At 40.3% G+C, this 144,179-nt stretch overlaps 1 protein-coding gene and 1 non-coding gene across 4 annotated transcripts; both read right to left on the reverse strand.

Annotated features, from left to right (window-relative positions):
- Positions 1-20,162: 20,162 nt before the first annotated feature.
- On the reverse strand, positions 20,163-117,151 carry Mid2 (midline 2). 3 transcript variants are annotated; one of them, XM_027433598.2, is made up of 10 exons: positions 116,649-117,149; positions 101,579-102,294; positions 87,073-87,168; positions 47,791-47,898; positions 46,044-46,192; positions 38,054-38,181; positions 36,661-36,894; positions 26,525-26,686; positions 24,847-25,054; positions 20,166-24,478 (listed from the first exon to the last, which is right to left on the reverse strand). In XM_027433598.2, the coding sequence occupies exons 1-10, from the start codon at positions 116,650-116,652 to the stop codon at positions 24,076-24,078; spliced, it is 2,208 nt and encodes a 735-aa protein (XP_027289399.1). In that variant the 5' UTR covers positions 116,653-117,149; the 3' UTR covers positions 20,166-24,075. The 3 variants fall into 3 exon arrangements, with proteins under 3 accessions (XP_035305862.1, XP_027289399.1, XP_027289400.1); XM_027433599.2 differs by having other exon boundaries at positions 36,751-36,894; positions 116,649-117,147; XM_035449971.1 differs by lacking the exon at positions 87,073-87,168 and having other exon boundaries at positions 20,163-24,478; positions 116,649-117,151.
- A 1,811-nt stretch (positions 117,152-118,962) lies between these two features.
- Positions 118,963-119,069, reverse strand: LOC113837834. The gene has a single exon (XR_003488542.1). It is a non-coding gene; the product is annotated as a U6 spliceosomal RNA (small nuclear RNA).
- Positions 119,070-144,179: the final 25,110 nt, after the last annotated feature.

A 144,179-nucleotide genomic window follows, 5' to 3' on the forward strand; every position in this document is an offset into this window, starting at 1 on the left:
ATTCTATATGGAAACCTGTAGTTTTATATGATAATTAAAAAGTAAAAACAAAACAAGCCAAAGTAATTTGTCCATAATCATTAATACCACATTAAATATCTAAATTCATGGAATGAGGCAGGAATACACAGGGTATATTACTTTGCCTTGTTGTATATTTAGAAATTTCCAAAATACAATGCTAGTATTTCCTATTTGAAAATAAATAAAAAGATGGGACATAACCAAATATGAAAACTGACCTTGGTTGGATCCTGATTCCAATCAACCTCAATGGTAAAAGCCTTTTTAGAAGCTGTGGAGGTGACTCAGTGGGAAACACATCCGCTGCACAAACCCCAGGCCTGAATCCAGACCCTATTGTTCACATAAAAGCCAGCCACTATGGCATTTGTCTGTAACCACAGCACTGGGGGCACTAGACGAGCAGATTCTTGGGTTTCACTAGCCAGCCCATTTAGTTGAAATAGAATGACCTAGGTTCAGGGAGACTCCCTGTCTCAAAAACATCAGGTGAAAACCTCTGGTCTCTGCATGCACACATAGGAACACATACTTACACTACACAAAAAAATTAAACAGTATTAACTGGGTGCTAGTGTAATTAAAGTTGAAAAGTGAAAAGGCAGTTGAATAAAAGCCCACATTAATTACTGCTTTTCAAAAGCCCCCAAAGAGGTAAAAATTAAAGTCCTTTACTTGATAAAGGGTAACTCTCCAAAACCACATCAAACCCAATACTTCATGATGAAGTGTTGGAAACATTCTCAGTTAAGGAAGAATGTATGATATTAAAAAACGAAATGTATGATATTTCTACAATCTTTTAAAGGATGTGCTGTTCAATGCATTAAGAAAATTTCTAGGAGGGTAATGGACTACTTTTAACAAATGATCAGACAGTTGTAGTGTTACATACCTTTAATTCAAAAATAACCTGGTCTACATGGTGGGTTCCAGGCCAGTCAGGGCTACACAAGAAGATCCTGTTTCAAAAAAATTGATCTCTACATTGTATGAAATTCTCAAAGAATAAAAAGGTATTTAAAAAATAACATGATCTCTACAAAAGGAAAGTGGAAACATGACGACTACATATTCAATTTTTAGTTATAAAGTGGTATCACTTTATATATTAGTTGTGCTTATATGCTTATATGTATTTTTATATATGCAAGTTCAGTGTATGCATATATGTATAAATATAAGCTAACATATAGACTGGACTTGCACAATTTAATCTATTTCTGGGATATATTTTTATAATGATTAGACGCTTTTACATACTTAAGAAAGAAACAGACAAAGCAAGGCTTGGTGAAATATGCTCATAATCCCAGCACTTGGAAGGCAGAGACAAAAGGATCAAGAGATTACGACTAGCCTGGGTTAAATAATACCATGTCTCAAAAACACAAACAGGGCCAGCAAGATGGCTGCATATTTTTATTGTTGTTGTTTGTTTTAGATTATAATTACATTTCTCCTTTCCCTTTCCTCCCTCCAAACCCTCCCAAATACTCCTCATTGCTCTTTTAAATTCATGGCCTCTCTTTCCATTAACTGTTATTATGTGTGCTCATACACACACACAAACACACAATCTATGTATTATATGTGTGTGTATACATATATTCCTAAACAGAATCTATGCTGTCTGTATAATGAATAGTTGTCATGAAAGCATGATGACCTGTATTTAATCCTCAGTAACCAGGGTAAAAGGAGATGACTGACACCTAAGAGTTGTCCTCTGACCTCTACAGGCAAATACACACACACACACACACACACACACACACACACACACACACACACACACGTTTCTTTTAAATTCAGATACTAAAGAAACACAAATACACGGAGGCCTCGTTGCACAATGGTAGCACGTCTGACTCCAAGAAACACAAATACAGAGTAAATGGATCATGTTACTCACCTCATCATAACCCTTAAATAGGGTTCTAACAGTTCCTACAATGGAGCCAAGATCCCTCATCAGCTAGCCCTGAGTGACAGTACTCATATAGCTACAGCACTGCTTAAAATGTTCTACTCCTAGGAGACATCTTTTGATTCCTTAAATCCACTATACATCTAGCTTCAGGCCGGTGTACAGGTTTATTTGCATGACCTAGAACACATCTACCCACCCATGATCCACATCTATCACAATTCAGACTTCAATTCACTTCTTTCTCTGTCTGAATATCTTTTTTAATGAACTTAGTTTTATTAGCATACAATGAGTTTCAACATATTTTCACAAACATATATCATTGGACTTTGGTCAGTTATCATCAATTCTTCAGGGACACCTCTGACACTCTAGACAGAGTCAGTTCCCCCTGTTATAAGCATCTAGAAACATTTTTACCCTGTGGCCCTGATGCAGCCAGGGTTTGCACTAATGTCTGAGGACCCTGTTGCCATTGATGACTGGGAGCTGATCCCACACCTGGGGCCACTTGGGGGTTTTAAGGCCATGCCGCCAGTGGGTCCTTGCCAATCTGAGTGACCTGTGCTGTGAACCAGGGGCATGGTGACATTAGGGCCCAGGACCATCTCTGGCCCGTGGTATCCATGTCCGTGGCCCATAGTGCCACTAAGAGCCACACAATGTCAGTGGCCTGGGATACCACTTAGGGCCAGATTAGTGTCCAAGGACTGAGCCTCTGAGTAGCCATGGTGTCATCCAAGCTTGAACTGCTGCCAGGGGCCATGTCTGGCTCCATGGACCTGCCACAGCTCTGGTCTGTTTTGTCTGGGTTGATGTTCATAGCTCCTGTTACCACCAAAAGCAATAAGGATAGGGCTGCACAGAGTTGGTCCCACCCATCAATGGCTGCAGCACTAGAGAGAACTGGTCCTGTCCCACACCAGCTACAGCACAGTGATGCAGGTGATCTGGTGCCCCACAGAGGTGACCTGGGCCTACCCTTCATCTGCCATATAGTAGAATGGGAGAAAGAGAAATGACCTCCTCCCTCCCCCACCCCTTGCAAACTGGCAGGTAGGAGAGCTGGCCCTGAGGTCATGAGAGTGGGAGAATTGGGACTGCCCCCCCACCAGCAACAGCACTTGGGAGAATAGGCCCCAAGTCTTATCTGGTGGCACAATAGAGCTGACCCTGTTGGTGGAGGTACAGGTGAGCTGGCCTGGGGACATGAAGGCAGGAGGATTGACCACCCCCCCTTGCCTGCCATATGGTGGCATGGGTGAAGAAAAAATGCCCTCCCTCATCCCTTGCCACCCATAGCACATGAGAGAGCTGGACCCAGGGTCTCAAGAGTGGGAGAGCTAGCTGGTCCTGCCCCCTACACCAGCTGCAGCAGGCAGGAGAGCAGGCATGGTACCTCCCTGGGCAGCATACTAGAGCCAACTCTGTTGGCAAGGGCATAGGTGAGCCGGGGCTATGGGCAAGAGAGCTGCCCCTGCCCCCTCCCTCATATGTCATGGGGTGGCAAGTGTAAGGGAAATATGTCCCCCACCCCTTGCCACCTGTGACAGGTGGGAGAGCTGGCCTCAGAGGCATGAGAACAGAAGGGCTGGCTCTGCCCCTCACCAACTGGAGCATTTGGGAGAGCAGGCTCTGTAACTTCACCTGGGCAAAACACAGAGCAGGAGAACTGGCCCTGCTCCTTGCTACCTGCTAGTTTGGGTGAGCTAGCCTGGGCAGTGCTCGAGAGCTCACCCCAGTGGTAACAATGAGAGAAAGCTGGCAGGCTGACCTATTCAGCTACCACTCAGGCTGAGCTAGCCCACCCCAACATCCACCCCACCTATGAACTGCAGGAGCATATGAAGGGCCGGACCTGCAAATCCAAAGCTACCTGATCTCCATGACTCAGAACAAAAGATATCCAAGAGGAGTTCCAGCGAGGGCCCCGTATCCACAGTGTAACAGAAGCCAGGGGCCTCAAACCAGACCAATGCCTCATTGCAATGAACACTTACAAGTAAAGTTGTATGAACTAAAGGGTATACTGTGTGACTCACTGGACCACACTACAGTTTCCATGCTGATATTTCTGGTGGGGGGGGAGTGTTTATTTGGGTTTCACTTTTAAATTTTGTGTTGGGGGGAGGTTGCAAAGGCAGAGGGCAGAAGTGAGAACACAGAGAGATGAGTGGGATCCGAATGCATCATGTGAAATCCACAAAGAATGAATAAAAAGTTTTAAAAAAGAAACATTTTTATCTCATTGCTCTTATTGTAGTTTGTAATTTTCTATTTAGAGTGCATTCTTTAAGCTTACATCTGCTCCTACCAACTCTTAAACTCCATAAACTTAGGAACCTTCTCAGTCTTGTTATATACTGAAATCTAGTAAGAGCTCAGCAAAGACTTGTTGGAATAAATGACTGTTCTTTCATTAGTCAGGGTAGACCTTGCCTTTGACACTGGCTCCATTTTCCCTTGCCATTCTAATCCCTAATGTCACTGTGTGTGGGCAACTGATCTAACATGGCTGCCCTTACTATCTTAACTTCAACACTCTCTAACCACAGACCACTTCAGGTGTCAGGCCTTGAAGTCTGCCTTGGTGGCAACTGGAGCAGAGCAATGCAGTGATAGCCAGGTATGAGGGTTGGTTTCAATGTCAGCTTGTCACAAATTAGAATTACCTCAGTAGGAAGCATCACCTGAAGAAGCATCCTGACTGACTTGACTGATGTGGGAAGCAACTCCTGTTAGCAGTTTAGATTTTTAAAAGAGGGTATGGCAGATGAAGATTGCCTGTCTTTCCCTCCCCATCAGCCTTTCCGAGGGGGAAGGAAATTTACCCTATCCCTGTTGCTGATTCCTGATTCCGGGTGTGCCAGCTAGTTTTATATCACCTTGACACAAGCTAGAGTCACCTGAAAAGGAACCTCAACTGAGAAAACACCTCCATAAGATCAGGCTGAAGGCAGGCCTATGGATGTGGGAGGGCTCAGCTCATGGTGGGCAGTGCTACTGCTTAGCTAATGGCTCTGGGTGCTATAAGAAAACAGGCTGAGCAAGCATGGGGAGCAAGCCAGTAAGCAGCACTCCTCCATGACCTCCGCACCAGCCCCTGCCTCAGGGATCCTGTGTTGTTTTGAGTTCCTGCCCCGACTTCCTTCAATGATGAACTATGATATGGAAATGTAAGCAAAATAAACTCTTTCCTCCCCGTGTTGATCTAGAAACCTTCCAGGTTTCTGGTGCCTGCTGGACTGAGGACTTGTCAGCACAAGTTGTCAGCACCCTCAATGAGAGACGGCTATGGTGGGGCAACTCCAACTTCTCAGCCACCCAGCATCAAGGACTGAGCAACTACCAAGCTCCAAGACTCTTGGTTGATGCAGCTGTTGTTGCTATTTTAACATAAGCTGACTTAAGAAATTCATAAACATATATAGTCAGATTCATCCCATAGGTCTGTGCCTCTAAAGAACCCCGACTGATAAATACACTGCCCTTACCATCTTTAAGGAGGAGTATGGGTTGGCTAAGAACTTAATTCTCCTGCATGTGTCACAGAGTACTGTGTCACATAGCACTATTTTTGCTCCTTTTTTGTGAATGTTCAGTGCTGGGGGTTGAACCTTAACAAATGTTAAGCATGGGCTCTACCACTGAATTGCATCCTTAGTCATATTGACCATTTCTTTTTGCTTTTCTGAGACAGGTACCTTTATGTAGCTCTAGCTGTCCTGGAACTCAGAGTTCCTCCTGCCTCTGCCTCCTAAGTACTGGGATTAAAGGCGTGCTACACCATACCTGGCCTTATATTTACCATTTTTAATCTACTACTTATGGCGACTCTACCTACAGGTATCTATGTTACTTCTCACAAACCCATATGAAATATATACCACCCTTGCCCCCTTTAACAAATAAGGAAAGAGATTATTCTGAGAGAAGACTTCACTGTATAGCTTAGCCTGTCATAAAAATCATTATCCTCCTGCCTCAGCCTCCTTGGTGTTAGGAGTACTGGCAAGGGAAAGGACTGTGAAGTTATGTGTACAGGATCACACAAGTGAGAGGGTTGGCAACAGGGTGTGATCAGGGAGGGAAGGAAAGGAAAGAAGGCAATTGCAAAGGCTTGGAGGCCAATGGAGCAATCCAGGTGAGTTGATGGGGGACCTGAACATTGTAACTCAAAATGAAGTCCCACTTACTCCCACTGTATGATGTCACATGATGGACTCTGTGGAGTTTGGATAAGGACAGCACAACATGATATGCCTAAAAGAAACCAAAAATAAATAAGCTTAATATCTTCTATCAGAAGAAAATGTTTAATACCCTTAGATGTATATATAGTTATACATTTTATACAACTGTATATTATAAACACACACACATATTTATATGGTGTATTTGCAATAGCCTTTATGGTGGGTTCCACATCTATACACTCAGCTATTGAGAATTAAAAATAATTGAGAAAACATCGAACTAAGTACAGACATTTCCTTGTTATTGTTACCTAAACAAAGCAGTATAACAATTATTTATGCAGCCTTTGTATCAGTGGTTCTCAACCTCTGGTTTTCAAACCCTTTGGGGGTCAAATGACCCTTTCACAGGGGTCATGAATCAGATATCCTGCATATCAGATATTACAGTACAGTTTATAACAGTAGCAAAATTACAATTATAAAGTGGCAATGAGAATAATTGTATGACTGTAGGTCACAACAACATGAATTGTATTAAAGGATCATAGCACTGGGCTGCTTGGGAACCACTGCTTTATATCGTACTACATATACCTATTCTAAGGATGATTTAGGTATATTTCAGGGCCAGGCATTGTGGCACATATCTTTAAATCTCAGCACTTGGGAGGCAGAGGCAGGCAGATCTGAGTTTGAGGCCAGCCTGGAATGCATAGTGAGCTCCAAGGTAGCCAAGGCTGTGTAGTTAAAGACCTTGCTTCAAAACACAAGCAAACGGCAGCCCACAGACTGGGAAAAGATATTCACCAACCCCACATCTGACAGAAGGCTGATCTCCAAAATATACAAAGAACTCAAGAAGCTAGTCTCCAAAACACCAAACAATCCAATTAAAAAGTGGGGTACAGAACTAAATAGACAAGTCTCAATAGAGGAATCTAAAATGGCTGAAAGACATATAAGAAAGTGTTCAACATCCTTAGCCATCAGGGAAATGCAAATCAAAACAACTCTGAGATACCATCTTACTCCTGTTAGAATGGCTAAAATCAACAACAATGACAGTTTATGCTGGAGATGTTGTGGAGAAAGGGGAACACTCCTCCACTGCTGGTGGGAGTGCCAACTTGTACAGCCACTTTGGAAATCAGTATGGCGACTCCTCAAGAAAATGGGAATCAGTCTACCACAAGATCCAGCAATTCCACTCCTAGGCATATACCCAAAAGAAGCACATTCATACAACAAGGACATCTGTTCAACCATGTTCATAGCAGCACTATTTGTAATAGCCAGAAACTGGAAGCAGCCTAGATGCCACTCAACCGAAGAATGGATAGAGAAAACGTGGTACATTTACACAATGGAGTACTACTCAGCAGAACAACAACAACAACAACAAAATAACAATGGAATCTTGAGATTTGCAGGAAAATGGGTGCAACTAGAAGAAACCTTCCTGAGCGAGGTAACCCAATCACAAAAAGACAAACATGGTATGAACTCATTCATATGTGGATTTTAGACATAAAGGATTACCAGCCTACAATCCACACTGTCAGAGAAGCGAGTAAACAAGGTGGACCCTAAGAGAGACATACATGGTCCCCTGGAGAAGAGGAAAGGGTCAAGATCCCCTGAGCAAATTGGGAGCACAGGAAGAGGGGGGAGGGAGCTAGGAGAATGAGAAGGGAAGAAGATGAGGGATGCAGAGGACATGAGGGAGCAGAAAGTTTGAGTCAGGGAGAAGAACAGAAGAAAACAAGAAAGGAGATACCATAATAGAGGGGGACATTTTAGGTTTACAGAGAAATCAGGCACTAGGGAAATGTCTGGAGATCTACAAAAATGACACCAACTAACAATCTAAGCAACATAGGAAAGGCTGCCTTAAATAACCTTCCCTGATAATGAGAATGATGACTGACTTATATGCCACCCGATAGCCCTCATCCAGCAGCTGGTGGAAGTAGAAGCAGACACCCACAACTTATCACTGAACTGAACTGGAATCCAGATGCAGAGAAGGAAGTGAAGAGCAAAGGGGTCCTGACTAGGCTGCTGAAACACACAGAAACAACTGTCCTGAACATCGGGGAACTCTTGGTCCCCAGACTGATAGCTGGGATACCAGCATGGGACTGATCCAGACCCCAGGAACATGAGGTGAAACCTTGGAAATCTACGAGACCTCCTGTAATAAATAGTTCAGTACTTATCCCTAGCATAGGTGTGGACTTTGGGAGCCCATTCCACAAAGAGGAATACTCCCTGAGCCAAGACACACGGGGGTGGGCCTAGGCCCTATCCCAAAGGATATGACAGACTGTGATGACACCCTTTGGAAGGCCTCACCATCCAGGGGGAGCAGAAAGGATATGTGATAGGTAGGGTTTTAGTTGGGGGGGAGTGGTAGGGGAGGACAGGAGGGAGAAGGGAACTGGGATTGTCATGTAAAACAATCTTGTTTCTAATTCAAATAAAAAATCTGAAAGAAAAAAAACACAAGCAGATAAAAACTGCTTGTATATTGTAGTGGCATCTTGCTTTGCCAGTGAACTTGTGGTGGTGGCCACACCCTATAGGCATGGTTTCAGGTGTTCAGACAGACATGAACCCATATAAGATAGAGGAGGGGCTGGCTCACTTGGGTTGCAGTGAGAGCATTGGAAAGGCAGAGACTGCATGTTCTGGAGCAGGAAGACTGTGTCAGTTATTTACTATTATCTGTGTAAGTGCTTCCCTAATAAATACCTAATTATCATTTATCTTGTGTCTGATGGAGTCATTTAAAACCCACCTTTAGCATATTGTGGGTATGTTCATACATTATAACTGTAAGTTACATTTTATAAGGCTCAAATATGCAAGGAGTTCTGTATCCATGGGGCTTTCTGAACCGTACGCTCCAAGACACAGCTTCTTAAGCTAAAGCAATGTTAACTGATTGTAGAGGTCACAAAAAAACTGGTGACAAACAATTTTTCCAGATGTACAATTGCCCAAATTTGATTCAAATTTAAATTCTTAATGAATCCAAGGTGACTTTTGCAATGTTTCATGTAATGTCACTGTAGCCTTAACTCTGAACACACATGAGCACTTGCACTGAGTATGCTATCGTGAGCAAATGCTACCTGGAACATCTCAGCCCAGACTGCAGATTGCTATATATTAGGGATTGTGGTGCTTTACTCTCTCCTACAAGACATAACGGCTTAAGTAAGAAAAAAAGGCTTTTACTATCCCCCTACTGTCATTCTTTAGCATATACTGAATACTTTTTTTTAAATACTGAATACTATTGGTTTGTATTGTTAGGATATTCCAGTTTTTAAATTGCTGTTTGAGTTGCTGACTTGAATTTCAAAAAAAGTCAAGTAATTTTTGGCTTAGGACTAGGACAGAATTTCCAAGAATTTCCAAGAATTTCTGGGAAAGCCCTAAATATATTTGTGTTGTTTTGTACTACACATTAGTATAAAGCAGAGATCCTGGCAATCATAAAATTAAAGTTATCATTCATCTTTGAAAACTACAGATGTTATATATCTTGCAATATCATGATTTAGTTCTGTATGTAAAAATAAAGCACATTGGACTGAGGAGATGGCTCAGAGGTTAAGAGTACTGACTGCTCTTCTAGAGGTCCTGAGTTCAATTCCCAGCAACCACATGGTGGCTGACAACCATCTGCAATGAGATCTGGTGCCCTCTTCTAGTCTGCAGGTGTACATGCAGGCAGAATACTGTATACATAATAAATATTAAAAAAATAAAAATAAAGCACATCCATCTAATTAGTATACTGATTTCCCTTTGTCTTTAATAAATGAATAAATGAGAAAATTATATGTATACCAAAGAACTCTCATTCAATAAATGTCTCTAAATTATCCAGAAATTTTTTGCATTGTATACTTGTCTATATATCTGAAGTATCATCAAATTTCCTTGCACAAAAATGTGTCAAAAGTGGGTAAAGGTTTTAGGGGTTTTAATTTTTTTTAGATTGACTTGTTTTATTTTATGTGTATGGATGTTTTACTTGTATGTATATCTGTTCACCACATGGACATCCAGTGCCTGCAGAGGTCAGAAGACTATGTGGGGTCCCCTGGAACTGAAGTTTACAGACAGTTGTGAACCACCATGTGGGTGCTGGGAATCAAAACTGGGTCCTCTGCAAGAGCAACAAGTGCTCTTTAACTGCTGGGCCCACTCCCTTGTCCTACAAAAGGAAAGTTTAATAAAACCTGATATAAGGAACTTGAGTTTCCAAGAATTTCCTTTTGTATAAATGAAGATTTGGAATTGATTCTCCTTGGATATAAAGGGGCATTCTATACATACATGCATATTTGTAGATATGGTCCTATTTATTAAAGGCTTGCCATGTGCTCCGAGTTTATTATAGTCTTATTTACACTTGTAATCACTACTCTGGGAACTCCTACCCAATTTTGTAAGTGTAGAAAATGAAACACAGGAACATCAAGGAGACGGCTTAGGTTCATACTCAGTTACTCAGTGGTAAAGAAGGGGTCAGAACCAAAGCTAGCTGGTCTCCTTCCAATCATTTATGCAGTATAGTTTCAACCTGGGATTCATAATCCCCATACTACCTACATACTGTGTACTACTACAGTGTTACTTGGCGAGCAACTGACCAATGTTTATTTTTTAAATTGTTGTTACCTTCTAAGCTACTATAACTCCGCTGCTACCAGCAGCCCCTGGGCCACACAAGCCAAAAGCATGAGGAAATTCTGTTCTCCCAAGCACCAACTCTCTCAAAGCTACTAAGGAAACTTATTTAAATCTCAGTCCCACTAAGAACTCAAGATTCAAAGGTTGAGGTAGAATCCTGCTTCCCACAGAAACTGAGTAACAAATAGCTCACCTCCAAGTCTCCCAAGAAGTCCTGTGCATCTTATTATAAACCCTTCTCCACCTGGCTCCTCACTACAACTTCCTGTTTGTAGGGGAAAATGCCGACCACTCCCGATTGGGGGCTGGCACAGGTAACACTGAGCATGGTCAGAGTGACATAGCAAGGCTTAAATATCAGGGACATAAGCATGCAGCTCTCTTTTCCCTCTCCTGCCTGGCTGAACAGGACTGGCTCCATCACGTTAGTACTTCCTAATAAACCATCTGTTTTCAAACTAGTTCTGACTCCTTGCGATCCACTTTAGCTGGTGTCAGAAGTGAGAGTTACCATTACAAAATGGTGTCAGGATGTGGTTTTACAAACTTCCATATAAAAACTTCACAAAAGCTTAAAAAGGGATTTTAGAACCAAAGAGACAAGCACGACTTCTTGGTAGCAGCACTTTCTCAGGTGGTCTCTATTTTGCTAGAGACAAGCAGAGACTGATCGGCTCCTTTAAGAGAGGTTTCCTGACTCAGCCTAAGTGGCTAGTTGCTGGCCAAGCCTCCTGACTGCAGGTGAATTTTATTTAATCTAGCACAGCTTTGCATCATTAAACAAATGTTTCATAGCATAAACAAAATAACACATCTTAAAATAATATTCTACAACAGACCAATCCTCTCCAATACTAATGATAATCCAGGACAGTGTAATTCTGTACTTGAAGTCCAGAGGCTTCCTCCTGTAAGCTTACTCTGGGGGGAGGGGAGCAGACACCATTCTTTTTCACAATCTTCTCATTCTGAGAGTATTCTGTCTCACAGAACAGCATCAATACCCTCAAAGCTGCATCAAGTTAAGGACAGTCCCAAATAAAGACTAGAAAACAGGCAAGTCACCTGCTCCATTTCATCTCTCACACGATTGAGAGAGCCTACAACAGCAAATAAAGTAACTTACTTGGGTCTGTCCCTCTAAGTTACAGTCAGCAAACTATGAACAGCCATTGCCTGAACTCTAAGCTTATATGGAAAAGGTAGGCATTTGGAGGAGGATAGTGAATAGTTTCCTCAGATTTACTACAGGTCCTTGTCACTCTTCTGCCCAACTGAGCAATGAAAATTAAAAAAAAAAAAAAAACTGGGTAAGAACCATGTCTTTCAGCAGGTAGCAAAAGCTGCTCAGTTGAATTCCACAGGTGTTGGCCCTACAGGTGTTGGCCCCAAATCCTGCTTTGGGCTGGCCTTCCAGGTGGTTTTCCCCTCCCCAGCATGAATATGCATATATAGAGCTGCTGCACCATGCTCACACTCAGCCAAGCAGGCTTAGCAAGCACACTCCATGTGCAAAATGATACAATCCCCCCCCCCAAGGACATGCCCACACAAACTCCACTAAAATACCACATTCCCCTACACATCCTTCTGCGGTTGATGGCACCAAAGTCACTAGGCGCACTAATCCCAACTCTGCAATTGTGTAAAATATACATTTGCTTCTCCTCCAAGCACCACTTTACACACACAAGCTCCGTGACCGGGCAAAAGAGCGACAAGGTCCCTCCATCTTGTACTGTCGCTGAGGTCTTTTCAGGTTTAACTTGACTTTGATCTCCTTGATGGAGAATCCCGTGGAAAATCGCCAACTTTATTCTAGGACCTGGGGCCAAGGTACTCCAACTAACATACCTTAGCTTCTGTTAAACTGCTTACTTGTGCAAACCTCCCTGTGCAGCTGATAACAGGATGTGTGGGTTGTGCCTTTTAAGGCCCCTTACTCTAAATGCTCGGGGCTACACTTAAATCTGGAATACCTGGGTTTAGTCCCAGCTATCTGGAATAAAGGTTTGTGGGGTTTTTGCTCCCCTTAATAGAGCTTCGCTACATTCACGTTGTTTTGCATCCCTCAAACGCTTTAACCCCGCCCCCCCCACGACCCGCCGGTTGAGAACATTTTTGCCTCCATACCAACAGCAAACTTTTGAGGCTGACCAGATCAACTAGCTCTCCCGACCTCCTGCTCCAAGGACAGTGAGGTCCTGCCCGCGCACTCGCAGCCAGAACCCGCAGTCCCTCAGACCCAAGGGACTCCTGCCAGGACAGCTGCTGAGTCCCAGGGTTAGTGAGTGGCACCTCCCACGGGCGACCACCAGGACCCTAGAGAGTTAGGGTCGCTAGCTGCTCGGCCTAAGGGAACTTACTCTATCTCCTGCCCACTTGAATCCAGGATAAGTGGAGGACGCATTTCTGAACCTCTCAGGAGAAAACACTCACCGGGTTTGCAAAGCCAATGTGCACTTCATGCACTTCCTGCCAGCATCGAAGAGATTCAACGTGGGAGCCACGGACTCGGGGGCGGAGTCAGGGGAACTAGCTCGGGAAAGGAGGCGGTCCAGAGGGAGGTGCCTGAATGCAAATTTGTGAAGGCACTATGGAAGGGAAAGGAAGGGTTCAGAGTATAGGGAAACTGTGGCTGGGGCAGTTTTGATTTAAAAAAAAAAAAAAAAGAAGAGGAAGAAGAAAAAGAAAAAAGTCTTGTGACTATCTGGAAATCATCCTACTCAACCGGGATTCCAGAAACAACTGGACTAAACCATTTTCTCAGAGTTGGGCCTTAAACTTGATTTCCCCACACTAGGGGTAGCTACAGCTAAGACAGTTTGGGGGCAGTTGGCAAGGCAGGAATCTGCCAGTCTTGGCACAGGACCTTCCTGATTTACGGAAGCCTTAATAATCTTCATGGCATATTATTACTGGATGGATTAAATGAGCCATCACATCTCGAAGTGCTTAGCATGGGTCAGGCACACTCTGAGAAATACATCAAGGCACCAGCGATCTTATGATTAGGAAAGTACTTATTCTTGAAAATCTGCGCATCTAAATTATGAGTTTCATATGGGCTGGGACTGTGTTTCTTATATTCGTTGCTGAGCTTCAGCACCTGGCACATAGACACTACCAATACATGATTTGTTGAATAGATGAATGAATGAATGAATGATATGAACAATAACAACCTAGCAGCTAGACCAAGACTCTCGCCTCTGCATGTAAGAAATGCAGAAGTTCAAAGAGAATGCCATATAGAGGAAGGTAGTACACACAGGGTAGGTAGGTTGCCCTATCAAATGACCTAGGAAGTGCAATGTCTTTGGCAATTTCTTATACAGACACAGAAATCTGTCAAACAGCTGACCTGAAATTTAAAATGGAATTATGCTAGACCAGAATGTATATCTTGTACAGTTAGTAAAGAAGGATGGGAGGAGATATCTGAATAGGAAATCTCAAAAATAATGATGATGGTACAAATAGCCAGACATGATGATGCATGCCTGTAATTCTAGCACTCTGAAAGACTGAGGCAAGCAGGTATAGGGTTCTAAACCAACCTGGGCAATGAAGCAAGACTGCCTCAAAACAAAACAAAACAAAACAAAACAAAACAAAAAAACATGTGCAGGGGCTGGAGTGATGGCTCAGCATTTTAGAGTATTGGCTACTCTTCCAGAGGACCCAGGTTCAAGTCCCATGGCAGCTCATACCTCTCTGTAACTCCGGTTCCAGAGGATCTGACACCCTCACACAGACATACATGCAGGCAAAACACCAATGCACATAAAATGAAAAAGAAAAGAACATGTGCAAATATGTGGGGAAGAAGGGCGGCGGGGGGGGGGGATGGTCTCTGAGTGAAATAAAATATCTAGAGGATTATTACCCTTAAAAAGAATCTTAGGGTGTTCATAAAGTAGCAGTAACACCATCTACCTCTATGTTAAATTCATAATATTCTTGATGATTGTACCCCAATATCTAACATTCTTGGTGGTAATGCTGATTTTACTTATATACTTATATTCACTAAATTTTAATTAATGAAAATCAATACTGTTAAGACAAGAAGAGACCTTGAAATTATCTGTATAAAGTCAGGCATGGTCAGGACCATGCCAGTGTGAGTGGCCTGCACTGCACTGTCACCTAGGATCATGGCATCATCTGGCCCAGGGCTGCTGCCTAGGGTCATGTCTGGGTCCATGGTCCAGCAGCAGCTGGGATCTCAGTTGATGTGTGTGGCTCCTATTACCACTGAGGACTGTGTGGATTCCCCAGGGTCTAGACAGCCACCTGAAACCATGTTGATGTTCCAGAGCCTTGCTCCCACCAGGGCCATGCTGATCTGGGTGGCCTCTGATGCCACCAGGGCCATGGTGACATCCAGGACCCAAGATGATGCCAAGGGCCATGTCTGGGTCCATGTTCCTGCTGCAGCTGGGGTCTGTGTTAATGATGCCCACAGCCTGTTTTACCACAGCAGGTGATAGGAACCATGTTGAAATCTGAGGGCAGTGCTGGGCCAGCCCCACCCCTCACTGACCCTGGGATAGCTGATCCTGCCCCTCAGTGGACACTGCAGCAGGAAAGCTGGCCACATCCCTCTTGGGAGTGCTGGTCCTGGGACTTGGGAGAGATGGCCCTACCTCTCACCATGAGCATGAGAAAGCTGTCCCTGATAGCAGAGGCCTAGGAGAGCTGGCACTGCCCCTCAACTGAGGAGGGCAGTCCCAGTGGCCCCCAAACAACCAGCTCAGCTATCATCCATACTTACATCCTAGGCCCTGGGTTGGCACACCCTAACATATACCCCATCTATGACATGCTGGAGTTCATGAAGGGACTGGTCCTGCTGAACGATAACCACAGGATCTCCATGGTTCAGGGCAACAGCAGGATATCCCAGAGGAGTTTCAGTGAGGGTCCAGTGATGATGGTGTGTCAGAGGCCTTGAACCAGATCATTGCAATGAACATTTTGTGGGTGGGGCTGATTGGACAAAAGGGTATACGTCATGATACGCCAGGATGAATGAAGAGATGTTGGAATGCTGGAGGATCAAGGTGGGTTTGAGCTAAGCCTGGCCTAGATAGTGATACATTGCCTAAAAAACAAAATTGATCTGTGGGCAGGTAAGATGGCTTACTGGGCAAAGATGCCTGTCACCAAGCCTAGGGACCTGACTTCAGTCCCTGGGACTCACATGGTGGAAGGAGAGAACAGACTCCTGCAACTTGTCCTCTGACTCCCACATGTACACAACACACACTCACACATAAAAATTGTGAGAAAAATGTTTGTTTTAAAAAGTTATTCATGCAAAAACTGGAGAGATGCCTCAGTTAAGAGCATTTGCTGCTCTTCCAGAGGAACAGAGTTCAGTTCATAGCACCGAGGTCAGGTAGCTCACAATGTCGTAACTCCAGTTCCAGGGAATCTGACACTGCCTTCTGTCCTCCACAGGCACCTTCACACTCATCACACACACACACACACACACACACACACACACACACACAGAGAGAGAGAGAGAGAGAGAGAGAGAGAGAGAGAGAGAGAGAATAATAAATAATATTTATGCAATACAATTTATACTCCACAGGACAGAACATTTGGCCCCTATGATTCTCTGGCCTTGGTACTGTGTCCCAACTCACAGGACGTCAACCTGGGGCAAGAGAGTCAGGGATAGGGAATGGGGACAAGAGACGCAGAAAGAACGACCACAAGACAGGATTTTGATCAAGTGGCAAACTTTACTTTTCTCAGGCTAGCTTATATAGTCAGCAGAGCAGAATATATAAGGGAGAGGGGTAAAATGGGTTGTTTTTGCACCAGGTGTTAGTGTAGGCAGGATATTAGGAAGCCACAAAGAGGATGTTTGACAGGGTAAAGAGTTCATGAGTAAGAGGTCCAGGAAGGGTTGCCTAGGTGACTGAGCCTGTGGGTGGAGGACTGGGTCAAGTTGTTTCTTTTCTTGAGCTGAGGTTTTAAGGAGCTGCTATATTAAAGGTTAATATACAACTATGTGGCCAGCCAAGAATGGCCTAGGATCTCATGCGAAGCCCTGAGATCTTTGGCTCCCAACAGTACTGAATTTTTCAGGCCCTCAATTTTGGTCTATTTGGATAATTTTTTAGTTCTCAGTCCATTCCAAACTGCTGTTCTATAAGGACTGGCAATAATGAAAGAACAGGTGTGAAAATCAGTGGAAGGGAAGGAGAACAAAAATCCCTCAGCAGACCCTGACTTCCCTTCCTTTTTTACTTCCTGTGGCTCTCACCTTTACATCAGGAAAATCAAACCTCATTCTGGCACCCTTGCACTATCCAAGTAGGCCCTGTATGCAAACTTGGCCCACGGCTAGTCTGAATCTTAGAAGAATGCCTATGGTTCTCTTCCCAGAGCACAGTAGAATGGGAGTCTGGGAGGGAGTGCTTCAAGGCCATATGGCGCTTGCCAATTTATCTCCCCATAGGAAAGATGTCATCGGTCAGTTTCACTTTGCCTCCAATCATGCGGATTCTGATGGGACCCGAGGCTTTCTAATCATTTTCTTCAGAATAGACCCTGGAATATAAACCCAACCCATAGTGTAAGTAGACTTGGCTTCTGAGTAATGGAACATTCTCCAACATACATAGGCATCCTCAGGTCTTTTATAGGAAGAGCATTCTTCTCAGTATTTGGAATAGGGACTGCCATAAACTATACTTTTTAACTGCCTGTTCCTTTCACAGAATTTAAAAAGTCATTCATTGTATCTTTACCAGTGCATCTGTCAGGCCTTGGACTTAGCCTTGCCATGTGTATTTGACAGCTGCTTGCTATAAATTTCACATTTCTGGTGTATTATCGCACCTTCCTTTATTCCTGGAGGAGCTGAGCTGAACAAAAGCATGTAAATCATAATGGGTTGTTTCCTGTTGGTTTACATCACAGGGAATGTTCCATTTTCTGGGCTTTCTAATGTAGCTGGAGAAGTAGCAGATCCCTTCTGCAGTGTGATATGAGGCCAGCTTCACAGACAGAAGAGTTTGCATCTATATTCCATCATCTGAAAGATCCAAAATATGTCTACTATAAGTCTGTCACCACATTACCAGCTAATAGATTTGATTGATTGATTATTTACTATTTTTATTTTTTCAGACTGATTTCAAGATCTCTATGTATCAGAGACTAGTCTTGAGCTGATTCTCCTGCCTCCACCTCCCAAAAACCCACCTCACTCCTCCATCTTTCCTGCCCTTTCAATACCTCCCCATTCATCCCTCTGGCATTGTGAGCCAAAGTGCATCGTGCTGAATACCCTCCTGTCCCATCAGCTTTACTTGCAAATGTTTAAGCAATAAGTCATTGGTCTGATTCAAGGCCTCTGGCACACCATCCTTACCAGACCTTCTCTGAAACTCAAGTCATGGAGATCCTGCAGGTATAGCTCCTAAGGACTAGGAGCTATCCAGCAGGTCATCGATGGGGGAGATATTAGGGTGGGCCAACCCAAGTCCCTGGATATGGGCCTGGGTGGCAGTTGAGCTGGTCAGACCCTGCCATTGGGGCCAACCACTCAGTCGAGGACTAGAGCCAGCTCTCCTAGGCCCAGGCCATCAGGGTCTGTTCTCCCTTGCCCATAGTGAGGGGTGGGGCCATCTCTCCCGGGTGCAAGGGGTCAGCTCTCTGATGCCAGCACTTCTGTGAGGGTCAGAGCCAGCTCTCTTGCTACAATATCCAGTAAGGGACAGGACAAGCTTTCCCAAGGCTGGCTCAGCCTGGCCCTCAGATTTCATCATGCATGGTTCTTATGGCCCCCTGTGCTAACATGGGCCACAGACATCAAGTGCAGCAGAATCACAAACCCAGACATGACCCTAGACAGTAGCTCAGACCCAGGTGTCACCAAGGCTCTAGAGGCAGCATAGCTCTTGAACACCAATATGGCCCCATGTGGCCACCCATATCCTGGGTTTCAATGGTAACAGGAGCCATGTACATCAACACAGATCCTGGCCAGAGGAGGGCCATGGGGTAAATGTTTCTTAAATGATCAGACCAAACAAGTCACAAGTGTATACTTGTATGTTGTGCCCAACAGTTATAAGAAGACCACTTTAGGTGGCACACGCCTTTAATCCCAGCACTTGGGAGGCAGAGGCAGGCAGATCTCTGTGAGTTCGAGACCAGCCTGGTCTACAAGAGCTAGTTCCAGGACAGCCTCCAAAGCCACAGAGAAACCCTGTCTCGAAAAACCAAAATAAACAAATAAATAAATAAATAAAAGACCACTTTGATCCTCCCTGCTAGAAATTCATAGAGAAAGAACCATTCTCATTAGCTATCATGTCATATATGTTGCTCAACCATGTATGGCACAATTTCACTGACACTCTGAGAACGATTCTGTTCCTAGGTAGGGGGTCATGAGGGACGTGAGGGACATGAAGGACGCTTGCTTTTTCTACTATCACACTGAATGAAGCTGGCCTTTCCAAAAAGCAAAAGCCTCTCTCTCTCTCTGTCTCTGTCTCTGTCTCTGTCTCTGTCTCTCTCTCTCTCTCTCTCTCACACACACACACACACACACACACTTTATCAAAACCTTAGTTGCAGACAACACCACCCTCATATTTGGTACTCACTCAGGCTACTAACAGGCTATTAAACTCATAGTGTTTCAAGTCTTGTCTCCTTTGTGGATTAACTCCCTTGCGTTTGAGCTTCTTCAATCCATTTCTTTATTACCCTTCATGTTCACTCCACATTGCATGCATGACCTTTCAGTCTCAGTGCAATGGCAGCTCTGAAAAGGATATGTCCAATCCAGGCCCAAGGAGCCTTTTAACTCTCCCAGGTCCTCCTTTCCTCCTATAGGCCAGATGTTTAACAGTAAGTCGGTCAGTCATCTCACTTAATTGTGTTCATGTTCTGGTCTTAACTAATGGATTCTAGCAGTGGGATGTTAACTGTTCTTTAATTCCTGCCTTCTACCACAATATCTGAAGCTAGATGGATCACATTCTCTTGGACCTTCGACCTTCATTTCTTTAGATATTTTGACTATATCCTTATCCTAAAACCAAAGTCTTCATGATTGGACCGAAAATTTAGAACATCCTAGATCTTTACTTGATGAGATCTCTATATTATTGCTGGTGCACGCATGCACACACACACACACACACACACACACACACACACACACACCACTCCCTGAGCCACTTACCCAATTCTGGCAACTCATCTTCCATTTAGTGCTTTCCCCAAATAAATTCCAATGAGAGACAATCAACAACTCATGAATACATATATATTTATTTAATTCATAATATAGCATTTTGGATGGGTTGGGATCTTTAGAGAGGGGTGAGACTGTGTAATCCACAGATGCTCGTATTTCTGTCACTAGGAGAGACACTATTAGTCCAGAGCTCCCAGTACAAACAAGCCTGGGGTAAAGCATTTGATAAAAAATAGTCCAACAATAGTCTAATAAATATTCTAGCCAATAACAATAACACAGCATATTTCTGAAGCTGGCAGACCACATCATAAAAGGCAGTTTTGCCTAACCTGATGGCAATAAATCTGGCCAACTTGTAATGCGCAGCCAAATACAGCCCAATGACTCTCAGGCTGGAATTGGCTTAAGGAGCTACAAATAATTGTGGGAGTGGTTCATGTCTACCTGCCTCACATTCTCCATTCCTTGAAAGAAGGGATTTCAGCAACTGAGCTTATTTAAAAGTCCATCCATAAATTGATCCATCCAGGTAGTCATATACAAATATGTAAACCATGTAAGCTGAGAAAATTCACCTAGAATGCTTGAGCTGAAAAGCATATATAAGTGATTTTGTTGCAATATGAACTTCACTGCATCCAAAGACACACAATGGAATTACATAATAAAACACAGCCAGATGCAGTTACTCTTACAAGTAGCAAGAACATCAATGTGGCATTAAATTTTCTTTCGTATTCTCAAAACAAGCTTAGCTTTATTTTGTGCTTTCTTCAACAAGACAATATAAAAAGTGGAAACAAGCATAAATTGCAGACAGAAAATAATTTTCTAGGAGAAAAAAGTTCTGAATAGTTAGATCGAGTAAAGCAACAACAACCACATTTATTGAATCACATTTCTTGATGATGGTAAATGTAGGTCATGTTCCATTTGTGCAACTGGCTTTAGCTAGTGGTAGCCTCTGGTCCCTGCCATTGCCAGTATTTTATGAAAGTCCTTAAGTTTACTGAAGCAAATATCTGGAACCCATCATAGCCCTCTGAGTGATTTGCCACCATGTTGTTCCTTGGAAAGCATTTCAATTATGTGCCTCAGAAGTTGGGATTTCAGGGGCAAGCTTCATTGCTTACCACAAACCCTATTTAATTTCCCAGTTTATATTTCAGTAGCCTATTTCAGTAGGCTTATCTCTGCCTATAATGAAAACTTAAATCCACCTTCAAAGAACAACAAAGTTCACTGAAGTTCATGAAAACATGAAATGTTATTGGGAGAATGGTACCACATGCTCCAAAGACAATTCTTTATGATAACTGCCAATTTGGAACAGTGTTCATTTGTATGTATAAGCCCTGATACATTTAGAAACTAATATCAATACAGACTAAATAAGTAACCAGCTTGTCCAAGAATAACAAATACCACTAATGGACATCATAGTCAAACAGAGCAATTTTGATTATTCATTTGTTCAGTCATACATTCTTTCAACAAACATTAGCCAGGCAACTACTTTGCTCTAGACACTGTGCTGGGCATTAAAAATACAACAGTAACAAAAGTCACAGTCCTTACCCTCAAGGTATTCCCACTCTAGTCAGGAAGAGAATAATTATACATTAAACTTTTGTGTGAATCAGAATCACCTGAGAAGCTTGTCACAAATGTAAGTTTATGTCCCCAGATAGTCTAATTTAGTGGATCAGGATTAGGGGCCAAGTATCAATTGTTTTAAAGAACAAATCACTAAGGGTGGCTCTAAAATGGGCCTTCTGAGGACGGCATTCTGAAAATGACATTCTAAGAAATACTACCATACAATGTGATTATTGCTGAGACGGGGTGTTCAGTGTGCTCAGGGAGTGCCACAGAGGGCCACATAAGCCAGTTTGAGAGGTCACTAGATAACTGAGAGAAGAAGGGAAAGGTAGTCCCAGGGTGCAGTCAAAAGTAGAATGGGGACTAAAGCTTTGTTCCTAGAACTAAAACTTCAAAGGATACAAAAAATAAATGAATGGTGTTGGAGAAGAAAGGAATGTTGGTGGCACATAGAGTGAATGCCAGGTGCTGTGCTAGGCAACTCCATTTTAAAACCTTTGCTCCAGCCTTATAAAATAAGAATCATTTTACAGAAGTGGAAACAGACTCTGAAAAGTACTTTCCTGAGGTCACATTGCTAGGTAAATGGCAGAGAAGCTAGGACTATCTCAGTCTCCAGGCTGGGAGCTTTCTAATACCACATGCTTGTTACAGCACTTCTGAGCTTTACTGAAGTTGCTCATTCCCTGATGAGTCAGCTGTAAGGTACAGATGATACTGAAAGCCAAAGAAACTGATGCTGTCACTTGACATGTAAATCTGAGCCTTCCTTTTGTTCAGCACTGATCTCGCTTTTCATGGTAGATAAGCAAACAATCTATGTGTTACTTGGTGGGATTTACAGAGATATGTTGTCTTTTGTGAGTAAGAGTGAGTCATTTAACAGCAAGGACTGCATTTTAGTGATATGTGCACTCTTGCAGCAGTAGTGTGGCATCTAATAGCTCATTGAACAAATTAATAAATAAGAATCCACCATGCTGGTAGAAAGCAGGGGAAACACTTGACACTGCAGCAAGGCTTCATACAATCCAGGCAATGACTACTACTATCACTTTACAACTACATAATAGTAATCATTTTACAACTACCAAGGAATGGACTTTGCTCCTGGTATAAGGCTCTATTTCTCTGGCATTTCCAATCTCTGCAAAAATAATTGGTGAAATCACAAACCATGAACCTCGGTTCCTGTTAACTAGTGTGATGACAAGTAGAATAGAATTTATGTTGTCATGAAGGGGATGCTAAGTGAATGAATAATGTAAACAAAATCACACAAGAATGAGTATTGATCCTATTGATGAAAACAGCATTTCAGGAGAGCTTCATCTGAAAATACAAGTACATTTGGACTCATATAGTTGTTGAACCTGTAACACTATTCTTACTGATCAAGTAAGGCGAATTCTGAGGAACCTCCATTATGCAACTCTATTTTTTAGCGTAAGTCTAGTAACTATGTATTTGAGAGTAACAAAACTATATTTCTTTGAAATATTCTATGACAATTTTTAATAATTCAAATAAATCTCCTCTATTAAATAATATCAATGAAATTATGCTACACAGCACACTAGACCAGAATCAATTTTCAATGTAGCAGTAGCATCTCTTAAGCAATCTTGTCCACAGAGCTCTCCTAATCTAACCAAGAGCTCTTCTCACTCCCTGTGTCTTGATTGCATGTGTTTTTATGTGTGACAGGAGGGGGTCTGGGAAGAAAGGCTAAAAGGTAAGAAGAGAAAAACACCAGTCTACTGTGATGTTTCATCTAGGGGATAAGAATGGACAGTATAATTCATTTTCCTTTTCAATATATCTCTCACTTAAATGAACAAATTAAGGTTTATCGTATATATGTAATAGATAAAATGATCTATGCCATTTTGCTCATAAAATGAATTCAGTCATTTTATATATTATATATACACATGTATGATATTCTCATAACACCTTGATTGTTAGTTTATTAAAAAGTGACAAATATGATAATTTGAAACTGTGCAAATTCCATCTGGTCCACCTAGCCACTGCTAGAAAGGCTAATTCTTTCCAATTTCATTTATACTCTCAAACCACTGGGAATTTTTAATTTCCCAATGATGACAGAGATATTCTCTAAAATTCTTCCCCAATGTCATGAACCCAGACTATTCAGATCATTTGTTCTGAGTAACTCAATACATGAATCCAAACATAAGCTTTAATGCACAAAAAATTAAATCTACAATATCTAGTTATTTAGGGTGCTTCCAATGAACTGTATTTTGTATCTCACATATGGAACACTAATGGCGGCTCAAGAGGGGAAGAAATGCTGAAGTGGAGAGCCAGTGAATTACATGCTCTCTTGCCATTTAATGGCAAGCTTTCATCCCAGACACATAGGGGGATTCTTTAGGCCTGCAGTTGCATTCCTGCTGCTCAGGGTAATCAATAAAATCTGGGGCAGGCAAGCCAGACATGATCATGAGGGATTTGTTCCAGATTGTGAATGTTGGACAAACTGGAAGAATGAAGGTCACATCAAAAGTGTGGAGATGGAGCGAGTTAGCTGGGTCATAGAAAGACAGCATGTTGTTGTCATAATCCAAGAGGACACCTAGACGCTTCAGCTGTGGGGGCACATCCACAAGCATTTCCTTGTTGTTATGTCTCACCACGAAGTTACTGTTGCATCGGGAGAAGACCCAGGAAGAGGCATTCTTGCCAATCCACTCATTCTTTGGAGCTGATTTGTAGGCGATACCAATTGCATACCTGAGACAGTGGAGGAGAAGACAGAAAAGTATTTATGGATGATATGAGTTGTGTTAGACATTATTTAGGACCTACGAGTGACTCACTGTGCTTCTTCCTTAAAACATTTATATTTACAGGCATAATGCTAATTATCATCAGATCTTGTAAAGCCAGCAATTAGAGTGATACAGCACTTCAGCTCCTAGCCCACTATATTTTCCATGATTTTTATCTTTTAAAAGCTGGCCAAGTTTTCTAGCACTGGTGCCTATCATATATCTCTTAACCTTGACTTATTGGTATTTTAGCTGTGCGGTAGAATTGAATCTCCTAGGAACCTAACAGCAGAGAAGCTGGGACAAGGAAAGAAAAAAATAGCCACTCACCATGTTGAAGAACCCATGACTACCTCCCAGTAGTGGCAGCCACTGTCAATGAATATATTTCCTGCTGCCCCATAACACCCAGTGCCACTAAATCTCTCTGGGGTATGGCTTTTCTTCAGAGAGCTTTCATCCTTCTCCATCTGCAATCCATCATTGGAGATCTTCAACTTCTTGTGAGTCATTTTGGGATCTAGTTTAAAGGGTTGGCCTGAAAAAAAGTAGAGGAAAGGGGGAAAGCATGATCAAGGATTTAAGAACTGTGCCTTTCCCTCCGGGACCATCATTAGCAGAGGATCCTCAACATGACGGTGATCCTTCGCTAAGTGCAGGTCAGCTGGAGTTTGGATTATATTAAGGAAGCAGGCAAGATGGCACACTTTGCAATTAAGTCAGAATACAAGTCATTCCTCCCCTAAAATAACCTTCATTCAGGCATTATTTTCCATCTGTGTGAAAAATGTGGGGCTCTCATATGAGTGCTATGCTGGAAGCCAGAGTCCAAGCACATGGGAGCTAGTAAAGTATTCCCATCATATGTTATGAAACTAAAAGGGACCACTCAAAGTCTCACATCCTCAAATATGTTTGGTACTTTGGTTTATTTCAGTGAGTGGGTGGGGATGTGGGTAGATTTTTTAAAAGAGTGTTGCAATGTTTGAGGTAGAAAAGCTTGTGTTAATGAGGCCATTGATCACTAAAGAAAAACTGAGAAGAGCTCAGCAACCGGAGATGTTGGCTTTCTAATTGGAGAGTGCGTGTCATTAGTCGACTTTGTTACAGTGACTGCTCCATGGTCGATGATGAAAGATAACATGTGCTTTGCTGCAGAAACTCATAACCCTATGCCAAAAACACTGTCCCAGGCCCCCGGTGCTGGTTAGGGCAAGAGATTTAGTACACAATATGCCTCTGTAACAGACACTGTGTGCTAATACAGTATCCATTACTTATTTTTTTCTCTCTCTCTCACTCAGTCTTCCAGCCTTCCTTGCTGCTAGGGACAGCTAATAAGAAGGACACTGAAGTCAAAGAGACTGGAAGAAATTTCCAGTTAAGCTTCTGTTTCCTAATTAAAAGATTACCAACTTTTCCCTTCTTCCTAGTAAGGGAACTATGACATCAGCAGTTGCACTGGCCATCTTTCGACCTTGTGGGTAAACCAATGCACAAAGAAGGAGCTCCAACCTTCCATGAGATCTCAGAGCTGCTATACTAGCCATGATCAGGCTGCCCTCAAACTTCTTGCTATGTATGTTTAAACACAAACAAACTAACTAAAACAACTAGTAACTTAAGCTACTTGGAAATACTTGTTAAACTGTGTCAGTTGTGACCGAGAACATTCCTAACCGATAGGGCTTCTCTATGGTAGAGCTTTGTAGATCGTCATAAGAAACAACTCTTTAACTGAATTTTTCTCCCAAGCATAGGACCCAGGGGTGGAAGGCAGAGAAAAACCCTTCCCTAACTTCTTTCTAGGCCACAAGCTATTCTATATATCTTAGGCCACAAACATCCATGGGTACCAACAAATCCCATAGACCAAGCATAACAGTAAAGCTCCTCCACTCAGAGCCACTGCTCTCACACATTATAATGGGGGAGTCTCTCAGGCTAACTGTCCTCCCTGGCACAGAGAGGAAAGCTGGTCTTTCCTTCTAGAATCTCCAAAACGTACTGTTTGTTTTTAGCCTGGTGGGTTCACTGTTCCGGCTGCCCGCTTGATTTATGGCTTTCACAATAAAGATGTAGCGTGTCCCACTCTGGAGTCCATGCACTGTGTAATGGTTCTGTTTAATGTTGGGCACAATCATCCAGCTATCCACTGAATTGTACAGGCCTGTGAAGTGGAGAAGACAAAGGCATCAGTCAACAGGGAAAAAAAAAACAGGATTAAAAGGAAAACACCGAAAATCTATTATAACCCACCCACGTGAATTCATTTTGTTTTCTTCTGAGCCTTGAAACATACAATGAGATGAACCAGCGCTTATGATTTCATTATTTATTTGCCATACACTTAGACGTGTGCCAGGCTTCTGGCACCTAGCAACCACTGATCAAAGCTAATTTTTATCATTTTTCTGCCAAAGAACACAAGAATGGTCACTATTCCAAATAGCAGAATCCTCACAATTATGGACTCTCTGGATCTTTACTGCTGAAGTCTGTTTCTGTGAGAAGTCAGTCTGGCCTTGCATGGACCAAAAAGTTCCTGTACAGAGCTCAGCAACATGAAAACTCAGAGCAGAAAGGCCACCTAGGCATGAATGTCCTTCATTTCACAGGGCAAACAAGGATGGAAGGAAAGTGATTTGCCCATGCTCATAGATGGTGTTCTAAGTAGAACACTGATCTTTGTATCCTACACCAGTGATCTGGGCACTACATCACTGGTGTGGGGGGGGGATGAATGACTCTACATAACCCTTTGTCCCTGTAAGATTTCAGACCTATATCACTCTGCTTTCCCACCTCATCTGCACCCTTACTTCTTAATTCGCTGGACTCAAAAAGAAGTCAAGATGACATGACAAAGCAGGACCCAATCTGTTTGCTCTGATGGGACATGATTTTAGCTCTTCCTCGCTTGATTCCGGTATTCATCTGGGGCCAAGTGGTCCACAATTATATTATTGTCCAAAAGATTTTTTTTTCTTCCCAAGCATGGCAAAGGGACTCAAGAATGCTTTGTTTTTAAAAACAATCTTGAGACTACAAATATTAACTTAAACGGAGGGAAATATATGTAGTTAAAAGCAAGTATTTGGCTAGCTTTCAGTAAAATGATTGCTGACGCTCTATTCTCTTGATTTTTTTTTTTTTTGCTTCTGTCTCCTCTTATCTGTTTCTCAATTGCTATACCATTTCAAAACACAATTCTACTTTCTTCAAGTAGAGGGGGAGGAAGGGACAAAGAAAATGGGGACCAAATTTAGTCATTTTCATACAGCTCTAATGAAGGATTTAGTGAGATTAGAAATTAGAAAGCATTGTATTTTACAAGGGATTTTATCAAAAGATTTATAATTAATTTGAGATAGGTAGAAAGGCCTAAATTAGAACTAGAAAGCAAAATGTAAACTGGGGATGGTGGTATATAACTGAAAACCCAGCACCTGAGATGTAGAGGCAGGAGGATCAGGAGTTCAAGGTCAGCCTTGTCTATAGAGCAACTTCTAAGCTCAGTCAAGGCTGTCTCAATACATCAAACAAAAAACCAACCAAAGAAACAAAAATCATAATCGGGAACAAAAAGATGTACTAGAGAAATAGCACCACGAATTGGTTGAGATATTACATGACTTGTGAAAAAAAGGATAAGGGCCACGACAAAGCTTTGATCTAAGTGTATCATCATTGGACAGTATGAGCAACAAAGAACAGAAGAACTTTTATCACATAGAGGAAACTACAGGGTGTCCCAATTTTTTTAAAAAAAATAACAGCTACAAATATTCTTCACAGTGAAGTACCATGTAGCTATTTAAAAAAAAAAAAAAAAAGATTGAGGAGGATACTCTCTGAGCTAGTGGAGAATGATTTCCAATATAGTCAACTGAAAAACTCTATGAAAAACCATATGTATTATATAGCATTTTCAAGGGAAATGTATAATAAATCATACTATTTTCCTGGATTTACAGAAACAATGGACAACCTAGAAAATAATAAAGTTTGTCACTTACAAAGGTAAAAGGGATACCAGAGAAAAGGATAATTCTCTGAGTATACTCTTTGCATATTTTCCCTTTTAAAGAACTTTTCATTAAAATTAAACCAATAAATCCAACTTCAAATTTGAAAAACACATATAATTCAACAAGTTAAATTCAAATCACCACCAAAAACAAAAAAAACAGAAAAGATGGGCCTAACTAAAGGCAAACTAAAACAAATTAAAGCCACTACATTTTAAAGGAATAATGACCATAAAAAATGCAGTTGAGGGGAGCACTGTTTATGTGCTCGGCCACATCCTCAGCCCCTGAGCAAATCAATTCTGAAAATATTTTAGACATATGACAGGATAATGTACTGATGTTGTTGAGACCCAGGAATCGTACCGTGGAGAAAAGAACATACATATGGAATGAGAGGAGGCAAGAAAGAACTTAGGGAGATGAATTAGAATTGGGCAAACCTGATGTGGCTGCACGTCGTCTGGCAGTTTTCAACTCATTCAAACTTTCCTTCCAGGAGATGGAAGGAGGCTCATAAGACCCAGGAGATAAACAAAACATCACCCCTCTGGGGAAATGGAACAGTTTTATAGGAGTAAACAACTTCTGGGGGAGGAGACTGACCAGCCAAGGTGTGGAGGAGAAACCACTGAACTGCCTGAAAACTGTGCTAAGAACTCCAGAGTTGCAATTTTCCTAAGTCATGAGCCATGTCAGGGTGGGATTTTTGGTGATAAAGTTGCTCTTTTGAGCTATCCCTGGTTTTTCAAGTAACCTTTTACCCATACTCTTCTAAGTTACTCCAATAAAAACTCATTGGTTCAGCAAGTTGGACTTTGGTGCAATCATCTTTTGTCTATTGTGAGTTCCCTTTCGTGTGTGTGTGTGTGTGTGTGTGTGTGTGTGTGTGTGTGTGTGTGTGTGTGTGTGTGTGTGTGTGTGTGTGTGTGTGTGTGTGTGTGTGTGTGTGGTGTGTGTGTGTGTGTGTGGTGTGTGTGTGTGTGTGTGTGTGTGTGTGTGTGTGTGTGTGTGTGTGTGTGTGTGTGTGTGTGTGTGTGTGTCTCTGTGTGTGTGTGTGTGTGTGTGTGTGTGTGTGTGTGTGTGTGTGTGTGTGTGTCTGTGTCTGTGTCTGTATCTGTGTTTGTGTCTGTGTCTGTGTCCTCAGGAAAAGCCTCTCACACAACACTGTATGATTTCTAAAATATGCAGTTAGCCCTCTTTATCTGTGGATTCTGCAATTAATGATTCAATCAACTACAGATTTTAAGGTGTTTAAAAAAGATTAATTTATTTTATGGGTGTATTGCCTCCATGTATATAAGTGCACAAAGTGTACGCAGCACCCACAGAGTCTAGAAGGGAGTGTCAGATCCCCTGGAACTGGACTCACAGACAGTTGTGAGCTGCCATATGAGTGCTGGAAAATTATTCGGGGTCCTCAGTTAACAATAGCTGGTACTCTTAATCACTAAGCTGTCTCTCCAACCCAAACAAAGTACAGATTTCAAGATTTGAGACAGGACATTACCATGGAGCCCAGGCTAGCCTGAATTCCCTATATAGACTAGGCTGTCCTCAAATTCACGATCATTCAACCTCAGCCTTAGCCTCCCTAAATATGCCAAGATGTCTGAGGCTAAAAATAGTCCTTTTTCCATGCTATTCCCTAAACAGTAAGATAACTATTTACAGAATTTATACTTTAAGAGGAAATATAGTCTAGAAATGATTTAAAGTATACAGGAAGATGGCTATAGATTATATGCAAATACTACACCATTTTATGTAGGGATTTGAGCCTTGACAGATTCTGGGATCCTCAAAAGGTCATGTAACCAATCCCACATAGATTCTAGCAGGCAATTATACATGTTTCCAATTTTGCATATAGATGTACACATATGTAGATTATGTACATATGGATATGTGGTGGTTTTAATAAGAATGCTTCCCATAGGCTCAGAAGCTTGAATACTTAGTCCCTCATTGGTAGCACTGTGTGGATAGGTTTAGGAGGTATGATTGGAAGAAGTGTGTCACTGGAGTTTTTAAAAGCCATGTGTCATTCATAGTTCATTCTTTCTGCTTCCTGTTTCCGTTCAAGATGTGAGTTATCAGCCCGATGTTCCTGCTACTATGCCTTAGCTATGCCATCATAGACTCCAAGCCACTGGAATCATAAGCCCAAATAAACTCTTCTTCTGTAAGTTGCTATTGTCATGATGCTTTATCACAGCAACAGAAGGGTAATAATTTAGTATAGTGTGTGTGTGTGTGTGTACACTAAGGCTTTAGTTTCTAATATCACTGTCCTACTAAAAGTAACCAAGGCTCCCAGGAAAACAGGTGACTTGAAGGTTTGGGCAGGATAAAGTTAAAATGAGTCTACAATATTTTTGTTTGGCCAGAAAGCAAAACAATATGCTCACAGGAAAATATCATACAAACCACGGAATTGCCTTGAAAGGCTCTCACTGATTAAATCTGGGACATTTACACAAGAAAAATGAAGGTACTAAAAAATTCTAAATCATTGATGAAAATGCATCCACATGTCTCTACTGATGAATAAAATAAAAATATGAAATAGGAAGAGGCTCTTGCTACACAGAAGAATATTGAGTAACAATTTATAAGTGTGGGAAAGAGTGCTCAGCTGGAAAACTGTCATTTCACAACCATCGTATAAACACTGTATGGAACAAAAATCATCAATTGATGCCCAATAGGGGGTAAGAATGAGGTGACATGGGTTTGATGAAGAAGCAGGATGTTTTTATGGTTTCAAAGCATCACCATACAGACTGCTTCTTGGTAGCAGAAAAAAACAGAAATACATAATTTTAAAATGTCAGGTAACATTGGTCAGGTAATCAAAATTAGCACTAAGAATGTAATGTAAATGGACACTGCATGCATCCAGATATGATATCCTAAGAAGTATACTGTTACTGTTATATTCTATCATCTATGCATTATTACAGTAAGGAATGCATGACCTGAATATAAACTGTGAGGAAGTATCAGATAAACTCAAGTTAAGAATAAGACAGGGAGCCAGGCATTGGTGGCACACGCCTTTAATCTCAGCACTCGGGAGGTAGAGGCAGGCGGATCTCTGTGAGTTCGAGGCCAGCCTGGTCTCCAGAGTGAGTGCCAGGATAGGCTCCAAAGCTACACAGAGAAACCCTGTCTCGAAAAACAAAAACAAAAACAAAAAAAGAATAAGACAGGGTCTTCCTATGTAGCCTAGGCTGGTCCTAGACTGTAATCTTCCTGCCTGGAATTATTGATGTGTACCACCACACCTAGAAAATAGGCATTGTTTTAAATGGTAAAGATTATCAATGATAAAGGAGGGCTGAGGAAATCTACTGGGCTAAAGAAAACCAAATATATGATAATTAAATGTAATGCTAAAGACTAGATTAACAAGGTCAATGCTGTGCTCTTTATCTATTATAATGAATATTACTGAATTGTCAAACATTGAATACAAATGTTGAGTTATATAAAAGTATTATGTGGTTGTTAATTTTTTTTTTGAGACAGAATCTCACTATGTAGCCCAGGCTGGCTTTGAACTCATAGAGATCCACGTGCTTCTGATATTAAATTTCTTACAGTTGACAGATGTATAAAGGATTAGGGAACTTTGTAGAAAAAAGGGCAGAAATAATGTAAGAGTCAGAAGCTAGAGAGCAAAGCTGTGACTCGTCATCTTCTGGGCAAGACTCAACTAGTGTACTCAGAACTCATAGCAAGTATGGATGCAGCCACTGAGTCTGCATAAGAATGGACCAGTGAGAGCTCATGACTCTCTGTAACACCAGTTCTAGGGAATTTCATGCTTTCTTCTGGCCTCACAAACACCAGGGATGGTGCTCATGTATATGTTCAGGCTATCACTCATATACATATAAACTTAAATAAATAAACAAACCCCAAAACAAAACAAAAAAGAGTGGACCTACCACCAGTCAAGAATGGATGGAAGAAGGGTTCAGGAACATTACCCTTCACTGATAAATTATTTGATACTGCTAGATTCAGGGAGACAGGTAATCATTGCCTTAAGGTAGACACTCACTAAAGCACCCGCAGGGCTTAGATGGACAGTTCCAATCTAATGGTCATACAGATAGCTCTGATTAAACAAAATCAAAAGTTATGATTCTGGGAAAGGTCCTCATCAGGATGAAGGGAGTTATGTTCACATATATTTTTATTTATCTCTATAAACTTAGGAATGGTATTGAGGGAGATATTTCCTTATAAGAAATCTACATTGAAGAATTTAGGGGTTAAAAGAAGTAATGGATGCAAATTACTCTCTGACGGTTCCAAAAATGGAGATAATGCTAACAGATGAAAAAGCAAAATATTAACAGCAAGCAAATATGGGTAATAAGTACAGGGTGTTCTTTGTACTGGTATTGCATTTTTTCTTTAATTTTGAAATCATTCTCTCTGTGTGTGTGTGTGTGTGTGTGTGTGTGTGTGTGTGTGTGTGTGGGACAGAAGACAAACCTGGGCACTATCTCAGGCACTATCTTTTTTTTTTCTGACATAGAGTCTCACTGGCTTGGAACTAATCCAGTAGGCCAGGTTGTCTGGGCAGCAAGCCCCAGGGATTTACTCATTCCAACCCCCCAGCACTGAAATTGTAAGTGTGCTACCATGCTAGGATGCATTTACATAGGTTCTGGGGACTGAACTCAGGTACTCACACTTTACCCACTGAACGATCTCCCTCGATACCATTCCTAAGTTTATAAAGCTAAAAAAAAAAAAAACAATTGTGTAAGTCAGTAAGACTAGGTGTGATGGGCCCTACAAGTGAATTATGGTAATGAAAGCACACTGCTTATTCAAAGGGAAATGCCAAAATATGAAAACTTAACAAACAGGGTGTACATATGTGATGGAGATAACTGCATCAGTGAAAAGTCAATGTGTTACAGACTGCCTGACCAGACAGAGCTTGTATTCAATGTTCTAGTAATGCGAAAAAATACAAAATAAAAATACAAAATAAAAAAAACCTGAACCATAAAGATAATGTAGCAACCAGGAAGACAAACAACTGTTGGAATTCTCATTCAACTAGAGTATGGCCTGAAACCTTACTGAATGTGATCATTTAAATCTTACAAGTGGTAGTAAGAAAGCCCAAATCAAGGGGAAAAGTTAAAAGGAGATAGAGCTACCTCTTTTAGCTTAATTTCAACCAAGATGAAAATTCTGACCAGGTAGGGGGGATACATTCCTATTATTCCTGTATTCTGGGAGTCTGAGGCAGGAGGACTGAGAGGAAAATCAAATGTAGAACCCAGATCTAAGAGGATCTGGGCATGAGGGGATGCAGAGTAAAGGGTAACAAGACAAAATGTAATAGGTATAAATTCTGAAGTGTTGAATGTGAGTTGAGTGGAGATTATGCTTGGGAACCTTCAGTAGTTAATGAGGCTGCCAAAAACGTACAGACAGAGCAACAGGGAAGCGGCTAACACACAAGAAACATAATCCATTAACTGGGGACACACCTGAGTTGATAGAGGGCTTGCCGGGTGTGAAGAGAGCTCTAGATTCCTTCTCCAGCACTACATAAAACCAGATGTGGTAGTACATGCCTACAATCCTAGCACTCATGCAGTGGTGACAGAAGAATCAGAAGTTCAAAGTGATTCTCGGCTACACAGCAGATTCAAGGCCAGCCTGAACTACAAGAGACTCTGCCTTAGATGAGGAAAAAAGACATGATTCATCTATCCTCTGGGGAAGTCAAACCACTTTTGGAGTACTTAGTCACTTTTGACAGAAAGCATATTTTAAAAGCACTTTGACCAACAGAAGATTGTCCATAAAAAGAATACTATGCTGATAGGGTCTGAAAAGCATATTGTACGAGGAGCATCAAAAGAACTAAAACTGTTTAGTCATAAAAGTTTAACTTTAGTTACAAATGGGTTATCTAAAAAAAAAAAACTGAGGAACTCTTATGTGAAAGATGGGATAAGTTTGTTAATGAGGCACAAAAAGATTCATTAAGGAACATCAAGCTTGAAGTCTGGCAGTCAGTCACAGGCTTGGATCTCAACCCCATCATTTTGGAGTTCTGTTCTCACTTGACTTGAGCACCAATTTCTTCACATTTAAAATCTGAATCAATATAATCTCTTTTAGAAGGCTAAGAGCACATGAGGTCTAAATGAGAGACTATGTGTGAAAATGGCAAAGCAGAATGCACACACAGCTTTACTTCTGTCCTTATTATTTACAAGGAGAAACAGGCCTCTTCCAAGGAAGTACTGGAAATAATGTATAGCTATCCAACAATCAAATGGACTGTTTTCATGAAAATGAGCATGCCCTCACTGGCAACATTCAAGCAGAGATGTCTACTTATCTGGTGGAAGAGAAGATTAGGCTAGTTATCTTTGAGGACCCATTCCAATTCTAAGGTGCGATTAACTTTATTATTAGTAGCATCAGTAGCAACTTCTTTAGGCTTTCATTTACGAAGGACTCTATAGCATTGAGAACAGAGGTGATAATTCATAGTTTGTCCACTCTCATACCTATTCTCAACTTCTGGGAGATGATTGCTCTTCCCCTATCAGAAAGGTAAAGGATAGTTCTGATCTTTGACACTGGCTTCCAGAACTTACAGAGGAAACTGGAAGAAGAAACTTGTAGTAAGGCCTTAGAGCTTGTGACTTCATAATCTGAAGAGATGCCCAGGAACATATGGCTACATGATTCAAGTGGCTTAGATTGGAGCTGGATGAGGCAAGTTGTTTTTTTTTTATGTTTTACTCCCAAATATCCCCTTATCCGTCCTCCCCACTACTGTCACAAAACAGAATTCTGCCCATGACTTGTCACCAAATAGGAAAAGAAAGCCTATAAGGAGGGTTTATTTGAATAAAGTCTATTCATGTTGGTCTGTGAAGATAAACATAAATGAAAAGTGCAAAGTAAAAGAAAATATTAATTTGTAGCTTTGCAAATGCAACTGCTTGAATTCAGCTTTGATCCTGTTGTGGGATATTTGTACACTGTGTGGAGATATATTGTTGTGATTGGCTTAATAAAGAGCTGAACGGCCAATAGAGAGGCAGGAGGTATAGGTGGGACTTCTGGTCAGAGAGAAGGAGGAAGAGATAATAGGGGTTTGGGAGACCCAGAGAGGAAACAGGAGGTTCAAGATGGAAGAGAGGTAACGCCACGTGATAGAACATAGATTAATAAAATATGGGTTAATTTAAGTCATAAGAACTAGTTGAGAACAAGCCTAAGTTAAAGGCCAAGATTTCATAATTATTAAATAATAAATCTCCATGTCATTATTTGAGAGCTGGCTGGTGGGACAGAAAAAGTCATTACTGTTTCCATTGCTTGCTCTCACCCCAACCCCCTCCTTCCCATGAACTGAGGGGACCTTTCTGCTTAATGCCTACCGAGGGCAATCAATCAGTTCAGTTCCTATTATGCCTGGTCTTGCTCCAGTTCAGCAGAAGGTGAAACCATCTTAACATGTGGGCCGAAGAATAAATAGCCTTTTAAACATCTTTATCTATGACCCACTGATACAGCCTTTTGTTTTGCTTTCTGACACAGGCCTTGAAATTGCAATTCTACTATCTCCACCTCCTTTGTGTTGGGATTATCAGCATGAGCCAGTGTAGCTGGCTGTTCCATGATTTTATATTTACTGAAATTCTTTATGGAAATACAGAAGTGCTAAAGAGATGAATGACAGGGGCAGAAGGCTGATCTACATGTTCATCAACACAAGTAGGTATGATAAAGGAAGTGATGGTCTGCGAACATAATTTTATGATGATAATAAAGTGGAAGGAGACTCAGAGAGAGAGAGGTTCCCACACATGGAATGATGGTGACTTAGCTACCCAGGAACAGATATGAAGCAGCACTTTGGATCATGGTATGGATTGAGAAAAGGCTATGGATTACATAAACCATGATGGCTGATCCCAGTAACTACCCAGCAAGAAAATATACAAGTGGCTTGTCGCCATCAGTAATGTTTTACAATACCCTGGGGAGCTTACACTGTCTATGAAAATCTATACTAAACAACCTCACATGTCTTACAAACACTTGCCTCGTGGCGCACCGGCCAATCTTGAGCAGCTTACTGCTTCCTTACATTTCCTTATCTCTGGCCACAGGCCCCAACTACACCATGACTTACTGATGAAGTTAGCCTGGCCAGTGAATATGGTGTACTGAAGCTCATAGGAGCTGATGCTGAACTCATCGTCCGAGATCCAGTGCACTGTAATCGTGTCATGGGAGGCAGTACAGAGTTCTTCTCGGATAGATGGTGGGTTTGGGGCTGAAAAAAAAAAAAGACGTAAAGAAAATGGTAAGGAAATACCTTGTCTCTTCAGAACAGGTAGTTTTTGTTTCTTGTAATTTTTTTTCAGTCATGGGGATTAAGCCCATACTAGACAAGCACAGTACCATTGAGCAACACCCCCAGCTCTGGAGAAATTATCTTAACAGACAAACTTTGGCAAGAACCATGCAGACTGAAGCAATGTGCTGAGACCACCAGCCACTTTAGTAGCAAATATATAAGACTAAGTAATTGCGAGGATTTCTCCACTTTTCTAGAATGCCCGTAAAAACACGCACATAGATAGCAAAGCAAAATACTGCTTTCTTGTTGCATGGAATTCAACCTATTTTTATTTCAAAATAATCTTTTCCTAGATGTTTGACAGTATTTAAAATGCAAATTGATAAGAATTTCCCACTGTAAAATGGGCATTACCATATAGACTTGTTACAAACATTAATGATACAACATTAATATGTACTGTCTGGAATGAAGTAGATAACAAGTAACAGTTGCATTGGTATAACAATATAGCTACAAATAATAAAGTTACTGTGCCTAGATTGTTCTCAAGAAATGACCACTGAGTAATCCAGAAAGTAGCTAGCATTCTTAACAAGCTGATTTCATCCTTTACTTTCTTTGTATTCTTCATGGGTATTTATTAGTCTTTATTTCAATCAGTTTAACAATTATAGGCTGTCACTTCTGACACCTATTTGTTACATAAAAAATTTATCTGAAAAACTAAACCTGAGTCCTAACAGCTCAGGGAAATAACGTGATACTTTGAAAGAAATGAATTTGACAAATTTGTTTTGATAAAACTCTCTTTTTTTTGCTGCTACTGTGGTCTGCACTATATGAAATATTGGTCAAGGTCTCTACCAATGAGCCACAGTGCCCCAGACGTCCACTTTTCTTTTATGTAACATGAACTAAAATATATTGTTTTTCTAAAACAGTACATGTGGCCCATAACCATACCAAACCTAAACATACCTATCTTTTCTAAAAAGGTTATGTACATCTGTTATGTAAAGGCTTATTTAAAAAATTCTCATCGTAAATCTTTCCTTTTTCAGCTTACTTTAGACTAAAAAGGTACAAAAAGAAAAAATAAAAAGGGAAGGAAAGCACAGTACATTCACACCTGTTAAATAGTCTAGCCCCTCCAATAGTTTCTTTTCTCTAGAAAAATCTAAAGCAAAGTTTTCAAAGGCATCATTAAAATTGATGTCTGGAATCAGAACTTGAGAAGATGCAGTTGCCATAGCGACCCTGAAAAGGAAAAAAAAATATCAATATACATCAAAATAGGCTTGGAACCTGCATCTAGTGTTTGATTTCTGGTTTAACGAGGTAAAAATAAATCACTTGTAAGTGAAAATACCATATCTCTGCCTTTCCAAGGGAAACAGTTTCAATTTTAATCATAAGGAACCAATTAAGACTTATACCATATTTATACACATATGTTCACCCCTCAAACACACTCCTCCATCCTGTCTTAATTTTGAGAAGTAAATACAGGATTTTTTCCCCTCTGCATCATTTTCCATCTGGCAGGCAGCATCAAAGTAGACCTCTGCTGGCTTAGTAAGAGCAGTTTAAGATTGTTTTTCTACATCTCTTTTGTCATGTTAACTAACAAACTAAAATGCTGGATTAATGCCTTCCCATTAATACTATTCATTATTTTATCTTTTATAATATTTATATTTCGTTATTCTCTGGTTGCATAATACTGTGATAATTTTATGTCCCAAACTAATTCTTTCCTTCTTTCCCATTTATTTATTTATTTATTTGAGGTAGGGTTTCATGTATCCCAGGTGAGTCTTGAAATTGCTACACAGCCAAGAATACCCTTGGATTCCTGATTCTCCTGCTTCTATCTCCTGAGGGTTGGGAAGATGGGCATGTGCCAATTTAAGATGTGCTGGGGATTCAACCCAAGGCTTTGTGGATGCTAGGCAAACACTCTGTCAACTGAGCTGCATCCTTCGAGTTATCTCCCCAATCACTTTTTTTTGTTGTTTTTTGAGACAGGGTTTCTCTGTGGCTTTGGAGGCTGTCCTGGAACTAGCTCTTGTAGACCAGGCCAGTCTCCGCCTGCCTCTGCCTCTGCCTCTGCCTCCCGAGCGCTGGGATTAAAGGCATGCACCAGCAACGCCTGGCCTCCCCAATCACTTTTAAGAGATACAGCAAAAAGGATCCTATTTTGTACCACTTATACCTTCTTCTATAGTCCCTAAAAGTGTTAGACACATAGTGAATAAATATATGTTGAATGAGTAACTGAATGACTTACAACAACATGATGCTAATGTTTATGGAATGACACACACATATATATATATATATATATATATATATATGTGTGTGTGTGTGTGTGTGTGTGTGTGTGTGTGTGTGTGTGTGTGTGTATGGCACTAGGCATGAAAATTTACATAAATTATCTAATTTTCTCCTTACCACAATGTTATGTTATTTCCATTTTGTTAGTGAGGAAGCATGCACATTTAAAAGCTAAGGAAGCTGCCAAGATCACACACAATAGTAAAAGTCAAAATTTAATTGAATCCATCTCCATTTGATTCTAAACTCTCTTTCCATAACTATTTATTTACTCCTAATTTTAAGTCTACATTTTATATATGTTAGCAATTGTTATAATCCCATAATTAATCAGACTTATCTGGGGGAGCTTTTACAAAAATAGTCAGATTTCAGTCCTGTATCAGACCTTCTGAATGAGAGTCAATAAAGATCCTTGTGCATACATATGGCAAGATGGAAGAAAACATTACCTTGGAAACACTATGCAGGTTCTAGTGGACAGAAGAGGCATGGAGTAGTGTAAAATCAGAACAGATTTTTTTGTTTGTTTTTTCAAGACAGGGTTATTCTGCATCTTTGAAGCCTGTCCTAGAACTTGCTCTGTAGACCAAGCTGGTCTCACAGAGATCCACTTGCCTCTGCCTCCTAAGTGCTGGGATCAAAGGTGTGGGCCACTATGCCTGACTAGAAATTACTTTTAAGCCATGACCTACATGATGAATACTTAATAAAAGGCTAAATGTGTCCCCCTCTTGCTTAAATGGTAGAGAATGAACAAAATTACGTAGGGTATTTTATGCTGTTTTAGCTTAAACCTTCAACCTGAGAATAATGGGAGCCACTGGAGCAATTTAGATAAAGGAGTGCTGTGTATACATTTCTGTTTGAACAGTTGTAAAGCTTTAGTGGAGGGAAGTCAATCATATCTTAGGACTTCATAGGAAGTCCCCTAGAAATAAGCAGGAAGTGAAGTAGTGATGAGGCAGGATAGTGGTGCAGGAAAAATAAGGAAGGGGATGTCTGCCGTGAGCCTTCAACTGTTAAGGAATCTCACAATAATTACCATATTTACAATAAAAGGCATGTCTTAACAGCCTTGAATAACCTGTAGAAGCCCTGGTTTTGCCTTATCAGGTTGCAATCTTACTCAAGGTCCCTACAAAGCCGTTCTATTATTTCACTTATCAAAAAGGAAGAGACAGGAAAGGTGTTTCAAAAAATACCTCAAGTCATATCATTTCAAAGGCCTCTACAACCTTATATTCTGCCACTGCTAAAGCATTCAAGGGTGATGCTTTCTTGAGAAGCCCAAACTCATGTATTTGGGTTGCATCCTTTCCCATAGCACCTTTCTTTCTGTTAACACCCATGTTCAAATCTATGTTGAACTTTCTTCCTAATACACTCCAATTCTGCTTCATAGTGACTCAGCCTGAAATTCCTTTTGTAGTCAAGAACCTTGACTTCACTTGAGTGGAGGTCTCTGAAAAGAATTCCTCAGACTGCTGCTGCAGGTGGGAGTATAGTGCTGTGTGTCTCCTGCCCGAAACCACTGTTTATGGCAGGCACAAGAGTGTAAACAAACTGAAAGGGAGTAGAGGACTTATTAAGCAGTCAAAAATCCCTGGGTTCAATCCTCTAATTTGCTGCACACACACACACACACACACACACACACACACACACACACACACACACACACCTGAAAAGATTGGTTCAAAAAACATGAAACCAATCTGGCCAGTGAAATGGTCAGTGGGTAAAGGTGTTTGTCACCAAGCCTGACTACCTGAGTTTGATCTCCAGAACTCACATTGTGAAAGGAGAGAATGAATTCTCATAAATTGTTTGCTGATCTCACACATGTGAGTTTACACACATACCCACAAAGAGACATAAATAAAAGAATGGAAACTAAATAAATAAGCACATAGATAGATAGATAGATAGATAGATAGATAGATAGATAGATAGATAGATAGATAGAAAAAAGAAAAAGAACAACACAAAAACAAGCCAGATGTGGTGGTGCAAACCTGTGATTGCAGAACTCAAGTGGCAGCAGCGGGATTTCTAGGATTTAAGGCCAGTCTGGACTACAAAGGGAGCTCTAGGTCAGCCAGACTAATACCCTGTCTCAAAAATAACAGCAGCAAAAGCAGCAGCAATAATAATAATGCCCTATGGAAACAAAGTACTGATAAGATTCAAAGAGCAAGTACAAAGCAGAGCATAGTGGTACACACCTGGAATCCCAGAACTAAGGAGCTGGAGGCAGGAAGACCATGAGTCCCAGGTCAGCCTGGGCTACATAGCAAGATCCTGCCTCCAAAAAACAATCCAAGTACATGAGAAATTGAAGAAATGTAAATTAAGATTAGAAAGCATGTAGATTACAAGTAAAGATAATATAGGAACTTTTACATCTATAGTAAACAATACCTACATGAGGCAAGATTTAAAAAAGACAGGGGACATGAGAAAGACAGAGCCTCTTATTCAGAAATCAGAAGTCTCTTGCCAGAAATGAAGAAAGAATATTAGCACAATTAACAGCTGCTTAGCTTTCTCTCTTCCCAGCTGTAGACATATATTTTTCTAGAATCTCACCAGAAACCCCATTTACACAGAAAAGGCATATATTAAGCCCCTTGTGAGACCACAGCATCTTATGGTTTTACCCATCAGATTAGAACTCAGTCCAAGGCATCTCCAGAGCCACCATATAATCTCAATTCTCAAAAGAGAGAGAAAGAGGGAGTAAAAAGTTCTTTAGCTAGAAAACTTAAGCTGTAAATTGAGAGCCACCACAAGGGTATATATGGTTAATGTTAAGACCATTAATTGTATGTCTCCCTCGTGGAGCCCATATCCACGACTTTAGTATGCCCCATTTTCTATGACTCTATGCTCTGTGTATGTCTTATTTTCTGTGACTCCCTTGAGGAGTTCATATCCATACAAGGGTGTGTTTTTCTCTCTGTAACTCACTTAGGGAAGGCCACATTCATGCTCTTGGGTGTGCCTTTGCTTCCATGGGTGCCTCTTTCTCCTAACCCTTGTGCTTAATGCCCTATATTAAAATCACTTTAACAAAATCTCCAACTCTGCTTCATCATACTGGCTAGTTTTGAAATTCTTTTCTACATCAAAGCCATGACTCTTGGTTTGGTCTGGATTCAGGTCTCTAGTTTAGGAGAATTCCTCAGGCTGCTGAGGATAACAGTATGGAGCTGTATCTCAGTGCTGACAGGCATAATCTTATTGGAACTGAAATAGATATGTTGAAGAGTAACACTGCATATCAAAACAGTTTATAATTACATATTTTTGATACTACTTCATACAAATTTTAAAAGATTTAGTCATCTGTTTGTGTGTGCGCACATGTGTGTGCAGTTGTATGAGCCTATGCATCCATGCAGACACCAGAAGAGGGTGTAGAGTCCTCAGCTATCATTATCCACTTATTCCTTTGAGACAAGATCTCTCCCCAAACCTGAAGCACATGTTTTTCATGTATTCTGGAAGCTAGACAATTCTGCCAATCCTCCTGTCTCTGTACGCCTCAGAGCTGGGGTTACAGGCATAGGTAGGGCACTTATATTGTTGTGTGGGTGGTAGGATCTTAATTCTAGTCTTCCTGATTACACAGCAAGTGCTTTTATCTTATGAAGCATCTGATAAAATTCTTACAAAGCAAATAACTGAGAAGCATGTAATGATAACTACAAATGCACTCAGCATACCATATATAACCTAATTCTCTAACATTGGAGACTAAGTAATATATGTATATAAATTTCATAAGTCATTGAAAATAAAGTTTTTAATGATAAAGGAGAAAGTGTGATCTATTATTTCAAACGTTAACTATAATAGAGTATATACAGTATTATCTTACATTTGTGAAGAGAGAAAGAGAGAAAGAGAAAGAGAGGGAGAGAGAGAAAGCGAGTGTGTGTGTGTGTGTGTGTGTGTGTGTGTGTGTGTGTGTGTGTGTGTGTGAGTGTGTGTGTGTGTGTATGTGAGTGTGTGTGTGATACAATACTATATTCCTAAACATTAGTAGTGGCTGGAAGGTTAAGAATGTGTTAAAAGTGACAATATGGGGTGTTGGAGCTTTCTGTAGTCTCACAGCAGTCTTTCAAAACATTTATCATCATACAAACTAATATAGAAAGTGTTGGAGGGGCATGTCTCCCAGCTAAAATTTCATTGTATCTGAAGTGATAGTACCTTAATACAATACAATGAATACGAATAAGGATGAATTTCAGATTCTATGGATACTAGAGAAAAAGATATTTATATTGAGTAGATGATTCTCAAGTGATATCATGTAGTCAGCCATCTATTACATGCACTGGAGCCCATGGAAAGATTTACACAGAGATTTGAGAACCATCAACATAGCATTTGATCATAATTAAATGGTAATTGAAGACTTAAAAGCTAATGGATTTGTAAGGAAAATTGTGTGCAGGGAGAAGAGACTTTCCTAATATTGAATCAGGAAGAACAGCTGCTCTTGATGGCAAAAAAGAAAAGGAAAGGAAATAAAGGAAATGAAAGAAAAGCAGACAGGTAATGGGGATTTTTATGACAGACAAACGCAGTCAGTAGGGATACATGCTACTGAGAAACCAGTAAGATGAAAGGGAAAGATGAAACAAAGGACCATCTTTTATATTTAGCAACAAGGTCTTCTTTTGGTGACCTTGAAAAGAACACTTTCAATAATGTTAAGGTGGGAGAAAACATTTCAGAGGCCTGCAGGCTAAGGACAGTTAAATATAGTGGCTTAAATAGATATTTCTTTTCTGCTTTCCCAAAATCCCACTGGAAGGAAAAAGAATAAAAATGGCCTAAACCCACAAAGACAAAGAGAATGAAACAAATGGATGCCAGCAACTAAGAGATTGTCAACAAATGTCTGGAAGCTAGAAAGGGACAGATGTGCAGTAACCAACAACAGACCAGAGAATGCTGCATTAGGAAGCCAGCAACATCGAGCTCATTTAGTGACACAAAGTTGAAAGTTTGCATGAAGAATAGCAAGAGCCACAGATCCGCTCAGCCTGCCCTTTCCTCAGCCTGGCAGGAGATGTGAGGTTCACTTCGGCACAGTTTTGACATTTTACAAAAAAAAAGTCTGGAATGTCTCGTGTCTCCTTCCCTGCTTGGCCCCTAGAATGCTGACAAGCAGGGCCTATAAGCCTGCCCATCCCATATGCACTGCCCACCAAAAGCAGGAGGGTGCAGGGTTCCTTTCAAGGGAAACAATCCCAAAAGAGAATACCTATAGTACTGACAGTTGAGATCCAACAATAAAAAGCTGGCACTCTGTCTCATAATCCTACAGCAAAGTTCACCAAGCAACAAATTGCCCCCCGCCCCCTCATAACTTCTCAGCACCTTTCAGAGCTGAAATTTAAAAGGGAAGTCAAAAGTTTACCAGGTATTCGGGGAAGTACAGAAGGCAATGAAACAGCTCAGGCAGGAGAGGAGATATTATACAGACACATGTGCCTCTTCCTTTGGCTATCAGAGGACTGAAACAATGAATCCCAAAGAATTATCATTTCCCCAAGAATCCCATGATGGGGATAGGGAAATGCTTAAGAAAGGGTGGCTGAAGACATAAATCACAAAGTCCAAATAAGCTTAGAGCAAAATAGAGATAAGAGGTCACTTGTAAAAAATAGGGAAGTAAGGAAGTATATGATTCAAGACTTGGAGGTCTCAATAAAGTTGAAGAAAAGATGTATTTGAATTTAAAAAGATGTTATGGTTAGAAAATGTGATGCTTTCTCTTATAATCATGTGATTCTGAGTGATGATGATGAAGTGTGGTCCAGGGAGTGAATCCCAGATGGGAGTCTCTGGAAAAGAAGATATCAAGGAGGGTGGAAGGCTAGATGGTTACAGTATTACATGGGTTAGTTGTCTGAGTGAACTTATCCAGAATGATGACAGTACCAATAGGAAGAAGATCATGAGCTTAAAAACCAGTCTTTAATGAATGAGAGGGAAATATGTAAAGACCATATCTGGCCTAATGGTCTCCTGTAGCCCCTTGAAGAATTTGTGGCTGTACTGGACAATGATTTACTTTAGAGCATTGACTCTAATAGATAGATAGACTATTAATGATCCCTAGATAGACTAATGATTCATGAGTTCTCAGACACTCTCAAACAACGTTCATGGCAGTCATTTTCAAAGGACCAAATGATTAAACAAAAGCCAAAGAATTACTGTTCTAAGGAAATTATGCAAGAAAAACCTAAGTGAAACAATAAAAACTGTACATACACCCATGCACATACAGACAACAATAAGTGCACTCAATGGTTTTAGAAAAAAGACAACACACGAAGTAGGGAGGGAAACAGGATGAGGGAATAGGAGAGGAACTGGAGGCAAGGGAATAGGGGTGATTTTGATTTTGAAAAAAGTACATAGACTTAGCAAAGGCACATCCTATCAATGTAATCCAGAGTTTCTCTTCCCATATACCACAACTATAACAGATTGCTCAAGACCTAGCAGGAAGCTTAAGGCAAAAGGTAGCCCTATACTTGGCTATATATTAAAATAACTGACAGGCAGCAAAGACAGAGAAAGGGGTCCAGAAATCTGCAGGGTAATTTATCATGGAGGCTCAATAATTACCTAGCTGGTAAAAATCTTCAGGTGGCAACTACTGTACAATGGCTGGAGAGAATTAAGTGACTTTGAAGCAGCCCCTTTTCACAAGATCAGACATTTGAAAAGAATATAAGGAGCACATATACCTCTCAGCGATATTTCTTGCAGAATGAAGAAACCGGGCTTGGTCATTTTCTTTCAGGATGTGCTCAGCTTGGTTGATGAGGACTGTTGACCGTTCAAGACACTGGCGGCAATTAGCAACCTGCTGTGCCAATTTTCTCAGTTTCATAACCTTAAAAGATGGGTAAGAGAAAAGATGAGATAAAGCATACTGTGCTTAATTAAAAACAATAAAATAACAAGAAGGAGATCTGCCCCCGTGATTCTAAAAGTATGGGTTATTAGTATCCCAGGGCCCCTGCATCAACTGCTCACCTCATCCTGGCTGCCAAGTCTCTTGCCCAATCTATAACCTGATTATTTACTTTGCACTCAGCTATTTCTCTGTTATCTACTTTCTCTTTGTATTAATAGCATTGTTCTGGTTATACAAGCAATGCATGTTAATTATAAAAATCTTGAATACAAAAAGAAATTCTACCACCAATGACTGTTGTTTACATCATATTGGCAATATATTTTTGTACACGTTTAACCAAATTACCTCATTGTTATTTATAAGTAGCTGTGTTTACCTGATTATATTTCTCTAAGTATCTTTATACCTACCACAATGTATTCTTGGAAACTTCAGTTCATGTTAGCTGGAACCACCCAGCATGGCACAAAGTATTGGTCATCAAATGAGGTACTTGCAACTTTTCCCATTGTACCCACAGTACAGACCTATAATCACTATCATTAACCAGCAGGCCAACAAGCCTAAAAACATACAGAGGCTGCATGGAGACTCTCACCTGACCTCTTTAACCCTTACTCATCTGTTCCCTGCTTCAAAATCTACAGTTCTTTGACTCTTTTCTCTTTCTTTCCTCTATTATATATAAAAAGTTAAACAATGCTATTTTCTCTCTAGCAATTATTATGCTTTTCCTTTCCATATGTTCTATCACTAGTCTGGTTTCCATCTTGCAGAACTCATACCAGAAATCAGTGTATGTCTCCAAACTTGCTTTTCTGGCTTCAGTATCATCATGCTCTGATCTACCATGCACACCTCTACCACAGCAGATTGCATCCTTCATATAGAATCACAATAGTTTCGCAACACATTTGTAAGCCCAAAGCAGTCAAGATGGCAGTCACATTTCTTCTATAATCCCAACCCATGTTTCTACCATTATTTCTCTGTTTTTATTACCATATAATATGGGGGAGGGAAGAGTTTAGTGGTTAAGAGCAATGATTACTCTTCCAGAAGACCTAGGTTCTATTCTCAGCACCCACATGCTGGCCTACTACTGACCTTAACTCCAGTCTCAAGAGATCCAGTGGCCTTCTCTGGCCTACAAGGGCACTTCATGCACACGACACAGACATACATCCAAGCAAAACACCCATACACACAAAAGAATGCTTTAAAAAAATCAAACTGAAAACATGCTAAAGTAAAACATCTAAATCCTAAGTAAATGACCATTCGAGAGAGCACCCTCACACACACACACACACACACACACACACACACACACACACACACGTAACCAACAACATCCAGGTCAACATATAGAATGTTTGCAGCACCCAGAGCTGCCATGGTTTTTTATCAGACTCAGCAAAGAGCAAACATTGCTTCTTGGTATCTTCCTCTATGACCTCATTTCCTTTTGATTTTATGATTTAATTTCAAACTGCAATCATCAGGAATGAACTCCAACTTTTGTAAAAAAGTCAACTGCACCTTGGCTTCACTGAAGCCCTGTGGCTTACCTTTGTCTCTTTGATTTTGACAGCAATCATTTGCTTCCTCTGCTGGATGATCTCTACCAGCTCGTCACATTCTTCCATAAGTTTTGCCTCATGCATAGCAGTATTCACCTGCGAAGAAAGTCCAAAGAATTATACAGTGATTTTGCCTTTGTCCCCTGCTGGCTCTAAGAGGTTCGGACTGACAGCTAAACATGTTCAACTTCTTCCATACCTCCCCTCCTAGAAGAAGAGTAGAGATGATGATATTAATGACAAAAGGGCATTGACACACCACAGATAGGAAGCTCTCCAGGCCTCTGGTAGGTCATGATGACTAATGGAAGGCTGGGCAGAAGGACAGATGAGAAGGGGGCATGTTATTCCCAATGCAAAAATCCCTTTACTCCAGCAACCTGTCCTCCTGCTGTTCTACCCTGCCTGGGGAGTAGAGGCGGGTTGGCTAGGGGCAGGTGGGATGTTGGGGGGGGGGCAGGAAGAGGGAGAAGGGATTGGCATCTGAAGCAAGCTTGTTCCTAATTTGAACTAATAAAATAAAATAAAAAAAAGAAGGCAAGAAGATCCATGCATCTCAAGGAAGGTAGATTCTCTTCCACGGGCACAATAATATTAAGATTACAGTGCAATGGCATGTTTCTACTGGCTTAAAGTGCTTTCTGTTTTCCTTGTTCCCTTTTGATTTTCAATATGTGAATGTGCAGATCTATTTTCACATGAAGCATATGAATGTGTAGATATTTTTCACATAGTTGTCATAATGTTTTACTCATATTTCTTGGCTTAGAAGGAAATTTCTATCCAATATCTAAATACTTTTCCTATTTTGAGATACTGTCTACATCAAAATCCCTGCTGCAAAGTCAGGGTGGAATTGAATAAAAAGACACTATACATTGTCCTTCCCATGGACAGATCTCTTCATCTCCTCTTCTCTATTACTATTGATAATGGATGAAATGAAGTTCCCAGAAGGTGCTAAAATGAACGCAAGAGATCATGGGACTCCCCAAATGCAATGGGGAAAGAAGAGACAAGGAGCTGACATCTTTGAAGCATTCAATATGCCAAACACTACAGAGAAAAATAGTATTAAATTATCATTATAACTTTTTAAAGAAGAAGCTGGTTTTCTTAACTCACTTCACAAATGAAGAAACAGAGGCTTTGAGAATTTCGCTAACTTGTTCCATATCGAAATGCTAATTAAGTGGCAAAACCATATTTCAAATTGAGCTCTTTTAAATGAACGCCTGGGCTAGCTGAAGAGGAACGCTGGCAGAGGCTGGCAAACAAGGTTCAGTTCCATTTCAGCTGCACATAGAGCAGTGACACAGAGAAGCACAATTATCACAAGAGTCTATTTGAAGACCACTTGAGCAGAGCTCTAGAAAGCTGAGAAATAGACAATAGTTTCCTTGAAAGCATCAAAACGCAAGGAGCTACATTGCTGTGTTAGCTGGGGAGGAGGGGCTGTGCTAGCAGTCACTCTCTCTGTTCAAAATATTCCTCTACCCATTCCAAATTCAGCAATATCCCTGGACCGAGTTATCTCCACTCTACTTCAGGTACCTGCTGGATATTTTTAAATGGCTTTATTCATTACTTTAGAATTCCATATAATGTATTTTGATCATATTGACACTCAACTACTTCCCCTAACTCCTCCCAGCTCCACCCCTATCCTCCTCAACTTCCTGTCTTTTTTCAAAACTTAAAAAAAAGAACCCATTGAGTCCAATTTGTGCTGCCCATATAATCTGAGGTGGGGGCAATCCCCTGGAGTGTGGTCAACCTACCAGGGTCTACATCTTTAAAAAAAAAAAGATGACTGACTCTTTCTGAGAAGGAATCAACTGAACAGTGTTCCTCAGTTCTTGCTGGATAATTATATATTTCTTTTTTAAAGATTTTTTTAAAAAATTATGTGCATGAGTGATTTGCCTTCATGCATATATGTGTACCAGATATGTGCCTGATGCCCTCAGAGGTCAGAAGAGAGTGATGGTTCCTTTGGAACTAGAGTTATAGATGGTTGTGAGCTACCATGTGGCAGTTGGTAACTGAACCCGAGTTTTGACTGTTAGCAGTCAGTAACCACTGAGCCATCTAACCAGGGGGAATACAATGGCAGCAGCTTTTATTTATTCTAAGTAAACAGTCCCTCTGGCCCTTCTCCATTGTTTTTCCCCAGACTCTTCTTCCTTTCCCTAAGTTAGATCTACTTTTCTGAGGTAGACATCATACCATCTCAAGGAACTCTCATTCCTCTGAGAATAAGAGATCTATCTAGTTCTCCCAGGGTCATTGCTTAGAGACCTGGAAACAGCTGCTTCCCATTAAAATTTCTTTTTCAGGCTGCTGCTGGTATAGTAGAGAATGGCACAGTGCCTCATTACTTGTAATTGAGTCCTTAGGCTAACCTTTACAGAACACTCATGGTATGCCAGGCACCACCGTAATCGTTTATATTTAGCACCTTTCAATCCTCCAAAACAATTATTCATGGCAGGTTATCACTATTCCCATTTGAGAGATAAGGAAACATGAGCGCAGAGACATTCAGTGACATGTTCAAGTCTATACAATTAAGAGTGAGAGAGATGAGATTTGGATCCAGGGGTTTCAATTTTAACCATTACACATCCTTCCTCTCTAGGCCACTGTAACAACATCTGTCTTTGGTTTCTGACAATCATTATCCCCTTTGCACTACCCATCTTTATTCTGACATCCCTTTTTCTTTAATCATTTCAGACTTCTTATTGTTACTTTAGAATGCCATGAATTTGTATGCCCTATATGTTTTCCTGAGGTTACCTTTTATTTGAAAAAGGCATGTCCTCATTTATTGAGCAAACTTCTATTTATCTTTCAAAGCCAAATCCAGTAATCATTCCTTCTGTAACTTTTTCTCACTGGTAACTATACAATCAGTCACTATCCCACTTATATTTACATAATATTCCCTAATCAGTAATTCTGCTTACTATTTCGTATCACTGCAATTGCATTAGACTGTTTTCCCCACTTGATCATTAAGTCAGGAGGCAGAGATTATGTTTGCCTATCTCCAGAATAGAGAACGGTACACATAGTACACACTAGGTCAGTATCTGTTGAAGTGAATTGAATGGTAATCCCCGCAAAAGGATCTTTTACTGCTTGTTTGGTATGTCCAGTTGGTTCTCAGTGTTAGTACAAATTCTATATATGCTATCTGAAGATTTCCCTCCATGTCTACTCTCCACCTCTGATTTACTATCTTTTGTCAACAATGCTACTACAGTTACTTGGGTTTAGTAACTTTTCAAAGAAGTATTTTCTTTATTTTTAATTTTGATATTATAATTACATAATTTCCCCCTTCCCTTTCTTCCTTCCTACCTCTTCCATAACTCCTCCCTATTTGCCTTCAAATTCATGGCCTCTTTTTCACTAATTGCTGTATATGCATATATAATCCTAAATACAACCTCATCAATATGTATACTGGTACTGGTATGTTTATTTTCAGGATTCACCATTTGGAGTTAGATAACCAACTGGTGCGCACTTCCCTGGGGAAGACTAATTCTCCCACTCTCAGTATTCCTTAGTTGCTTGTAGTGATTTGTGTAGTGCTGAGGCCTCATGGTCTTCCACCTATCCATCTTGCCATGTTTATTGTTGTCCTTGCTCAGCTCATGTCTAGGCAGTCATATTGGTGAGACTTTATGGGTGTAGCTTCTGAGCTCACTAGGAAACAGTCTCACAGCAAACCTGTCCCTCATAATCCATGTAAATTCTCAACAGTCCCAAAGTCCTTTTCTATTGTCATTTCAATCTCCCTAAAGTTCCTCTCGTAATGAAATGAGGATTTGAGTCAAGTTGGCAATACACTGAATCCTTTATTATCCTTTGCACACTTTTTCAAAAGCCTCTTTAACTAAGCCCTCTGCTCTCAGAATCATTCTCATTGCCATGCAGCCCCATAACTCTTCCTTTGCCTTCATCAAACATTTACTAAGCACCTTTTGTGGGATGCATTCTGCTAAAGGCCCTGCCTTCAAACAATGAGCAATCTAGATGAGGAAGAAGGTAGGGGTGTGTGTGTGTGTGTGTGTGTGTGTGTGTGTGTGTGTGTGTGTGTGTATGAAACCAACCAAAGTAGGATAAGCTAAATACCAACAGAGCCATGCCAAATATACACACAGAAAGCAAACACCACACTCTTAGTGAACAAGTGGAAAAGATACCAAAATGAGATGGAACATACTAAACATTGAGGGAATGTGTTGGCTATTTAACAGTTAAAAAGGAAGGAAATTTCAAACCAAACAATAAGGCTTGAATGAGACACTATGTCAAAAACGTTATTCTTTATGCAATACGATATTCTTGAAAATATTCTTTTTAAAGATTTGTTTTTTTCTTTTTATGTTTGCGTATGTGACTGTGCCTGTATGTGCATGTTGGTGGGAGACCCACAGGGGCCAGAAGAAAATGTAGGAGCTGGAGTCACAGGCAGTTGTGAACTGCCTGACACTATGCTTAGGAACTTAACTCAAGTCTTCTGAAAGAGCAGCAAGCTCTCCTAACCACTGAGCAATCTCTCCACCAAGTATTCTTAAGGAGAAAGAAAGTAAGATGACGGATGTCCTCAGTTAACTTTTTTAATGAAGAAGAAGTACCACTGGTTCTGCTGGGCTAATAACAAACTTAAAGATGACTTAGGAACTTATTGGGGGTGTGAACAGGACATATTGAAGATAAGAAACCATCTCATGATGGTTAATCTTCATTGTCAACATGACTGGGTTTAGGATTACCAAGGAAACATAGCTCTCATTGTATTTATGAGGTGTTTCCAGAAAGGCTTAGCTAAAGAAGGAAAAATCAGCCTGGATGCAGGCAGCATCACACCATGGTCTGGGGTCTTAGATTAAATAAGAAAGAGAAAGTGAGCTGACCAGCATTCATCTGTCTCTGCTTCTTGACTTCTGACACAATGTGGCCATCTAGTTCACATTCCTGATGCCATTCCTTCTCTGCCACATAGAGTATAACCCCCAACTCAACCAAAATAAACCCTTCTTTACTTCAACTGCTTTCCTCAGGTACTTTGTCACAGTAACAAGACAAGTAACTAATACACTTTCCTTGCTCAAAACTCTTCAATTAAACAACAAGCTCCTTGAGGACAGACTTTCCACTTTGTTCCTTCCTCTGTACTTGGAACAGTGCCTTGTACAAAATGAATACTTACAGAACATTTGTTGATAGAATTGGCTGAGTAAAATAGAAAACAAGAAGGCCAAACTTCAGAAAATATGCCATAGTAAATATATTTTGTTGAGAAAATTTAGGTTGAAGTGTGGGAGTTAAGATAGGAAGGAATTTGAAGCCATTACATCAGAAGAGATTAAAAAAAAAAAAACCAACCAAGCACAACTAGTAGAGCAGAAAGTTGGCTGAAGAGGCCAAATTCCAAATCAAGGCTAAAGCAATGACATTAAAATTCCAAATCAAGGCTAAAGCAATGACATTAAAATGTTTCCATGTCAAGAAGCAGCCCAGAAGAGCAAGGTCTTGAAATGTTTTCCGAACAGGAAAAACTCCAGGGAAAATCTGTCTACATGATGTGAATAAAACAACTCAAATTACTTGGAAGGCATTTGAAAGCCCAATGTTTTGTTGGCAGTTTTATTTGGATATGCAGTAAGGCTATTTCAGTTATATATGAACCCTTAGTTGAAAATAACTCCAGTTATCTCATTAAATGTCTTTGGTAGACTGGTTGGTGTGTGGAAGACTCCAACTCTTTATTTGAACTTTGTTCTTTGTTTTAAGTTAGTGGGCTTGGTTAAATGAATTTTATATAAAGTTTTTACTACATTTTATGTATAAAAATTTATCCCCCTTGGAACCTACAGAGACAGCTGGCCTGAGCTAGTGGGAGCTCATGAACTCTGGGGAACCTGCATGGGGCTGACCTAGGCCCTCTGCATGTGTGTGATAGTTTTATAGCATGATCTGCTTGGGGGCTCCTAGCAGTGGTACCAGGACCTGTCCCTGGTGCATGAGATGACTTTTTGAAACCCATTCCCTATGCTGGGCTGCCTCAACCAACCTTGAGGCAGGAGGAGGAGCTTGGTCCTGCCTCAACTTGATATGCCATGCTTTGTTGACTCCCATGGAGACCTTCCCCTTTCTGAAGAGAGGAGTAATGGATAGGGAGATGTAGATGGGAGATAGGGGAAGGGAACAGGAAGAGAGGAAGGAGGGGAAACTGTGGCTGTTAGGTAAAATAAATTTTAAAAATTAATTAAAAACGAAAAATTTATGAGGTAATATATTATCATGGAAAGAAAAAAAAAGACTAGTGAACCCACGGAGATGGGGACAGATGTGAGTCACCAAGAGGACACCTCACTGTTCTCTATTGTTCAGGCCATGCTCATTCTTCATAGAGAAATTCAGGGATTTGTATTTTTTATGCTTTAATTTGTCCTTAAATTCATACAAATATTATTTTGGAACAAATGACATTTGTAGTGAATGAACAAAAAAGATGTAGATATGTTGATAGATATTAGATTGATTCAAAAAAGATTTGCTAGTGTCTCACACAGAATTGTCTTCAATGATCTTGAGACCTCTAAAAGAAATAACAATACCCAGCCGGGTGGTGGTGGCACACGCCTTTAGCCCCAGCACTCGGAAGGCAGAGGCAGGCAGATCTCTGTGAGTTCAAGACCAGCCTGGTCTACAGAGCTAGTTCCAGGACAGCCTCCAAAGCCACAGAGAAACCCTGTCTTGAAAAACAAGAAAGAAAGAAGGAAAGGAAGAAAGAAAGAAAGAAAACAATACCAATTGCTTAATTTGAAAAAAAAATTCCCCTTGAAGATATTGGGGCAATTCTGCAAACCTATTTGTGTGGATCCACCTAACCTCAAAAAGACTTCTGAGGAGAAATTTATGATACTTAAGACAAAGGATCCCAGCCTCACTATTTCAAAGACTGAGTACTAGGTACCCAGGCAAGTTCCCAGGTCATCTTCTTGGTTCCATGATAGTTTACTTTCTCTCAATTGCAGCAAGAACTTGACTTGCATATTTTTCCAGCAGTATACCATTCATCTTTTTTGAAAAGTAAGGATTAAAGCTAAGGCCTCATACATGCTAAGCAAACCCTCTAGTATGGAGAATTTCCAAGCTGCAAGACTGATTGTAAAGTAAGATCTAGTCTTGCCAAATGTTCACCCTTCTCTAGTACAAATTCACAAATTCCTTTGTTGAGAGGATTTTGACTAACGGCCACTGCAAGGAAACAAATATATAGGGGGTTTACAAATGTCATGGGTTTCAAAGACCTTTTTTTAGTGTAGCTATTTTGGCAAATGCTTTAAACTCTGTATTAAAATGTAAATGCACTAGAACCTTGGCTCCTTTCAGAGATGTTGTATTAACCACTTTCCTTATTGCTACTCCAATACACCTGACAAAAGCAACTTTAATAGCTGGCTTTGCTCATGGTCCAAGTATACATCATGGTGGGGGGGGGCTCCTAGAACTTGAGAGAGCTAGTATGCTTTGTCCACAGTCAGAAGCAAAGGATGCTACAAGATAGTGCTTAACTGCCTGTCTCCTTTGTATTCACTCTAAGACTACATATAGACGCCTCCCATAGTTCAAGTGAATCTTCCCACCTTAATGAACTCAAACTAGATAATCCCTCCCTGGCACACCCAGAGGCTTATCTCCATGCTGTTCCTAAACCTTCTTAACTGACAATCAATAAACCATCACAAATGCATCTGACAACTTTAGGGGGAAACCTCTCAGGTGCTCATTCTCCAAGTCTTTGTTTTATTCCTGTGTTTAAAGTTCATCAGCCTTCTCTCTGCCTCCGTGAGAGAAATGTCCTCCCCCACGCCCTCCTCTCTACTGTCACATCATGAGTCCTGCAGGAGTTCAAAAAGCATTGAGATTTCTGGTTTCGGGTGGAACAATACACCTATGTAATGGTAAATTATCCCACGTACCCAGACTCAAAGGAATTTCATTTTTCTATGTCCTCCACTCGACAAGTCAGTGCCAACCAAGAAATCACCTACTCAAACAGAGCTAAGATTCCAGCATTAGAGAGCATTTGGGGAACTTGTTGTTTCAGCAAACAATGAGTGCCTGCCATTTACAAGGAGTGGAATGTAATGATGAAAAATACGGCTTCTGCCTTTGAGGAACTCATTGTTTAGTAGAAAAAAATGAAGTATGAGTACAACTAATTATAATTTGAAGAACACTCAATATAATGGAATACAACAAAGTCCTGTTGAGAACATACCAGGAGGCATCAAATTTTGCCAGTGGAAAAAGATCTTCAAGGATGATTATGAAAGGTTTCCCGTAGCTGATCTGGCTTGGATGAATAAGCAATAGTTGGGCATGAAGAAGTGTGGTTAAAGGGAGAGGAATCCAGGCAGAGAATGGGATGAACAGAGTAAGCAAAAGCACAGGGAGGAACAGTAGAGAATGTGCTGGTGAAGCAGATCTGGTTACAGATGCAATGGAGTGAAGTCACGTTGGAAGTAGTGGTGCAGGGTTGGAAGACAGCCCAGTGGGTACGTGGCTTGTTGCAAAGCATGAGAACAAGAGTTCAGATCCGTAACATACACGAAGAAAGTCAGGTGTAGCCACAAGCACCTGGAACCCCAATACAGTTGAGGAAAAGACAGACAGAGATCCTGGAGCTCACAGACCAACAAAACAGCAACTTCCAAGTTCAGCAATGAGACCATGATCTCAAAAAAAGGTGTAAAGAGATTGAAAAGATATTCAAATGCTTTCTGCTGACCTCTTCAGGCACATACACACAAAGGCACATGCTGCTGCTGCACGCGCACACACACACACACACACACACACACACACACACACACACACACGTTTAACAAGGAGATTTCAAATCGGGCAAAGTGGCTTGCTTCTTTACCATGTTCAAGAGGCAGACTTCTGAGATCAAGGCCACCATGAAGTACAAAGTAAGACCGTGTTTTATTAAAGAAAAGAAAGAAATGGAGCTGGGGTAATGACTCTGTGGGTAAAGTGCCTGCCATGCAAGCATGAGTACCCCAAGTAAGAGCTCAAGGACGGGAGCTGGAGAGACGGTTCAGCGGTTAAGAGCAATGGTTGTTCTTCCAGAAGACCTGGGTTCAATTCCCATCCCCCACATGGCAGCTCACAACTTTCTGAGCACCAGTTCCAGGGGATCTGATACCTTCACACCAATGCATATAAAATAAAGTCAAATAAATTATTTTTAAAAAAGACCTCTAGGACACACATATAAAGCCTTCACTGCTAGAAGAAACAAGATGGTGCCTGGAACTCACTGGCCTGCTAGTCCTGCTGAATTGCTAAGTTCCAGAGCAGGGAGGAGTAGAGACAGTCACCCTTTTCTCCAGTATCAGCACTTACCTCCACATGTGTACACACACATGTTTATAAACACCAAAAAGAAAAGCATGAAGGTTGCAGATATACTGTGGACAGACGTGCTGCTGTTTTGAGCCAGGATCTTGGTGCTATAATAACACCAAGTATTATTCACAGTACAGAGGGGAGAGAAGGCAGGCACAGGACTCAAAGGTGTGGGAGAGAACGCAACAATCCCCCCCACCTCCTGTTTTCCCGTTACTGTTCTGTCCCCCTTCTCAGACTCCATAACATCACAGAGAAGAGCCCAAGTTGGAAGTCATTCAACATGCAGCTACTTTAGATACAAGAGAGATGAGAAGGAAAAGTGAGAGGTAAATTGGACAGCTGATGAATTACCAAGGAGCTGTTAAGAACAGCTTTGCCATCTTACAAAGCTGCAAAAAAAAAATCATTGCTTTTTACAATGATGCCTTCAAGAAAACTCGATGTTTATGAAGCAGACATAGTACCGACTGTGGCAGCATCAAAGCCGAGGTGTTAAGCCACATCACACTTTAAGGACATACACATACAGGCCCCATCATCAACACCAGCACCTCCATCAGACAGCTGCTAGGTTAAAACGAAAACAGGGAAAGAAAGAAATCTTTCATGTTGTTTTCAAAACACCATAACATTTCAAAGACACTACTGAAGCTCTAAATAAAAAATAACCAAAGGAAGCAGGACTTTCTCCGATATGTCTGATCTGTTCCTTTAGATTTGGGGGAAGACGTCCACCTTAAGAGCTAAGGGATATATGGAACTATTAATATGACTTTTTGTTAGCTCCCTGTACTTGGGTAACTCCAACCTAGAAAGGGAAGCCAAGGGGTTACTTGAGCATAGTTAAGCAATTAACAGTCTCAGCACCTAAGTTGTTTTCTCTGGTAAGGCAGAGGCATGAGAGATTTGCTGGCACACGGATGGGTGATGGCTGCTGGATCCAGACAAGAGGAAAATGGAAGCTAAGCCATCTCTAGCGGGGAAAGAATGCTAATGAGTTGGGCACCAGACAGATATTGACTAGGAGACGAATTTCCTGTCAGCTTATGGCATGGGTACACAATACTTAACACTTTCTGCTGTTTGTTACCTTTCTAATTACTCCAAGCATTTTAGCTACTTGACTTCTCCCACTAGCCCTCTGAAGAAGGCACTAGCATTCATTATTCTTTCTGAAGAAGAAATTAGGAAACACAGAGGTTGTAGAACTTGCACAAAGTCATATAGCTAGAGTCAAAACCAGGATTTTAAACTAGTCAGTCTGTTCTTGTCTATGATTTTAATCACTTTCTCTGTGTCTCTGTCTCTGTGTCTCTGTGTCTCTGTCTCTCTCTGCCTCTCTCTCTCTCTCTCTCTCTCTCTCTCTCTCTCTCTCTCTTTCTCTCTCTCTGTGTGTGTAAGTGTGTGTGTGGTGTGTACACATGACAAACAGGCAGACAGAGGTAGAGAAAACAGGCTTGTCTTCCTCTTAGTGATTCCTCTCAAGATAACCACATTCCCTAGACTTATTCTCTGGAAATGCTTTGTGTATTTATTTTCTTAGTTTTGTGGGGAAAAAAACAACAAACACATAATGTAACATAAGTAGAAATGTGAACAATATACACATGTGCATTTTTACATATATATCCCTTGTTTATTTTACCCTTACCTAGCTACCAAAAATCTTGACAATATAAAGATGGGACAATTTGCTCCACGTATCTGTTTTAGAAATGGCTTTTCTAACATAATTGCATATGGCAATTCTGTACTGGTTTTGGAGAACTTTCCAGGGATCAGACCATCAAACCTTTATAGCCTTCAGGTTTTCTACTGTCTCCCTCAATACACCCATTTTATACAAGGCAATTGCTTAGGACATGAACAAAAAAAGCAGGACAGGTAGAGTGTAGGTTTTGCATCTAGTATTTTATGTACACAGTTAAAATTTCTATGTGAAATAGGGAGAAAATTACCTTTAAAAAAATCTCTTCAGAACCATGGGCAGATTAGAGTTGAAAAAGATAGGCAAAAAACCCATAGCTTTCTACCTCATCAGTTACTAAAATATGAGTCCTGGAACGGGATGCAATCATCCAATATCATATTACTAATAAGTGACAGAGCCGGCCTGGAGCTAGTCTTTGAACCTTATCTGGTGTTCTCTCCCCTCTACTACTTGTCTACTATGCAGCAATTAGTTACAAACCATTTAAGAGATACCAAAGTCTCTAGCTCATTGTTCTATGATTTACTCTACAAATATGAACATTTGTGCAAGTGTGCACACACAACTTATAGGAAATATTATAATAGCCCCAAACTGGAAACATCTGAAATATCCCTTGCTGAGAGAAAGGATAACAAGCAGTGGAACATTTATGCAATAGAATACCCTTCCAACCATATCAAATCATAGGGAAAAAAAACTATTGATACAAGTTGAATGGATCACAGAGACATTAAGATGAGTGACACAGAGAATCATAATATTTTGAATACTGTATGATTCCATTTACAAAACATTACAGAAATGACAAAACTATAATGATGAACAGGCCAGTGATTTTAAGGAAGGCATATGTGACTACACTACTAATTGGTAGCACGTGGGGTTGAAGAAATGACTCCATAGTTAAGAACATTGGCTGCTCTTGCAAAAGTCCTGGATTTGATTCTCAGCGCCCACATCCAGTGATTCACAACCATCTGTAATGTCAGATCCAGGGATTCCAACACTCTTCTGACCTCCATGAGCATCAGGCATTAAGGCAGTGCACAGACATACATGCAGACAAAACAACATACACAGAAAGAAAGGAAGAAAGAAAGAAAGAAGTATATTAAAAAACAAATAGCACAAGTGAGTTTGAAAGAGGAGATAATGAAACAACACTGTCCTAATTATGGTGGTGATTATATGACAAAATAAACATACTCCTCCCCACAAATAAAAATGTAAACAAAGAAAAAAATCCCTGGAGTCCCTATAGGATTTAGGCAGGTCTGAGGAGGCAACATTTCTGTAGTTTTCTGGAATTCTTACAATTACACATATACAATAAATAACTGGATCCAATAGAATCAGTCTCTTTTTATATCTCTTCCTCTCTCCCCAACATAAACAAATCATTCTATACCCCACTTAATAAGCATAGTGGGCTTTTAATTTTGTGACCCCCCCTCCAATTTTCATGCAAGCTCCTTAAGGGTGAGGGCATTGTTTTCTTCACTACTATATTTACAACATGTAGCCTAGTGCCTAACATACTGTAGGTGAGCTATAAATATCTGTTGAAAGGCCAGATGTGGTACCACGTGTCTTTATTACCATCTCTCAGGAGGCAGAGGCAGGCAAATCTCTGAATCTGTTAAAAAGAATCAATGAATATGACTGTGCTTGCTCTGAAATAAAGTTTAATGGAAAAGTCTATGCAGTTAACTTTCCACATACATAAGTTCCATACCTGTGGATTTAGTCAACCTCATATTTAAAATATCTGAACAAATTTTATTCTGGACTGAGTATGTACATATATTTGGTCATATTCCCAAGCAATATAGTACAACAGATTTTTATATAGCATCTACACTATGCTATTGTAAGTAATCCATAAATATTTAAAGTATATAGAAGGATATAATTAGATGATATGCAAATACTAAACCATGCTATGCCAGGGACTTGAGCATCTGTGAATTCTGGTATCTGAGCCAATCCTCCATGGATACCAAGGGAGAACTGTGCTGTGTTATATTTCTTCATTATGAAACAAATAGCTCTAACATTTTCTTTTTACACAATTGTTCGAAATTGTTTTCTTTTATATGTTTTGTCATCTCAATATTATTTACTGTATTATGAAAAATTGGATAAATGTCTGAATAACAACATAGGTTCTAGGACACCATATATTTTAAAATATTTCCTTTCTTTATGTTGAAAACCAGAAATTACCTTACCTCGGTATTGGCTAATCCTGCTGGGGCATTACAATTGCACTTCTAAAAGATAGCCACCAGAGGGCAATATTTACTTAATTATCATTTCTCAACATAGCCCAAGCTATGTGCTGGGTATAAAAAAGAACTACGTGTGCCACATTTTCTTTACCCATTCTTCTGTTGAGAGATATCTAGGTTGTTTCCATGTTCTGGCTACTATGATAAAGCTGCAATAAACATGGTTGCACAAGTATCTTTGAGGCAGAATGGAGTATCTTCTAGGTGTATGACCAAGAGTGGTTTATCTGGATCTTGAGGTAGATCAATTCCCAATTTTCTGAGGAACAGCCACGCTGATTTCCATAGTGGCTGCACAGCTTTGGACTCCCACCAGCAGTGGAGGAGTGTTCCCCTTGCTCCACATCCTCTCCAGCATGAGCTGTCACATATGGTTTTGGTTTTAGCCAGTCTGACATTTTCCTGAGGCTGAGCATTTCTTTAAGCGTTTTTCAGTCATTTCATATTCTTCTGTTGAGAATTCTCTCTTTAGATCTGTCCCCCATTTTTAATTGGATTTTTTGGTTTGCTGGTGTCTAGTTTCTTGAGTTCTTTATACATTTTGGATATTAGTCCTCTATCAGATGTGGAGTTGGAAAAAATCTTTTTCCACATTTATACAATGGAGTATTACTCAGCAGTTAAAAATGCCATGACGAAATTTGCAGGTAAATGGATGGAACTAGAAAAAAAGTCATCCTGAATGAGGTTACCAAGACCTAGAAAGATAAACATGCTATGTACTCACTTTAAGGTGGACATTAGCTGTTAAGTAAAGGATAATCACACTACAATCCACAGTCCCAGAGATGCTAAGTAACAATGAGGGCTGGTAGGGTTGCATGGATGCCCCTGGGAATGGGAAACAGATTTTACAGGTGGACTGGGGAGTGAAGTAAGGATGGAAATAGGAGAGATCAGGTTGGGGGCATGGGTAGAGTGTATGGGGAGGGGCATTTGGGGGATGATTTGTAAACCTAGTGCCATAGAAACTCCCCGGAATCTATTAGAGTGACCTTAGTGAGGACTCCTAGTGATGGAGAATAAGGAATCTGAACTGGCCATCTCCTGTAAACAAGCAAGTCTTCCTATTGGTGGGACTGGGACACCAACCCAGCCATAAAACCTTTAACCTACAATCTATCCTGCAAGATGTGCTGGAGCAGTTGGGCGTTGGTGGCGCACACCTTTAATCCCAGCACTCAGGAGGCAGAGGCAGGCAGACTTCTGTGAGTTCGAGACCAGCCTGGGCTACAAGAGCTAGTTCCAGGGCAGCCTCCAAAGCCACAGAGACACCCTGTCTCAAAAAAAGGAAGGAAGGAAGGAAGGAAGGAAGGAAGGAAGGAAGGAAGGAAGGAAGGAAGAAAGAAAGGGGAAAAAAGATATGCGGGGGCAATGGTGGCACAGTACTTGTGGGAATGACCAAACAATGATTGGAGAGGGATCCCACGCCTGATACTGCCTGGATGTCCAAGAACTGGAAGCTGGATGGCCCAGAGACCTAGGGTAGATCCGAACACAACTGAAAAAAAAAAAACAATGATTCCTAACAGTGTTCTGTTATACTCACAGATCCGTGCCTAGTACACTCATCATCAGAGAGGCTGCCTCCAGCAGCTAAGCGGAGACCTACAGCAAAGAGAGAGCCCAGGGTGGAGGTCTCTATCAGGTCCCTCCCCTTGGAGCTTGGGGAAGAGAAATGGGGAGCCAGAGGCAGTGAGGAGGACACCAGGAGAGCAAGGTCACAAGTAATCAACCAAGCAAGGCTCTCTCGGAGCCTACATGGGTCTGTGCCAAGTCCTCTGAATATGTTACGGTTGTTAGCTTGGGGTTTTTGTGGGACTCCTATCCGATGGGAGTGAGGGGGTCTCTGACTCTTTTGCCTGCTCTTTTTGTACTACTGGGTTGCCTCACCCAGCCTACATGTGAGGGTTTGTGCCTGGTCTTATTTTCTTGTATCTTGCTGTGCTGTGTTCAGTGATGTCCCTGGGAGGTCTGCTCTTCTCTTGGGGGAGGTGGGGAGGAAGAGTGGACTTGGGGGAGAGAAGCGGTGGTGGGAACTGGGAAAAGTAGAGTGAGGGAGAGCTACAGTCAGGATGTATTGTATGAGAGAAGAATTTTTAAAAGTTTCAAAGGACTTCAGGATACCTTAGTTTCACAGAAGCGCTGAGATGAAAGTGTTTTTAGGGTACTCTGGGCACAAAGAAGGGAGGTACCTAAACTAGGAAGATTCATGGTGCATGAGGCATGGCTTCCTGGGGAGAAAGACACTTGAACAGAGCCTTATGGGACAAACTGTCAGCCAGAAGAAAAGAAAAACAGTTTACCTCCTGTGGGGACAAGTTTTATGCCCGTCATCATACTTCAAGTGGCTGGCCAAAGGTAAACATATGCTTAAGTATGTGTGAAATTGGTGAACAAAACACAAAGTGCAGATGCTAAAAGAACTAGTAACATAAATTAGGGAAACAAAGTCCTGATCATGATGGGTCTTATAAATCTTTATTCTAAATGCAATGAGGAACCAGTCTTTGTAGAAGGGAAGCCACATGATGCCTTTGCATTTTAGAAAGCCCAGTCCTTCAGACATTATGGGAAATGGGGGGGGGGGCGTGACAGAATGGATTGGAAAGAACCATTAGAGATTGTAGTTTTCAAAATGACTATAGCAAAGTCATGGCCACAGCCTTCAGGAAGCTGATAGTTCAACACATGAAATATGTATCATCAGGAAATTGCAGCACAACAAATCGTAGAGGTGTGCATATGCTGCTCGGCCTGAGGTCATGAAGCTTGTGGGTGGCAGTGGCAGTGCCAGAAAGTTGCTGGCTCCTAGCCAAGCTTTATCCAAAGCCGTCCTGCCTGTGATTGTCCGAATGGCAGAAGGAGGGAAAGGAGTGGCAGGTGAAGAGAAATTTATATCTTCTATACCTTCTTTAGTCTCAGACTGAGCTGTGGGAAAAATCGAGACGCTCTTTGAGATGGATACAACATCCAAATAGTCCCTACATACATTCAGAGCCAGCAATCTCTACTGGAAGGTCCAGGGAAATTCCAAGTCTAACACCTAAGGGCACGAAGGGAATTATTCTGAGAATGAAGTGACTCTTTCAGAATCAGTGGATTTCAGATGTCAAACCCAAAGTCCTTGTTGCATGTTCAGAAAAGGCAGATGATCACTAGAAAAGACAGAAGCCCAAGCAGGAAATGAAATCAGCTACAATAGAGGGAGGGCACATTCCTCCAGGCTACACAGTGTCAGTCAGGTCAAGAGTAAGGAGAGAAGACAGGGAAGTACCAGGACAGAGCCCCAAGGGCAAGACCCTGAGCAGTCATGTCTGAGCACATCACTGAGATAGGAAGTCCCAGAATAGGCTCCAAGTCTGTGACAAAAGACAAATATGTCTTGAGGGTATATCTGTAAAGGTCTCAGCTACTTCATATGGCACTTGCTGGGTATGAGGTAAGAAAAAGAATGAGATCTATATTAATATATAGATGTCTATCCATATATACATACATATGTGACCATCATCCAGAAGAAGTTTGAAGTGCAAATTTCTAAGGACAATATAAAAGAAGAAAGGTTCCCTGGAACTCCAGGGGTGACAAACTAAAAGAACAAAATTCAATTAAAATTGGAAATGGATTTTTAAAAATGGTCATTAGAGCAAAATATACTGCTATGTAACTCTCCTTAACAAGAAGTAAGTGGTCCCAATTTCCTCTCTTCTATAGAGGACAATACTAATATCCAGTCTCAGAGGGTTTGTATATGTTTACTAAACGATGTAATTAAGTCATCCTATACAATTTCTAATGTATGGTGTGTCGGTTTCCTTTTGCTTTGGCTTGTTTTACCACTATGTCAATGACGATGACAACTGTGACTCCTACTGCTATAGAATTTACCACATTTGCAGAAATAAGTAAGTACTGGTTCATCATCTGAATTAATTTTATATTTATATTTTATATTTAAATATATATTTAAAAATATAATCTGCTTTGTTTTCTGGAACATACTGGGCCATACATGATTTGTTTTTTCCCTGAGATTGCTTAGGTCCCTTCTCTTACTCTTCCTTCTATATCTACACTCCTTAATCTCATTCTCAAATGCAGTGACCTCCAAACTGTAGGACAGGGTTGCTCTGCCTCTAAAAGTGAGATAGACTCCCTGCTGCCACACTGTCATATTTCTTATCATCATTCAGAACAAAAGGTCAATGCCAAAAGGGATTGGCTCTCTCCCTACTAGGAACTACACCATTAACTATTTACTATCATCATTCAGAGCAAAAGGGCTATGCCAGGAGGGAGGTCAACGACTGATTTCTGACAAAATACCAATTACATTTCATATGGTTAGCTAGAAAGGAATTTGGCTGGCCCATACTTGTTTTTCTGCTCTGGGCTACCCCATAATTAACACAATCCCCAGGCTCTGAGGCCAAAAGATATTAGCTGGAGTCCAGAAGAAATAGGTGTCAAAGAAAGAAAGGTAACTAACCTAGTCACTTACTTACAAAAAATGTAACACCATAATTGCATTCAGCTTTAGTCTCCTCTATAGTGCTTCTGGAGAGAGGGGACTCCATCCATTCTGTGCTCTGAGCTCCAAGCAGAGTACATCTCTAAATACAGGAGGCTCATTAAAATACTCTGTAACACATCAATGAGTGTATACCGTCCCCCATTCAATCTCCATTCTGTGTAGCATAGCAGGGAATCGACCTATTAGCCTGCCTGGCATTGCAGTAGGAAGGAGGATTGATTATCAAAACAATAGCAACTCTGGTACTATAAAAGTGCTACTGGAGTCACGGGGTAACATAGGCTTACCCAGGGATCCCAATAGGTGTTGCCTTGTTGTTCAAAGCCATATGTATGCATTTGTGTTCATGTATATGTATTTATGCGTATAATGCCCATATGACATAATTCTCTCAATCACCAGTAGGGCAAGGCAAGCAAACCTGTGTTTCCCCACCCAACAGTTGCTAAACAAAAGCCTACCTTTATAGAGATTCTTTCCCATACAAATTTGCCCATAGTGACATCCTTAACCTTATTTACCTGTATCTACCTAGTGACAGCATGGGGAAAGTAAATGCTGTAGAATCATCATGGAGATGTTTCATGTCTATATTTATCTTCACAACACCCATGAGGTATATGGGACAGATACTAATTAATGTCTGCATTTTATTGATGATAAAACCAAGATCCCAGGGGGTAAAGTGAACCATCACAATCACATCAACTAGCAAGTGCTGGTTCCAGCACAAGCTGGGCTGCCTAACTCCAAAGCTAATATCTAAGTTATCTATATTCTCTCTCTCTCTTTCTCTTTCTTTCTTTCTTTCTTTCTTTCTTTCTTTCTTTCTTTCTTTTTTCTTTTTTTCTTTCTTTCTTTCTTTCTTTCTCTTTTCTTTCTTTCTTTCTTTCTTTCTTTCTTTCTTTCTTTTTTTTTTTTTTGAGACAAGGGCACTCAAACGAATTGTGTAGCTAAGGATTACCCCAAACTTCTGATCCTCTTGCCTCTACCTCCCAAGTACTAGATATAATCTTATTCAGTGCTGGCCATTGAACCCAAGAATTCACGCACACTAGGCAGGCAATTCTAGCAATGAAGCTACATCCCCAGCTCACCCACCTACCACCGGAACCATCAAAGTCACCCTGTCCTTTCTTTGATCATGCCCTTTGTAGCTTAAACTATTATTTGGGAAAACTGCCCCTCTTTCTTTTGAGGATTTTCATGTGCCGTTTCTGTGTTTTATTAGCACTTTTTTTTTCTACCCCAGGAGGCAGCAGAGTCAAGTCAAAAGAGCTCCGAATTTAGAGTCAAGTCGGCTAGAGTCTGCCCTGCAGCTTTGAAACTAACAAGTGACCTTGAACAAGTCACTTATCTCTGAGCTTATCTTTCTGACCTGTAAACCAGAAATAACACTAACTATCTCAGGAGCAATTGTGAAAAACAAATGGACTAACAGAGATAGGGATCTCACAGTACTTAGTACATAGTAGGAGTTAAATAAATACGGATTGCCTTCCTGGTCCTCTCCCACTCCAACTTGCTGTGCTGGATTAAAAACAGGCAACACTTCTTTTGCCCAAAGCTGAAACTCATGCTTGATTCATGATCCTACTTGTCTTACTGCAACACTGGGTGGCTCCCATTTCAGTGTTTGATTTATCGTTTAAAATGATTACTCTCCTAATCTTTTTAAACAGGTGTGTTACACATGTGTGTGCCATGTTCACAAGTGTACATGCATTCTTATACACACATGTGGAGTTATGAAGTTCATACTTGGTGCCCTCCTCAATTGCTATGTTTTTTTTTTTTTTAATTGAGACAAGGTCTATCACTGAACCAAGAGTTTGCCAATTCTGACTAGTCTAGGTAGCTAGCTTGTTCCAAGGATCCTCTTTCTTTGCCTCCTGGGTGCTATTACAGTTGACTACCATGACGTCTCAACTTTTATGTGGGTTCTGGGGTTCTGAACTCCATCCCTCACATTTGCACAGCAATCACTTTATCCAGTGAACTACATCCCAGCTCTCCATAATCTTTTGGTAGTTATTTGGCATACAATGGGAGCCTATATCTGGCGTATATATGCATGGGGGGATGCACACGCATAGACACACTCATGTGCTTAAACATGAGAAAGTGTTTCTAAGTAATTTAAAAGTTTAAGTTATTACTCAGATGTTACTTTCAGGGTATAAAACCAGATAAATCAGTCTTCTTCCACTTATTAAGCTAGAACCAGGAAGTCTGGGTTGACATTATTTGGGTAAGGAACTAACTTAGGCACTTTGATTTGAATAAATGATGATACTTCATGTCTGTGATTTCTTACCAAGTTCAGATCTCATGTTCTCAGAGCTAGATTCCAAATAGACTTTCTAGCAAAGGAAGGAGCTACTACTATCCAGTTTCAAAGGGCTACTTTTAGACAGTCAGTATGGGTTAACTTTTGCCTAGCTATTTCTCTGTTGTCAAATTCTCTTCAATGAGAGTGTGAAACAATGGGCATAGGAGAAAACTGGACTAATACTGAGGTGGTAATAAAGGACTTTGATTTAAAGAAAAAAAGTAAGCTCTGTGGAGTTTGACTACCAAGAGGGTAAAGGAAGGCTTTAAAATGCTTTCCTTGTACATTGTGACAGTATTTAACTGGTTGCAGTGCAAACATTACTGCCATCTTAAACAGTTTTGTTGTGAAATTGTCTAACCATATTTAAAGCTAGACAGCATGGTGAAACCCCAATGTGTTCATCCTTTAGCTTCAAAAGCCATCAACATTTCTGTTTGTTTGATCTGTGCTTTTCCCTCTCTGCTGCAGTATTTCAAAGCAAAAAATTATTTCATTCCCCACTACTTTAGTTTACATCTCAAAAAGATGTTTTATTGCATAATGATTGACACAATTTCCTAACGCCAAAATCTAATGCTTGTTCCACACTTCAAATTTTCTAGTTATATAAAGAAGTGACTTTGCAGTTGATTTGTTTGAATCTGGTAGTTTTTGAAGAAGAATTTAATATTTGTTTTTCAAAGGCCATACATATTTGAATAATCACCATGTTTTATAGTGAAAAAATGGAAGCCCTCATTTGTACTATGCACCCTTTCCATTGTCCTTTAAAACATTTGTTCTGGGCATGGTGGATTGTTCCCATCATCCCAGCACTTGAGAAACAATGGCAGGAGGGTCAGGAGCTCAGGCTAGACTTGGCTAAAATTGAGCTCCAGGTCAGCCTGGGCTACATGAATCTGTCTCAAATACTAATTGGAACTGGGGCATGGTGGTGTACACTGGTAATCCTAGCACTCAGTTGGCTGAAGCAGGATGGTTTTTGAATTAGAGGCTAACCTGGGCTACCCAGCAAGATCAAAGGCAGCCATAACTACACAGGCTAGAGATGCTGGAATCTGCTGCAGGAGAGAGAACCATGGTGATAGCATTTATCTTGTCCTTTATAAAAATGTGGGTGCCTGTAAAAGGAAATTTCATTCATTTACACAGCATTGTGAATTTCAGGTCATTGAAAGTAAGTTGTGAAGCAAACACCGTACAGAAAACTAGAATATCTCAGGATAGAACAGAAAAGGAGAGCCAGGCAGTGGTGGCGCACACCTTTAATCCCAGCACTCCAGAGGCTGAGGCAGGTGGATCTCTGTGAGTTCGAGACCAGCCTGATCTATAAGAGCTAGTTCCAGGACAGCTTCCAAAGCCTGAGAAATCGTGTCTCAACCCCCCCCCCCAAAAAAAGGAAGAACAGAAAGGGAGATACTCGGAGAATGCAGGGCTGTTCAATCATAATTATTTCTTATTTCACTGATTTCTCTCTGTACTGAAGCAACTCAAGTCTGGAAAAAAAAACTGTCTTATTTATAACAGGATGCTAGTCTTATGGGATAACACATATATGTCAGTACACACCCTAAACCAAGTGGTAGTTCCTCTTCTCAACTTTAATTGGCATCTGATATCTAGTATTCTACTAGAGAGTTGACCAAAGGGGCTAGGTGTAAATGACTGAACTTGATCTCGTTCTGCAATTGCATAGTAAAGGAAAACATGAAAGTCCCACCTGCTTGCTGGTGTATTTTTGGTATGAAAGTATGAAATGTCTGGATAATCTGAGATTGTTGACAACACAATGCAATAACTCTAAATTGAAAGTTACTCATATAGGAAATAAATATTTTAAAAATAGGAAAAAGCCTGGGGAAACTAAGTGATAGAACTTGTCTAGGATTCGAGAGGCCCAAGGTTCCGTCCTCAGCCTGCAGAAGAGTAAAAGAAAGGATAAAGAGAAATGATAATGGGAAAATAGTGCTACTGTATGAAACAGATCGAGTAAAAAAACAAGTAAAAGGGCTGGAGAGATGGCTCAAGAGATAAGAGCACTTACTGCATAAGTATAGGGGACCTGAGTTTGGAGCCCCAGCACTGGGGGAGAGGGGGACAGAGACAGTTAGTTCTCCAGAGCTCAGTGAGCAGGCTGCCTAGCTGAGCAATGGTAAGCTTCAGATTCACAAAGAGACTTTGTCTCAAGAGGATAAGGCAAAGAGTGATAGAAGGACACCTACATCCTCCTCTGGCCTCCATCCCCACACACATACACACACACATACACAAGCAAATAAGAATTGAAATACTTGAACAAAATTATCAATGTATATAATAGTTGTGTATAGAATTTTGTAGCTTACATAAATTTTACATTTTTCTCACTTTGTTCACGAAGAACAAAGTTACATTAAAACAGTAAAGAATCTATACTCTATTCTGCAAAAGAGAAATAAAAATCACAAAAGACTAATCTCCAAATAATCAACTACTTGTAAATGAATAGGCTCTTAAATAACTCTAAAAATATCAAAATTGAAATTGTTAATCCAATAGAAAATAATGAAAGAACCCAGTCTTATTTTAAATTTTATGTGTTTGGGTGTTTTGCCTACACCTGTATCTATGCACCATGTCTGTTTGGGGCCTGGAGAAGCCAGAAGAAGGCATCAGATCTTCTGGAATTGGAGTTACAGGTGGTTGTTGGCTGCCATGTAGGTGCTGGAAACTGAACCCAGAACCTGAAAAGCAGTTGGTGCTCTTAACCACTGAGCCATCTCTCTAGCCCCAAGAGCACAGTCTTAATACCAAACATTTATTGGATACCCAAAAGATTATAAAATGATAAATAAATTAACAATTTAACTAAAAAATTGGAAAAGGAAATCAAAGTAAATAAGGAGAGAAAATTCACTTTTAGAAAAGTGGTATTAATGAAATCACCATAGATAACTATAATCATAACTAAAATCAAAAGTGGTTCTTTAAAAGCTCAATGAAAAAGGAAAAGAAATTAAGAGTCCCAGAACTCCAAAGACAGAAGCAAGTAAATCTCTGTGAATTCAAGGCCAGCCTGATATACACAGAGAATTCTAGGATAGCCTTTGCTACATAGTGAGATCTTATCTCAAAAACACATACATATATACATACATACATATATACATACATACATACATACATACATACATACATACATACAAGAAATATAATAGTGACAATGGAAAGGGAGAGATGTCCATAGCTATAGACAATGAATAGTGGGGCTGGTAAAGATACAACAATTGGTCACAACTTACAGCACTTACTTGTTTTTATACTATGAAATTTCCACTATGGTGGATTTCAAACACCAGTATGTAGCTACTAAGCCCCAAATGCGAAGGAATGACATAGGACTGGCAAGCCAGTTCCAACACACTATTGGAAGGATACTAACATAATTACAGGGGAATATTAGATATAAATTTATGACACATAGTTGAGAATTATTGAAATATTACATAATTTTTACCAAGAAGTGAAAAAATATTAAAAGATTAAGAACTTTACTGAAGACTGGAAAGTTACTTAAAAGTCTTTTCTTGCCAGGCGTTGGTGGCACCCGCCTTTAACCCCAGCGCTCGGGAGGCAGAGGCAGGCAGATCTCTGTGAGTTCGAGGCCAGCATGGTCTACAGAGCAAGTTCCAGGACAGGCTCCAAAGCTACACAGAGAAACCCTGTCTCGAAAAACAATAAATAAATAAATAAATAAATAAATAAAATTAGCAAAAAAACAAAACCTTTTCTTAAAAGGCTCCAGGTCCAGATGGTTGTAGTGCTGAATTCTATCGTCTCTTAAAAGAACAGATTAGTTCCATACCATTGAATTTATTTAAAACCACAAAGAAAGATAAAAAGATCTGGTGAATCTAGTATATCAAAATACCCAAAGCCAAAAAAATCAGAAATAATAAGACTATAGGTTTATTTCACTTCTGAATATATTAAAAATTCTAAACACATTTAAAAATGAATTTTAACATGGCAACAAAGGAATAAAATATCATTCTAGAAAAAGAGTGACTTAACATTCGAAGATTTACCAACATATGGAATTATAGTAACGCATTCTAAAATTAAAAAACTCAGTAGCCAAACCAAATGAAAATTCTAAATTAGAAACAAAGTTGTTTGAAGATGCTGAAAACAAATAGCCAACATCATATAGATGGTGACATGGCAAGGCCTTTTCCAGTAAAATCACAGACAAAGTGAGAAGATCTGACATCACAGCTCTTGATGTTTGGTTGAGGCAAAAGAAAATGAAGTAATTGGTGTATTTTTGTAGAGAAGATAAAAGCATCTTGGATAATCTAAGAGACTACTTTACTATAGATCTAAAATCATCAGCTCAGTAAGAAAACACACAAAATCGAAAGCTTTTCTCCACATGCTTTTTAAAAGTGAAAATGGAAAAGTAACACATTCTCAACAGGTCTATAAAACACCTAGGATTCGATTTAACAAAGGGGTACAGTATCTATTTGGGGAAAAAATATCAAAAATAATAAGCTAAAAAATATACAGATGTACTATCTCATCAGGTTTCTTGATGAAAAACCTCATGTCATAAAAATATATTTCTTCCAAAAATTAATATGTAATTGTAATAAGATAATAATTATACCTAAACTGAATATGTTTTATAACTGGATAAAAGTACTTTAAAATTTGCTGGGTGTTGGTGGAACATGCCGTTAATCCCAGCACTCGGGAGGCAGAGGCAGGCGGATCTCTGTGAGTTCAAGGTCAGCCTGGTCTCCAGAGTGAGGATAGGCTCCAAAGCTACACAGAGAAACCCTGTCTTGAAAAACCAAAAAAAAAAAGTACTTTAAAATTCATATGAAAAAAAACAAGTATCTAAAACAATAAGAAAACAACAGAAAACAGACACCAGATGTTAAATGTGTTTTGTTCTGGCTGGTTTTATGGGAAGCTTTCCCTATATAGGCTTGGCTGGCCTGGAATATATAGCCTAGACCGGTGTTATAGTCATGTCACTCCTGCCTCAACCTCCCAAGTACAAAGATTACAGTTAGGTGCCACCAAGTCCAGTCCACTATAAAACCAGTATATAAAACCATTATAATCAAAATAATAAAGCATTGAGAGATGAGTAGAAAGTTAAATCAGTGGAACAGAAAACAGTCTAGAACAGAATTAAGTCCACATGACATATCCATTGAATGAAAAGGACTTTTTATATTTTAGCAAATGACCTTTATACAGTAACTATCTTTCTGGAAGTAAATTTCAAGACCTCATATAGGGCTTTCGCACACGTGACCTACGAAGAGGCTAACTTCCCTTTAATTTTGTGGTGCCCAGCTATAAGCACAGCAGTCCAGTCCTCAGGCCTCAAGTCCCACCACCTCTGTGCTCACTTGCAGCAAAATCATAGCACTCTTACTTCAGGGAGAAAGCAGAAATTATATCAGAAAACACCCAACAGGCACACTTCTTCAAGCGTTCTTCCCTCTGTCTTTTGGAGAAAGACAAAGGGTATGTCTTTTTCTCCAGAAAGCTTACCCCTCCTTCCTGTGCTCTGGATCTCATTTTCTCCTCTTTTGGTGTCCTCATTTATTCAGTTAATGCTCTTCCTAGTTCTTGCCATTCAGTCTCTCTCTGACAATTGATTAATATCCACTGGCATTTAAAGATACTTGTTACAAAAACTGAAAACCCATTTACTTCTAGAAATGCTGTCTTCCCTCAGCTTCCATGACACCAGTCTTAGTTGTCTTGCTAATATTCCAGCTCCTTCATACACATTGCAAATGCCAGTATTCTTAGAATTCTAGCACTCTTGAAGACTTGAGTTTTGGTGTTTTCATGGTTGGGATTCTTCCTTGTTTCGGTGTGGGCAGTTGGCTTTTTTTATTTCTCTGGTATTAAGGACTGATCTAGGGTTTTCACATACTAGGCAAGCAATCTACCACAGAGCTACCTTTTTACCTTATTTTGAGACAATGTCTCACCATACTACACAATCTTCCCACAACAGTCTCTTAGGTGGCTGGGATTGCAAGTGCATGTCACCATGCCCACCATGATCTCATTTATTTCTGAGGCTTCAATTAACACTATACCCTAGTTTCTTGTCTATTTTTATTGCTAAATTACATGCAATTAATACATTTCAAGTCAACAATCCAATGGCTCTGGGTAAGTTTAAAGCTTTATGCAACCATTAGCACAATCCAAAGATTTAAAGATTTAAAAAATATATTTAGTTGTATGTGTGCATGCATGTGCATGTAGATACCCATGGAAACCAGAAGAGGGCACTGGAAGCCTTGGAGTTGGAGTTATAGGTAGTTCTGAGCACGCCAGTGTGGTTGCTGAGAATTGAACTCTGCTGCTCTGCAAGAACAGCAAGTGCTCTTAACTACTGAGCTATCTGCAGCCTAGCAAATCCAATTTGAGAACAATTCCATTACATCAAGAAAGAGCTTTATTTTGCCATATCTATATTTCCATCCTAAAATCTGGAGTCATATACTTAACTACTTACTGGAGTTTTTGTTTATCTAAAAATGGGCACTATAAGTTGTGTTTCCAAAGTTGAGCTCATCTCCTTCCCATGAAATCTAAATCTTCCCTAATGTCCTTAAATGTAGTGAATGAAGTGCCACATGATTAACTCCTCAGAAACACTGGCATTCATTGTTCCAAACTGTCTCTCTTTTTTTCTTGTCTGTACATCCAATGAGTCATCACATTCCATATATTTCACTTACTAAGTATAACTCCAATTCATTCCTTTCTATGTCCTTTCTAATTATTACCTCACTAAATCTAACAAAACAGCTTTGTTAAATTAATCTACCCACACCCAAGAAATGTGTACCGAGGGCATCATGGGCCAAGCAGTGTAACACAGCATTCCCTAACTAGTCTGCTCCAGCTTTTTATCTTCATGGTTCATTCTCTCCCTGACCCAATACTGGGGTTGAATTCATGGTCTTATGCATGCTAAGCAAGCAGTCCATCACTGAGGTATATCCCTAATTCTCCTGCAGAATTCTTAATCCAGTAGTCACACAGAATAATTTACACACACACACACACATACTAGTGTGTGTGCACACACACTACCTGGTGCATATTAAATGCTAATAAGTGCTATCTACTGGTGGTGGTAAAAAGAATGGTAGCCTTTCTCAATCCCCCTTCTGTCATGAACTCCTATTCCATGCTTGAAATACCTTCATGCTAAGTATCAGTTAGCTTCTTTCTGACCTTAGGGTAAATTCCAAACCTAATATGATTTCATGATCCTTTGTGACCAGGTCCCTCCATGCCCCTCTAGTCTCAGCTTTTATTGCTCTCCTTGAGCAAGTCCCCTATCTCAGCTGAATTTTTTCAAATGAAACCTAAGGATAATAAAAGTGCCTATCTCAGAGGTGTTTGAGAGGATTAGATGAAATAATGCGTGTAAAGTACTTAGCACACTACTTGGTGCATATTAAATGCTAATAAGTGTTATCTACTGGTGATGGTAAAAAGAATGGTAGCCTTTCTCAATCCCCCTTCTGTCATGAACTCCTATTTTAGTGCTCACTGTTGTTTTATATTGTAGGCTCAGCTAATTAGACTATAAAGTCTTTAAAGTCCAGCATTGTGACTTAAGAAACCTGTTACAATCCCTAATAGCACTTTTAGAACAATGCTAAACATACAATGGAGCTTAATGAATTTTTTTTTATAAAAGTCCACAGAGGGAAAAAGTGGTTGAAGTTTTACTGACTCATTGAAGGAGAAGTTTATCTTTTAAGTACAAAATTCAAAGTGGTGGTTCAATCTTGTAATCTCGGCACTTAGAAGGCAAAAGCAGGAGGGTTGCTGTGAAACTGAGGCTAGCCTGAGCTACATTTCGAGCTCCAGGCTAATCTGGATTATGTAGTGAGATCCTGTCTTAAAAAAATAAAAGCGTAAAATTATCAACACCACCGCCATCCCCATCCTGAGAGCATCATTTGTTTTTACCTTGCAGCCTAATGTGTCACTAGGTTAGCATGGAACTTGGCAATACTCACTGTAAATCAGTGGGCTCTTTTCAGATGAGTTGCTGCCAATATCCTGTTTTTGACAGAAATGGAGTGTGAAAGCATGAAGGTACTTAATTCTACTCTCTGGCAAACAGACAGTATGCAATTTGCCTACTCATCTGTGATATCAGATGTTTGCTTCTTACATATCGGCATCTAATCTAGGCTATCAAAAACAACCTAAATTCCATTCCATTAGAAAGCCAATCGAATCTTCCTCAATTGGTTTGGCGCTCTGGCTGGTGACCAGGCAGCAATCAGAAACCCAGAAGAGCCCCCAGAGGGCTTAAAGACTCAGGGCTCTTCAGTTGCTAAAACACCCCCCAGGAACTTGGCAAGAACTTTATAATATGTTCAGTAGAAAGTAAATGAATGCCTTGCTTTGTTTCCTCTTCCTTTACATAGCCCTTCACTCCATCTACCAATGTTATCCTTCCTTACCTAGTCCTGTCACTTCATGTCCTGAGATTGACATTGTCCCTGGACCTGAGATTTTACTACTAAGACATCTTTGGACAGTCAGCTGTCTGTTTCCCATGCCAATGCATGGTTACTTGTGTACAGATTGTTTTTGAAGAGCATAGGGTGGAACAGTGTGGCTTTATGTAACATGGATTCCAACTGGTACAATGAAATCTTTGAGCTAAAATTTTACAGGCTTAAGATTATTCCAAAACCATTTGGGGCCTTTGATTTTGTGGAGAAGGTGAAATCGGCATGGTATATGGAAAAGAACGAGGAATTGTGGTGGGGCAGGTCAGCTTCCCACAGGAAAGACAATATTTTGGATTAGAAGAAACAAAATGCCAAGTTCTCTGTTGTTCCTCTTTTCCCCTTATATGGAGAAAACACCAAGGAATTGAAACAATGAATTGAAAGAACCCTTTCCAAGGAAAGAAAATATAGGGGTCAAAGCAATACCCATGACCCAGTTTAAACACAAACATCTCAGTGGCCAATTGCCTTGTTTCCACATACATCCTCTTTTCCCCTATCCTTTTCCTCTAAAAGCACCACGATGAACACCCAGGCAGCCATCTTTAACATAGACAGGTATAGCACAATGCAAGGGTACCAAGATACATGTTCTTAGAGAGAAGACAACATAGGGACAACATACCTAAATACTGCTCAACTGTCACATGCACTGAGATGTAGGCTTGCCTTTCTGTGCTGAAGAAGTAAGTAGCTAATGTCCTCAGTGTACATGTACTTCTCAGTTAACAGCTCACCTCCCCCCCCCCTCTCTCTCTCTCTCTCTCTCACACACACACACACACACACACACACACACACACACACACACACACACATTCACTTTTGCAGAGGAAATCTAATGAAATGCTTTCACTGTGGTGGTGTGTTTATTTTTAAGAGTCTGTTTTCAACGTGACAATATTAAGTATACTTGAGGCAACACCTCTTTACTGCCAAATTCTTTGAAACTGTTTAGAAAACTTGTGTCTCAAAGACATTCCTTTTACCCTGTGCTATTGTGACGCCCAGCCTTCAGAAAAAGGACATTGGCAGGCAATTTCAGCAAGCAAGTCTAGGTCCTGTAACAAACCGACTGACGATAGGTTGGATAGTGCTAATACCTAGAGCTGACTACCTTATTTTCAGTAGGCACATGGTCCCAAAATAATCTGAGCAAAGAGTTTGATCATGATGCCTCCTTTGTTCTCCCTCTCCTTCCTCCCCCAAAACAGCCTCTTAGGATATGATATGGAGGCCTACCCTGGGCTGCCAAAGATTGGCCAAAGGCAAGAATATATGCATGTGAGGCTCAGGTTAAGGATTGCCAAATCCTCAAACAGATTGGTCTAATCTTCTAAAGATTCAGAGATTTAGTGAAGAAAAAAGTGGGTTTTCCAGGGCTGTCTCCTTATACGAATCAGTGGTCAGTGAACAAACAGGCTCTCTAAGCTGCACAGTACAGTATGGAGAACAGAAGCTTGGAGCCAGAGATTTCCTTTTTTTTCTCCTTTTTTTTACTACATCTTAGGTTACTGTATACATGATATTGAGTAAGGCATCAAATTCCTCTGACCCTTGGCTTCATTGCTTGAAAATGGGAATATTCCCCCAAGGAGGGCTTTGCCCCCTCTGAGGAGTGGATGGGGAGTGAGAAGGGTGGGAGGTGGGTGGGAGGAGTGGAGGGAGAGGGAACTAGGGTTGGTTTGTAAATTGAAACATAATTTTTTTAATAAAAGGTCTATATTCAGTTTAGGAAATAAAGTCAATAAGAAAAAAATTTAAAAGAAAATGGGGATATCACCTACTCTATCACAAGGTTGTCTCAAACACCCGAGAATGCAAACAAGAATTCCTTTAGCACAGTGCCAAGAATAAATTATTCAAATATGATTCTCCTTCCAGTCCCTTCTAAGCATGCAGTTGGACTTCTCTTTAAAGACAGAGATAAAAAAAAAAGGATGTCTCAACAGCTGTGTGTGCATGGTGGTTGTCATAATGGTTGTTTTTGTTTTAGGCCAAAGTAATTTTTCCCTTTTGGCTGAGATGATCTAAGAGAAACTGGAGGTAAGAAAAGAGCTAGAGGTATTCAAGGGTACAAGACAGTTTGGACAGGTCTTTAGCTGAATTGCTAGTGTTCTAATAGAAAGTGGAGAGTTGGGGCAAACTGAAGCAAACAGGAAGGGTCAAAATTAGGTAAATGTTCCAGTCATATAGTGACTTCTGGGATTTTGATACTGCGTGATGGGAAATGGAGGAGGATGGTAAGCAAATGGAAAATGGGGCTACATATGAGGTTTGACATATTAAGACATATATTAGAATAGAATGAGAATGTATGTCTATATGTACCATTTTGGCTAAGAAGACATGGCCGCACTTGAAATCTTACATGTCCTATAGATATGGGAGTAGGGGCATAATATTAACCTGAATCCATTTTATCCTTAAACCTCATCATGTATCTATACCCTCTAAATATTCCCACTGCAACAGTTAACATGCTCAAAATTTTATTTTACTTCAATATGTCAAGAATTGTCACAAAGTAGTTTTGAAGAAGGATTGAATGCATTATGTGTCTGAAAAAGTATAAAGTGTTTTCTTTTGTAGTATAAAAATAGGTTGTGCCCACAATTCAGATTGCACAATAGATTTAGATTCTCCATCTATATTAAATGTCAATTGCTATATACTTAATAAGATTGAATGTAACACTCTGAATTAGTCACTGCTGAATAGACTGACTAGGTCAGTATGCACTTATTTCCCATTGTTCGTGGAAACTATTTTCTCCACCTATAATTCCACAGTGGTCTCAAAATTGGTATTTCATTCTCACAAGGCACTGGTCCTTCTTGGGATCTATCAAGTATGCTTTTCTTGCTTTTCCATCTTTTATAAAAATCCTCACTGAACATTTTCTCTAACAAACACTACATCCCAAAGAAGTCTCTTTAAACTACTCAAGCTGAAACCATGTGTTCTTCTCTAAAACTTTCCTTTTGCCTTTCTTTAGAGGCAGTAAGCTAGAAGAATTTAGACAGGGTAATTGACAACTTTACTGAAGTATCAACGGAAAGAAACCTTTAGTTATTCTGGCAGAATGGCAGTGAACTTTCACCTACTAAATAAAAGATGAGAAGTATCAGCTCACTGAACATAACATGTTAGTTTCACATTTGAAAAAGTTACTTGCAGTTTATTAAAAGAGCTGTGGAGCTGAGACCCCCCAGGTTTTAGGTGTTACAATTTTATTACCACTATGCCCTCCCAAAGGAAAGCTGAGCTTGAAATTGATTGTAAGCATTTTGGAATGACTGACACTTTCCTGTGCCTTGTAGTGATAAATACTTCTGAAAGCCCTGAGGTCAAGGAGAAGAATTTCTAACAGTAAGTATGGCACCCTAAGTTGATTACTACTTCTGGCAATTTACCTACTTCTCTCCCTGGGGCCACCTCTCTCCTTCCCCCCCCTCTCTTCCACTATATGGGGATATATTGTTTATAATCTAATAAAGCCTCTGAAGATCAGAATACAAAGCCAGCCACACTAGTTAGCTATAGAAAGTGGGCGTTGGTGACACACACCTTTAATCCCAGGACTCTGGAGACAGAGGCAGATGGATCTCTGTGACTTGAAGGCCACCCAGGACTACATTAGAGTGAATCAGTCTAAAAGAGAATTAGAGCTCACACCTTTAATCCCAGCCCTAGAGAGGTATATAAAAGACAGGAGCCCAGTATCTCAGGCTGCATTCTGAGTTTTAGTCTCCAGCCACACTGAGGAGAGGCAGCAGTCTGAGGCTTGGTGGAGAGCTCGTAGAGACAGGATCAACCCGTACTGCCTGAGGCAGAGAGGTGAGAGCTAGTGGCTGGCTGCCTTGCTTTTCTGATCTTCAGCTTGAAGTTTGAACTCCAATATCTGTCTCTGGGTCTTTTATTTTTCATGTTACACACTATTCATTATGGGGCTTTGGCCTTACACCAGGCACATTCATGGGTGCTTTCCATGAATTACCTTGCCTTTCAAGGCACCAGTACAAATTGTATAGATGATGAAACTGGGGCTCAGAGAAGCTATCTGTCCTAACATTATGCTGCTAGTGCAAATATCATCTGTTCATCTGTTCATCTCCAAAGCTACCGTAGCACACTGCAATCCAGAACCTACACAACCGTTTCTAGGAGAAGCAAGTTGTAAAAATCAAGGCTTTGGACCCGGGCAAGACAGTCCTGTGTGGGAAGGGTGGCTGGATGCTGTCGGGAAGGGAAGTGGAACATGTGTGGTTGGAGGCAGTGAATCTAGTGATTCCTATTATTGACACAAAAAAAGAACAATAAGCAGCTAGAAGATGGCATATGTGAAAAAAAAGATTGCACATGTGTATGTGTCCAACTGCTCTGCATGTCAAAAGGATAATAACTACCCACCCATTTCTTCCTCCATCTTCATGATCAAGCTTCCTACAACTTGCATTCCCCTACACTTTTCTTTCTCCTTGGCCTCTCTGCATCTATTTTCTATCTTCTTTTTTTGCACACATCCTCCTCCCTCAAAGGCCATCAGTATCTTCTTTGATGTCTCTGTAGTGGTGGACTCCGTTGAATCTTCCACATGATGAAGGCTTCTTTGTCCCTGACATTTTGAGTCTCTATTTCTGATGGCTTTCCTCCTCTCTCCTGATACCCATATTCAGCCAGAAGTTGCTTACCAGGCATTTCCTATCTGACTTTCTAATCCAAGCACAACAAATGACCAATGTCTAAAAAGAACTCCTTCGTATTGCCTCATCTAGTTAAAAGCAATGGATGTGTTCATTCCTTCAGGCAAGGACAAAATAAATCTGTGGACTACCCTAGTACTCCCATACACAGTCACCCATAGTATCACCAAGTAATATTAACTCTACCTTCTAGAAATGTTGATTTTATCCCTTCCTCCCTAACCTTACTGTCACTACTCCCAGAAGGCCCTTCATCTTTCCCTGTATCAACTGAGATCTGCAGGTTCAAGGTGGTACGGTGATAGACTTTCCCTGTATCAGTAAAAATCTAAGTAGTCTTTTTGTCTTCAATTGTGACCTGTGACTCCTGCTCCATTTATCATCTCACAGTCTTGACTGTTTTTCTAAGCACAGATTTTATCAAGTCAGTCATCTGCTTAAAGTCATCCCATTGATCCTTAGACTCCTTAGAATAAAATCTAGACTTTATCTGCCCATGGTGAACAAAACCCATCATTTTCTTGGTCTGAGCTATTTCTCCAGACTTGCCTTTTTGCAATGGTTCTCAAATGTTAGATTTGGTATAATCAAATTTCTTCTATTCCCCTGAATACCTCTATGCTGATCACCTCTTTATATTCCTGCATGCAGCCCCTTCAATCTTTTATCACATTTTTGTTGGCAAAAGTTTATTCACTTTCGAGATAACTCCACTTGCATTTCCATTCTGCATTCTTTTCTAAGTCCCCCGAGCACATCTGGATGTTTCTTCCTCTGTGCCAGCCTGTCATCTTGCATTTGTCTTCATTACAACAAGGATTCCTTCGCATTAGATTTGCCACTTTGTCTGACAGGTTCTCAGCCAATCTACATGTTCCTTGGAGGCAGGTGCCATTTTTTATTTATTGTTATACACCCAAGCATGGGGTACCACTTTTCCCCTGCAATCTGACATTTGCACTTTCATTAATATCTCTGTTGCCTACCTCTCTAGAGGTTATTTTTCCTCCTTCAGCACTTAGCTAAAATGCATTTCCTCATTAAAAAAACTCCCCTGATTGGGCTCACTTCTCTGTAATTACTCATTCATTTTTATTATGTCCTCACAGTGTGTGATCAAATGGTTTAGATTCTGTTCTTAATTCTAGCTCAACCACCTTATGTATTTTAAGAGTCACTGTTGAAATCATGACTGCAATGCTTTTAAAAATTAATTTCCTTTAACATATCCATTTTCTTTCCAGTCAGAGAAATGGTTAGACTCCTGTTAAACACACTCTTACCCACCCTACACCAACTACCCAAGTAACAGAAATATAGATGAAGAACATAAAGCCACCTAAACTTTCAAGACCAAAGAGCAAGATTTTCAAAAGCAACTGGAACTAAGAACTGGTAAGAGGCATAAAGCTTAAATTCCTCAATGCAAGGAAGGGACTTCCTTCTCCCCCTCCCCGCTCCCTCCTTCCCCAGAGGCTTTCTCTCCATTGCCTTTGTTTCTTCATTGTCCAGACACTGCCGAGCTACTCAGCCCCATGAGAGACTTGAGAAGAGCCAGATGGTATCAACCTGCCCACAGAGCTTCTGAGGTGGGCTAGTCCTTGTACTGTAGCAGTTTGGGAGAGGAGTAAAAGAAAGTGGCACATGGCATATTCAGGAAAGTGCTGTTTGCTTGTTTGTTTGTTTAATGTGCTCAGGGTCTAAAAGCTCAGAACAAAGCTAAACAAAGGGAGAAGGGATAAGCAGTCTTCATTTGTACTCCCTACACTACATGCTGCTCTTCTTTTCTTGCTAGAGGCTGTGCTTTCCCCAGACCATAAGTTCCTGGAGCTCATCAGCAGCATGTTTCTTTTGTATTCTCTAACCCTTGCAGCACACCGAGTACATAGTGTATGCTCAAGAAGCACCGCTGACGCACTGATTACTACGTACTTAACTATTTTCCTTCCCTGGCAAATTTTCAGGAATGCCTATTATTCACAATACTGTGGCGCCTTGGAAGCCAAAAGGAAGCAACCATCTGTTGGTATACATTTTCCCTTAGCTATGCGTTATACAGAGATTTCCTTTGGAAAAATAAACAAAGGATGCTTGATGAGCCAGGACAAAGAACTAAATATAGAGTTCAAGTGGCCAGAGTATCAAGGTCAAAGCATGCCCTTCCTTAGCCAGATTAAAGGAGAGAAATGGGCCTGCATCTACCTCTTTGCCGTGGTCTCTACCCCCAAAGGAATTGATTTCCAAGCACCTCTTTTTGGGGTTCTGGAAGCTGAGTCTCAAGTATAAGCTACCATTCAGCTAATAAATCTGTGGTTGATCTTAACCTCTGTCTCTGTAATAATAGGAAGAGTCCAGCTTTGTTTACTTTCTGAGGATAATAGGGAACAGAGAAAAACCAGGATGGGGAGGCAGTATTTATGGACTCTTTATGAAAAGGCAACCTGTGACAAAAACACTCTCAAACAATAAGGAAGGGGAACAGGTTTGGCAGGAATATAACCTATTCCTGTTCTTGCAAAAGTGTTGTGTTGTAGCTGGCATCCTCCACCACCGCCCAATGTGAACTGCTTGAATTACACTGTGAATATAGAAGTCATTCTCTACAGACAAATCTAGATGAGATAAAATGGGGGACCCAGACACCATTCATTGTCTGGCTCTCATAATTAGCATTATCATACTCTTTATTTCGTTGTATGAAGTACTTACAAGTATTTTTGAAATCTCAAGTCCCTTCTTTAACTGCAATACTAATCCTGGGGCTTGTCCTGAAGCCTTTTGGACATATAGGCTCTGTGTTAAATGAGTATAATAGGTAGTCTGGATGCGCCCTATTATTAAAGGGGAAGGTAAGGGCATATCTCTAAGCTTTCAGAAGGGATGATGGCACAAAGAACAGCCACGGAGTTTCATAAACCATCCTGGAGGGACCCTGTCCAGAATGGGCCCTTGAAAAATATGAATACTTTGAGAATTTTATACAATGTATTTTAATCGCATTCACCTGCAAACCCCTTCCCCTTAACTTCTGTCGATTCCTGGTCACCGCCTTACCACTCCTCCCAACTTCATTCAGGACAGAATCCTAAATGGAACAAACTATACATTATTAACTCCTATAATAGAGTAGCATGTTCAACACTACTGTATTATCTCACTGTTCTTTGTTGGTTCCCAGGTAGTGTTTTTATTCCATTATCTATAGTCCCTGTACAAGTGTAACCGCGTCAGAGTGGATTTTTATAGCGTGTAGGCCATTCTGTGTGTACATAGTATGTCTAAGCCCTTTTCCTTTACCTAGCATGATGCCATACATAAAAAGCTGATCTTTTGTGTAGCCAGAGAAGACAGTAGCAAACATAATGGGACTTAACAAGCATCCCTAAGGGTGCTATTTAAATAGCTGCTTTACTGGATCACCATGGGATTCCCTCTTACTTTACTTACACATGGTAGTGTTAGCACTACTTCCTTCAGGCATAGGTTAACTTCTGAATGCTAACTTCAGAAAGCCACTTTGAACTATCACTTCTTGGGCTATGATACTGCTCCATGGTATAACACTTGCCTAGCATTTGCCCCAGCACCCAGAGAAAGAAAAATCACCTGTTATCCAAAGGCCAGAGTGCATCCTCCCCTACTAACACAATGGTGGATTATTTTATGAGGCCTGCTGCTACCACTTCAAAGGAACAGAACAAATATTAAGAAGAACTGGTTCCCAGAATGGGCTGGGAAAGGTTGGAAGAGTGCTGTGCTTAGGTGAGGCTGGCCAAGATGATAAATTTCCCGGGGATCAGGAAAAGAGATTTTAGAGAGATTCTAACATGTAAGAACAATGGGATAAACTGCAGCTTTGCTTTTTTCACTACTACCTTCTCTATACTTAGCAGTCCTTTGATTAGAATGAATACAAGGATAGCTTATTTCTAACCATATTTATTCATTATCATCTATTACTCCCCTGCTAATCATGTAAATTCTAAGCTGAGGCATCCCTTATCCAATTTTCTGCTTAGAATACTCTCTTGTCCCTTTGACACTCTGGATTCCTTACACTATAATCTGACAGCATAATCAGAAGCTTTGATAAAATAGAGCACAGAGGGATTTTGATTGGTTGAAGACTACTCAAAAGTAATAACTTTCTGCTTTGTTTCTTCCTTCTTGGAAAGGATGAGACAGTAGAGAAAGAGGACAAAATAAAGAAAGTGATCACTGACAGCCATGACCCATGAAATCTGGAAACGAAGTGAAAAGCACAGTGTCAGGTCCACTTTGCATTTTACAGCTAAGGACACTGAAGCAGAGGTCTTAACCTACTTAACGTCATGTAACCAGTTGGTTCATAGAAGAGGCAAGTCAGGAATCCAGTTTTCCAACACTCCAATGCTCCTTATTTCCATCCTTTATGCTTCTCCCTGCACTCACAGCATCCCATTCTACCATTTCACGTGTGAGTTTAACCAGTACACCATGTACTTTGTATAGATCGGTGCCCAGCAGGGATTATATTACCAGTGTATGTTCATCTATACTAGAAGAAACTCAAAACTTTAATAAGACTAATCCAATAGGGGATGTGGAATTACTTATGCATAAGGATTCATTGCCTTAGGAGATATTCTTCAGTCTTAAAGAGGAACTCTGAACTGGGATCATGATAAAATGATTTCATCATTTAAAGCAAAACAAACTCGATCTCTTTTACTTATCTGTTATACAAGATTAAGATTAAGAATGGATTGTAAGACTCTATATAGAATTAGAAAAAAAATACCCAATATGTAGAGTTCAACAAATGCTTTTAAGAAAAAGAAGGAAGAAAGAATAAAACCTTTTATTCTGTCCTGCCAAGGAGCACTGAACTCCCCTTCTAAGTTCTTTTTGTTTGTTTGTTTGGTTGGTTGGTTTGGTTTTTCGAGACAGGGTTTCTCTGTAGCTTTATAGCCTGTCCTGGAACTCGCTCTGTAGACCAGGCTGGCCTCAAACTCACAGATTCGCCTACCTCTGCCTCCTGAGTGCTGGGATTAAACGCGTGTACCACCACTGACCGGTCCTTCTAAGCTCTTTTAATATTCGATGTTGGTAATATTTTTAAACCTTATACTTGTACAGCAGTTCACAATTCACAGACAATTTAATCATAGACATTGCTTGTTGATTACAAAAAGTCTAAGTAGAGGAATCAAAAATAAGTGAAAAGATGATGAGTGAGGATATAGTTAGGACCAGGGCTATGGGATGAAGGGAACATAAGCTAGGATGGGAGGAAGCAATGATGATCAGAAAGAATGCTGCATTGAACATCACCCTAACCTAAGGATTCGTGATTCTCAAATTGTCCAGAAACGACTTTATAAGTGATAACGTTCATTTTGGTGAAGGATCACTTCCTTTATGATTCTCATACCATCTACTGTTTGAAAAGAAGGAGTTCCTCTTCATCCTTTGTTCCCCACAAACCATCACCATTACCTAATTTTGAAAATCATCCATATCTGTGACCTTTCTTAGAACAAAATTCCCAAAGGCATGAGATCGTCTACACTATCTTTTAGTCCTTCACCCCAAATGGCTGAGCTAAAGTCTGGCAAAACTTAAGTTTCTCCAAAGACCTTCCAATTCAGATCTAATGAAAGAATTGCAAATATTAGTGTTACATACCTCAACTTGCTGGCAGATCTGTATTAGTTTGGCCATTTGATTTTCTAGTTCGCTGTTGCGTTTAACCAGGTTGGTGAGGTTCATCTCCAGAGTTTGCTGCCATCACAGAGGGTATGAAGCCAGCAGGAAACAGGAGAAGGGGAGGAAAACAATGAACAATGAACATGAGAACCAAGGTAATATGGGAATCAATCAGCCAAAAGACAGAGCTCTCTCCCACTATTGGGGGTGGGTAGTTGTGTGTCACAAAGGTGACACAGAGCCTCACTCTATAGCCCATGTTGACTTTACACTTATAGTGATCCCCTTACCTCAGCCCACAAATTCCTAGAATTGTAGGTATACACCCCTCAATAAAACCGAGGGCCTCACACATGCTAAGCAAGTGCTGCTCTACTAAGCCATACCACCAGCTCAGTAGATTCATATTTCACAAGTTTACCAAGTCTGCTACAGACCAAGAATTGTAAATATGCCCTGACTGAGGAAGAGGTAACATTCATGACTTTGTAGGCTGGTGCAGGAATTTACTGACATTAAGGCAACCTAAAGTTTTTATCATTTTATATTATCTTTAACTTTTCAAACCATTTCATGGTCATTTCCTTTTGCTCTCAAAAAAGTCCAGCAACATAAGAGGAATAAGGTGATAATATCACCTTTTTATTCATAAATAGTCTAAGAAAACTATAATTTGCATGTGTGTATGTGCATGGGAGGTACGGGCTTCTATGGGTGCACATGTGCCAGCTCCCAAGCAGGCGTGGTCAGCATTTCCCCTTACATTATATACCTATCGGTAGGCCTATTCATGAAAAGTATATTTTACCTCGAATGTGACATTCACCAAAATAAAACTTTGTATCTCAGTCTTCCTTTCTACAGACACAGGGTTTCAAACAAAGCCTGATTGTATCTGGAAAACACTATTTACAATCTCTTACTGGTACATAGCTCCTTTTAGGTTCACATGAGAACCACTTTGCAGATATTGTGAACATAATATACAGTTGTACCAGTACCTAGAACTCCAACATATTTCTAGTTGAACAAGCTATTTTCTCTTATTCCTCGTGTGAAAACTAAAACATTATGTCTGTGTATATTGATCATGGATGCTCATTTTATCCAATCTCCAAAGATCTAGTCTCAGTATATACTACTCTCTTATCCAACATCTCAATACTCTACCAAACCTGCCCCAAATGTAATACCCCAATTTCCTGACCCTCACTCTAGTAGTATTCTTTGCCTGGGTCATACTCATTGTTTCATTGCTGTCTCCATGGTTGCTATGAGTTATAACTGTTCAAAGTTCATGCTATTGAAAGAGAGGACGGGAAGGACACTGAGGAGTACAGGGATTTAGACAAAGAGAGGGGGCTCATGCTCTTGGATTCTTTCCTGTCTAGGAAGTAGCTGTGGCTTCTTAACAACCTTGGAGCTGTTTTTTGAATGTGTAGCAAAGCACATATTCATATAGATATATGTACAGTTAGGCTAGCTAATCTGATTGACAACAAGTGGACAATGGAATTTTGAGGACCAACTTAACTTTCCCTTCATGTCAGATTGTGATGGTTGAAATGTAAACTGTTCTCCATAGACTCAGGTATTTGAACACTTTGGTACTGTTTGGAGAGGTTACAGAAGGTGCAGCCTTGCTGGAAGAAGTGTATTATTGGGGTGGGCTTTGAAAGTCCATAGCCTTGCCCCAATTCCAGTTCACTCTCTTTGGTTCTTGCTAACAGATGGATATCTTAGCTTCCTACTCCTATGGCCATGCCTGCTGCTTACTGACATGGTTCTCCACCATAATGGACTCTTATCCCCCTGGAACTGTAAACCAAAAGAAATGCTTTCTGCTATAAGTTGGTTTTGACCTTGGTCTCTTATCATAGTAACAGAAAGTCATTAGCACACAGATCTTTCTTGATTTCCTGAGCTTTAGTTCCATGGAAGTGACCCATGCTACCTCTGCTTTATTTCTTTCATTTCTTGAGGGCTCTCTCTCTCTCTCTCTCTCTCTCTCTCTCTCTCTCTCAGCTTTCTTTAAGTCTGCTACCATCTAAATCTGTGTTCTCAAGAGAAAGGAGTGGGAGTAGGGGCAGCAATCACTGAATTAGGCATAATCAATAAACTAAATAGATGTCAAAGAGAAAAAGAAGAAATGGCAGTTCGGAGATTTGCCGCAACCAAAACATATTGAGCATCTTCTCTACTCAGGGTGCGGTAATAGATCTTGAAGGATGAACAGACAAAGATGGTGGAAAGCTGGATGTTTCAGGCTTGAGGAATAAGACTAGCAAAAACAAAAATAAAGTAGCCAGGAGTGGTGGCACACACCTGTAGTTCCAGTTACTCAAGATAGCTGAGGCAGGAGAACAACTTGAGCCTAGGTACTGAACAACATTATAAGATTCCTTTTCTCAAAAAATATTGTTCATATCCAGGGATCAATAAACAGTTTAGTTTGACTAGAACACGGGGTACAAGGATGAAAATGGAGATCAAAGCCCTGTTTTGCTTGGCGTAGTTGTCCACACCGTTATTCCAAGCACTTAGGAAACAAAGACATGCAGATGCCTGTGTGTTCCAGGCTAGTCAGGGATATAGGGCAAGTTCCAGGCCAACCAATGCTACACAATGAGAACCCATCTGGGGGTGTGGGGGAGAGTCCTGTTTTGAGAGTCTTGATTATACAAATGGGTTTTTACCTATTTGTTTTAGTATTGGAGTTTACCAGGGGTTGTTGAATAAGGAAATGATATAATCATTTAGGCTACATTTAGGATATTAACCTCTGCAGCAATATGGGGAACAGAGCAAAACAGGAAAGCCTGGGAGGCAGGGACACTGCTTGTGAAGATACTGTAATATTCAAGGCAGTTGCAAATGCAGGTCTGGGCCAAGCTGGGAGGACAATTAGGAGAAACATGTCTCAGGAAAAGATTCATCACTGTCAAATATGCAAAGACCAAGAGAAATGTGAGAATGTATTTTTAAAGGTGGGGGTGGGCTAGATTGGGTAATCAGAGGACAAAAGTAACCTTTGTAAAAGGAGTTTTAGTGGGGCTTTGGAAGTAGATGCTAGAGCACACGGGTTAGAGTACATCAGAATGCTGCAAGCCTAGATTCCTCTCCAAAAGTTCAACCATAAAATGAATACAATAGATCTCAGCTTGATCAAAGAGTCTCACGTAATTTAGAGAGGGGAAATTACTAATGGAGCCAATCAGTTAAAAATTTCCTCTCAAAGAGTAGTCCACATTCCCAGATCAATGGAAATCCCATGTATCAAACATCATTATATTGACCTATTTGGTAAATAGCCTGTTCATTGATAAACCCAAAGAAGAAAAAACGATTTAAAATTCTGTGTTTCCCACCACAATGTGTGTTTCCATTCAGACATGTGATTCCACTGGGAGAATGTTTTTTTTAACAAGTACATGAGACCTGTTGTAACACTGGCCTTGAAATTGATATATCATAAATAATTCATACTGCAGAGCAGGATTAAGATCCCTGCTGTGCGTTCCTCATTTATGGCCCTGAACTGAGAGTCATGGCTTGTATAAAGCTACGGAAAACAAAAATTAGGGCTGAACACATAATTTCAGGTCTGGTTAGATTACAGGCCTTGGGTTACCATCACAAAATTATGGCAAATGGTTAGTTTGCTCTGGCCCCCTAGCAATTTGCAGAATGCCAGTCCATTTGAACAACACGGTTCTAGAACTGACAAGATGACTCTAATTTCAACCTTGCTTCATTAATATGAAAAATGCTTTGAAAAATAAATCTTTGGATAATGAAAACACCATCTGTTGATGGCTGTTTGCCACTGTTTTCTTACATTCTGAGACATAATTTGGGGAAAAAACACTGAACGTTTACTTACTTCCTATTCATTTATAAGGAATTAAAGCCTCTTTTCAAATTGGAATCGATCTTCAATAATGAACATATGTGAAGGGAAGCAGTGAACTGGAGCACTTATGCAGTCTATCTCCTCACCCTCTCCAAAATGCCCAGCACTCTCAAATCCTTTAGAACCAAATTTCTGAGCCCCTCTAGGTTTGAAGGACTGGGATTGATTTGGCCCTGTAATTATCTTTTCTATACCATGTCTTAGTAAACCAAGTTGATTTGTGTGTGTGTGTGTGTATGTTTGTGTGTGCACTCACACAAAGTCTTTTCATGTTAAAATAAACATGCCTCTTTGTTATTTTAAGTCAGTTTTGAAGAATCACTTTGTTTTGTTCCTTTCTATATATTCCATTTAACGACTGGGCTAGGTTCCCTCTGTCCAGACCCAGTTAGTGTAACTTTTTCAAAATAGTTGAACCATGACAGCAAAAAAGCCAAAGTGGCAGGGGAGATTGGAATGGAGATATCTGCTGGGAGGAAACAGGACAGGAGGTTGGCAGAGAGAGCAGGATGAAGTTCCCATTTCCTGCTGCAGGAGGTTACCTCTGAGTTTTTTTTTCATTTCCCTTTTGTGAGGGTGAGAAGCCATTTTAGCTTATGAAGCTCTGAGCCCCTGTTCACCTTCTAATGACTACATTCTAGCTCTCATAAAACTGTACATGTGTCTAAACAGCACAAGAAGACGGGAAGATTTGGCTGCCTTCCATAATTGAGATTGTAAGAGGCCTGTGTTAGCTAAATTGGCAGTCTACACTGATTCCATTTGCACCCTAATTCCATTTCATTTGTGTTGCATAGACTTGGCCTCATTGTGCTCTGTAGTTCCTTTTCCTAAATAACATGATTTTCTATCCAGGAAGCCAGGCACAGACCACTCTTCTTTCAGACAGCATCCCATTTTTCAAAATGCACTCTGACTCACCTAAATAACCGCTGCTTTTATTTTTTTAGTTCTCACAACCTTAGACACAGGTTACTTAAGGTAATATTCTTCTTTCTTATTGTATCTCTCAATAAATTTAGTCATACATTTAAAGAAAACAGCTCTTCATTAAAGGACCCTACTCTATTTGCAATGCTCCATTCCATGGAGGTGTATGTAATCACACACATATGAACACTTACCCACACTGACCTGATAAACAGTCTTAAGACCTAGAAAGGGGTCCAGATTTTCTGTTTGTTATATTAAGATATCTACTATTGCCAACGTCCTGTATTCTATCTAGCTTTCCAAAAGATAGAGGGAGAATATTGTCTAATAATAGGCAACACTAAAACTTTGGAGTTTAAAAAAAAAAAAAACTTTGGAGTTTTGATATGGGAATTGAACCTTGGAGCGGGAAGTTGGAACAAGAAAGGAAAAACAAAATCAACCCCAAAGTTAACCTTTTAATGATGAAGACAATGTTCATGGATCCCCACATCATGTAATTCAGTTGTAGAAAACAAGAGAAGATCAGGGTAGGAAGTAGAAAACATGGGGTAGATTAGGAACAAAGACCAGACAAAAATCATCATCATCCGAGGTCTAGGGATATAACTCAGTGGTATAGCACTTGCTCAACACATAAGGCCCTATGTGTAAGGATAACTCTTTCCGCCACCTGCCTGATTTCCGCCACCACATTAGAGCACCCAAATAACACACAGAGACTTATATAAGTTACAATGCTGCTGGCCAATAACTAGGATTTCTTAATTGCTAGCTCTGTCTTAAGTATCAACCATAGCCATTAATATATATATTTTATAAAGACTTGCCTTATCGAGGACACCAGTGGAATGCGTCCTCTTCCTGGGATTACATGGAGACTCTGTCTCTACTCCATTTCCCAGAATCCTCCTTGATTCCTAGCCCCACCTATCTTGCTTTCCTATTGGCCAACAGTGCTTTATTTATCAACCAATAAGACAAACATATACACAGAAGGACTTTCCCCACCACCTATGTTCAATCCACAGTGTGGTGGGAGGAAGCCAATTGACAAAATAATCCATAATCACAGCACTCAAGAGGCTGAGGCAGGAAGATCAATCATTCATGAGTTCCAGCCAGTAGAGTGAGAATGTGCCTACACAAACAAAACAAATATCTGAGTCAGTGCTATGATGCCCATTCTTCAGCATCCTTTTTTTCTTTTCTTTTTGTTTTTGCATCCTATCCATACATGGACATTACCTGCTCTTCTAAAAACCAGAAGTCAGAATCTTAATATGTTTTTCTGGTCATGGTCTACCTTCTTCTTCCTCCTCCCACCAAAGTGTTTGTCTTAGGAATACTTTGCTTTTGCTTCAGTCTGTCACTTTATATATCAATTGCATATGGCCTTTCAACAACAGAACACACCATCTGGTCGACAAACTGAAGCCCACACCCTTATGCCAGAGTTTATTCTTTCCCCCAACATTTATTTGCTGTTGCATAGACACAAGCTATGTCCTACAATGAGATGTAGATGATGTACTAGTTGAGTATCACACAGGCCAACTCTAAAGTTTGTTAGAAAATAGCCAGACTCTCTAGTCAGGTGAAATATGTTGTCGCCACCTCCCACACCTTTGTTCACATTGGGCACAGACCCACACCACCACTTCTGTCATGATCAGAAAAACATTCAGTAACAACTCAAACCATTCTGTAGGCTTCCATTCTTCTTTGGATGCATACCATAATTAAATAGCTTAAATAGGTACATTTTACTCAGACTTTCTTTAAAAATCTAAATATAGCAATTATTTTGATAACACTCACCATAATGACTAGAGGCCAACTGTACTCTCCTAGAAGCTTCAGGATCCCATTCTGTCAATCTTTTGGCTGCAATCTTTTCTTTCTCTTTCATCTGTTCTTCCTTCATATATAATTGCGGACCATGAATGTACTGTGAGAGTCAATCCTTGACCCCCCCTCTCAGCTTGCTTTTTTTTGCATGGCTGTACCTCCATTCTGAAGCTAACTAAATCTACTCCTCTAGTCATTTCTCAGCCACTGGAAAAAATTGAACTTCAATTCCTTCTAGAATCTTTGCCCTCTCAAGTCTTATAACATTCCATAATTTCATCTGCCAGATATTTGAACACATTCTGTTCTCTTAACCAGAACATCCTCATTCCCTGACTTTGCCCCCACTCCCCAATGAGGAGATCCAAAACCTCACCTACTGTCCCTCCAAGACTCTCATGACTTCTCATGCTTGAATTTCCTGATAACCGTGTTCTTAATTGTCTGTCTGTCTGTCCTCGTTCCACCAGTTTGTGAGATTAAGCTGTGCTTATCTTGGCAACATCAACACCTATTTTGGGGCCTGGCACCTAATAGGTGGTCAGCAAATGTTAACGAATGAATGCTGAATAACACTCGATTACAAGTTGCCTTTTACTAACTTCTTTATTTCTGTCTTCATGCTTCATTTTTAAGACATCCCCAACTCAAACACCCTTCTTTAACCCTAAAACCACTGCAGTCATGCATCAAGCCCTGACAGTTCTTTCCTCATGGAGTCTTTCCAGTTTGACCCTTCTTTGGTCACAAATCCATCTCCAATTCTCAGTTCTAAACCTGATGACATCTTTTCCCTGACCTAACTCTGGACTTCAGATCATCCTGTGCAATTTTCTATCATGTTACCAATCAAACTGAATTGGATTTTTCAATTGCTGTGTCTGTTTTCCCTACTAAGCTCAAAGCCACACTGTAGCAAAGACTGTGCCTTATTTCTTGTAATTCTTGCTTCTGGCACATCTCCAAAATGTTCAATAAACAAAGTGTTCATTAATTGTCTCTTAAGTGAATAAAGGGTGCTCTAGCCCAAATCCCTGATGCTACAGTTTGTTAATGATTCTTTCTATCTTCAGGTAAAACAAAGAACAAAGGCATGTTCTCATTACATCAAATGTTCATGTATTTAAGAGACATTACCATATTTTCATCTTCAAACATCATTCCTTTAACTTCAATAATTCTTGCTTCCTTAATTTCTCCTTACATATTCTATGTTTATGTAATAGGTTCCTGTGTCCAATAAGAACAGCCAAGATTCTCATCAACCTCATAGTAATCTGAATGATCCATCATCTTTTGAAGTACTCTCAAATTAGTGATTTAGCTCAGACACTGGTGACTAAAAGACCTGGGACGAAACAATGTCAAAACAGAAAGGTGAGAACACAAATAATTGGAGTTCCTATTTGCTAAACTTGCTCTTAAACCGGAGAGACAACAGAAAATATCTTTCAGCACAGGGTCCCATTAATACTACATGAGCGCAGCGCCAGAGAAATCGATGAAATCTTGGAAGAAAAAAGCAAGGATTTAGATGAGCCTTAGAAAGCAGTTTTAGTAGAGATGAAATTAAAAATACACTTACTCAGACACCCACATAATCCATTTATGGAATTATTCTGATTTTTTGTTTTGTTTTAGAATCATGTTCTGTTTTCTTATTTTTGAGACTCAGTCTTGCTATGTAGTCCCAGCTGGTTCAGAACTCACTATATAGATCAGGCAAACCTCAAATTTAACAGCGACCCTCCCATCTACTGCTCCCAAGTGCTGAGATTACAGGCTTGTGCTAACATGCCCTTGCCTGTGTTTGCTTTTCTGTGGGGTTTTTTTTTGAGACACATTCTCATGTAGTCTACAGTGTACTCAAACTCACTGAGCCAAGAATGACCTTGAACTCCAGATCCTCTTTCCTCTACCTCCCAAGTTCTAAGACTGTAGGCATTTGACACCACACATGGTTCTGGATATATATATAATATATATATATATATATATATTATATATATATATAATATGATGGGGGAGAAGTCTTGAACAGTTAAGAAGCAACAGAGAAGCCATCTTTACAAGCAATAGTGACTTTCTGATCTTGAGTTGGAGGCTGATGACAGGGTTAGCAGAAAAACCCCTTGACAGATACTAGCCTTCCCATCCATTACAATCATCACCACACCTCAGAGCACACATATCCCAACTCAGTTTTTTCTTTTTTCTTTAGGCTTGGTAGAAAATGTATTAAATTGCTCTTTTGCTCTATTTAGCTATTGTGATTCTAGACCCAAGTGATCAAGATATAGAAACAACCTTTTCATCTACCATCATCTATGCTAACCCACTCTGGCTTCTACTAAAGATTTTCCAATTGAGAATAGATGTCTGGCTCATTTTTAGTGACTCCTAGCCTTGAGATAGATTCTTTTTTGAGAATCTGCCTAAGGTGTCTACAGAAAGTCTGTCTTAAACTCACGATCCCCACCTGCCTAACTTATCAGTAGATATCACAGACATTCTCTCAACTTCACATAACTGTGACACATATTTACAGACACAATGATACAATGCCACAGAGCCATTCTCAATCACCAATTCATGCAAGAATGTACACACTCACAGATGATGATTCATACATATTTATGCAAATATACCCTCTTCCCAACCCAGGCTCTCATAAAGATATGTATCTTCTCATGTTTATATTCATGCTCATATTGGTTCAGATATAATCAAATGCTCACTGGTACATAGTTGTGGGGTATCTGTCTTAGCCAATAGAAGTGGGTGCCAAGTGGGTGCACAGACAATTGACTGGGGAAAGGCAGTGGTAGAATGAGAATAGGTGGGAGAGGACAAAAGAGTGACTGAGTAGGAAAAAGGGTAGCAATTAAAGTGACAAGATTCTAAAATATCTTATTTTTCAAACTTTTAACTCTTACTATAGCTTTCCTTTGAAGGTTCTCCAAAACTTATAGCTCACTTCTCTTTTTCTGGGAATCTAGCTCTCTCTCTCTCTCTCTCTCTCTCTCTCTCTCTCTCTCTCTCTGTCTGTCTCTCTCTGTGTGTGTGTTTGTGTGTATGTGTGTGTGTGTGTGTGTGTGTGTGTGTGTGTGTGTGTGTATGTGTGTGTGTATTTTACTTTCCCATGGAAAAAATATACTGTAACAAGACTCTTGATATGTAAATGTAGCTCCATTTAATAATTATTTGTAGTGATGAATTAGAGGAAATGAAATGAGAAAAAGAAAATGTGCTTGTTTATCCCTTTCAGGAAATTTCTCTATTCCCCCTGGTTTTCATCAGCTATATTTTTGGCAGGCTGTGGTCATGGAAATGTGAAGACATCACTCTCAAAGAGAATTATAATAATCACATCTGATTTATACAGATGTCACCATAGGGTTAGGCAGTTGGAAAATCCAGTAATCAAAATGAATAGGCACTTAAAATTAAGGACATGTCATACTTTCACTCATGCTCTGGGCTTGAAAATTATCAGTAGTTCACAGAAGGCATTTTCAGACTTCCAAGTTATTCCTAATGGCAAGACTGGTTTGTATCTACTAATATGAGAACCAAACCAAGCTATGGGCACTAGTATACTTCCTACAAATAATTATTATACTGGGCATGGTGGCTCTTGCTTATAATCCTAGCACCCAGGAATCAAATTCAGGAAGATTGTGAATTCAAGGTCAGCCTGTGTTATATAACAAAACTTGTCTCAAAAAAAGCCCAAAATAGAACAAGCAAGCAAAAAACCCATGTCATTATGAATATATAAGTTATTTAGATTTTTAAGGAGATATTATATACATGTGCCAGATGGACACTAAGGAGGATACTGAAGAAACAAAGACTTTGGATCTGGCCTCAAGGAATTATGATATCTCTGTAGTATGTTGCAGCAGACTTGTGGCTTTGGCTTGAGCTCTAAAACACCAGTAGAGTTCCTAAGCAGGCCAAGGGAAGAACTGGTGAAAGTAGTGAGAAAGAAAAGAGCTGGATGTTCAGTGGGCAGTTAAGCTCATCAGAGTAGATGAAGCTGGTAAATTTGAGAGTTCTAAGGGGAAAATGTAAATGAGCAGCAAATGGTAAAAAGCAGATTTTAAACTATCAAGTTGAAGTCTACCAGCAAGAGAGAGCCACTGAAATTGGCCTCTATATATAACATTAGATAATATAATATTATCGGTCTTTTATAAGGGGAGGAACTGCTATAAATGGAAATTCTGAAATGTGAAGCAGTTTTATAAAAATATAGCATATATCATGAACTAAGTAAGATATGTGTAACTGTGTAACTGACTATTGTTTGAATTAATTAAACCACTAGTAGTCTTCTAAAAGTGTGTGTCTTGAAGCTCAACCCTATAGGAAGATTAAACAAATAAGATCATAAAACATTATATAGGTACACCCAATCCTCAATTCCATTTTGAAGACATGTTCAAAAAACAAGCTAGCTTCTGATTACTCTGGCCTTTCTTCTATACCATAATGGTTTGCCTGCTTTTTGTTGAACAACATTACAGGTCAGTAATCCTAGTCAAGGAGGTTGTACATAAAAGGTAGTTCTAAAAGGCCAAAAGTGAAGCCCCAGAGTCAAAATTAAAAATAAACATTACATCAGTTATTGACCATAAGTCAACTCTGTGTGATTGGGGGGGGGTTAGTGTGTGTGAGGGATATACACTACCATTCTTGCCCTTTTCTGACAGAACTTTCTGTTCCTCTCAGGACCAGTGGAATGTGCTTAGGTCATCTCCCACATAGCCTTTGCCAGCTAGCTGGCTTTCTCCATTCTCCTTAGAAAGGAACCAAGTGAATAATCACAAATGTTTTCTAAATTTAAATTAACACAAAGTATTACATATGATATTACTCTGTTTCATATGAAGAACTAATATCCTTTCCCACTTGGCACAAGATGGAGTGATTTCTCCAAGCCCCACAGGTCCCCGTTTCTCCTTCTTTCTCCCTCTCCCCCACCTTCCCTTCCTCTCTCAGACTCTATCTTCTACACACACACACACACACACACACACACACACACACACACACACACACACACATGCTCGCATACGTACACACACACACGCAGAGAACCTCCTTCTCTTTTCCAAAGTCCTAGATGTTCCAGACAACATAACAAACCACACACTTGGGAATGATTCAGATGTCTCCACTCTCTATCCAAAAATGAGCAAAAATAGTTTCCACTTAATTTATAAACAGACTTTTCTGCACATTTCCTAAAAAATTAAAGCGAAACTGTCAAAAAAAAAATATAGCCACTCGTTCTCCAAAAAAATTACTGATTAGTCACAGACTACGGCATCTTTTTATAAAATACACTTGTGTTTCTCCAACCCTGCAGACAGGGACTATAGCTGCATGTTGCCAAATGCCTGATCAACGACCCCATGTTTTCAGCTATTTTCAAGTAGCCAGTGTTCTGTAGATACAGGCTGACTCTGCTCAGTCTCTTTGTTATCTCAGCAGTACATATGGATGCTGGTATTTCTGTCTGGAATATTTTTCAAGGCCAATGCCTCATTATGATCCTAACACCTGAAAATATTTGGCAGTGATTGCTCCATCCTCTCCATATCCCCCACTCTTCTCACAACCCACCCCATCTTTTGCCATTGTGAAACTGAATGTTCTGTAATTGTATCCTTTTCCTGATTGTGTTAACCGTGTATCATGACCTATGGAATGTGTAGTTGTTGGAGCATAGAGCTAAGTTTTAAGTCACATTTCAGAGGCAGAGACAACAGTGTAACAGCAGACAAGTGGGGGGAGGGAGGGAGTTGACTCTGCCTGAAGACTGGTTTTCAGTTCCAGCCCAATTGCTAAAAAGCTCTGCTGACATTAACCAAATGACTTTGTGCAACAAAGTCTTGGTTTATGAAATTTCAAAATGTCTGGCTTTGACTAGATCAGGAACATGGTCTGAAAATTTGTTGACTCTTAAATTTAAGTCAATAGCATTCCCCTCTGCAGCCCTACAAGAATGAAAGTTTCATCAGCTGAAATCAAAGGATTGACATTGACTTTTATACACATTAGATATACACTTGCTCTTAACCAAAAAGCTGAGGAAGAGGTTACATATTGGAAGCAAATAATCATCAAGAGACACAAACCAATATTTCAAGTGTGGAATTCTAAATATTGTATGTAGTAAAATTACAGACAAGAAACTGGATCCTATTATGAGAACTGTTACCCTTACACTTATTTTAATATAAAATTGGATAATAAATTACCAGATTACGACAGAAGGAAAACTTCCATTGCCTTCTTGCCCTCCTTGCATGCAATCTGGGCCTTTCTTCTAGCTTGGCTTATGTGTAGAGGGTCTATTTGGGGATACTGATCTTACTATCCATTTAAACATTTTATTTTTTTGTTAGATTTCCTTTTATTTTATAATGAACACATTATAATGAAATGTGTGATAACATAATATTCATTGAAGAAATAACAATTGTTTTAAGATACATAGCAATGTGGGCAATTACACATTTAATTTTTATAAAACAACATCTAATGTACACTACAGATTTTAGTCCTCTGGAAGTCCTTAGGCATTACCAAATTTAAACTTCTTAAAATTGGAAATAATTTTCCATACAATATATTCCAACAGTGAAAAAATATGGAATGCTTCACATAGTTCTTGCACCAGGGCCATGCTAATCAGTCTTATCCATATCATTCCAATTTTACTATATGTGCTGCCAAAGCTAGCAATAAACAGTTTATTTTGTCTGGAATCTATGTTAAGTTGCTTCCTTCTTGAGAAAACTTATACCATATATCAGAAAAACAATAGGAATAGAACAGTTTGCTAGATCTGACATTTGTGAACATCAAAGTGAGGTAAGATGACTTTTAAAACTAGGCACTCAGATTTGAAAACAAATATTATTTAACATAACTTCACAGAACTACCCATTGAACACAAGTCAAAGACTTGAAACTTCTAAGATGGAGACTGCAAAGAAGTGTTTGAGCCTGGACCTTCAATAACAAACATGGGCACAAACTGAAATACTAGGTTAACAGTCATTGCTTTCAGTTGAAATTTTTAGACCAGGTGTTTGACCACACCTCCAGACTTGCTGATACATTGGTATAAGTATTAGCTATAAGTTAAGTGCTCAATGGCAATTTACAATGGCGAATGCCAAGTATTAATTTCTTTGCAGTACCGACTAGGCATTTTTTGTTGTTTTTGTAGAGCTGGAAATAGAACCCAAGGATTTGGCACTTGCTAGGCAAGCACTCTAACCAAGCCACATCCCCAGCTCTTGCAAACACATATACTAATGTCCTTCACAAATCTCTCAGCTACATAGATACACTCAGACCCTTCCACCCACACCTCCACAGAGACTCACCCAAACGTATGCCAATCAGCACATATGCTAATTGTACTACACCTACACAGGTAGTCACATACTGAAAAGAAGAGGCGGAAAGATCATAGCAAGGATAGGTAATGTTTGATGTGTCTCAGAGGAGAGAGGCTGCTGTTACCCTGGGGAAGTGGACAATGGGCTTACTTTCCCAGAATTGCACAGAAATACATAAGAGCAAGCAGGCTTCTGCAAAAGATAAGTTCCAGGGAAAACTTGCAGTGAGTCGGTTATTCTCCATGAAAACAACTTGAAGTTGATGCACTTATCCTCTAGAAAGTGACCCAGTTTATGGGGAGCTTGCTAACTGTACAACTATGTATTAAATCATCAAAGTTGTGAGGGAGGGGATACTGCTTACCTTTAGTTTCTCAAATCGATCATTCAGGGAAGCGACCTGATGGTCTCGGTGACGACCCACCAGTTTGCATAAGGCACAGATCAATTGGTCATCAGATACACAGTACATGTTCACTTTCTCATTCTCATGGTCCAGGCAGGTAATCCCTCGAAGATGTGTATCTGAAACTGGTTCCACCAGGCGATGGCTGGTGAAAGGTTTCTTATTGGGATGTGTGGCCCGGAGGCAACGGTCACAGTAGGAGACCTCACAGGTGATACATGTCTTCACAGCATCTCTTGGAGGGTCCTGCTCACAGAATTGGCAAGCAATTCGCTCACTAGACATGGCGGAGCTTGGCCTGTAAGTCCTCTCCCGACGGCTCTCAATTGGAGAATTGGGCCCACTGACTGAAGCCTTTTGAAATCGATCAATAATGTTCTGCAGGGTCACATTCCTCTTGAGGCCATCCAGGCCCCGGTGATTCAGCGAGATAACATACCTGCATGTAGGACACTGAAAAGCAGTAATGGGTTCAATGGATTCACCAGAGCTGCAGCTTGAGACCAAGATGCGATGGGCACAGCTGAAACACAGGCTATGAGCACAAGGGAGCAGAAGGGGGTCTTCAAACAACTCGAGGCAGATTGGACAGGTCAATTCAGACTCCAGTGTTTCCATCTTTAGTGAAAATAATCCTGCTGAGGCATTAAGAACCGCAGAGGCTGGGCTTTCACCTGCAAGTAACACAAAGTAAGAGTCATTAAGCATTTCCAAAGGAAAAGTGGTTGCAGAATAATTATATTGTAACCAATGGAGACTTTCGGCCTGATAGACTCCCCAGGGATGCTTAAGCAATAGGAGTTACTTGGAAATTAATCAGGAAGCTTTTCTGTACCCCGCTCTCCTTCAAACCTTGTTTTAGACACTTGCCTGGGTTTTTTTCCCTTTACTAATAAATAGAACCAAGGGGCCACCTCTGTGTCTTGGTTTCCTGATTAACATTACTATTCCAGCTCACACACTTGGCATGGATCTTTCTCTGCTAAATTCTCCACTGACATCTCTGAGACTGTGATGAGTTGGGGGCCCTACAAATTTCTCAATCCCTACTCTCCAATATTGTTCTCTATTTCACGTCAAGGCAAGATATAAGGGCTGTTCCTATTTTACATCCAGTGGAAGGAAAACAAGGCTATATTTCAAACTAGCTCTCTCCTTCCTGAAATGATTCCATTCTAAGCGTCTGCATGGAAAAAAAAAAAAAAAAGACAGACAGCTTTGGGGAAATGCAGTTTTCAGTGCAGGGTAATATATTTTTCTTCAGCGTGTGAACTTCATATGACTACACATGGAAGTTTGTTTGATCCTATTCCTAGTAACTGAATCATTAAAGACAAAAGATGATAGTTTGCCCTTTCACTTTCTCAAACCCTCACCTTCAAAGAAGCGTTAATTCCATCAAGTTGAGTAGTGAAATTGTAAACTTAGTAACAACTGCCATCACTGATGGCTTCAGTTTGGTTTTATTGTTAAATACTTTTTCAGCCTGTTCCAAAGCTCATCTCCCATGGGTATTTTCACATTTATAAAACATGATCAAATGCAAATCAATATCTAGATGAAAACTGGCAAGTTGAACAGCCAGAAATCTTCAGATCTGGTAACCTTCATTTTAGTGTGGACCAGAGAGTAAAAGAAAGAAATCTCCCAACTGACAGAACTAACCAGTTTGTCACTTTATGCATTTCCCCACAGGCATTTCAGAGTTGAACATACAGATATTACTTAACTTAACATTCTAAGTTAGCTCTCACTGAAGACAAATAGAAGACATGTCTCAATGGCTGAAACTGTTGCTTCTCTTATTCTATTATTATTTTTTATTTTTATTTTTATTTTTATTTTTTTTTTTCGAGACAGGGTTTCTCTATGTAGCTTTGGAAACTATCCTGGCACTCGACCAGCCTGGCCTCGAACTCACAGAGATCTGCCTGCCTCTGCCTCCCGAGTGCTGGACGTCTTTTTATTTTTGAGTAGTCTTGTTTATCTCACTAGCATTAGAGATCTTCATCAGGACCTGAAATTTTGATTCTTGCACTGGTGCTTGTTCAAATATTTTCATTGATTAGTTATATGTGCATAGTCCTCTGACAGGAATCAAAAATACTGAGTACAATTATATCTAGCACCTAAGTACAATAAAAGTATACACAAAAGATGTTTCTAGGGCTGGAGAGATGGCTCAGAGGTTAAGAGTACCGACTGCTCTTCCAAGGGTCCTGAGTTCAACTCCCAGCAACCACATGGTGGTTCACAACCATCCGATATGAGACCTGGTGCCCTCTGCTGGTGTGCAGATATACATGGAAGCAGAATGTTGTATACATAATAAATAAATAAAATCTTAAAAAAAAGAAAGAAAAGAAAACCAAAAAGATGTTTCTAAATTAAAACTGTTCGATGCACTGAACTAACCAGCTATTTAATCGAACATCCTTCTGTAAATGGAAACGGTTTATAAGGCAGTCACTCCCAGTTATTTTAATAGGTACAAAGGTTTGTTTAGCTACATTTTTAAAATTGAGACATGTGATATTTTCATTTTACAATTTTCAGGTATTTATACATATCTTCACACATATGTCTGTATAGAAATCTTGTAATTGGATACCTTTAGAGAAGGAAGATTACAACTCTCATACAAGGTAAGACTATTTCCTTAGATAATTACAACTGATGCCCCTCAAATGCTCAAATTGAACATGGCCACAAATGAACTTATACTCTGTGACCATCCTTGCAAAAAGCACAATTGTTTCCTCTTTCGAATTTCCCTAAATGATGAATGTTATTACCCAAGCCTAGGAAGTGTTTATTACTTCAAATACTGGGGGCTTCTAGAACATTTTCATTAACATATCTGTATTTCCAACTAATTCTTTCCTCTCCTGGAGAGCATCAACAATTTTGTATTTTTATTCAGAGCATGGTGACTGGTACAAAATAGTTATTCGATAATGGCCAAACCAAAAGTAAAAAGGTACATAATGTTTCTTGATTATTTATTTAACTGTGTTCTGAGTGCTGTGCTAAGCACTTCATGTACATTATTCATTACATTCTTTCAGGAATGTGAATATGTAATTATTACTAGACCCATCGCATACTTAGGAAAACAAGGCTGAGAGTCATTAGCAAGTCAACCAGAAACACAAAGCAAGAGCAGAGACCAGTCTCATGCCAAGGCCTGTGCTTTTCCCCCACACCTTCACTCTTATCTCACCTCCTTCACTGAAGTTATCTCGACTATTTACAAGAGGGTTTCTAAATGGCCTGCTTCCGCTTCTATTTTTGTCCCTCTGTGTCCCTCTGAACCTATCTGCTTCTCTGACTCCTTTCTCTAGGACTATCTCTATCCGACACTATACTTCTATTACAACCCCTTCCAGGGCTTCAGGCATTCTACAATATCTGTGTTGAAAACTACCTAGGTTGGTCAGAAACAATGCTGAAAGTCACTTCTACATGTTGACACCTATATAAAATCAGTTAGAGTGCCACAATTCCTCTACCTTAAATGGGTGCTATGGAAATTATTCTGTATAGAGAAATACCTCTTCAATTTCATATGAACCAAAAAAAAAATGTGGTCCCAAATCAATATGACCCTTGAACCTCACTATGCAATTAAGTTTGGAGAAACACATTCTGAGGGGCACAACTGCCTTATATAAGGTTAAATTTTTAACTAGGGCTTTCTGGACCTCATAGAAATGTCTGCAGAGTGTGTGAACGTCATATGCATGTATTACCTGAGGAGGATTGTTCATCGCTTTCAAAAGACTCTCAGAGGTGTCCTTAAGAGTAAAGTCTAACATCAAGAACAAACAAACAAAAGAACACAACAGAAAAGATAGACAAAGTACAGAAAACTACTTAAATAAGCTATAACTTATGTTATCTTTACAGAAGTGCAATCAGTTAAGATGGTTACTTAACATCCCTGACCTTAGACTGAGACTGCCCTCTAACACCTGATCTTCCTGCTTCTGCCTCCCCAGTGATGAGATGGTAGGTATGCTCTACCATGCCTGGCACTCCATTCTGTTTCATTTCATTAAGACACAGTAACGCCATTAGGCAATTTGAGGGACTGAATAATTTTTGCAAGTTCCTCAAACATCTGTTTATTCATTTCTCATTTATTAAGGCTCCAAATTTGCAATACTCCTGTTTCAGCATGTCTGAAATTCTCCTCCATTTTCCCTACCTCCATTACTATCTAAGCATCATTATAATAGCAATTACCCTTTTCAGTTTTCTTTAAAAAAAAAACACTATCATTACAAATAAAGTAATTTGCCCAAGGTCATACTTACTTGCAAATAGCACAGCAAGTGTTCAAACTTAGAAAAAAAAACCTCTAGAAATAAACCCAAATATTTACAGTCAACTTATTTTTGACAAAGGTTCCAAGATAATTCAGCAAAGAAAGAAAGGGAGAACTTCATCTCGCGTGTACAAGAAATGAAGTTAGAAACCTACCTTACAACGTACAAAACTAATTCAAACTAGACATCGTGGTGTGTGTGTGTCTGTAATCCCAGTACTTGAGAGGTGGGGGGGAAAGGATCATAGTGAGTTCAAGGACACTCTGGACTACATAGGGAGATCCTGAGCTACACATAAAAAATCTCTGTCTACAAGATAAATAAATGAAGACGGATCAATCATCCAAGTATAAGAATCAAAAGAGTAAAAGTCTTAGAAGAAAAGATTGCTGTAAATCTGAGATGACCTAGATTAGACAACGTGATTCTTTGGATCACAGCAAAAGCACAAGCAACCAATACAGATACATGCTCCTTCATCCAAATTTAAACTTTTAGGGCTACAAACAACACCATCTGAGAATGAAAAGGTAGAGGATCTTCCAAAGATAATAAACAAATAGACAGTAAACACATGAAAAGATACCCAACATCATTAGCCATTAGGGAAATGCAAACCAAACAAACACACTAGAATAGCTATAATAATACAAAGCAAACAAACAAAAATGGAAAGTAGCAAGTGTTTGCCAGGATATGAAGAAATTAAATCTCACATATATATCATGTTGGCACAAATCTAAAATGTTGCAGCTGCCTTGGGAACTAGTTCGACATTTCCTCTAGAATCAAATGTAAAGTTAACATCTAATCAAGCAATTCCACTCCTAGATATGTACTGAATAAAGTAAAAAAAAAATGTGTTCATTCAAAAACTCATAAACACCAATGTTCACAGCAGCAATATTCATAGTAGCCAAGAAGGAAACAACCAAAGCTGGTCATCTAAGAATGATCAAAACATGGTTTATCCATAAGACAGAATTTTATTTAGCTACAAAAACAAATGGTGTATTGATAGATGCTTCAATATAGATAATCCTTTAAAATATAGTTTAATCCCAGCAGTCAGGAGGCAGAGGCAGGTGGATCTCTGTGAGTTCGAGGCCAGCCTGGTCTCCAGAGCGAGTGCCAGGACAGGCTCCAAAGCCACAGGGAAAGCCTGTCTGGAAAAACCAGAAAAAAATACAGTTCCAAATGAAAGAAAACAGTAGAGAAATGTAGTATATTGTGTGAGTCCCTTTATATGAAATGCCTAGAATGGGGAATAGAAAGCATAACCACAGTCAAGGAGTAGAAAAGGGAAGGAGTGGGTGTAACTACGAATATGGATGGACTTTCTGGGATTTTCACAATGTTCTGGAGTTAGATAGTGATGGTTGCACATGTCTTTTTTTTTTTTTTTTTTTTTTTACTATATTCAGAACCATTCAGCTATATACTTTAAAATGGTGACTATTATGGTATGTGGACAATATCTCTCTTTTATTTTTTTGGTTTTTCGACACAGGGTTTCTCTGTGTAGCTTTGGAGCCTATCCTGGCACTCGCTCTGGAGACCAGGCTGGCCTTGAACTCACAGAGATCCACCTGCCTCTGCCTCCCGAGTGCTGGGATTAAAGGCATGGGCCACCAACGCCCGGCATATTTCAATTTTTTAAAAGATATTCAAAGTCAGATCAAACTCCAAAGTCAGATCATAGCTAACTACCAATGCAGTATTAATATATTACAAATCGTGTGGTTATGTAGTACCTATAAACTCTACTGGATGACTTCTATTATTTTTTCAGATAGGGTCTCATGTGTATCTCAGTAGGCTTTGAGCTCACTATGTAGCCAAGGGTGACCTTGAGCTCCTGATTCTCCTGCTTCATCTGCTTAGTGCTGGAACTTAGGTCTTCATCACCACTCCCAGCTTGAATCGATCACTTCTTTATGTTGTTTTTCTAGGTCAGCAAGTCTCTGTCTAGCTCTTGCAATGCCCTGAGACATCTACAATGTGTCAACAAGTGTCAGAAAAGTCTTAAGCCCTAACTTCTTACTCACTGAAAAATATTTAAATGGCTGCTAAAAAACACTTAATTCCTGCCTACATCACAAAATACTTTTACTGGAGGAAGGTTTACAACAAAAACAAAACAATGAGAAACCGCTGCAACAGAAAGGTTTTGACTCACTGATCTGTTTGGAATTAGAAGGTGCTAAAGACAACAAAAGAATGTAAATCTGATAGAATATGAGCCAATGAAAGGTAATCATAAAGTTTTCCCCAGAAAACACAATTGTTGGTCATAAAATGCATTAATAAATATATGAAATGGTAGAATCAATAGACATATTAAGAAATAAATACCCATGTGCGGTCCCCAGGAGAAGGGGAAAGGAACAAGATCTCCTGAGTTAAGTGGGAGCACGGGGGAGGGGAGAGGGAGTTAGGAGAAAGAGAAGGGGAGAAGATGAGTGAGGAGGACATGGGGGAGCAGGATGATTGAGTGGGGGGAGAATAGAGGAGAGCAAGATAAGAGATACCAACCCAGGTGTTGGTGGCACACGCCTTTAATCCCAGCACTTGGGAAGCAGAAGCAGGTGGATCTCTGTGACTTCAAGGCCAGCCTAGTCTACAAAAGTAGTTCCAGGCCAGCCTAGGGCAGTTGCACAGAGAAACCCTGCCAGGGGTGGGGGGGGACATAAGAGATACCATAACAGAGGGAGCCATTATAGATTTAATAAGAAATCTGGCACTAGGGAAATGACCAGAGATCTACAAGGATGACCCCAACTAACAATCTAAGCAATAGTGGAGAGGATACCTTAAATTTCCCTTCCCCGATGAGATTGATGACTACGTTATATACCATCCTAGAGCCTTTATCCAGTAGCTGATGGAAGCAGAAGCAGACACTCACAGCTAAACACTGAGCTGAACTCCTGGAATCCAGTTGCAGACAGGAAGGAGTAATGAGTAAAGGGGTCAAGACCAGGCTGGTAAAACCCACAGAAACAGCTGACCTGAACAAGGGAGAGCTTATGGACCCCAGACTGATAGCTGGGAAACCAGCATAGGACAGACACAGACCCCCTGAACATGGTTGTCAGGAGGCCTGGGTAATCTATGGGGCCTCTGGTAGTAGATCAGTATTTATCCCTAGTATACAAATGGACTTTGGGAGCCCATTCCACACAGAGGGATTCTCTCTCAGCCTAGACACACTGGGGAGGGCGTAGGCCCTGATCCAAATGATGTGACGAACTTTGAAGATCCCCCATGGAGGGCCTCACCCACCCTCCCTGGGGAGCAGAAAAGGGGATGGGGTAGGAGGTTGGTGGGGGGCAGGGGAGGATGGGAGGGAGAGGGAACTGGGATTGACATGTAAAACAAGCTTGTTTCTAATTTAAATAAATAAACACCCATGTGCCTACAACCTAGAGTTCCCTTACAGATGATTTAGGTACTGGTACATAAACAAATGTGCATGTTTTTGTTCTCTCTACTAGAAAACTGTGCCTGCATAGCTTATCTTTACTGTCTATCTTCTTTAGTTTGAGCTTTGTTAAGAAGTAGGAAGAGGAGAGGGGAAGATGGGGTACCAATGAAAGCAAACTTATTGGTGAGGTATGATAAAGTTCTTTGCCTGTACAGAAACACAAAAGGTTTGACTCTGACTCTCTCTCTCTCTCTCTCTCTCTTTCTCTCTCTCTCCTTCCCTTCCCTCTTTCTCTTTCTTTTGAGACAGGGTCTCAATGAGTAACCTAAACTAGTCTCAAATAATCCTCTTGCCTTGGCCTTCCAAGTGCTGAAATTACTGTCATGCACCATCAATCCTACCTAAAAGAAAGAGAAAAAAAAATGCTTCAATGAAAGTGATTAAAGTTTCAAAACATAACACATTTTACACTTACAAGATGAAAAATTGATTTAAGTATTGGCCTCCAAATCTAGCATTAGCTAGCTCTGATCGAGAGTTATGATCAAGCAGCTCGGATCTGCACTTGACAGAATTCTATTATTTCCAATGCTGTTTGAACATAGCTAAATACCTACTTATCCCAACAGCTAACAGTCTATGTAGTTGTCATCTTCCAGCTCTTCTGAGTATGGCTCCAGACTCTCACTCTCTCCCTGGGGAGCTACAGTCTACCCTTCTTCCTAGAAAAGCCATAAATGTGAAAGTAAGCTTCACCTCCAGACTGTAGATGAGAAAGGAGCTATAGTTTTATTTTTTTTAAAGTAGTAACGCAAAAACTATCCTTCAGGATATTAGCATTAACTACTCATGAGACTTTCCTGAACATACTAAAAACTATCCCTCTTCCTTGGAGGATGAACAAATAAGTGCAGGCTTAGTCTGTTTCTTCAAGTGCAAACTGCTGTTCAAGTTGAACTAGAATCACCAGTTGATCCTTTAAGATACTTTCTAGATCACACATCCTATTATTATAGAGTTCTTTCTATTTATCATCATGCAAAAAAGATATCTTGGATGCTATAAACTAGCTCCTACAAGCATGACTCTTATTTACAAGCATAACTAGACAGGCTAAGAAGTGATAAACATTATCACCAAAGGAACTAAAGAGGACAAGGTGTATGACTGTCCCTTGGCTAAGCTAATGTGAAATGTAGTCAATGTATTTACCCGCTGTACCTCAAGGAAGATATAATGAATGTTTCAGTAAACAACTAAAGGGGAAGGGAATCCCTTGTGAATATCAATCAATGGAAACATCTTCTGGAACTGAAAAAGAAAACAACCAAATACAAGAACTTTATGATTAGCGAATGGCTCATTCAAGTTCACAAAAGATCATTTGGAGCCCTATGAATGTTGGTACATGGCTGTAATTCCACCACTTGGGAAGCTGAAGCAGGAAGATCACAAGTTAGTTCAAGGCCAGCCTGACCTATGTAATGATTTCAAAGTCAGCCTGGGTTACAAAGCAACTGTCAAAAAATTCTAACATAAAAAGAGCCAATGCATAGAATTCTCTATATTCTATATGATGAGGACTCAAAATAGAAGACAAAATGAAGGTTAGGTAGGTTGTCAATGACCATAATTAATTATAATAATAAACATATTTATATAGTAGTTTTATAGTTTTAAAAAATATTTCATTCTTATAATAGAGTCTTCTTGAAGTCTTATATCTAAACAGTGCTAACTTAGTGGTGCTAGAGAAAACATTTAAATTCTTTAGAGCATAGCTTCTTTATCTCTTTAATTAAAAGCACCTGCTATATGCATAGCATAGGCTCTTGTGATGATCCAGTGAGGATAAAATAAATCAATCTGCTTTTAAATTACACTTATTTGCATCACACATTCACACATCACCCAGAACACTTTTTTACAAGCCAATAAATAACATTTGGAAATTCATCCCAAACACAAAATTGACATGATAGAGGACAATTACACTTCTCCATAAAATCCCAGGAAAATTATGAGTCTAACTGCAGTGTTTGTGATGCTCATATGTCTTCCCATTTAGGCTAGGGGTTCTCCTGAGGGAAGAATTATGGCTAGTACTTTCTTTTTCTTTTCTTTGTTTTCGGAGGCAGGGTTTCTCTGTGGCTTTGGAGGCTGTCCTGCAACTAGCTCTGGTAGACCAGGCTGGTCTCGAACTCACAGAGATCCATCTGCCTCTGCCTCCAGAGTGCTGGAACTAAAGTCATGTGCCACCACCACCCAACCCTAGTGCTTTCTTTTAGTCTTCTTTCACACATTGAGAGCTCAGAACTGGAGGTTAATTACTGATCGGTACAGAGAACCTGATTCAGTTCCTGTCTAATAGGTATTAAAGCCTACTCAGCATTTTTATAGTACATGAATTTAATGCTATTTCCTTCCAATAATTAGCTCCTAAACCTAACACTTTGGGTATTTTATATAATACAATCATCATTAAAATGAATAGCAAAATAGTAAAAGCAAAAGTCCTAAGTCTGCCACAAATACAAAAGATTAATCAAAGTGTGATCAAAATACATTGTCTGAATATGCAATGTTCAAATAAAAATATTATTAAAAAATGATTAATCAAATAACCAAAAATGGATTTGCTGAGGTAACTTATAATGGCTGACAAGAATTATGATTCATAACACCATTATCTTAATGCAGATTACACTAGCAAATCATAAGGTTGGGAACAAATGAAGAACAAACTTATTTACCTATGCTACTAGTACAGATTTTCATCCATTTTAAGACTGAATATCCAATCCTCTCTTTTTCAATGACATATTTTTAAATATTCAGTGATTTTTAAAGTATTTAATGGTCTACCAGGATGGCCAGTCATTTCTACTTCTATATAATAAAACTTGTATGTATGTAGGGCATTCTATTGAATGTTAGGCTGCAAGGACCCCAAGTTCTAGTCAGTAACAAGGAACAGAAAACAGAGGCCTATTTTAAATCAAGCTTCTACTCTCCGGGGAACCACATGGATCCTAGCAACACTGAACAAAAGGGTATAGACAAAGTGATAAAGGATTCTCGACTACAAACCATTTTTCTATCTGTGGACAGTACATGTATATACATGCACACATTTTACTCTCCTGAATTAACGTTGTCTTCCATGCCTACATATTATGCTCTTATTAGAGCAAATCACAAATATTGGGATTTTATATTTCCGGATGAGTTTTCATTATATAATGGGTTTGTTATCGGATCATCTGGTCTCTGTAAGAGGATGATCCAGGGCCACTGTTCATCATCAACCAGAGGACTCTGACCTGCAGGAAGAGGCTAAGGCAAAACCCAAGGTCAGGCCATCAGAGTGCTGAGAGACAAGACCCACACTTTTCTAACCCATTTATGCTGAACCAACATCATAGTGCAGATTCTATTCAGGCAAACATCACATGGAACAAGTGATGGTGGGATGATGTCACTTTTTTTTTTCAAAATCCCTACGCCATGTTAACTTGGAGCATCTTATGCCATCTAATAGCCTCACCAGTTTATAGGCTTTCTAGGGAAAAATATAGGATCTGCAAGTTTGACTAACAAAAATGTTATGTGATTATGGCCATGAAGAATAAAAAGATGAAAAAAGCAACAGACAGAAAAAGCCACAGAAAGCAAACCTCTTCACCCCAGACAAAAACTTTCAGGAGAGTTTTAGTGCCTGAAAATGGATAGACACATATATTGACCCTTGAAGGTGAGGAGGGAGGGTAAAGGGGACTAGCAGTCTGCACAGGGCAGATAATTAAGGAGGGTTTTCAAATTCTCTCGCCATCACTCATCTGAACTTCTCACATTATGCTATGACTCAACACACAGAGAAGCACTTTTTCTAGCCTCCTCTGTGTACTGCTCAGTGATACAAACACACTATTTGTTGAGGATCCAGAAATAGAGACGTAAGCACAATACAGACTTTGTACCAAAAATTTCAAAAAGTGACTATATTTCGGGCCAGTGAGCTGGCTCAGTAAGTATGATTGCTGGCCACCAAGACTGATGACCAGAATTTGACCAGGAGGACCCACATGGTGGAAGGAAGAAACACCAGTTTTCCTCTAAGCTCCATCTGTACACTACGGCACACATGCATGTTCATATATGCACACACATGCACACAAACAAATAAAGGTAAAAATTTAAGTGACTGTCTTCAAAACCTCGTGAACTGCATTATATCCATCAGAACATGTTACACCTCATGTTTGGATTCAGGTCAGGACATTCAGCTTAAGGAGCCATGCCATAGACACAAAGCTTTCTTTTGCACAGAAGACAGAACAAAAACTCAGCACTAAATGGAGTTGGAGCACCCTCGGGCCTCTTCTAGCAGCTGAGTCCCATGGCTAACATCTAAAAATTGAGCAAGATCTATAAAGATTGAATGACCAACACACAAAGACAAGCAGTTATCTCTAAAAACAGTCATCTGAGACATAAGTCGGTGCCTCATCTCTGTCTTCACCTTTCACGGTTCTACCTTCCTGTTGAGAAAGAGAAATTTTAGCTCTCAGGGACCTAATAGCCAAAGACAGTATTCTTTCCTCTTCATCAAGCCAATGAGTTTTGCTGGGTGATTAAAAAAAAAAACCCAAAAACAATCTTCTGTAGTTTCCTTCTTAATTGTTGTGGTGTCAGCAGATTTTATGGGAGGAGGGAATGGAAAGGTTCACTACTCAGAACACTAGTTGGACACAATTATGAGACTCCACCGGCACTATTTTAAGATCTGCAAGTTGGAGCAAGTTGCCCTGTTCTTAGAGGAAGGATTAACCAATTTTATCTAAGTCAATTTGCACTGTTCAGATGATCTGTTTGTGAAGCAACCATGTCACTCCTATTTGCAGCAGTACCTCTCAGAAATGGTCTTGCAAGGTACAACATGCTAGGTAGAAATCCTAGTAGTTATGAAAGTAAATAGAAGAGAGAGAGCCCTTCATGGTCCATAACCGCTCTTTCTACTCCACACATTACACTCCCCCGCCCCATCCTAGCCTTGGAGATGGAAGCAGAGTTCAGCATAACACAAATATGAACCCAAAATACTGAGACAAGTCTAGGGCCTCAACACAATCAGCAGAGGCCTCTGTATATTAAAGGTTCTTTAAAAAAATATTGACTCACTGCTGCAAGGTGCTAATCATGCTTGGCTAGCCAGACCTAAAACTATGCCACTTTTTATTGGGCATTAAGTAACTGCCCCCATGTTAGCTAAAAATGGGTGAGGTTGTGTATTCAAATGAGTCTGACTCAGATTGTTAGGTTAGAGTGCAATCAATATGATTTATGACTCGACTTAAAATCATCACCATTACTTTCTATGTCTAATTGTGTATGTTTCCATTCAGCTACACATACATTTGGTGAAACAAATTGACTTAAGATCTAAATTACAATAATGATTTGGATCCCAGGGGGACTAATAATGGCAAATTAAGGTTTCTGTAAATTAGTGTTCCCATTTATACCCAGTCAACCCAGTAACCCAATAAAGGATAAATGAAGTGCTTTCATTGAAAAATATAATGCTGAGGTTTATAGAATCCTTTTATCTTCAAAGGACCAAGCCAATACTCACAATACCCAGTGCATAATATTATGCCTTTTATGCAAGGGCAGCAACTGTCAAAGAAAGGTCATACAAATGTCTAAAGGCCATAAAGCCAATGCAACATCACATTTGCAATGGACTCTCTGATCTTGGCTCCAAGACTTGTGTTTCAACCACATGAATCAAGTTTTGTAAGGAACAATCAAGAGAAATTTAATTCACATTATGAGTCTGTATTAAGTTAATTGAGCAGGAATATATAAAAATAACAAAAACTGACTCTCCCTCAGGGCAGTGATGAGTGGGGAGGTAAAAAGGTGTGTGTGTGTGGTGAGGTGCTAAGCCAGGGTATAGCAGAGGCTCCATAAGCAGAAGTGAGAAATATAAACTCTCTATTTGGCAACCCCTTCTCCTGTTGGAATTCTGTCAGAGTTGATTCGATTTCGGAGAGGAAGTAGAATCGAATTAAAGTCAGCCCTTATGGTCCAATTTGAAAATCGGATTAATTAATCCCCACACAACAGTTGTCTATTATTACAATTTCCAGGGTTTTCCTTCATAAATACTCCCCCTCGGAGACACACAACTGCCATTCACCGGCCCCACCCTACAAAATCTTCCAAAAAAGAAAAAAAGCAAAGTGATTGAAAAGCAAGAAGGTGCGTTGCTGGATGATGTGCACAGGTTGGTAGAGAAAAGCCGAGAGTGCGGGGACTCTGGGGAGAGACGTGGGTGGACAAATGTTGTGAGGCAGGAATAAGAGGCATACTAGTGTCAGTGCATAAGGAGTGCCAAGAGAGTGGAAAGTGAGGAGTCCCATCATCTCAGGATCCTAATTGCCTGCTCGAAATAGAAATGCCTCCAAACTAAATAAATAAATAATGTGCTGCACGTGAAGTGCGAAATAACCTAAGCCAGCTCATGGCCAGTAGTGTTACAGTAAATCTGCCTGCCGTTACTTAATTCTTACGAGCCCGAAATGGGAAAAGCCTCAAATGTTCCTGCTTCAGTAGCAGTGTGTCCTGTGGACACCCTCAAGTTTTCCTTCTCCCCCCCCCCCCCACGGCGCTGCTTTCACAGCTAGGCCAGAAATAAGGAACCACCCAGACAGAGACTTGAGGATCCCTTGCTTCCTCCAGCGAAAAGGGGGGATTAAGTTTCTCCCGGGTTCCCGCCGGCTGGGTGTCCGCAGCATCACAGGCTGCTGCGCCAGCACCGCTGAGCAAACCGCCGACCACGGGGCGCCGCCCGGGCCGAGGACGCCGTGGATTGCGGGAGCGTGGGAAGGCGGCTGCGCCCTTTCCCAGACTTGCGCCTGGGCGCCAGGAGAGCCGCTCCACTGCTTTCTCCCGGCTGGGCCTGGCCAAGCGGGAGGCCTCGGGCCGTTCCCCGCCTGGGATCCAGGAGTGCAAACTCCTTCGCACGAGGGCAGTGGCAGGAACCCGGGTCACCACAGTGTGACAGACACCGCGGGCCCCGCTACTGCCGCCTGGAGCCTCGCGGACCCTGTCTCCCCCCCTCCCCTTCCCGCCGAGCCCGGGTATCCTCGGCCAACGCTGGCACCTGAAGAGCAACCGGAGCCGGGGCCGAGCCCTGCGCGGGCGGCGACACTCGACCCCCCCACCCACCCAAGGGCCGCGACGAGGGGACGCATTTTTTTACCCATATTGTTCTCGGGTGCCAGCCATGTCCTACACGCGCCTGGGAGCGTCGGCCGCTCGCTGGCCTCCGCAGCAAGCTGGCTTGGGCTCCCGTGCGAGCTCCCGGGCCGCTGTCGCTGCCGCCGCCGCCACCACCACTCTAGGCCGCCGCCTGCCTTCGCCGCTGCGGCCGCCGCCGCCACCGCCGCGCAGCAGCCGGGATCCGCCAGCCCGCGCGCCCCACAGGGGACAGCACGGAGACCGCGACGTTCCCGCGTCTGGGTCTCCCGGGCGAAACTTGAGAGTTTTCGCCTCTCAGTCCAGAGGCAGCACCATGACACCACCGCAGCACCACACTGTCATTTCCGCCGCCGCAGAGGAAAAAAAAAAAAGCAATCCCTTCGAAAGGAGGGTGGAGTGGGGGCAAGCGGAGCCGAAGCTGACACCCCCAAGGGAGCACTGGGAGGGGCCCGCGCAGAAGGGGCGCTGGGCCACCTTCCTAGGCTCACCTTCCTCCGCCCCCGCCACTCCCAGCTCCCCGTGCCCCTCCTCTGGAGGCGCGCTTACATGTTTTCTCCCCCGGCAGGAGTGACCGGAGAAACCTGAGCAAGCAAAGGCAGCGGGTGGGTGGGGTTCAGATTACTACTGTACCTACCAGCTGATTCCAGCAGCCTTTTCTCCAGCGCCCTGTCATCTTGATGGAAGACACAGGGAAAAGGGGTCTGAGCAGGCGTGTGTGTGTGTGTGTGTGTGTGTGTGTGTGTGTGTGTGTGTGTGTGTGTGTGTGTGTGTGTGTGTGTGTAGTATGCGTGCGTCTGCGAGCGGGTAGTGTGTGTGAAGTGCAGAGGGAAGACTATGGCCAAACTCTTCTCCCACCCACCACCCACTACCTCCACAAACCCCCAGATTAGCAAGGAAAAGGCACCCGCCAATGAGAAGAGTCTGCCTGGAACCTCCGCACAGGTCCTCCTGATGAAGCTGTACTATTGTACTATGCAAAGTTAACTAGAGAGTAAAACTAGAGAGGCATGGAAGAGATAGAGAAGGACAGACAATTGAAGGAAACCCAACCCCTTTCTCTTTTTACAAAGGGAGAGTGGCTGTGTTCTATTGGCCTTGGCCACAAGTTGTTCGGGTGGATTAAAGCCACTGAAAGTGTATGGGGGAGTAAAGGTTTCTTTTGCACCTTCAGACACTTGACAAACAAGACAAGATGGTCATTAACAGAAGGTCAAAGAGGCAGAAGCTAGTCATCCAAGAATGCTAGGTCCCTATTAAGAAGATTGGTCCATTTGGAACCCAGGAGCCTCCCATTGGTCTGGAGTCAGCCTATTTACTATTGACTCAAAGACCACTGCCCCTCTTAAGGTGGATGAGAGAAGGAAGCTGCCCCAGAGGATACTGCTTTAAACTCCACTCAAAAAGAGAGAAGAGGAAAGCAATCACATGAGCCTCCTATTACTGTGCTTGGGAACAAATCCAGAAAAAAAATGAAGGTTGCTGGGTGTGTCTTGTCAGGGAACCAATAGCAGTCACCCAACAGCACTGTTAAACAGTGTGCTAGAGAACTATGGAGTGGAAATGAAGGGGAAAAACCCAACCATGCTACCTTAAGGGAAGTACAGGGCTGAGAGATCTTAAAGTTAATGCGTCATACCCAAAACACAGACAACAAAAGCAAATGACATATGAGACTACATAGCACCTAACACCTACACAATAGAATGCACAATCAACACAGTTGGGAATGGGCGAAAATATTTGAAAACCATACGTGATAAAGGCTTAATATCTAGAATATACAAAGAGGGTAAAGTCAGCTCCCCTACATGCATGCTCTCAGGGTCGGTTCACCCTGGCCTGTGGTGAAGGGTGGGGGCCATCTCTCCAGCTTACAGGGACCAGCTCTCTTGCTGTTGTGTCCAGTGAGAGGCAAGGCCAGCTTTCCCAGGGCCAGTGAAGGGCGTGCCTGCCTCAGCATGGCCCTCTGATTTCATCTCGAATGGTTCCTAGGGTTTCATGAGGTGATACAGGCCACAGACACCCACACAGACCCCATTTGTAGCTGGACCACCCACCCAGACATGGCCCAAGGCAAGCAACTTGAGCCCAGATGACATCTGGGCTCTGGGTGGAGCTACTGGCCACTCAGGTGGGGATGATTGACTTTTTTTTCAGAAGTACATTCTTTTTATTTCTTTAGATATGCATATACAGATACATAAAAGAAATTTTACATTTCCTAAGATGACTCTCCATTTCTTCTACTTGTATTAAACTAATGCTCATAAAGATACTGAAGGACTGTTTCAAAAAACCTTATCTTCAGTAACCTCAAAAATATGGAACACTTTACGAATTTGCGTGTCATCCTTGTACAGGGGCCATGCTAATCTTCTCTGTATCATTCCAATTTTAGTATATGTGCTGCTGAGGCGAGCGCATGATTGACTTTTTAGAAATAATTTTAAAGACTAAAGGTCATAGAGATAGGAAGTAGAATGAAAGTTACTAGGGGCCAAGGGCATGACGGAATGAGTTGTTTAAAACATACATGGTTTCTGTGTGGGATTCTTGAAAATTTTCTAGAAATAATTTGTTTCATGGAAGTAATTAATGCAACTAATAGTACACTAAAAAGTGGTTAAAGTGGTAAATTGTATGTTATGTATATTCAACCACAGAAAACAAGATAAAATGTGAAAAGAAAGAGGAAGTATACTGAACAAGTATAGCTCATCCCATTTATGTAAGCAAAATATATGTATATCAGCACATGTATAGAAGAGCCTAGCTCATATCTCTGTGAGTTCGAGACCAGCCTGGTCTACAAGAGCTAGTTCAAGGACAGCCTCCAAAACCACAGAGAAACCCTTTCTCGAAAACCAAAAAAAAAAAAAAAAAAAGCCTTGTAACACCCTGTACACAATATAAACCTAGAACCGACCTTAGTATTTATCTTTTAATAACTGGATATTCTGCATTAAGACTTTGTTTTGAGCTGGGCATTGGTGCCGCATGCCTTTAATCCCAGCTCTCAGGAGGCAGAGGCAGGTAGATCTCTCTGAGTTCAAGGCCAGCCTGGTCTACAGAGCAAGTTCCAGGACAGGCTCCAAAGCTACACAGAGAAACCCTGTCTTAAAACACCAAAAAAAAAAAAAAAAGAAGGAAGGGAAGGGATGGGAAGGGGTGGAGAGGGGGGAGGGGGGAGGGAAGGGAAAGAGTTTGTTTTGAGCAGAGCATGATGGCCCACACCTTTAATCCCAGCACTTGAGAGGCAGAGGCAGGAGGATCTCTGTGAGTTCAAGGCCAATTTAGTCTACTGAGCAAGTTCCAGGACAGTCAGAGCTGTTACACAGTAAAACTCTGCCTCTAAAATCCACAAAAAAGAAAAAGAATGCTCATTGATAGTTTAAATCAAGACAGAAAAAGTATATCTACAAAAAACCCAAGTTGAGTCACAAATTGAAGAGAGAAATTGGCTGAGCCCTGTAAATTGTTCTTCGGTCTTACTTGGTAAGATCCCCACAGAGCAATGGAGACTTTTTTTTTTTTTTTTGGTTTTTCAAGACAGGGTTTCCCAGTGCAGCAATGCGTTATGGGTGCACCTGAATGAAGCTAGCTAAGTCCTGGTGGAACTGACAGTGAAGGAGATTTGCTTTCAATGGCTTTTCTCACCTTTTAGAAATGATTCCATCCTTTGTATTTTAGCCATCTCCCCTGCACTTGAGTTTCCAGTGCTTCAGAAAGAGTCGCTGACTTACCAGAGCTCTATACAGAACTTCCTAACCCTGTCTTTTCTCCCAAGAGAATATTCTGGACCTTTCCTTTCCCTCCTCAAAACTTAACAGCTGCTGGGTCCCTTTCACAAAAGACCTTGCTAAGTGATTAAGGAATTCAATCAACTAACTCAAGCTAAATGTTAATAGCTTCATTTGTCTCTCTATTAGGAGATAATATTTTAATTTTAACAGAGGCCTTCAATGTATTAATTCAAAGGAATGACTAATGGCTTGTGTGGGTGGGAATGGGGGATGGGGAGATTTTGCTAATCACATAAGCAGCTGCTTTGAAAATATCCCCACTTTCAACAGTTTCATGCAAATTGCTCACTGTAAATTTATTAAAGTAAATGTTTTGTATCTGGCAGGAGAAGCAAAATTGGCTGGGAGTGTGTGATGAAATTATTTGTTTATAATTATTTAATGGTTACCTTTGTATATAACATATGTTTATCCTATTAACAAAATAAATCTGGCCCATAAAAAACGATGTCTGACAGATGCAGCTGGAGGTGTTTAATTGGATTAATCTGCAGCAGACTTACCACACCACAGGCCCGCAGTATGAAAGGGACAGCTCTTAGGCTATTTTTTCCAGCTGAGAATATAAGGGGGAGGGAGTGGCTCCAGATACTTTCTTCAGAGAACAGCACAGAGGCCAGTCTGTTCCAGAAGGGAAAAAGTCACAGAAGGGTGATTTTGTTGTACAAGAGCATCTTTGCTTCTGCAGAAGGGGACCTTATACTGCTCTCAAAAGAAGCAGCTACTTGTCTGAAATCCAGCGGTTGACCAAAGGCTTTTCTAATCAAGCAGCTCTTAACAGGATGGTGTGAAGAAAAGCACTTTGGGCATGGTCTTGTCAATAGGACACTGTTCTAAAACTCTAGCTGGTGAACTGGCTCCATGGGCTGCTTGAGAGAGAGTGGTTCAAAATAATTATGTTCCTGATGTGGTGAAGTAGTGTGTGCCTGGTGATTGTATTATTTTATTTCTACTCTGCTGCTGCTTTTATAACGTTTCTGAATTGCTATAGTAAACAGGTATGTTTGCTATTTGCATTGCCTTGCTCCAGTAGTTTTAATGTGCCATTGGGTCCAAGCCTAGCCCTTACTGCTGGTCAGGCCTTCCCAATCAGCAGTGTCAGTTACTTACTGTTTGGCTTCCACAACATCACACCTTTCATGGTTTTCCTACCATCTCACTACCTGTTCCTCAGGTTCTATTGTTCCTTCCTCTGTTTTATTGCTCTTGGAGACTGTATACCCTAGATCTTAGGCCTTGGCTCCCCTTTCCGTAAATACTCACTCCTATGGGACATCCTCCAGTCCTATGATTTCCAGTGTGATCCATAAACTTATAGATCTCTGTTTTATCTTCAGGTCAGACCTCTCCCTTGGGTCCAAGCTTGAATATTCTTCTGAGTATTTTACATCTCCACCTGGATGCCTCATGGGCAATGCTAACAGTGTGACCAAAAAAGAACTCTTACTTTCTATTCATCCTCACTTACTTTAGTGGCATCATCCAACTACTTAAATCAGACTGGGTTGTCATCCTTGACAACCATGCCCCAATGCTCAACGTCGAACTTATAATCAAGTCCCATTTTCATTTTCTCACTTCTACGTACATTAATAACTCTGGCCAGTGATCCTTTCAAAAATGGGAATGTTATCATTTAAAGCCTCATTCCCTGCTTAAAACTCTTCAGTCTCCTCTCATTGTCATTAAAAGAAATTTCAAATTGCATAAAGTATGCAAGACCTGGCATTAGCTGTTGTGATGGCTATTCTTAGTTGTCATTTTGACTATATCTGGAATGAACTACAACCCAGAAATGGAGGGCACACTTGTGATCTGGGTCTTCAGGCAGGAAGACAACATGCCTTTGATCTGGAGCTTGAGGTGGGATGACACAGGCCTTTAATCCAGATCTTGTGGCAGGAAGGCACACTTTTAATCTGGACCACACCTTCTGCTGGAAGCCTATATAAGGACAATGGGAGGAGGAAAGGGTTGCTTCCCCTCGACTTGTCAGCACACACATTCCTTCACTGGCATTGCAGCCTATTTCTTCAGGATTCCAGCATAAGCAGAAGACCAACTGAGCCACTCAACCTCGTGGGACTGAGCAACTACTAGAGTCTTGGACTTTCCACTCACAGCTAGCCATTGTCGAACTGCAGCCTATAAATTATTCCAATAAATTCCCAGGTATACAGAGAGATGATGATAGATAGATAGATAGATAGATAGATAGATAGATAGATAGATAGATAGAGAGAGAGAGAGAGAGAGAGAGAGAAAGAGACAGAGAGATTCATTCCATAAGTTCTGTGACTCTAGAGAACCCTGACTATTACAGCTGTTCTCTGCCAAACTCTGCAACTTCATTTTATCCAATTCTCATGCTTGCCCATGACAATCTAAGCACACTGGCCTTCTGACACCTCGGGAACTACACAACGCTCTTAGACACCCCTCCTCCCCAAGAACTCCATGTCCTCTTTTCCTTCTTCTGCCGTGTTTTTCCTTCCACTCTTCACATGGCTGTCCAATATCTCCCCTCAGATTACATATTACCACATCAGATAATCCTTTCTGACCACTCTATCTAAAGTAGCCCCTTCTCTTTATCTTCATCATCCTCTAACGTAGTACCCTGGTCCTTTTCTTTTGGAAATTTATTACCAGATTAAAAAAATCACATGTGTTTGTTTTATGCATTCACATATCCATGCACAAACACAAAAGTGCATCCCATGAGAATAGGAGTTTTGCCTGTCTCCATCACTGGTATATCTCTAGCACACCAAACAGTACCTAGATCACAGTAAATGCTAGATTTGCCGCATAATATAAGTAAACTGATGAAAGAGTGTGGTCCAGAGATGACCTTTGCAACCTGACCTAGATTTACCCTGATTTTCAATACATAATGAGAATATGGAGTGGCTCTCTTGGCAGAACTAGTACAGTCATAATCCACCTTCATCAGTCTGAAGAACTAACAAAAATCCCAAATATCACTCCCCTCACTTTAGGCATCCATCATAGGAAGGACCAGAGGAGCAGAGCATAGAGTGACTGAGAACAAGACATGAGCAGCAACAGAACCACTCAGATTTGCTTGGAGAGGAGGGCACAGGTAGCAACAGCATGCCTGAAAGACATCAGCCATACGGCAGGGGGACCACTTCAGAGTTTCAGGAAATAAGAATAAAAACCCAACAACCTTCTGGATTTTCCTTTTGGGAGCTGTTGGTCATTCTCACTTGTAGGGGATCTAGTGGGAGGCCATGTAAGTCATAACAGACTCCTGATGGGAGGCCAGACAGATGACTCAGAGCCTCAACCACCTGTATTCGAATTCTTAAACTGGCTCTATAAACTTTAGTGTCCCTTAAGATATTAACTGGTGTAATGAGATTTGATCAAAGATATGTAGAAAATGCCACAGTCTCTCTCTCAGAGACTCACAGCACACATTAGCATATTAAGACTCTAAGAAATTCTGCCAGAAATAAAATCTATTTGTACTTTGTTTAACATTTCCCCCAACATGTTTGTCCATGAAACATTTATGGTCCATCCACTTATTTACATCTCACAGTGAGCTGGAAATGTAGCTCATAGTAGAATGCTTGTTTAGTGAGTGTAAGGCACTGGATTCCATCTCTAACACCACAGTAAAACAATATCTTACAATGCCCTACAATCTTCAAAATACAGTTTTGGAATCACTGTCAGATATTTGGATAAACTCTGTGTGTGTGTGTGTGTGTGTGTGTGTGTGTGTGTGCATGCAAGTGTGCCAGCACACATGAACATGTATCATGGATATTGATCAATGTTAGATTTTGATTCACAGTAATATATACTAATCAAAGATTCACTTGTGAAATGAAATAGATCAGGATGCATTTAAAATAAGACAATGGGGGGGGCTAGAGAGATGATTCAGTGGTTAAGAGCACTGGTTGCTCTTCCAAAGGTCCTGAGTTCAATTCCCAGCACGCATATGGCAGCTCACAACCCTCTATGGGATCCAATACCATTTTCTGGTCTGCAGGTGTACGTGCAAACAAAACATCAATATACATAAAATAAATAAATCTTTACAATACGGCAACAATTGGGGATGACAGTGCATCCTGTTAATATCAACCTATGTGGTGGTTTGAATAGGAATGGCCCCCATAGACTCATGTGTTTGAATGCTTGGCACATAGGGAGTAGCACCATTAGGAAGTGTGGATTTCTTAGAGGAAGGATGTCACTGTGGGTGCCTGCTTTGTGGTCTCAGATCAAGAGATAGATGGAGAATTCCCAGCTCCTTCTCCAGCACCATGTCTGCCTGAATGCTGCCATGATGATAACAGACTAAGTCTCTGAAATGTTTTCCTTTGTAAGAGTGGCCATGGGCCTCCAAAGCCACATGACTCAAAGAAAAAAAAAGGTGTGGCCATGGTCCTATAGTGAGTGAACAGTATTGCTCTAAATTAATTCAAATATAATTGCCTCGATCTCTGTGAGTTCGAGACCAGCCTGGTCTGCAAGAGCTAGTTCCAGGACAGCCTCCAAAGCCACAGAGAAATCCTGCCTTGAAAAACCCAAAAGAAAAATGTTATTGCCTCATAGAATTATTACTACATCACTGACAATCTGGAAAAGACTGATGAAGGAACTATGGAGAGAGTTCAGTTGGTAAGATGCTTGTCATGCAAGTATGACATCTTAAATTTGATCTCTGAATGTACATAGAATCTGAACAAAGTGGCACATGCTTCTAATCCCAGTACTGGAGAGATAGACACAGGTGGATCCCTGGGGATTCACTAGCCAGTCAGTCTAGTCTAACTAGGAGCCAAAGGTTCTAAAGAAATTCTGTCTCAAAGAAATAAGGTGGTTAGTGTTATTCTTTTGTTTAAAAAGAATAAAAGAGAAATGCTGAGACATGAGACATGTTGACTATAAGTTTATTATAAGGCCCGGCAGAGTAGGGAGACTAAGAAGAGGAGAGGAACAGAGTAAATGGCTGACCGCCATGGCCGGTCGCCATAGAGAGGCAGAGCAAGCACATAGGTGAGAGAGAGAGAGAGAGAGAGAGTAGAGAGGAAGCAGAGAGAGAGTAAATGGGCAGGGATCTGTCTTTTAAAGGGGTCCTCTGCACCTGCGTGCAGACTGAGTTCCCATGGAACCTTGGGCTGACCAGGGTACTGTCTGTCCACCAGGTAACAGGGGCAGGCCAGCATAATGCCTGAACCTTTCAGATAGCCCATGAGAACTAGAACCTGTTAGACCCCCGAAAACTCAAGTATCCTGGATCCCAGGCCACGTTCGCGGTCACCCCAATCACCAGGCAGATTCGAGAGCTTGCTGCAAACTGCACGAGGCTTTATTGTAATTTAACGAGCTAACCCCATGCTAGCTCGGGTCTTTCACCATGGCGGATGGCTAGCAAAAGACGGCTCCTAGGGTCTCCTGAAAGATCTTATAGGGCAGCGTAAGGGGAGTGTTTAGGGGTACACATAGGCTCACGATTGGTGTGCCTCCAGCCTTGGAGGGCTTGCCCTGTGTTGATTGGTCAACTGGTTGTTATGGCCCATAGGCCCTCCCAGGGTGGTTGCTATGCTCTCTACGTCATTGCTGTGCGCTTGTCCGTAAAGCACACCCAGGGTTGTAAAGCATAACACCACCAGCTAACTTCTGATTGGCTCCTTGTCACGAGACAGGCATCTGACTTTCTAGTGACTAACTTCTGATGGGTTCCTTGTCACGAGACAGGCATCTGACCTCTAAGTGACCAAGGCAGGTTTATGGCAAGCACGTGTTTGGCTGTTATGGCTACCGAAAGGGAAGCTGGTCCCTTCAGAACCTACGGTTTAGATAACTGTAGCCACCACATGGATACATGTGTACACATGTATATATACATCTGAACACACATAAACATGCATACACACATGAATACACACAGATATCAATGACACACTGTAGGTTATTCTTAAGAATACACAAAACAGGGGAAAGTATTACTATCAAACTGAAACATTATAGATGAACAGCTATTATAATGGAAGGGTATGACAAAATTTGGTAGTACCTGTCTTCAAACCCAGTACATGAAAAGCAAGGACAGGTAGATCTCCATGAGTTTGCGTTTTGATGTGGGAGAATGCTCTTGTTCACTGTAAAGATTTGTCACTCATATTGGTTTAATAAATCACTGATTGCCAGTAGCCAGTCAGGAAGTATAGTCAGGGCAACCAGACAAGGAGAATTCTGGAAAGAGAAAAGGCAAAGACTCAGTCACCAGTCAGACACAGAGGAAACAAGATGAGAATGCCTTACTGAGAAAAGGTATCAAGTCACGTGGCTAAACATAGATAAGAATTATGGTTTAAATTAAGTTGTAAGAGTTTGTTAGTATTAAGCCTGAGAAATAGGTCAAACAGTTTATAATAAGCTGTATGTGTTTATTTGGGCGGCAGGACAGGGCAGGACAGAAACTTCAGTCTACAGAACCTTGTTGTATTTTGGGTGTGGGTTTTCATTCACGTAGGTCTAGGAAAAAAGTATACAGGCACCTCAAGGATTATTTTAACCTTTTTCAGCTGCAAGGTAGATTCATCTCTATGAACTCAACCCAGGACTGAGCTAGTCGGGTTTCTTTATTGTTCTCCAATTTACACTTTTAGCAAGTTGATTTCCATATCCTCAAAACATTCTTATGAAGCTTCCAAGAGAACAATGCCAAATGCAAATTGTTGATTAAGGACTATCACAGTGTTCCGGATTTTTCCCAATCAAGTTCTGCATAGGCTTTGTATCTTTAGGAAACTCTCAGGCAAGATTCACATGGAGGGCAACAAAAGATACAAAAGGTAACTGCTAAACAAAAGGTGGATTTAAGGCTAGGTAGTAGCCAAACCAGGTGCAGCTCAGTGGGAATTCTCCCATCAGAGGTTAGCCTAATCTACACAGTAAATTGAAAGCCAGACAGAGCTCCATAGTGAGATCCTGTCTAACAAAATTAGAAGGGAAAGTGGGAAGGGAGGATTTGCAAGGCAATGGCCAGGGGAAGTAAAAAGTTGGCTTGAAGTCAGACACATTGTTGTTGCTCTTCCCCATTTCAAAATTTCTTTTGTTCTTTGAGCACTCAGCATTGGTTTATGCTTATGGCCTCTGCAGTTACTGTTCCCTCTGCCTAGAGCACTGATAGCCAAAGCTTTTTCTGTTGTAGGCATATGGAAATATTTCAGGCTTTGTGGGCCAACTACTCCGCTCTACTGTTACTGCAAATGTAACCATAGTGATACATAAACAATAAAACTTTACTTTCAGAATGAGAATGTGGATCATATTTGGACCAAAGGGTAAAGTTGTTCAATTCGGAGAAAACACTGTAAAAAGTCCTTATGAGTGATTCTTTTTTCCAAAATTTAACATAAACATTATTGTCTCAAATGACACTATCCAATCTAAAGTAGCCACATTAATTTTCTTTATATGCTTTAAAATCTAGCTATTTTAATTATTTCCCTTGTACCTATCCCAAAATGGTATTTTCTTATTTATTGATTTCCCTCACCTCCCTCACATACCAAAATTATAACTAATATTTATTAAGCTTTGTTGTATATTTGGTAGTGTTCGGAACACTTGACATGCATTAACTCTTTTTTTCACTCTTCATAATAGCATATTGAAAATAATTAACTGACACAATTTGCAGATGAGGAAATGAAGACTGAAACATTAAGTAATTTATTCTCAGTCACATAGCTGGGTTGGTGATCGGTCCAGGATTTAGACCCTGGTCCCTAAGCAATATGCTACATTAAATATCAGTGATAAGCTCTACATTGTGTATATCCTGTCTGTCTTGTTTAGGGATGGCCCTTGAACAGTGTCTAGCATCTGGTCAATAAATATATGTCCACAGAATAAAAATTCTAAGATTCTCTGTTTAAGGGAGTCAGTATTCAACAAATTTGAAATTTGATTTCTTTTTAATGAAGCTTAGTAGCTTCATCTAGTGATGAGACAAGAAAAAAAGAAGTACAGTGTTGTGTGTGGTTGTTTAAATGAGAATGCCCCCCATAAGCTCATATATTTGAATGCTTGGTCCCCAGTTGGTGGAACTGTTTGAGAAAGATTAGGAGATATGGCCTTGTCCGAGGAGGTTTGTCACAGGGGGTTGGTTTGAGGTTTCCAAAGTTCATGCCTTTTCCAGTTAGCTCTCTTTCTCCGCCTCTTGGCTGTGGTTCAGGATGTAAGTTCTCAACTAATGCTCCAGCACCATGCCTGCCTACCTACTGCCATGCTCCCTGCCATGAACTCTAACCCTCTGAAACTGTAAGCAAGCTCAAATAAACTCCTTCGTATATAACTTGCCTTGGTGATAGCAATAGAAAGGTAACTAAGACACTGTGTTATTTGCTTTTTAACAAATCATTAAACATGATTTTCTATTTTACAAAACCTTTCCATGTCATTTGATGCTTTCTTTCCCCCTTTTTGTTTGGTTTCCATGACATTTTTTGGTTTCCTAGTTCACTGTACACCTTAATATTTTTACTTTGTCCTTTGTAACAACTTCTTCCCCACCAATCATTCCCTAAACTGTAGGTGTTAACCCTCTGTTCTACCCTCAGCCCTGGCTCGTTCCATTTCCCAAATGCTCTTCTGTAGTCCCCTCCATTGTCACTATTTCCATTTTTTGCTGCATCCTAATAAAACCTCAGTCTAATACCTGGGCATATTTTTATTTCAAACCTGAGAAGTTCAGATAGGCACATTGAGTTACATGTCCAAAATGAAATTCCTATTCTTTTTCTTATACCACCTCCCCAAATACTGACATCATCTGTAATCACCACATTAGAAACCTACATGCCATTTTTGCTGCCACTCTGCTTTCACTCTACCCATATCTAAACAGCAACCCCATCTCAATGATTTTACTACTTAAAATTTCTCAGCTTACCACACAGCTATAATCAACTCCTTTGGTTTCTTTTCCAGTTTTTAATCTATTCCATTCTTCACATGCCTTCCAGAAATACTTTTTTCTTTTCTTTATTATTTGTGCTGTGTGTGTGTGTGTGTGTGTGTGTGTGTGTGTGTGTGTGTGTGTGTGTTATGTGTATGTGTGGGAATACACACTTGTAGAGTTCAGAGGACAGATTTCAGAAGTCAGTTCCTCTTCCTCTGTGGAACTGAAATAAGGTCAATAGACTTTTACGGCTAGAACTTTTTTCCCTTCTTTTTTCTATTTCATTTTTAAAGACCTTACATATTAAATACAGTGTGTTACCCCTTTACAAATGGAAAAAAATTAAGTTCAACATTTCTAGAACAATATGGCTGTTAATTTTTGTACAATGCCAATTGAATGCAGAAAACTGGGATAATTTTTTCCAAAGTTGACAGCACAGCTAAAGTTTCCAAAAATTCAAATTATATATATATATATATATATATATATATATATATATATATATATACACCAATAATGGCAGTATGTTATACATCAATAGCAGCAACAGCTTTTCCAGGTTCTGCAGTCATTTGAAAAAAATTGTAGAGATATCCAGTACTCTCCATTAAAAAAAAAAAGTAAAAAACAAAATCCCGGAAAAACAGCACAGTTCTGTTACCCTTGTGGTACCTGGCACCATTTTTTTTTAATTAGCTTCTCAATCATCATCTGAAAAGAAACCATTCTGAGCAACATCATTAAAAACAGCTCTGATAAAACAGTCACTACTATGTATCATAAAGCAGGTCCACATATGAGTGAGTACATATCATGTTTGTCTTTTTGTGATTGGGTTACCTCGCTCAGAATGGTTTCTTCGAGTTCCATCCATTTTCCTGCAAATTTCAAGATTCCATTGTTTTTTTCTGCTGAGTAGTACTCCATTGTGTAAATGTACCACATTTTCTGTATCCATTCTTCAGTTGAGGGGCATCTAGGCTGCTTCCAGTTTCTGGCTATTACAAATAATGCTGCTATGAACATGGTTGAACAGATGTCCTTGTTATATGAATGTGCTTCTTTTGGGTATATGCCTAGGAGTGGAATTGCTGGATCTTGTGGTAGACTGATTCCCATTTTCTTGAGGAGTCGCCATACAGATTTCCAAAGTGGCTGTACAAGTTGGCACTCCCACCAGCAGTGGAAGAGTGTTCCTCTTTCTCCGCATCCTCTCCAGCATAAACTGTCATTAGTGTTTTTGATTTTAGCCATTCTGACAGGAGTAAGATGGTATCTCAAGAGTTTTTTTTTTTTTTGATTTGCATTTCCCTGGTGGCTAAGGATGTTGAATACTTTCTTATGTGTCTTTCAGCCATTTTAGATTCCTCTATTGAGAATTGTCTATTTAGTTCTGTACCCCATTTTTTAAATTGGATTGTTTGGTGTTTTTGAGAATATGGCTAGAACTTTTACCCACAGTCATCTCACTGACCCCAGAATTAGCCTTTCATAAGTGAAAGTTTGAGACCCAGTTATGATGGCACAGGTCTGTAGTATCAGCACTGAGGAGGCTGGGGCAGGAGGATATTGAGTCTGTGGCCAGCCTGAAATACATGGTGATCTACACTGCACAACCTTGTCTCAAAGAGAGTAAATATTTTCTCGTGTAATGACACATTGCCTACAAGACAGAGCTCAATCTACTTTGGGACCTATAAATATTTTCAAAATTGCAAGCTACTGTATCACTCACAGCTAATGTTTTAGGAATAACAAACTGCTTTACTCATTGTAGCTCTCCATTGTTTTGTTTTGTTTACATTTGCTTTGGGGGGCAATTTTTGGGAAATCCATTCACAAGAAGTGAATCTACACATCACACACAAAATTTTTATATACTACTAATTTAATTTAGCTTTGCTCTTATGTTCAGAGCTGAACACTTGGAATTGGATAACTTAAGCAGGAGCTCCTCCCTGAAAAAAACAGATTCTCTCCCTCAGCAGCCACTGACCACCTGGAACTCTTAATCTAGGCTTGAGGCCTTGTGGAATTTCACCTGTCCATGTTGGCAAGTCAACTGTTGTTGACATTATATCATTCTTTTTTTGTTTTTTGAGACAGGGTTTCTCTGTGTAGCTTTGGAGCCTAACCTGGCACTCGCTCTGGAGACCAGGATTGCCTCAAACTCACAGAGATCCACCTGCCTCTGCCTCCAAAGTGCTGGGATTAAAGACGTGTACCACCAACTCCCAGCTGACATTATATCATTCTTGTTCAGGCAACCATACTATTGAGATTTCATGGGTGCATTTTCCCTGTCATGTCTTGGAAGCAGTAGGAGGAATATAGGAATCTCCCAAAACAATATGGGCTATTACCACTGCCTTTGGTTGCCTTCCAGAACTTGAGGGAAAGATACTATAGCTGAAGACACCACACACTTTGAACACGGGGCATAGAAAACTTGATGTGAAACTGACCTGGAAACACTTTTCCTGAGGACTGGTTCACATGGCATCAAAAGGTAATATATAAGCTGGCAGGGGTGGTGGTGGTGGTAGCAATTGGTAGTCCTACCTAGCCATAAAGCCTGTGAACCACAACAATGACTAGCCTGAGAATATCCCCAGTGGTGCAAAAGTGACATTTCTTGTGGGTAACCAACAACTCCTAATTGCACTTAAGATCCTCTCAATTGGAAAGAATTCATGCTTGGTATTGTTAACTGGCCAACTCCCAGTGGTTAGAAATGCCACAGGAGGAGAACCTACTACAATATAGAGAATAAGTGACCATGGGGGGACAAGACTGGACAACATTAAGAGTCCTCACAGGGCTAGAAAGATGACTCAGAGGTTAAGAGCACTCACTGGCTGCTCTTCTGAAGGTCCTGAGTTCAATTCCCAGCAACCACATGGTGACTCACAACCATCTATTATGGGATCTTGCGCCCTCTTCTGGCATGAAGAGACACATGCAGGCAGAATACTGTATACATACTAAATAAATAAATTTTAAAAAAGAGTCCTCACAACTGGTTGCTGAGTAGGTGTGATGTCAAAATACTATAACCCAAGAACATGAGAGGCTGAGGCAGGGTGCTTATGAGTTTGAAGCCAGAATAAACTGATTATGCAGAGAGACACTGTCTTGGGGGGAGGTTGCTTTCCTGAACTTACTGAAGAAAATCTTAGGAATACTAACTTCAGATTGTACTGTATTATAATTCTAGAGTTGGACCTGAGAGTATGTTTATTTATAGATTTTTTTAATGAGTTGAGAATCACTGAACACGGGCCCTATAATAGTGTTTCCCAACCCTTAAATTCTCTAATTCCTGATACATTTTCATGAAAGGAAAAAACCTCAATTATGTATAACTGTGGGAAACTAGCTGAGCCGTGAACAGATAAGTTCACTGAGACAGTTATTTAGAAGGGACTTCAAATTTCCAAGAAAGCCTAAATTTCAAAGAGTGAAAATGTAGTCCAGACAGAATAAGTATATACAACAATTAATACAGCAATGTTATATTTATTTTCAAAGGATTTCAATGTATACTTACGTAATAAAATAAGAATGAGCTTGTAATTATAAAAAATTTGATTGGTTCTCATAGGTATCTCACATGATATAAATCAAATTCATTATTGTAGGGTTTATCTTTCTGATGTAAACTAAATCCTTTTCCTGAAGGAGCCTATGGTTTAGTAAGGGAAGGACAAATAAACAGTTTAAAAAGTAGCAAAGTAGAAAAACTACAAGCTGCTACAGAGGATTAAAATAGAGTCATAATAAGTAGGGGAAGGGGGTAATAAGGAAAGGGGTCTAAAAGAAGACTAGCAGTTACTTAGGACAAGAAGGGCATTTGTGAAAGATGGGATAATAGCTCAAAAGCCAAAGGGAATATGATAACTTCAATGAAATGACGATATTCTGAGCACACAGACTCAATGTGGAGTGGAACGAAGAGAAGTTGATGAAGCTGTCACAGGATAGGTCAGAAAACTTCCACGTGACATTCCAAGGAGTGTGAATCTTTGAGTAATTTAGAATTGGGAATCAGCATAATGAAATTTCCATGGTACAATAAATACTCAAATGACTACAGAAAGGATAAACTCAAAGGGAATAGGGACTGCAGCAAGAGAAAAACTTTATTATGTTAAGTAAGAAGTAATGAAGAGAGCACATATTTGAAAGAGATTTTTAAATGTAAGTAGAAATTTGGGACAAATAATTGAAGGAGAAGTGAATGGTCAGGTTTCTGTTTGCGCATGAGGGATGGCAGTGTCACTAAGTTCTTCAAAAGGGAATGCAGAAGGAAGAGCAGACTTTTGAGGGACACGGGTATGGGGGGGGCAGTCCCCACTGACACAATATAACTCTGTTACCTAAGGCTCAGAGATCATTGCAAACAAGGGGTTAGAGAATTGTTAGAGGCAGAGGAACAAGAAATTTGCTATGAGATTGTATCTCCTAGGACTATCAGAAGATACACCCATGAAGTCTCACCAACATGACTGCTTAAATACCACCTGATATGACACTTAGCAATAGTTCATGCTAATGTGAATGGGGAAAAATCTCACAAGACCTCAACTCTAGGCAAAGACTATAGGCAATTAAGGAATTCTGAGAGCTAAAGAATTAGTCTTCCCCAGAGAAGAAGAACACATCAATTGGTTATACAATACCAAATGGTCAGCCCTAAAAGCATGTATATACAAGAAACATTATACAGACAAAGCAGATTGTATTTGTATATTTAGAAATGTGTGTGTGTGTGTGTGTGTGTGTGTGTGTGTGTGTGTGTATGCTCACACACACATGTGTATAAAATGAGAAAGAGACTGTGGCAGTTTGAATGACAATGGTTCACATACGCTCATATATTTGAATGCTTATTCATCAGGGAGTGGCACTATTTTAGAGGGATTAGGAGATGTGGCCTAGTTGGGGTAGGTGTGGCCTTATTGAAGGAAGTGTGTCACAGGGGGTGGTCTTTGAGGTTACAGAAGCACAGGCCAAGCCCAGTGTCTCTTCTCTCCCTGCTGCCTTCATATTCAGATATAGAACTCCCAGCTACCATTTCTGACTGCATGCCACCATGTTCTCTGCCATGATGATAATGGATTAAACCTCTGAAACTGTAAGCCAGCCCCCAATTAAATGCTTTCCATTATAAGAATTGATCTGGTCATGGTGTCTCTTCACAGCAATAGAAGGGTGACTAAGACAGAGGCCATAAATTTGAAAGAAAGCAGGGCGTACATGAGAGGCTGTGGAGGGAAGAAAAGAAAGGGGAAATAATGGAATTATATTATAATTTCAAAAAGGGAAAAATAAGCATCCAATTCTTGGGCTCTAAATGGCCACTCACTACTAAAAAGAACAGGAGTTCTTGGAGAAATGGCTGGTTGAATTTAATCAGAAAAATACTAAATGATCTCAGCTGCTGGCACTTATATATTTACACACACACACACACACACACACACACACACACACACACACACACACACACGTAACAGTTACTATTAAAAAAATAAAAGATTTGGCTGGAGAGATGGCTCAGAGGTTAAGAGCACTGTCTGCTCTTCCAGAGGTGCTGAGTTCATTTCCCAGCAACCACATGGTGGCTCACAACCATCCATAATGAGATTTGGTGCCCTCTTCTGGTGTGCAGATATACATGGAAGCAGAATGTTGTATGCATAATAAATAAATAAAATCTTAAAAAAATAAATAAAAGATCATGAATTTGAAAAGGAATGGGAGGGACACTGCAAGAATTGAAGGAGTGGGGTGGAAATGATGTAAATAAAATACTCATGCATAAACTTCTCAATAAATAAATAAAATTTAAAAAATAAGAATTCAATCAGGTAATAAACACCACTGAATGCTGAAGAGTTAATGAGATACTTGTATCATCTCAAAGTATCTTAAGCAAGTGGTCAAACTCAATATGGCCTTAAAGGAATAAATACTCATCACATGCCTAACAAGGGCACAGTCCTTGTATGATATTCCTTTTTAAAGTGCATAAAGTTAATGAAATAATGAATAATGAGGAAAATTATTATATATACTGTTACGGTTTGAATAGGTATAGCCCATGTGTTTGAATGCTTGGGCATAGAGAATGACACTATTAGGATGTGTGGCCTTGTTGGAGTCGATGGAGGTTTGTTAGAGGAAGTGTGCCCCTGTGGAGGCAGGCTTTGAAGTCTCATATATGCTGGAGTCATGCACAGTGAGACAGATCACTTTCTGTTGCCTTATGGATCAAGATATAGAACTCTCACTTCCTTCTCCAGCACCAAGTCTGCAAGCATGCTACCATGCTCCATGCCATGACCAAATCTCTGACACTGTAAGCCAGCCCCCAATTAAATGCTTTCCTTTAAAAGCTGTTGTACTAGTAGTGTTCCTTCACAGCAATAGAAACCCTAACTAAGACACACACATATCCTGAGGGATGGTCTACAAAACAGCCAGACTGTGCTTTTCTGAGTTGTCAATGTCATGACACACATCCAGACTAAAGGACGAGTAAAAATCGAGTACAGCTAAACTAAGATTTTCTTCTTCCATAAACATTCAAATGGAGTAAAATCTGAATTAGACCTGTACATTAGCTAAACGTTGTTAATTTCCTGATTCCGAGTAGGCAATGTTGCCATCAGGAACATTGATAAGGCATAGCCTTGGATGGGAGAATGGACAGATTCCCTGTTCATGAAAGCATAGAAGTTTACCTATGCAGGAAATATGTAGAGGGTTATTAGAAGAGCTTTCCCTCCCACTAGGGCAGCGCTTCTCAGCCTGTGGGTTGAGGCCCTTTAAGGGTTCAAACAACACTTTCACAGACCATCTACATATCAGAAAATTACATTGTGAGTCATAACAGTAGCAAAATTACAGGTATGGAGTAGCAATGAAAATAATTTCATGGTTGGGGGTCACAACATGAAGAACTATATTAAGGGGTGAAAGCATTACGAAGGCTGAGAATCGCTGTACTAGAGGATTTATGGAGTCTTAGCAAAGTCATCTAAGAAGTATAAGGAGAGTGGCAGTAAAGTGCCTTATTTGGAAAGTGGTATACAGTCAAAATATCTGCTCTAAGGAATGGGAGGGGAAAAAAGAGTAAATCCTGACTTATCTGGTGTTGTTTCGAATACATTTGAGACTTAAGGGAGTTAAAATCCAATTAGAAAAACTGATTTGAAACTGGCTGCATGGTCAACAAACAGGAGGTAGAAGAAAACCTGGAGTTCAAGGTCATCTTTAGTAGCAAGTTCAAGGCCAGTCTGGGCCACATGACATGTGTGCAAAAGAGCAAACACATTTGTTGACTCACCCTATATTATAGCTTTACCTCCTACTCCACAGTTTGTACTTCAGTATTCATGGGGGTGAACCACAAAATTTTCAGTCCCTTTACCTGTTTGTCTCCCACGATCTTTATCTTAACTCTAATAACTCAGCCACCTACTTCCATGCTAATACTCCGGACCCTATCATCATAAAAAATTATACCATTTTTATTTGAAATACCCAATCCTCCACCACCCACCATCGCTGACAATACATGTTCCCTCACATCCTCTATAAGCTCTCAAATCTACTCTTTCTTGCTGCCCTAAATATTCATCAGCCTGCCTCCTGACTTCATTCCTTAGCTAGTCCCGAATGCATGCCAACTTCTTTGGCCACTCACTCCTCAGTCCACTGACAAAAATCCTAACCCCAAATGCACACTACCATTTGCTTTCTTGGAGTGTGACCCAAGCTGCTAAAGAGTGCAGGAGAATATCACACAACTGAGCTGACAGACTCTAGCTTAATAATTATGAACTTAGACCTCACAAAGTAGCTCAGTTCCTCCCCTGTACTTTGAATCACATCCGATTATTTACTAAGAATCTCTTCCTTTGTGACTTTTCTCTTTTTCTTCTGTGATATTAATCTTTTCCTCTTCCTTGGACCATTTCCATCAGATTTCTTTCATACCCCAATACTCCTTTACAACTAATTTTCCCTGACCATATATCCAATTCCAATCTTTCATACTATTTATCTAGTCCACTTTATCATCAATTTCTCATATGTGGAGTTGTCTACATCTTCTTTCTCCACTTCCTGCCTTTGTAGTCAATTTTCAGTTCATTATAATCAGACTTCCCCACCAAAATAGTTGTTGTCATCAATAACCTGCCTGTTACCAAATCTAATGGGTACCTGTATGACCTCATTTTACCCATCTTGTCAGCAGTATTCAGCAGCGTGGAACACTCCTTCCATTTTGAAATACACATCACTGTTGCCTTTCTGGACTCTGTAGTTTCATGGTTCTTTTCTTAAATATTCAGCTGTTTTCTTCCTTGTCCTTTGATATCTGTTCTGCCTTTACCTTCTTCAAAAGCACCGATATTCAGGAGCAATGTGTCCTATACCCTATTGTCTTTTCATTCTATATGGTTTCAGTTGGTGAATTTATCCACTCCTGTGGAGCACAAAGCCTTTTATTTTTCAGCGGTCCAAAAAGATACCACACACACATGAGTGGTCACTCTCACCCTACCTGTCTTCAGGTTTGATTCCTTAACCAGTTTCATCTCAAAAGTCTCATCTTTGCAAATATGTTCAATCCCTTATCCATTTCCTACTTTTTGGTGTTATACCTAAGAAATCACTGCCTAGTTCAAAATTTTAAAAAGTTATACTTAAGCTTTTCCCCATAATTGCAGACTGTTTTCTCTTAAATTTGTGTTTTTGGTCCATTTCAGACGAATTTATGTTGATGGTGTTAAGTAAGAGTCTAATTCCATTCTTTTTATTCTTTTGCAAGAATATATTCATTTGTTTAAAAGGCTTTTCTTAGTCAGATGTGATGGCACATACTTCTTTTAGTCCCAGGTACTTGGAAGGCTGAGGCAGAAGGATCACTTTCATGCAGATGTTCCAGGCAAGATTGGGGCAAACTAGCAAGATCCTGTCTCAAAATTAAATACAATTTTCTTTTTTTCTTTTGGCTTTTTGAGACAAGGTTTCTCTGTGTAGCTTTGGTACCTATCCTGGCACTCGCTCTGGAGACCAGGCTGACCTCGAACTCACAGAGATCCGCCTGCCTCTGCCTCCAATGCCCGGCTTAAATACAAGTTTCTTAATTGGATGATCTTAACAAACTTCTGTTTATCAGGGACTAGAGAGATGGTTCAGTAGTTAAGAGAACCAGTTGATCTTCAAGAGGATCCAGAGTTGATTGCCAGCATTCACATGGTGGCTTCCAATGGTTGATAACTCCAGTCCCAGAGGAGCTGACATCTTCTGTTCTCCACAGACACTAAGCACACAAGTGGTACAGACATACATGCAGGCAAACACACACACACACACACACACACACACACACACAACACACACACACATATATATATATATATATATATATATATATATATATATATATATATTAGGAATATAAACAACAAAGAAACCAGAAAAAAAAAAAAAAAAAAAAAACACTATGGGCCATTCCCTTCACTACTCTTCTGCTGTTAATTACCTGAAAGTTTTGTTCCATAACATGATTTTTCCTCACTCTAGGGTCCAACCTGGTGGCATAACTATTCTCTGGAATGATGGCAACAGAGGACAAAAAAGTAGGCTTTAAGCTCCTACCTCTAAATGACACATTTGCTACAATTTCAGTTCTCAACCATGTTGCCAAAACCAACTTCTGAGGGGTGGAGAAATACCTGTAAGGAGAGACCTTGAATGCAAGTAGTGTTCTGAAAACCTCTCCTAAAATTCTTAAATGAAATCCCCCCACTTTTGTCCCCACAATCTTACCTGTCCTTGTGCTTCTATCTAGATTGGTTACTCTTGCACAGCACTTCTTAACTTTGCGCCACTGTTCTTGGTCCGGATGATTTATTGTGAGGGACTACTCTGCACACTGTCGGGTGCTTTCCAGCATCCTTTGCCTCATACCTATAACCTGTTGTATGTAGTAATTCTGTTTTTGCACAACTGCATACACAGACATACACTCATACTTCAAATTATGATGACCAAAATATCTCTAGTCATTACCGATTGCTCCTGACAAGCCAATGCAGAGGCAAAACTGGTTGAAAATTAGTGCCTTTCTTTAGGTAGTAATTGTCATCCAGGTATTTTTCATCAGTACAGTCTTGGCTATGATTGACAGTTGAACAAACTCTGTGTTCCTATAGCTGTTTTTCATTTTCTTTTCACTTTCTGTGATGGTCTTCTTGACCTGATTTGTGTAAATCAGCTATAATTTTCCTCTTGCTGGTGATCAGTTTCAGAACACAGGCACATGACAATCAGAGTTGATAATCTAGTTACTCACAACTTCAAGATGGATAATAACCAATGAGGATCCCAGAGAGACTAAAATCAAGGATTTTGCCTTATTCTTAGAGGAGAGACATGTAATGGGAGCAAATATGCATACAGTAATTATGACAAGCTGGGCATGGTGGTGCATGCCTTAAATCCCAGCATGGGAGGGAGAGGCAAACAGATCTCTGTGAGTTTGAGGCCAGCCTGGTCTACATAGTAAATTCAAGAACAATCAGAACTATATAGTGAGACCCTGTCTCAAAAAAAAATAAGCAAAAAAAATCCCAAAAAGTATTTGCTACAAATAGCTTTCTTATGAATAGGAAAAACAGGGCCTAGGATGATTGGGACACTTTAGATGGAAATAAGAGGGACAAAAAAATCTTGTGTCGATATTGAGATTATCTAGCTGATGAATTAACAAACCCTGTTGCACACAGTATGTCTGGATGTACATTATGTTAGCTAATACATTATACTCTATTGTTGTTGTTATTTAAAATATTTTACTTATTCTTAAACTTTATTATAGAAAGTAAAAACTCACACACTGAAATTCACTAGACCCAACAATCTGTAGATCTCAGTGAAATTCTCTTTTTGTTTGTTTGTTTTTTGAGAAAGGGTTTCTCTGTGGCTTTGGAGGCTGTCCTGGAACTAACTCTTGTAGACCAGGCTGGTCTCGAACTCACATAGATCCACCTGCCTCTGCCTCCTGAGTGCTAGGACTAAAGGCATGCGCCACCAAGCCCAGCTGATCTCAGTGAAATTCTATACAGTTAGAATGGCTATTTGGAATGGACGTTCACATTGGATTTTACACTTCCACTATGGAATATATTTTTTACGAACTTATCCACCACCAAAGTCAAAAATCCCTGACAGAGTTAGAACTAGAAAAACAAGTAGCTTTATATCAGCTTTCACATGTAGAACCTAGCCTCGTGTGTGGGGACGGTGCGTAAATGTACATTTGGGTGCCATATAACATGTAGAAAAGGGAACAAAAAGGCTAAATGCTAGAGGATAAGGGTGGACTGAATGCAGGTAATGGGTATGAGTTATGAAAGAAGATATACTTTATTATTTAAAGTTGAATATGGCAGGATTTTCTGTTGCCCAAGCACCCTGATAACTTCCTACATATCATCTTTAATTTTACCCTTCTGTTTTGTTTCATTTTTGAGTCAGGGTTTCATGTAGCCCAGATAGCCTTGAACTCACTATATATTCAAAGATAACCTTGAACTACTTATCTTCCTGCTTCTATTTCCCAAGTTCTGGGATCACAGTTGTATTACAGTTGTGCATTAGCATGTCAGGAAAATTTTATTCTTGCATAAAGGAATTAAATCAATCTTGCATTAATTCAAGCATATGTATTCAGGGTTCATGACCTTTCAACTGGAAATTTGGGTAAAATTACTTTCTTAGTCCTAAATTCAACTTGTGACCTGAAGTCATTGTCTCTTATCAGCATCACTCTTTACTGAATCAGGGAGCAAAGGAATATCCATCTGAACTTCTAAAATATTATTGTGTGCATGTGGGCTTGTGTGTGCCACAGCATTCATGGGGCAGTGAGAGGGCGATTCTGTGTAGTCGGTTCTCTCTTTTCACCTTCACGTGTGTTCCACATACCAAACTCAAGTCATCAGGCTTTCAAGGGAAGGGCTTTCACCCACTGAACACTATCACCAGCCTACAACATCCCTTTTAAAAGAATGATTCTTGTATACTAGGCACTTGGTATTAAAGCACAATTTCATTTTGTTTTTAACAACTCTGTGCTTATTGAAATAGGTTTAAAAAAAAAAAACCCGGACTGGAGAGATGGCTCAGAGGTTAAGAGCACTGACTGCTCTTCCGAGGTGCTGAGTTCAATTCCTAGCAACCATATGGTGGCTCACAACCATCACTTATGAGATCTGGTGCCCTCTTCTGGTGTGCAGTTATACATGGAAGCAGAATGTTGTATAAATAATAAATAAATAAAATCTTAAAAAAACAAACCCAGAAGAGTGGGAAGGGAAAATACTTAAGATCATTAACTGTAACAAGAGTTCTAATAGATCTTTGTACTAAAAGCCAGAAGTCAGGTATTAGAGGTTGAAAGCTGAAAGATCAGAGAAGCAGAGCAGCCAGCCACTAGAGCTCTTACCTCTACGAAATACTCAGACGGAAAAAAGAGACTGAGTCCTTGTCTCATCCCGGCCTATATTCCATTGTCTTTCCACCTATCTCACTTCCTGTCAGTCTGTACAGACCTCCAGACGTCTATGGTTAACTAGTGGCTAGCTCCACCCTCTGATCTTCAGGCAAACTTTATTTGTTAGATTATAAACAAGATATCACCACATTCAACTAGTAAGTGACAAACTTTGATTCCAACCACAAGAATTTATTTTAAAATAGGTACCCTTAAATGGGGTACATTATCCTATCTTTCTAGCAACTTAGGTTGCTAGAAGTAAACTTCTGAATTTAATTTTTCCCCAGAGAATCAAACAACGCTGGCTACTTCACAGTGGAACTCTCTCTCCAAGCAAATGTCCCCAGTATGTTCTCTTTTCTGGTTTGGCTTCTAGGATCTCTCAGACTCCACATCTCCTGCCATCCAGCCATACTTATCCTCTCTTTTTGGGAGAAAGAAGACCATCTGTCAGGTTTTTCTGGCCAATTTAGTGTACTCTACATTCACCAATGGAGTTTACTGATTTTTTTCAGCATCTCCCTCCAGCACCTTATTTAAAATGGTAAAAAGATTTTAAAGTTACAGAATTAAAGGATTTTTTTAATCACAAGGTGTTTCTAGATGGGTTCTTTGGGGGTATCTCTCAAACTCTCCCTCTAGTGGCTTTGCACATGTATTGTACCTAAGTGTTTCTTCCTAGGTTAAGAAAAGCTTTTGACAAGGTCTGGTGAAGGATACTTTTGGATAAGTTAAGGAACTTTCTCACTGTGTGGCTAGAAGACTCCTCTAGCAGTTCTCACAATGTACTCTTCAAACTCATGCTGAGTGCATCAATGGAATACAGGATAAAAACCACATGATCATCTCAACAGACTCAGAAAAAGCATTTGAAAAAATTCAATACTCTTTTTTTCCTGATGAAAACCTCTCAGCAAACTATAAATAGAACAGAACTTTTTCACCATGATTAAGGTCATCTCTGAAAGACCTACACCTACTATCATCAATAGTGAAGATTGAAAACTTTGCTCTGAGATCAGGGATAAAATGTTTATATACAGCATCGTACTGGAGGTTCCAATTAGAACAGCTAGGCAAATTAATGAAATAAAAGGAATTCAGTTTGGAAAATAATAAATGAAATTGTCTTTGTTTACAAGTGTCATGATCGTGTGTGTGTGTGTGTGTGTGTGTGTGTGTGTGTGTGTGTGTGTGTGTGTGTATCCCTAAGGAGTCCACAAAAAGGGCTATGAGGATTAATAGGTTCGCAAAACTGCAGAATAAAGAGTCAATACCCATAGTTGTATCTTTAAATACTAATGATAAAAATATCCAAGATAAAATTAAGAAAACAACTTTAAATCGGGGTCTTTAAATTGGGAGATGGGAAGGAGGATAATGCAGGAGAGGAAGGGAGGTAAGATAAATAACACTAATGATGATTGAAAAAGACATAGGGGAGCATAATTTTATATTTACCTAAAATTACATTTAAGTATATATGTATATGTTACACTTATATGTAATATATATTTAAATGAAGTTACACCACTTGGGGAGAGATATACTTCCCCAAGAGCCATAAACTATCTAATAAAAACTCCAGTACCAGGCATGAAAAATGTCTTTATGAGCTGTTGCTCAGCGGAGACCAAGAGACTCCCAAAGCAATATAGACTATTGCTATTATCCTCAGTTGTCTCCTGGAAGTTGAAGGTAAGTCTCTATTGCTGAAGGTACCACACACTTTGGACACAGAACTTCAGTGATTTGACCCCAAAAATCTCCTCCCTGACTAGAAGGTGATATGCAAGCTGTAAAAGAGGAAAGCAACCAACAGTCCTAGCCAGCTGGGGTGTAGTTGTGTGACAAGACATTTCCTGGGGAGATGTCACACTTATGTCTATTCAGATAGGAAGTCCATGATGGATCAAAGTATAAATGCTACCAAAGTTCAACTTGCTGAACCAAGCAAGGCGTTTTCCTGGGGTTACTTACAGGAGCAGAAAGGACTCAAAGACAGCTGTATAACCAAAGCCCACTCCAGCACAGGTGACAATTCACCAGGGCTGGGAACTTGAAGCATACTGAACAGTTGGCAGGCAGCTCAACAAGGTGAAGATTGTACTTTCCAAGTGATACGTTGGTCTAAACCTCTTTCAGGCAGCTCAACTGGTTTCAGTCTTTTTGCAGCTTGTCTGTACT

Source organism: Cricetulus griseus, chromosome X (assembly GCF_003668045.3).
Source record: "Cricetulus griseus strain 17A/GY chromosome X, alternate assembly CriGri-PICRH-1.0, whole genome shotgun sequence".
NCBI lineage: Eukaryota > Metazoa > Chordata > Mammalia > Rodentia > Cricetidae > Cricetulus > Cricetulus griseus.

What these genes read in the sequence shown, in the direction of transcription:
- Mid2 (XM_027433598.2), bottom strand. An exon ending in GGGGCTAGACTATTTAACAG is followed by an intron (nt 36,895 to 38,053) that starts GTGTGAATGTAC and finishes TTTTTTTTTCAG; the next exon opens with CCCCAAACCCACCATCTATC. An exon ending in GTCATGGGTTCTTCAACATG is followed by an intron (nt 24,479 to 24,846) that starts GTGAGTGGCTAT and finishes CCACTGTCTCAG; the next exon opens with GTATGCAATTGGTATCGCCT.